At 40.8% G+C, this 121,896-nt stretch overlaps 1 protein-coding gene and 1 pseudogene across 1 annotated transcript; one reads left to right on the top strand and one right to left on the bottom strand.

Annotated features, from left to right (window-relative positions):
* Positions 1–2,842: 2,842 nt before the first annotated feature.
* On the bottom strand, positions 2,843–72,384 carry ADGRG2 (adhesion G protein-coupled receptor G2). The gene is made up of 27 exons (XM_052663902.1): positions 72,267–72,384; positions 47,384–47,419; positions 44,602–44,640; positions 44,473–44,496; positions 42,993–43,031; positions 40,791–40,832; positions 36,146–36,199; positions 32,934–32,989; positions 31,816–31,871; positions 30,914–30,953; positions 30,413–30,450; positions 28,718–28,812; positions 28,111–28,177; positions 24,733–25,124; positions 23,112–23,283; positions 22,755–22,911; positions 21,732–21,875; positions 20,527–20,649; positions 19,847–19,892; positions 19,623–19,726; positions 18,745–18,866; positions 16,890–17,158; positions 14,122–14,221; positions 13,202–13,485; positions 9,161–9,262; positions 8,062–8,214; positions 2,843–3,027 (listed from the first exon to the last, which is right to left on the bottom strand). The coding sequence occupies exons 1-27, from the start codon at positions 72,382–72,384 to the stop codon at positions 2,843–2,845; spliced, it is 3,057 nt and encodes a 1,018-aa protein (XP_052519862.1).
* LOC128070606 (etoposide-induced protein 2.4 homolog) lies at positions 58,930–59,973 on the top strand (annotated as a pseudogene).
* Positions 72,385–121,896: the final 49,512 nt, after the last annotated feature.

The raw sequence follows: 121,896 nt of genomic DNA, 5'->3' as shown, positions 1-121,896 counted from the left end.
AGACTGAGGTGAAATATATATATATATATTTCACATACACACTGCTAAGAATTCTTCCCATTCAAGATAATCTTCTTATATCCACTCAGTCTTTCTCCCATCTGTCCTTCAAACTCTAACCGCAGCAGCGAGGAGCTAAGGCAGAAACAAACTGAATAGTCCTTCAAATGCTCTTATGGAGACAAAATGACAACACCCTAGTCCATTTGATAAATTGCTTGTTCACGAAATTAGCTCTTTGTGAAAATGACCTTCAACAAACTAACCTGCCTCCCAGGTAACCTCGTTAGACACAACCCAGTATCCCCAATGAAGCCATTTCACCATTTTTACTGAGAACAATCACGATCCTGCTCATTGAGGTTAATTTAACAGAGTTACTTTGTGGGATTAATGACTGCAATATGTTTTGGGAAAAAGGAAAAAAAAAAAAACCTTCTCAAATGTTTGGAGAAAATGCTCCTTCAAATACTGGTCACTGCTGTGATACTCCTTGCCTCCTCCTATTGCCATCAACTTTGTTTCCTTCAGTAGAATCTCAGATTGTGGGACCAATTTTAAACCCAAAGAAGGATGCTTCTCAGGAACATTTTCTCTGTCCTGCCCCTTATCTGTCTGAAGTAAAAATACAGACAAGAGAACCTGACTTAATGACTGTTGCCCAGACATAAAACACAATGGGAAAAATGGCAGAGGGCAGGAACTATAAGATGTCAGACATCGTGTGTCCTTTTGTGTACACTTTGTTTTATCTGCCTTGAGAGATCTGGTTTCTGATATCTCACCCCCCAAACTTAGAGCATCTCATCACCTTTCTTATCAAATTAGTACTCAGCATCTTTGGAGCAACTGAGCACCGAGGAAGGAGAGATCATTCAGAAACCTCTTTTGCAGTTGAAGCCAGCTTTCCCCATTTGTGGCTCCTACATGCTAATCAGCTCCCTAGAAACCTCCAATCCAATTCTCACCTTCTTGAAATCCTACTGTTTGATGCTGAGGAAGCAAACACTTGGAGGGGATCCAAATATGGGGCTTGTGTGGCCAATGGCAACATGTGTAAAGGACATAATCTTGAAAGAGTAAGAGGAAAATGAAAAAGAGACCTCAAAAAGCAATCTCAGGAGACAGGACAATCATTGGTCTGACTTTATGTTCACAGCATGCCTGCTGCCTGCCAAAGGCTGCTATTCTCACGTGGTCTTTATCAGGCTGGTCCTATTGTTTTATCATGCTCCACCGCCAGGGAAAGAGATCGCAAATGTTTTCCTTTTGTGAAAATTCTCAAACTTAAAGGACTTAACTGCAAATTTATTTTGGTGATTTTTAACATTTTTGTCAATTTTAACATATAAATACAAGACAATTAAATAAATTGGAAAAGAAATATCGCAAAGACTAATCAGCACTCACAGAAGTGTATTACATTATGACTACAGTTAGTCTGGGATACAGCATTCACTTGAAATACATATGAAAGGGAACCTTAGTGAAAGACCTAACTAAAGGGTTTCAAAATGTTCCTAATAAGGACACAAAGCACTGCTCAAGCAGTTGTAGGTAGGAAGCAAGACAGACTCGCTATGACTAGGAGCAATAAGGGTTTGATACATATGGAAACAATAGCATTGCAGGATAGTTCACTGGTCCCAATAGCTGCTCCCCCTTGTCACTATACATTCATCAAGACAAGTATTTTAAAAAATAATTATAGCTCTGGCTGGGCCAGAGTGTACCAGGCATAACAATCAACAAAGTACCATGCAGTTGCCTTTTAAAGAACAGCAATATGATTCTTTTGATGTATATCTCTTTTAAAAAGTAATCCTACTCTACTCCCCTTTTCTCTGGGGATTTGAGAAGTGGCAGTGTGTGTATCTCCTCCACATTCATGATCTTCCTGCCATATGGTCCAGATTATACTTCCATCCCTCTGTGTCACCAAGGTGTTAAGCTAAACATCCTGGTGCAGCTTCCATAATCTGATGATTAGGAATGAGGTCAGGAGATGGGTGTCGGTATTGGATGCTACGTACGGTTGTACAGCTGGTACCCTGAACAATGGTGTGCCCAAGAGAGTGAATGAGGCTAAAGTATGGCCTTCACTCTGCCAAATCATGAGCCCATGACACTGTGTCTGCCCAGTGGGAGCACCTTTTTCTAACTCACTCCAAGGCACTGTATGAGCTAATTGTGGCACTGTCTGCTTACATTTTTCCAGTCTGGCTGGCGTCATTATTTCTTGATTTCAGTGAAGGTCCTGTATTTCACATCCCATATAATCTCCAAAAGGAGGTTTAGAGTTCACTGAAACCAGCAACGATTTTCTGAATTATCACATTAGATGCAACAACATAACCACGATTCTACAAAGAAAGAAATTTACACAGTAGAAAATAAATACCAAAAATGCTGAAGTAAGATTTTTGACATGTGGATCACTAGAGTTTACCTTATTTACAACAAAGGCATGCACAACGAACTCACCAACAGGATGAAGTCAATAGTGACTTTCTATGATGTTATCAACGATATATTAGCCTCTTTAAAAGAGGCTGCAAATAAACTGCTTTGATTTTGTTTTAAATGAGTCTTATTCTTAATGTGTTGTTTAAAACCAATCTTCTTTTAAAATGAAGGATAAGAAACCAAATCGCAAATGTCTTAGAACCATGGTACTGTGTCTTGGTTTCCTCTTCCAATAGCAACCATTGCCCTCAATTAGCTTATGTTCATCCCAAAGTTGCTGAGTATAAAATTAGTTGATTTTATACAACTCACATTGTGTAAAAGTTAAGACTGGACAAGACTGTCAAGCAACATGCTTTGATTTTAGGCAAAGGAATCACATTTGCTCAATAAAGTGTAAGCTTCCCCGCTTTGAAGTCCTTCTTAGAGCGATACGGTTTTTACCACTGCAGGAATCTTCTTTCTCATTAAATATATGCTGTTTTCCAGTGAAATCATGGAGGCACACATCTCCATTCTGAACACTGAAAGAAACACCATTCTTCTCTGTAGAAGTATTCCCTGTATAAGGAAAAACAAAATTGGTGTCATGAAGTATCCACAGAAAGCATTTTCAAAATAAACAAACTTAAATGTTAGTTTATTCTTAAGTATGCACATGCAGATGAAGTCTTTTTTTAAAAACATATTTCTGGGGCTTCCCTGGTGGCTCAGTGGTAAAGAATCCACCTGCCAATGCAGGAGACACAGGTTTGATCCCTCATCTGGGAAGATCCCATATGCAACTAAGCCCGTGTGCCACAGCTTTTGAGCCTGTGCTCTAGAGCCAGGGAGCCACAACTACTGAAGCCTGCATGCCCGAGAGCCCATGCTCCACAAGAGAAGCCACCGCAATGAAAAGGCCACACACTGCAATTAGAGAGTAGCTCCCACTCTCCACAACGAAAGAAAAGCCTGTGCAGCAATGAAGACCCGGCACAGCACCCCCCTCAAAAAAAAAAACATTAGTTAAAAATAAAACCAAAAGTAGATACAGACAAATGTGAACCAAAATTAGTTCTAGGCAATCTTTATTTTAAAAAATTTTCTGATATATTGTTTTATTTTATTTACTTTTCATTCCTTTCCTTTCTTAAGACCAAAGTAAACAAAACAAATTGGAGAATCATTCAAAAACCACTTCCTATGGTAACTTTGTTAAAAATGAAATTGTAAAAATATGAAGCAAAGCAATATATTTGATTTTAAAAGGCCCAATTCCTAACTCTGGTTGACCATATACTGCAGTCAAGTACTAGAATATGTGTAATATAACCTGGGGTAATAGTCTGGTCTCCCCCAAAGGTTAAGAGAGATCCCGTACAAGGTTCTTGGATTCCTAAGAGTCCTATAAAATAAAACTCTGTAATAGAGAAATCCCGAGTGACAACAGTCCTGGAAAGAAAAAAAAAAATCGTGTCTCGTACACTAAAATAGTCCCTCTGAGTCAGGATAAGACTGATTTCCAAGAAGAAACCACTGAGTACAACATCAAAGTCCAAGCCAGGGGAGCTGGGCCTCCCCAACTTCAAGCAGGCCCCGAACTCTGTGTGTGTGTGTGTCTGTGTGCGTGTGTGTGTGCGTGTGCGTGTTGGGGGTGGGCACAACTGCTGAGATCCTCCAGCTCTTTGGCACCATATTTCTGACAATGTAGAAAGCTAAATAATAAGCCCAACTGTTAATTCATGTCATAATTATACTAATAATAAGAGTTCTGAGAACCTTGTAAGTATCATCTCATTTATCACTCTACAGCATGAGTGCTATTATTACCCCCATTTCACAGATGATAGAACTAAGGTTTCAGAAAGTAAATGCTTTGCTCAGGGTTACATGGCTCGGAAGTGAAAGAGTCAACATGTGATGTTTCTTTGAACTGTGAGCTTGTGGCCCTGTGTACTGAGTCAGATGGCTGCTAGTAACCCAGCCTCTGAGCTTCCCAGGTGGCTCAATGGTAAAGAATCCGCTTGCACTGGAAATAAAAGCAAAAATAAACAAATAGGATCTAATTAAAATTAAAAGCTTCTGCACAACAAAGGAAACTATAAGCAAGGTGAAAAGACAGCCTTCGGAATGGGAGAAAATAATAGCAAATGAAGCAACTGACAAACAACTAATCTCAAAAATATACAAGCAACTCCTGCAGCTCAATTCCAGAAAAAATAAACGACCCAATCAAAAAATGGGCCAAAGAACTAAACAGACATTTCTCCAAAGAAGACATACAGATGGCTAACAAACACATGAAAAGATGCTCAACATCACTCATTATCAGAGAAATGCAAATCAAAACAACAATGAGGTACCATCTCACGCCAGTCAGAATGGCTGCGATCCCAAAGTCTACAAGCAATAAATGCTGGAGAGGGTGCAGAGAAAAGGGAACCCTCTTACACTGTTGGTGGGAATGCAAATTAGTACAGCCACTATGGAGAACAGTGTGGAGATTCCTTAAAAAACTGGAAACAGAACTGCCTTATGACCCAGCAATCCCACTACTGGGCATACACATCAAGGAAACCAGAATTGAAAGAGATACGTGTACCCCAATGTTCATCGCAGCACTGTTTATAATAGCCAGGACATGGAAGCAACCTAGATGTCCATCAGATGAATGGATAAGAAAGCTGTGGTACATATACACAATGGAGTATTACTCAGACATTAAAAAGAATACATATGAATCAGTTCTAATGAGGTGGATGAAACTGGAGCCTATTATATAGAGTGAAATAAGCCAGAAAGAAAAACACCAATACAGTATACTAATGCATATATATGGAATTTAGAAAGATGGTAACGATAACCCTGTATGCAAGACAGCAAAAGAGACACAGATGCATAGAACAGTCTTTTGGACTCTGTGGGAGAGGGAGAGGGTGGGATGATTTGGGAGAATGGCACTGAAACATGTATAATATCATATAAGAAATGAATCGCCAGTCTAGGTTCAATGCAGGATACAGGATGCTTAGGGCTGGTGCACTGAGACCACCCAGAGGGATGGTATGGGGAGGGAGGAGAGAGGGGTGTTCAGGATTGGGAACACGTATACACCCGTGGCGGATTCATGTTGATGTATGGCAAAACCAATACAATATTGTAAAGTAAAAAAAAAAATATGAAAAAATATGAAAAAAATAAAATGATGTTAAAACACATGGAAGAAGAAACCATTTCATAGGTAAAGATATAATTTGATATTTAACAAAATTCATAGAGTTAATTTTAAAAGATAAAGATGTAGAAATAGTAAGGATATTGAAATTTAAGGAAAAGATATTCAACAAGCATTCTGGCTGAAAATAGTGAGTAAAAAACACCTTTCTTGACAAAAAAAAAAAAAAAGAATCTGCTTGCAATACAGGAGATGGGGTGGTGAGTGGGGGTGTTGATCCCTGGGTTAAGAAGATCCCCTAGAGAAGGAATGGCACCCCACTCCAGTACTCTTGCCTGGGAAATCCCATGGACAGAGGAGTCTGGTGGGCTACAGTCCATGGGGTCACAAAGAGTCAGACACGACTTAGCAACAACTATAAATTAACCCTCTAAGGCATAACTGAAATATACAGTATTCACACAAACTAGATGATGGATATGGTTAACAAAGCCCCATCTCTGGGCACAGAGATAGGCAAATGACTGTCTGAGGCTGCTATTCTGAGTTAGGCATTTTGGTTTGAGGACATTTTGGTGCAGGAACAACTTGACCTGGTATAATAAACAAACCATTGACCTTCCAGCTTCTTTTCCCTCATCCATCCCAGATCCTGATGTGTGGAATGAGGAGTCAAGGAAGTCTATCTGATATGCAAGTTACATGATATTAAACCTATGGCCATTTTGGTAACCTAAAATGTACCCCACTCTCACTGTCAGCTGTCAAAAACAGCTGTTTCAAATCAACCATGTCAACTAGCTCTGCAAAAAGTGCTGCTTCCATCTGATCTCATTCCCCGAAGGATGGCAACATACTGATAGGCTAGGCAAGTGAGGCTTCATCTCTGAGTTCCTTCTAGAATATGGAAAAATTTGGTTTTAAGAGACCCAAACACTTCTATCCAAACCAATAGGCTTTACTGATAGGTTGTGATTCTTAGGATTCTTGATGATTTAGCTCACACCTCTGATTTCTCAACTTTGAATCTGGTTTGTCACACAAACTTATTAACCAGCCTTGATTGCTACTACATCTACTCTGTTTACCTACATTGAGTCACTCCTGCTATAGATATTTGACATAAAGCCCTGCTCTGCCCCTGGTATCTACAATAAAAAGCTAAGGCCCCATGGCAGCTCATCTTATATAGAAATGGTTCTCATCTTATACAGCAAGGGTTCTCCACAAGCAGCAAGGGGACAATGTTACCCCTCAGGGAGCATTTTTCACAATATTGAGAGACATTTTTAGTTGTCACAACATGGGGTGAGTATGGGGGTACTACTGGTAGCTGGTGGGTGGAGACCAGAGATGTTGCTAGACATCCTCAAATGCACAGAACAGCCCCCCCACAACAGAGTTATCTAGCTCCAAATGTTAACTGTGCCCAGGTTGAGAAACCTTGATTTAGAGGCATCCTTTTATTTTGCTATTTTAAAAGTTTATACAAACCAGTGAGACCTCCCATCTTTGGGAGGCTGGAAAACTATTTGTTACGTATATGAACCTTCTCACAAATTTATCTGCATTTATTATACAAATAACTAATACCCTAGAATGATAAGTAAAGGCAAATTCTCCAGGGAAGGGGGAAGTATACCAGCATAATTTAAGTTTTTATAAAAATGAAGATATATTAAGAAGTCAAAAAGATAGATAAGTTTTTATGAGTAATGAACAGCTCAGTCTTACAAAGGAAAGAAAACACAAAGGAAATTTAAGCTAGAAATGTCAGAATTAATGAGTAAAAGAGGCACAACAGAAATCATCTGTATGTCTATTGGAGACAATTCATCTTTCAATACTGGATATCTTTATGGGGATTTGGGAATTGTCACAAGGCAGCCACACTGGGGCACAGAATGAACAAGATGATAAGCAAAAAGTAGGAATGTTCAGAAGTGTTGAAGATGTGTATAACTATAGATTTACTAAAAAACTGATATAGTCTTACTATTTTAGGTACTGACTGCACAGAAAGACCGTAAGAAGTCTTTGGGCAATACCTAAGTCAGGATTTGCCACATTAAAACTTTTAGGTCATAATCCATTCTCATCATGAAAAATTAAATCTTTAAGAAAAACAACCCTAAGGGGACATATGTACACCTATGCTTAATTCACGTTGATGTATGACAGAAATCAAAACAATATTTTAAAAGCAATCATCAATTAAAAATAAATATTTCTAAAAACCCTAAATCTTAAAAGTAAACTTGCTCTAAAATGAATAAATTTGGATGAATCAACTTTCTCTTTTACAAGGGAATTACATTTTGATCCAACAGTCATATATGTAGCTATTCACTTTGCTAAGCAAAAGTGCCATTAAAGGATAAAGCTGCTTTAATAAAACAAACACTAACTTGAGAAACAGTACATCGAAACATACATACCGTTCCCGCTGGCGAGTCCTGAGCAATCATTACTCACTAGCAGTGTGGTGGAGTGGGTGGAGTTACTGTTTGACTGTAAGGAATTTGAAGAGCTGGAGACACCTTGGTTTACAGTCTGCTTCTTTAAACCATTAGTAGCAGTCTTACTCCAGTCTATAGCAGGATAAGCATTATAGAAAAACAGGGCAGAATGTTGAAGTGCAAATGCAAGAGACACAGCCTAACTCTTTCTAGGAAATGATCTCTTGCTCTCAGATCTTATAGAGAATTCTTTCATTTAAGACTATATACATTTGTCCTTTAAATGACTCACTGGTCAAAAGTAACCTATATTCTCTCAGAATTAAAGGCCAGGCTAATTTGATTATGTCTATAAATAGTCACTGAATTAGGTAATATTTCAAAGTCAAAGACTATCTTTACAAGAACATGGATCGACCTGCTGTGATGACTCATGGCTCTTAAATCCAGGCAAATGATTGAACTCTAGATACTGCCATTTTCTGATCTTGTGCAACCAGACCTTTGCAATACAGCAAAGTCTGCATTCGTGGGTAATATTTATGCAAAAGGAATTGAGATTTTCAAAGAGTACTTCATTTTTCTTATTTTCTTAAAAATGATCTATTTTCTATACAACCCAGAAGGGCACAGCTGAAAATAACTTCAAAGTAATCAAATGTATGCTAAGACTTTTATGTAAAGTCTGGCCCAATAACAAATAAATGAAGTCACTGACAACCAGGACCTGTGGAGAAAACGCTGAGTCAAGATTTTAAAAATTAGGAAGGTAAATATGAAAAATTACTCTGGACAAATGGAAAACATACACTCAAAGGGAAATGAATTCTAAACATTTCACTGCTGCTTCATTGCAGAAGCAGCCAGGCCATTAATTATATTGCTCACTAAGTGTCAAATTTTTTAATTCACTAGGTTTTTTTCCATAATGTTCACACTGGATATTTTCTGTTGAGCAGGTTCCATTCATTGATTTCTAGATCTGATATTCCTCTGGCATTAATTGCTTTGGATCTTAACGTATGCAATCTCTTCCTCAAGATTTAAGAAAAGGAGAAAAAGTAAGGTAAATCTTTACCAGAATTTTCAGCCAGTCGTAACTTTCCACAACACAGATATCGCCTCCACTGCTTTCTGACATTCTCTTTTGCTACACAGTAAAAGACGAATATGAAAAATCCTATGGGGTGGGGGGAAATACAACACAATGAATTCCAAACTGAGACCTGAATGTCATGAGCTTACTTCACACAATGATAGAATCTTTGGCAGCTATAGGAAAAATGAAATTTTACAGATTGAAAATAAAGCCCAAAGTCCTGGGAAAGTTTGCTATCAAAAGGCATCCTGGGAGAACTATCTTTGTAAGATTAAAATAATGTATTTATAAAAAAAATGATCATTTCATACTTCCAAAATTTACCTGTCTGGTCTCTTACATCCTGTCCTTAGCCTTCCCTATCTTTGCCAACAAAGGTCTATACAGTCAAAGCTATGTTTTTTTCCAGTAGTCATGAACAGATGTAAGAGTTGGACCATAAAGAAGGGTGAGCACCAAAGAATTGATGCTTTCGAATTGTGGTGCAGGAGAATACTCTTGAGAGTCCCTTGGACAGCAAGGAGATCAAACCAGTCAGTTTTAAAGGATATCAACCTGTAAACTGATTGGAAGACTGATGCTGAAGCTGAAGCTTCAATACTTTGGCCACCTGATACAAAGAGCCCTTTCATTGGAAAAGGCCCGGATGCAGGGAAAGACTGAAGGCAAGAGAAGGGGACAACAGAGGATGAGATGGTTGGATGGCATCACTGATTCAATGGAGATGAGTTTGAGCAAACTCCAGGAGATGGTGAAGGACACAGAAGCTTGGTATGCTGCAGTCCATGGGGTTGCAAAGAATTGGACACGATTTAATGACTGAACAATGACAACTATCTTTGTTGTTGAAGTACAAGCCATCCACCCAGGAGACCAGCTCAGACCTAGGATCAGCCAACTAAAGAATGTCTCTGGCCATGTAGCTCTACAAGGATTGAGTCATGAGCCACTGCAGTCCCTGACCTTCCACACACCCTGAAAGGATTTCAGGCTGGAGATCGGGAATGAGGTGCCCTATGCTCTGGAAAAACTGGTAGAACAGGCCTTCAGATATTTTGGTATTTTCAGGAGAAAATTTTATGAGGTAGTTTCTTACATTTTCCCACACTTAGAAAAGCACTAAAAACACTAAGATATCTGGGCCTTATGACAAGCAGTAACCTTCTGCCAAGATGTGTGGTTGACTGTGTGTATGTCCACCTCCCTCGCCATACCTCTTCTGATCAGTTCTTCAGAGCTACCTGAGCGGCCATCTCCCAAGCTGTAGTCCCCCAAAGAAAATGGGAGCTCACAGCTCTCGCACTGTGCTTTTTTTTACTTCTGTCCATGGCTCCCACCTCCCCATCCCTCCATATGTGTCATCGATTTCCAAGTTCTGTCAATGCCATCTCCTCCTTTGTCTCTCATCCCTCAGCTCACCTCTCCGGTCCACAGCCACGTCCCTTCCCTGGGCCCTCCCCTCTTTCTCCCAAGCCACCACAGACCTCAAGAGGCCCTCAGGCTCTGCCTCCTCCTCCCCATCGCAGGCAGGTGCAGGGATCCCCATGCGGCCCCCTTGCTACCACTCCTCAAGGTTTTGGAAGCAAATAAATATTAGCTGGATGAATGGACAAACTCTGAATCCTCCTTTGCCCCAAACCCCAATCTATCTACTTAAAAGACCTTCATTTTTAAATATCAGGTTTGCTTTTAGTCAGGTGCATGTGCCCACTCTGAAGACTGACATCTCAAATAATGCATATCTTTGTCCACCTGCCACCCTGGGCAGCTACACTTGGTTGCATTAGGGGAGAAGCAGCACAGATGAGAGACTAAAATGGGGGTACTCGTGGCCCAAATCAGAACCTGTACACATCTTTCCTTTACAGGAAAGTCCTGTGAATTAGGGTTTAGTTCCCTTTTACAAATGAAACAATATGTTCCTTCTGTCCATTTGTATTCTAATGAGAAGTCATTCTGGGGAAATAAGAATGGGGCAGGCTCATTTTCTACCATAAGTATGTGAGGGTGCTTTCAGGTTTATGATCAGTATGAATTGGGCATATATCTTTTCTCTTTAAAAATAAGTGTCTCTTAGCATGCCACTGTTAGCAAATAAAACTTTTCTACAATAAGTAACACAACATCTGGATATACAAGTTCAGAAATTATACACTGTAGGTAAAAATGAAGACACTGCATGTAACCAACAAGCACATTCACTGGCTTCCTCCAAATAAAATAAGCCAAATTAGGCACTTGAATTCTATCTCAAGTTAATGAACTACTGCCTTAGACAGAACTACAGGAGGATGCTATGGGAGCTAAAAGCCACCAGGAAAAGATGAAAACAAGCTGATGAGAATGCAGTTAAAAGGCTTCCCAACAGAAGATTTGGAATAAAAGACAACCAAGGGATAAGAATGCTTATTATCAGTTCAGTTCATTCAGTCATGTCCGACTCTTTGCAACCCCATGGACTGCAGCACGCCAGGCTTCCCTGTCCATCACCAACTCCTGGAGCTTGCTCAAATTCATGTCCATCGAGTCGGTGATGGCATCCAACCATCTCATCTATGCAAACCTATTAGTTTGCTTGGCTTTTAATGTCAAAGTGCATTCATTAAATATTAGTCACAGCTGACAACTCTTTTATAAAGCTGATCTAAAAGAATGAGTGTGGTTCCCTGGTGGCTCTGTGGTAAAGAATCTGCCTACAATGCAGGAAACATGGGTTTGATCCCTGGGTCGGAAAGATATCCTGGAAAAGGAAATGGCAACCCACTCTAGTATTCTTGCCTGGGAAATCCCAGGACAGAGGAGACTGGTGGGCTACAGTCCATGGGGTCGCAAAGAGTAGGACAAAAGCGTCAACAAAAGAATGAGTAATTTGCTTTTGTAAAGAGTACAGAGGAAAAGGGTTCCCAAATGACTGCAGCTGGGCTTCATTAAATGGGCAGCTCCAAGGTCAACGGCCACACACAGAGCCTGGCTTGTCCACTGTATGTCTAGACAGAGGAACTGCACAGGGATTAGCCACTGGGCCAGGCTGCTGCCACTGACTTCTCGCTTATCACTCTCCTCAAATCAAATGCAGGCAGAGGAGGTCAGAGTGGTGAGACCTCATGGGGACAGTTATGGTATGTGTACTTCTCTGTATGCATGTTCTATTATACTTCAGTAGCAAAATTAGACAAAAAAAAAGATAAGGAACCAGGTGAAGGAAGAGTGACTGACTCTCCCAGAAACAGTTACTGGTAGGTTCCCCTTGATATCCTTGTTCCCTCCCAGGAGGCAGGGATGGTAAGGAAGGAAAGGGACTACTTCTTGAATTTAGTGAATTTAGCCTTTCTTCCAAGGATCTCAGAGCACCCTTTCTCAAAGATAAATCTGTTTTTTATTTTACTTGATTTTTTTTATTGGAGTATGAATGCTTTACAATATCATGTTAGTTTCTGCTGTACAACAATGTGAGTCAGCCAGATGAAGATATATGCTGCTGCTGTTTAGTCACTAAGTAGTGTCTGACTGTTTGTGACCCCATGGACTGTAGCCCACCAGGTTCCCCTGTCCATGGAATTCTCCAGGCAAGAATACTGGAGTGGGTTGCCATTTCCTCCTCCAGGGGATTTTCCCGACCTAGAGATCAAACCCTTGGCAGGCAGATTCTTTACCACTGAGTCACCTGAGAAGTCCATGTATACATATAGGGAAAGGGTTAGTCGCTCAGTCGTATCCGACTCTTTGCAATCCCACGGACTGTGAGCCCTCGAGGCTCCTCTGTCCATGGAATTATCCAGGCAAGAATACTGGAGTGGGTTGCCATTTCCTCCTCCAAGGGGTCTTCCCGACCCAGGGACAGAACCTGGGTCTCTCACATTGCAGGCAGATTCTTTACCATCTGAGCCATCAGGGAAGCCCTACAAATACATATACCCCTCCCTATATCTTAAGCTACTTTGCAGACACTCCAACTTTTACTTGCAATATTTTTCAGTTCGAATGAGTCATCCAGTGTTTATTTTTTGCTGTAGAGCTTACCTTGTAAGGTATTGAAGATGGCAAAGAGATACATGAAGATGACATTAACTGGTCCCCAGGCAAAGAAGGCGAAGCCCCAAGTAATTCCTAGTAAAAACGTAAGGCCAGCGACGCTCCTGAGGTCTTGAATACTGGTTTTTCTCTGGGCTCCCAGTTGCTTCTTCCTTTTAATTCGACAAAGCTGAACCAGGACCACAATGAACATGCTGATGTTCAGCAAAAATATCACACAGAAATACCCCACAACCGTGATATAGAATACAGCATTGCTGTTGATCCAGCAACTGGAATTGGGGGGAAAAACAGGGAAAACATGTTTTGGTTTTTTCTTGCTAAAATATGGTTCAAAATGGTAACAATGAACCTATATTGTTTTACTGAAACATTATCCTACAAGCACAAAATTTAAAAAAGGATAAAACCTCTGATCTCCATAGCCACTTAACAGTTCTAGGGGAAGAAATCCAAGACAGTTTATTGTAGGAAATCTGGTGATTAAAAGTATTTTTAAAATATTATTTGAAAACACTAAAAGATTTTATCCTCTCTCGATCCTCGTAAGTCTATTCCATGAATCTTTACTAATATAGTATAGCTTGTATTTTATTTTTATCAGAGGCTTATAAAAGTATTTTTGAAATATAATTCAATTTTTAAATACTTAAGTAGTAGCAGATGGCGGAGCCTGGTGGGCTGCCATCTACGGGGTCGCAGTCAGGCACGACTGAAGCGACTTAGCAGCAGCAGCATGACTTTTCTAACTAGCTGATCTCTTTACATATATAACTGCAAAGTCTGCTGTAAATATTACCGGATTTTATTAGGATGAGACACCTGATATGCTGATTAGATCCTCCATTTTTTTTGGAGAATTCTGCTTTCCAATTCACTTAAAATTTCATGTGGGGCTTTGTACTCACAAGTCATCAGGTGACCCGTTGGGGAATTTCCCATAGGATCCAAGCCCATAGTTATCTGGAGATATAATCAGGACGATGGCCACAACCACAGCTGGGATGCCTGGGAGATAGGAAACACTGATCACACATAGTTCTAATAACTAAAGGTGGTGAGAAAAAAGAGTGGAGATTTTCTGTTTTCTTCTGAAATAGCATAGCAATTCATCACACCCAGTTTCTCTGCCTCCCAGCATGTGGGTGTATGTGGCCTAGGTCTTGTCCAGTGGACTATGGACAGAAGTGATTTGCTCCCCCTCTAGGCCTAGACTATAAAACCACTTGTGAGATTCTCTACTCTTTTCTCCCCAGTTCAGGTCAATCTTGGAAGCCCTGTCCTGAGACAGAGTCTCTAGCAGCTTGGATCCTGAACAACCACAGACCAGAGACCCCCTCCACTCCTGCTAACTAGACCACAAATGAGTAAGCAGGAAATGGCAACCCACTTACCCTTACCCACCTGGAATATAATTTTAAGGGTCAGGTGGCAGGCAAACTCCAAAATGTAAACCAAAGAATTAACCCAGTAACTTCTGGAAAACCTTCCGTTATGAAACCCAATGTCCTCAACTGATTATCTGGAATCTGCTGATGGACTGAGAAGCCTGCCCTAGTTATTTGGGGGTGTTGATTGCCACCACTGGCTCTCTCAAGGGCCCAGGGCACTTCCATTAACAGGAAGCATAATGAGGAGTCTCCTCTTTCCTTATAGTGGCCTTGCACTGAGGAGTCCTTTTTAGCCCTCCAGCCCATCATCCCCCACCCCATGCCAACATCTCACACTCTGTGCACACAGACCAGCCTGACATCCAATCTCAAGGCTCTGGTAAATAAGACAGCTACCTGGTACCATCTAACATGATATTTCATTAAATTCTTTTGTATTTGGACATTATGGAGACATTGACATATGGTGACTTTCTAAGGGAGACTCCTTCCTAAAAATAAAATATTGAGGGTGCGGAGCTTGTCCTTGACAAGGGAACCTGATGTTTCTGAATTCTACAAAGAAGACAAAATCCATGCCCAAGATCAGAAGCAGAGACTTATTTTTCTGGGAGTAAGTGACATATCTTGTAGAAAGGTGTTGTTCTGTACCTTTCACAAAGATATAAGAACAGGCAAGATGACAAGGGAGGTAATCTGTTGTGTAGGGAATATGTGAAGGAATATTTAGCCTGAAGAAGATGGAGTCTGAGAGGAGTGGCAGCTCTAATGCAGTGGAAGGGTATGCCCTGGAGATTAGAAAGCCAGCCTCAGCTGTTCTTGAGCTGTGGGAATTAGGGTAAATCACGTCTTCACCTGGTATTAGCAATAACTGCCTGCACCTTGGGGCTTTTAGGATCCTAGTTCCCTGACCAGGGATTGAACCCAGGCCTCCTGGCATTGGAAGTGCAGAGTCCAAACCACTGGGCTGCCAGGGAATTCCCCCTGGCTTATTTTTTATGGGGTTACTTGTGTGAAAATACATCGAGACATAAAGTATTATACATGTTATATATTACTTGTTGATTATCTAAAGGACTCCTCAGTGGAAGCGTCAGCTTATTTTTTTTTCCCCGAGAGAGCAAAACCAAGACCGATGGGTAAGTGCTACCAGAGAGCCAAGTGAACTTAATGGAAAATCAGAACTGTAGAGCTCTAGAAAATGGTCACTGGCTGTCTTGTAAGGTATTAAAAATAAGACAAAAGGTCCAAAATTGAGTTGCTTATGCTAGCCACAGTTCACCGAACTGAGACTTAACTCCATCACAGCTTTGGCTCTCCCAGAAATGGAATCTTAAACCAATCAATCAGAAATTGCTAGTTAGGTAACCTGTCACTAGTTAGGTAACCTGTCTGAGAGACCCCAGAAATCCCCAGCAGAAAGTAAGCTTGCAATAACCAACCCGCTTTTTTGCCCAGAGTGACTTCCTTGTTCCTGCTTCCTTCTGCCTATAAAATCTTTCACTTAGTACAGCTCCTCAAATCTCCTTTCTGTCTGCTAGATGGGATGCTGCCCAATTCATGAAGTATTCAATAAAGCCTGTAAGATCTTTCAAAGGCACTCAGTAGAATCTTGTTTTTAATTAAAGTAATGAGCTCCCCAATAATAGAAGTATTCAAGCAGAGGTCAAATTATCTCTAGTCAAAGCTAAGTCAAGTCCAGGAGGTTCCTACATTTGGCGGGGAGCTGAATGAAGAACTCTTCAAGATCTTGGAGCATCTAAGATTTAGTGACCAACAACCAACAGGTGGCATAATCAGGAATACTGGCCTGGTGTGGTGATTAAGTTACATTAGACTTTATCTGTATGTTCTCTCTCTCTGCCCTGCTAAGCACACAGCTGTGTATGTGTGTGAATCTGGGAGGTACAGAGCAGCGTGAGGCTAGTTGGGAGCTCAGGGACTGACTGTCTGACCTCATCATCACCAAGCTAATATTTTCAATTGACTGAGCATCTTCTGTGTGCCAGCCCCAGTTCTAGTCGCTAGAGATACAAAAAAGATTCACAGCCCTAACCTCAGAGTGTTGTGGTCATAACCAATCAAGCATAAATATACAGGTGTTCTAGAAATAGACTTGACGAGGTTCCTCTTTGGGCAATGAAACATGAAAAGAAGAATAAAACTGTTTTAGAAACCTGCCAAGTGTGACCTGCTTCATCAATGTCTCTCTCTGATTAAAAATCAAAACACTGGAGAAAAAGCAGGAAAAGCCCAGGCAATGTGTGAACAAAAATCATACATACCCCAACCAAAAATGCAGAATTTAAGGATGTATTTTCGGATGTAAGTATTAAACACTTTGACAAGGGCCAGGTACATATGGAATGCTTCCAAGCCCATCCATGTGAATGAGACCAAGAGAAAATAATGCAGAAATACAGCCACTGAGATGCAGAGGCCTCTTATGTCATACAGAGCAATCCACGAGTCCAAGAGGAACACCAGGTTCAGCAGGAGCAGGGCTGCACACAGCTGGATGAGGATTTTGGAAGGGTAATCCCTCCGGATCTTTCTAAAAGGAAAGGACAAGAAAAGAATTAGCATCACAGCCTGCTGATGCTTATGTGAGCTAGCATATCTGAGTTCAAAGTGATTTATTTTTATTCTTTGGTGACTGTCTATATGCATAAATTTCTTCTCTTTGAATGCATGTCTGTATGTGTGTGTGTGGTGCGTGGGTGGAGGCATTACAACTAACGATAACAACAAAGAAAAAATCTAAACGGAATCATCTGTGATAACCATGTGGAAATTTTATGTTTATATTTCTATGGAATCTTTAACATGCCGACTACTGACCCAGCCTTTCAAATAGTATGTAGTAGAATCTCATGAGCACCCACCCCCATTTCTCCCAAACTCCTGGAAGCATTGCTGCTTCTCATACAATAGGCTCCTCTATTCAGATCTTCAAAACATAGCCAGATTCTCCTGTTATTTTATGTTACTAGTTAAAATGAGATCATGGAAACAAGAGTTCAAACTATAGCTAAATGAAACAGGGAAAGGAAAATACAGCTAACTGATGACATGTACATGTTTACGTGTGTGAAATTAGATCTGGTGAGATCATTCTGAGTAATGGCTGGCCTTATAGTAATTTAGTCTCATTAATCCTTCCAATGGTCCACTAGAAGATCTGTACTCACAGCTGGACCCTAAGTTTGGCACTAAAAGTGAATTTGTGCATTTCCTGATTAGTGTCCAAAAATCTAAATCCCAGAACTTATATACTGTTTCATTTAAAAAAGGTGTGTGGGGGGGTGGTTCTATGGTAGCTCAGCTGGTATAAGAATCTGCCTGCAATGCAGGAGAACCTGGTTTGATTCCTGGGTTGGGAAGATCCCCTGGAGAAGGAAATGGCAACCCACTCCAGTATTCTCACCTGGAAAATCCCATGGACAGAAGAGCCTGGTGGGCTACAGTCCATGGGGTCGCAAAGAGTCAGACAAGACTGAATGACTAAGCACAAACAAATGTAAAAAAAAGTGCCTATATTTCCTTTTTTTCTGACAGAATTTATTGGAATCCCGCCCCCCCCCCCACAAAGTAACCAAAGGGACCATTCTGATAAGCCAAGCAGATGCTGTCATCTGGAATGTCATTCTTTCTTTGACCTACAAAGCTGCACTCAATTTGTATCTATATTTTTCAGGGAGGCTTGATATCCTTTATTCTTCTTCATCCCCACACCCATTAATGTATTTAATCTTTTGTGTTTGCTTGATATAATTTAGAAACTTAATATATTAAACACAGCTCTTCTGCAGTATATGGAGCTATGGCCTGTTTCACATTGAAGCTCTTGTTTTTCGAGGTCGGCATCTATCTTTCATTTCTAACTTAATGTCAACTAGGTACCAAGCATCATTTTAGGGTACAAGGATGATTAAGACACAACTTCTGCCTTCAGTGAGTGTATAAACTATTGGAAGTAAGTAAGTATGTAAACCAAAGTCCCATGAAGTTTCACATATACATGGCCCCACTAGAGGGGTGGACAGGGTAAGCTAGGCCAAGGAGCACTTATTTAATACATTTTGGCCACTGAGGTGACCACTACATCATATAATCCAGTTTCCAGTTGTGGATACTCACTCAAAGGCTATGTAGGTTACAAGAGTAACTGACAGAAAAATTGATGAAAGCCCACAACCAATATAGGTAATAAATGTTAGGGCCATCATCTGAGCTGGTGGTAAGGATGTTCGAGACAAGTCCTGGAAAAGAAAATATTGCTTTCAAGACCAAATATTTTAAAATAAATGACACAGTTATAATTTACATTATTGGATAGTCTGAGATTATTCAACAAGCCTACAAGGTAGGCATAATTATTATCCTGTTGAGATAATAAAAAATGAGACCCAGAGAGGTTAAGTAATTTGCTCAGGGTCACAAAGCTACAAGGTAGAGGAGCCAGAATCCAGGTCTGGCTGACTTCAAAGCCCATGTATTTGATCATTACATTATGGTGCTCTACAGAAGGCCCAGGCTAGCAGCCTAAAGATGTGAATTTGACTTCTGGCTCTCACATTTCTCAGTCTACGACTGTGGACAATTACCTCACAAACGAGTCTTTAAAAATGACAATAAAAACACCCCATTCTACCTATATTGTAGGATTGTTGGGGAGATTAAATAAGAGAACTTATGTCATGTTTTATAAAAATTTTAAAGTACACTGCCAACTAAACCATTTTTATTACCCATTTTAATCTGAATTCCCTAGCCCTCCTATAGCTATTTTAAAAATAACTTAAATGTAAAATTAGAATAAGAAAAAATACTTTGTTCAAATATTTTTCTTCAAGTATATATGCATATTAGAAGAGTCATTTCATTGGTCTTTAACTTTGCCACAGTATCATGAAATCTGTTGCTCCATCAAGTCATCGACCAGATAGACTTCACAGCACAATGCCCAGCCACCCCTCAGACCCAGAATCTAAGGCCAGGCAAAGTGGGGATGTTACCAGCAGAACGCCGAAGCTTGTAAGGTGGCTGCAGGTACAGGTGGTCTCATTCAGCCTCCTGTCTTTGACAGAGCACCCATCAGATGACCAGCCTCCTCTGCCACCTAGGGGGCATGGGAAAGAGTCTCTGTCCCTGCAGAAAGGCCACTGCACCAATCACTGCTCCTTCCTCCCCATTCCCCTTCCCCACTCAAGACTTTGAAAAAGTTAGGTCTGGAACCTACCATTTCTGCCCAAGTCCCAAAATACACATCTCACTGTTAAGTCATCCTGTAACAGAAGGACACATTACCAAAAATTTATCCAACTGAAAAAAACTGAAAAGCAATTAGAAAAAAAATGACATTTGGACATTTCAGAATCTCATTCTTGATTTTAGGGGAGTTCTTATTTTATATGGGTCTCTAGAAGGCAGTGAGTCTCATATAGGGCAGCACTTTTTAACCTCAGCCATCGGGAGCAGCAATTGCCTTGTGTTAAAAGGCACATTCTGATTCACTGGGTCTGGGGTGGACCCAAAGAGTCTGCATTCTAGCAAGCTGCCAAGGGAGGCTGATGCTGCAGGTCTGCAAACCATACTCTGAGCAGCGAGGTCACAGATGATGCTCAGTGAACTGGACCTTGCAAGATGCTTTCTCTTTGGAGGTGAGAATCAGACCTGGAGCCACAGATCTAAATGCACTGAAAATTGGCAGTAAGAGCTTGCTTTTTACACTGCTCCTTCCTAGAAAGTAGGAGGGCAGTTATTAGGCATGCTCAAACCCTATGAGCATGATTCTAGTCTCACACACAGCCCTAACTGGGTCTAAGGTGCTGCTGGACCAACTTTTTTCAGGCTAAGTTGCACAGGGAGTTTGCATGAGGTGTCTCTAGTCAAGGCACTGACCAGACAGGCCCCTCCCACCTGGCTTGGGTCGATATGCTTTAAGGTAACTGTCACGTTTCTTGTCAAGTTCTTGACTGTCAGGTTCGCAACGCTTGAGGAAATGACATAGCTGATCAGAGAGAGGTTCTCCAAGGCAGGGTCCTAGCATATCAAAGAATCAACAAGATGGCAAGAGAAAATGAAATGTTATTAGACAATTTTAGAGTTAGAAGGGACCCTAGTTAGTAGTTTAGTCACTAAGTCCTGTCCGACTCTTGGCGACCCCATGAACTGTAGCCTGCCAGGCTCCTCTGTCCATGGGATTCTCCAGGCAAGAGTACTAGAGTGGGTTGCCATTTCCTCCTCCAGGGGATCTTCCCAACCCAGGAATCAAACCCGGGTCTCCTGCACTGCAGGCAGATTCTTTACTGACTGAGCTATGAGGGAAGCCCAGAAGGGCCTAAGGACTATTTAATCAATATTATTTATTTTACTACCTAGGTCAGGAATTCAGGGACAGGAAGTAAAGTGACTTCCCCAAGGACCCAATGAGAAGCAGAGCTTGTTCCACTATAGTATGATCTAAAAACTGAGTTAAATTTCATAGATTGACATGAGACCCTCATGAATCTTAAAAGGAACATAACATTAAGCCATTTAAACTGTGTGTTCCTGAGCAAGTTACCTAACCTCTCTATGCCTCTATGTCCTCATCTGTAAAATGGGGATAATAGTTTAACAGTTTCTCTCTCACGGAGTTGTTGAGAGGATTAGAGTTAACATTTCTAAGTGTTTATGATACTGCACAGCAATTGATAAATACTTTGTGTTGGTTATTGTTATTTATCCTCAACAGCATCATTAGGTCCTGTTTAAAAATAAACTACAGCTTTTCAGCAATCCATCTGACTTATAGTAGACTTAAGAATGGGCTTCCCAGGTGGCATTAGTGATAAAGAAGCTGCCTGCCAATGCAGGAGACATAAGAGATGTAGGTTTGATCCCTACAGGGGGTCGGGAGATCCCCTGGAGGAGGGCATGGCAACCCACTCCAGTATTCTTGCCTGGAGAATCCCATGGGCAGAGGAGCCTGGCAGGCTACTGCCCACAGAGTTGCACAGAGTCAGACACAACTGAAGGGACTTAGCATGCATGCCTGGTTAAGAATATTGGAGGACTATAAGAATTAAAACTCCTCCAGTCTCCCCAGAATCTAAACCAAGAGCAATTAGAGGCAACTTTACCTGAAACAGGGCAGGAGTTTCAAAAAAGTTGAACTGCACCCTGGAAGCCAGCTCCACAGCATCAGCTGGTAAATGACTCATCAATGATGAAGGCAAAGTAATAACGCCAATACTGTTCTCAGGAGGCTCAGCTTCCAGAGAAACCTGAAAATGAAGTAAAAGATTATAAAAATGTCTGGGGCTCGTATAATAAGGAGAGGGAAAACACAAGTAATTAAGATGGAGGGTCCTATAAGGGCATTTATTTGTAGTGTTTCTATGTACAATTGGTTCTGGTTTCTCTGATTACTATGGAATTAGAGGCTGTGTAGGGAGATGTGATAGGGAGATGAGGCCTTGGAGCAGGAGAGAAAACATTTCATGGGTAAAGGATACACAGAAATAATCAGAAAGTGCAGGATATTATTTGTCAATTATATCTCAGTAAAGCTTGGGGGAAAATAAAGTTCAAGATAACTGCAGAGCCCAGGGAGATGACAGTAGCCAACATACCAATTTAGTGACCTGTTAGGGCAAAGTCACTGTAGAACCACATGCACGAAATTTGTAAAGGGAAGACTACCAAAATGAAGTTAAAAGGCCAGATTTGGTTTTACTTGCATGTTTTCAGCAGCCCCACCTACCCATCCCTCTAATAGGTCGATAGAAAACACTAGAAGCAGGATTGATATTCAGCATCACTATTTCAATAGGTTAAAATATTGAAATGGGTTGAAAAGTAGGGACACATTTGGTGTCCCTGCTCTCTTCCAACTGCCTAGAACCCACTGGACACCTCCCCCACTTCCCCCCAAACTTCCACAATCCAGTTGCTAAAGGGTTAACACTGGGCACAATGAGGACCTCTGAAATCTTGCTCCAGCCAATGTCCTTCTTTTGATTCTGTGATGCCTCATTGTTCTAGATGCTAAATATTTTGAATATCACCCATGAGTATAAACAGCAATGGCCTTAATCATGAAGTACATGAGGACTATAATCATATAAAAGAAAAGGTCTTTTCTACAATAAATTAGGATGTACCTGAAGATTTGCAGGGTCTTGGGCAGCGAAAGTAGTTGTGTCAAAATTACTGGCATTCACTCTGATCACAGCCAGAGCCAAAGAAGGGGAGGTCAGACTTATGGTCTTGGTTGAAAAATTCAGCTGTAAGCCAATGTCATCCACTACTTTTAGCAATCTGTAAAGAGAGGTAGCAGTTCAAATTCAGCACTCTGAATTGTTTTCCCCAGTGTAAGCAGAATACAGAAAAGCAACTTAGCAAGTCATTATGAACCTCATAAGTGGGAGAAAAATACTTGGGTTTAATTTAATCATCTAGACGCATCATTATTATTAGAAGATCCCCTCTCATGACCATATCAGTGTGCTAAGTCATACCTTTGGGCCAAAGGGGCCAGCAAGGTGGGCGGAGAATGAAGGAGTTGGCTGACTTGGTTTATCATTTGTCCTGCGAGGTTAGGCTCCAAGCTGCCTAAGGACAGAGCCCACTCCATCCGGGACACTTGGTTTTCAAGATCAGAAACACTGATGCTGCTGGTGTGAATAATTTCTGTAACAAGAGAACCAAATCACTTTATGAACACATTATGGAAAAATCACTCATAAAGAAACATACATAGACTCTGTGACCTGGAAAACCCAACCCCAGGTATTTGCCCCAGGAAAAGGAAAACATGTTCATAAATGTTATATTAGGCTTTTACGAACAGTGTAGGAGGGTTCCCTTTTCTCCACATCCTCTCCAGAATTTATTATTTATAGACTTTTTGATGATGGCCATTCTGACTGGTGTGAGGTGATGCCTCACTATAGTTTTGATTTGCATTTCCAAAATAATTAGCAATGATGAGCATCTTTTAAAGTGTCTACTGGCTATCTGTATGTCTCCTAACAAAGAAGTTGCTTAATTCTACCACCTAACATCCTATTTTTTATTTTGCATATTCCCTTCTAATATTTATCCACACAATAAAAGACTATTATAAACATGATGTGCAAACTAAATATTTACTTTTGAGTTATTTTCACTTCACTCAAGACTTAAAAAATGCCCAAAGTTTCTGTTTATGCACAGCTGCATAATAGACATGCTATTGAGGTGGCATATCATATTTCATCATTCCTCTCTTGTGGAATTCAAAAAAAATCTCAAGCCATTTGGCAGAGGCTCCAGATCTCCTGGACATGCTGGCCTGAGGCAGAGGAGGCGAGAACACAACAGCTCCAGTCTCGTGTCTCCAAGAATTTCACTTTGCTTCACCCTCCAAATTCTAGAGGAAGACTTGCTTCTTATTCACTGGACTTAAACTCCAGAGATTATGCAGAATTCTCTCTGCTTCCTTCCCTCTTCCCTTTATCCTTTTACTCTCAAGCGTACTTTGTGTCCAGGAGCCTGGTGCAGTTTCTGTGGCATTCTCGTATTCACCATTATTCCAAACCTATATGGTTAGTGCAGTTATTTCCATCTTGAGGTAGACCAGGCTCAGTCAGGAGGGGCAAAGGCTTATTCCAAATCCCACCACCTGTGAGGGCCTAGGCAGACCTGCCCTGAGGTCTTCTGAATGGTCTTCCCCTTTTCACAGGCTGCTCTGGCTCATTGCCAGCTCTGGTATTCTGTACCATTTCAAGAACATCAATTTTTTGTTTTCTGTCTAAATGGAGTTCCTGCTTTTAATGGTTCAAAACTGGTCTCTTCAGAATGTTGAAAACAGTGACCCAATCACCTTTTGCAGGAGAAAGAAACCTGTAAAATAACTCATCTGGATAAAATGAGATCTGTGTTCGCCTCAGAGCTATTTATCTTGACCAAACAATCAATCCCAACTGTATCTGTGTTCTACAAATGCCCAAAGGAAAGCTCCCAAAATCAAGCAGACATCATAAAAAGAAAGGCTTAATGTAGTCTCATTGCAGATATCATAATTTGGCAGGCTGCCAGCTGGGTTTCAGGTGGCTCGAATGACAAAAACATGGGAGCAGCGTGGCTTGTCGTATTTACCTGTCTTGTCAGGAGGTATGCCAGTCGTGTCGACGTTCACAGAGGCAGACGTGGTGGGAGAGGGGGCTGAGGACTTCCCAGGGGGCAGGGTGAGGGGAAGATCAGGTGGAGGCTTAGGGGAAGAGACAGTTCCAGATGGCAGGGGCATATCAATGGCTGGGCTGGAAATGATGGGAGCTGAAGGCTGGGGAGAAGGTAGGGGAATCATCCCTGTTGGAGAGTGAGGGCTCTGGGTTACAAGTGGATGAGCTAGAGGCTCAGCAAAAGAGAAGGCACTAGAGATCTGGGACACAATGGTGGCCTGAGGAACAACTGGGATGGCATTGTTGGAAGAAGAGAATGGTGGGCCGTGTGGATGACGAGCGAGACACACAACAGGATCTTGCAGGTCACTAAAGGCAAGAATCAGAGAGATGCATATGAGACACAAATGAGCTACAGAGGCTAAGCTCTTCTCGTGCCAACCATGTGACACCACCAAGGCGACACAGCTCCATTGTGAACTTTCCTTTGCAGACCCTCTGTGTACCTGCCACTGTTCTCCCGCCCCTGCCCACTTCCACCACCTTCTCCCCAGGAGAGGAATTAACCAGGAAGGATGCTCTTTTTCGAATTCACAGTTCTGCTTCACTTGTTCACTGCTACTCCCTGATTCTACACCTCATCACTTTTCAGTCAGTTGAGAAGAGCATGTACCACTGCCAGGTACTTCTTGGGAAGGGAGCTGCTGAATGCCCTGTAACCAAACTGGTGGTTTCCATATAACAGGAGTCTGTCTGTGGTGGGCTTTTTAGATTTCACAAAATTTATTCTTAAAAAAAAAACGGAATCACAGACCCAAACTGTTTCAAACATACTTAACATTTTTCTAAAATTAGAATCAAATACCAAAATATAATTTTCTTTTAATATTCAAATCCACGCTGACAAAACTGGCTCATCTTTTTAAGACAACTGATTTGCCTTAGAAACTAAAGCATACTCATTTCAAAACTATGTGTGTTCATCCATAATAGATACACTAACTCACTAACTCTTGTGTCAACTCAGTATTAACACTGAGCTCAAAGGGGTAAGGAGTAAACTGAAAAGCAGCTCTAAATTAGTCAGTAATAATAAAATGTTCAATTTTTTCTTATACTTTTTACAATCAAAGTACATAATTCTGTTAATTACAATTACAATCTTCTGCATATTGATCAATAGAAAAATATGTAAAAATAATAATTATTGACTTGTACAGTAGAGTTTCTAATTTTAGGAAATTCTCATACTGGTCTTAGTAGTTCACAAATAAGCTTTTCCTTTCCAAGAAACTTCAAATTTAGGTCATTCACATGCATTGGTAACACTGGCTGGGAAAGGTAAATCACACAGCCATTTTTTTCTTCAACTTACTGAATTTTGTTTCAAGAAAATCTTGAGTTGGAATTAACAATACACAATTTTGTGTGAAATTGATGAGCATAGAAATCTGCCAGAATCGATTTTATACTGCATAGCCTGCCAAAGTACTAACTAGCACACAGTACCTGATGAAGAAATGTTGCTGAATGAAAAAAATGAATCAAGCTGGGGCCAAAGGGGTGGTCCCAGCTTATACATCAGCTACACCCTTAATGTTACTTTTGCCCAGTGGTTCCCAACCTTGGCTGTGCCTGAGAATTACCCAGAGGACCTTTTAAAAATTAGAGATTTCTGTGGCCTTCTCCTCAGTGTCTGATTTAGTTGGTCCTGAGGTGACTGGAAGTCTCCTCATTGGATCCTGATGCTTTCAGAAATTCCATCTCCCAAGTGGGGTTCAACCCTCCACTTTGATGGGGGTATATTAAGCTTAAAACTCAAGTACTTTTTACCTTTTATTACATAAAATGCTACATATCCTTAACTAAAGTTCTTTAGCTACTCCTAGGGGCCTAATGTTTCAATACATTTCAGAAATTTGGCCCACAAAGGGCAGACAGGCTACACTTAGCCTTTTATTCCCATATGAGAAGTTTCATATTGGAAAATGCATGTCCTTTTTAAAACATACAATTTTTATCTGATTGTAGAAAAGTATACAAAATGCTGCAAAGAAAAAAAAAAACAAGAAAATGACCATCCAGCAGGCAGGCCAATCACTGGGAATTCTTGTGAGCATTTTCATTCATTCAATTCCTGTTTTTTTCCATGTATATTTTTATACACTTTTGATCACACCATCCATGACTTTTGGGATCATCTACTATTTTGAAGAATCCATCTCCCTCCTTACCTCCACTGAGGCAGAGGTTAAGGTAGTGATTTGCAACTTCAGTTGCCCATTAGAACCACCAGGAAAGTTTTCAAAACTCTTAATCCCTAGGCTATGCCCCAGACTCATTTAACCAGAATTACTGAGGGTGGAGACTGGAAATCAAAATTTTAAAACATTTTTAATTTGAACTAATTGTAGGCTTACAGAAACACTGCAAAAATAACACAGAGATTCATACACTCCTCACCCAGCTTCCCCCAATGTTAACATCTAACATCTGTAGTTTAACCCAAATAGCTACCAAAATTTAGCATATGACAAAGGTGACATCTCAGATCACTGAGGAAAGGGTGGACTTTTTAATAAATGGTGCTGGGACCACTGGATAGACATTTGGAAAAGATTAAATTACACCCATGCCTTCCATCAAATAAGAATAAATTCCAAGTGGATCTAATGTAGAAAAAAATCATATAAGTACTAGAAAAACACAAAGATGAATTCCTCTATAACTAGGTGTAGGGAAAGGCTTTCTAATAATGCCTCCAAATCCACAAGCAATAAAATAAAAGATTGATAAAATTTAAGTACATTTAACATTTTTATTTGCATATCAAAAACATCATAAACAAAGTCAGAAGATAACTGACAAACTGGGAGAAAATATTTGCAACATATACCACAGACAAAGGTCTACTATCCATGATATATAAAATTCTCTTAAAAACTGATTAAATATCTAGTGGGAAAAATACATGAACACACAATTCACAGAAATGATACAAAAATGGCCCCAAATATATGAAAAAAATGTCCAAACAGTTTTAATAAGAGAAGTACAAATAACATTAAGATACTATTCCTCATATACCACACTGGAAAAATTTTTAAATATGAGGACACATTCAGCTGGTGAGGCTGGGAAGACAGAATATTTTTAACACTTCTCAGGTGATTCTAATGTGCAACCAAGATTGCAAATCATTGATTTAAGGCAACAGAAACTTCATACAAAAGAAAACTGCTTTTTTTCCTAAAATTGAAAACCCTTCTTCACCATCAAAATTTCAAAATTCCTTAGCCAACATGGTGATTAAATTATTATTATTATGAAAAGGGTCAGCATATTTGCTACATACCACTGCAGTTTCTTTACCTCCTCCAGGGAGGAAGGGCAGGGGGTCCTGGCAGAACAGCAGCACTGTTCTGGAGGAGACAAAAGGAAAAGAATGAAAATGCAAGGTCAAGAACAAGGCAAGGGAGAAGCTCAGATCCTTCAAGTATTACGGTTCTCACACTGATGGCATTTTAAAGAACTTAAGTCTAAAACAGATGATAAAATAAATTGGATTCCATTATACTGAAATTATATATAAATAGTAAGTGCTTAAAATATTTATTGAATGAACAATATGGGGTTGTATGCAGTATCAATTGCTCTTCAGCAACTCCTAAGAGAAATTCCGAAGTAAATATATCCCAGCAGCAATCGATCAAGCACTCCAAATACAACTCTCTATCTCAATAGGGTTGTTTTATTCTGATTTCCAAAACAGTATACTGACACTTTACTGAGAAAGCAGGAAAAAGCACCTTTTAGAGCTTCCTAACAACTGCCCAACAACAAAAGACTCAAAACAGAAAGTTGTAACATATATAAATTTATTCATTATATTTTTGATTTGAAAAAGATTACATCAAAGTCATGTGAAAATGAACACAGCCATAAATATAGAGACAACTTACCCATTGGTCGAATCTTTACTGTTTGGAAAGCAACCATCACAGTACATATGTTCATTGTCTTATTCAATTTTATGGTGAATGTACAATTCACTGTGCTGTAAAGAGAAATATATATAACCAGAGCGTTACTCAACTGGAAACCTACCTACATATTTGTAGCTGTTTTTTCAAACAGTGGGGAAGGGGGACATTGACACTGTTAACTTGCAATGTCACCCCAATAAGCTTGTAAACACCAACCTACCATGGGTGGAACTTTACCCCAAAGATTTCCTATGACAAAGCATTTAGAGAGGTTTACATTCACAGAGACTGCAAACCAGAGACCCTCTGACCATACACAGCTGCTGATTCGTTTTGCCCACCTGCATAATGAACATGCGGGGGTGGAAACCTGGTTACAAAGACAAGTATCCTGACACCTAGAGTCTGAGCGGTGGCTGCTTGCCTGGTATCCGGAGGCCGATGGGTTTTCAACATAAGAGCCCTTTGACATCCCAGCCTAGACAAATATCAAGGTCTCTTAAATCCAAAACCACTCTGGCAGTTCCATTTAGAGCATCAGATAACTAGGAATTTAAGACATTCTGTTTCTTTTTTCACTTTTGTCTTGGTTTCAGCTCAGTTCAGTCACTCAGTCGTGTCCAACTCTTTGCGACCCCATGAACTGCAGCACGCCAAACAAAATATTAATGTTGCAAATAATGAGAAGTGAAATAACTAAATACATATGGTGGGTAGGGATCCAATCTACAGCTTCATGGGAAACTTTGTCATTATTTGTACCAGTAAATCATTAGATGAGCAGAAATTGTTATTTTCTGAATGGAATGCTCAAGATTCAGGTGGTCAGACTACTGACCTAAAAGCTGTTCTTGTTGGCTTATGCAGCTAGGACAGTCAGTGAACATCATTTCAAATGATAATCTGTGCAACCTCATATAGCTGTCAAGCAATCTGTGATTCAACCTTGCATGCACTTTTCTTATTCTTTCTGATATTTTCCTTCCTCCTCTCTCCTTTCCCCAAGCTCCATAATTTTTTCAAAATTGAAATGAGTGTCTCTTTTTTTAAATATATATTTTTATTTATTTATGTGGCTGTGCTGAGTCTTAGTTGTGGCATTCAGAATCTTCGATTTTTGTTGTGTCACATGGGATCTTTACAGGCAGCATGCAAACTCTTACCTGTGGCACATGGGATCTATTAGTCTCTGACTAATTAGATTCCCAAGGATCTAATAGTTCCCTGACCAGGGATTGCACCCAGGCCCCCTGCATTGGGGGCCCATAGTCTTAGCTACTGGACCACCAGGGAAGCCCCTCACCAAGCTCCATATTATGTTCCTTCTTCTCTGTGTGGCCTTCACCCTGACTAGACCACTGGGAGCCATTTGTTGGTCCTATTGGTGGCCTGTGGGGCTAAGGGCGGTGATGAGCCTCAGCTTCAAAGAACCAGAGGTAAATGGTTCAACACCTCCCACACCCCTCTGAGCTTCATAAAGAAATGAGAAGATGGATGTGACTGTGATATGTGTTTGGAAGAATAAAAAATTATATATCCAAACTATCACTAATGTGTATTTATTCTAGAGGAATACCTTTGAATTTGTACCCTAAGACTCCTCATACTTTATTTCTCATGAGTAGAGAAATAATGATCTTTAATAAAAAAAAGGTATGAAAAATGACTGACCTTTGGGACTCTGCTGTAGCACACTCTATAAAATAAGTCTGAAACAAAAGAAAAAATGTATTAATGTTAGTTTGACAATTGAAAATATCAGGCAAGATGACCCAGGATTTATCACAGCATCACAGAATCTTAGAATCACAACACCACCTAGGAATGATCTAATTCTCATTCCTACCAGATTAATGACATATGATCAAAGCTATTCAGGCTCTACTTGGATACCTCTAGTGTCAGGAAACTCTACCACACAAGGTAGCACATTCTCCTGAAGCCCTGGTTTTAAGAAACCTGGTTTTACTTAAAGGAAAATCTATCCCCGTGTAACATCCATCCATTGAGCCTAGTTTTGATTCTTGGAGCAACGGAACTTGCCCATTCATTCTTTTACACAGCAGATTTGGGGATAATTTGAATACCTATCTCCTCAGGAATATAGAACTCCATGCTCTCCCCCAAATAATAACAGTAATTATAAACAAGTACAGGATGTACTATGATTACCTCACTTAAGGTTTGAAGAGTTTTGTTGAGTTCTGATCGTCTGTTAATAAAATGAGAAATTGACATGAAGGAGATCATTGATGATGTTAAGTTCAAAACAAGTTAGAATTTTAGCAATTACATGAAGCATATGGTATTTATTGCTTGCAGTGTTCACTTTGAAGAAACAGTGGGTACAGTAAGACATTCCTATGTGGGAAAATTAATTAATATGACAAGGGAAACAAACCAGATAGATGCTATATCGGTTCCAGCCAATGACAAGATATAAATTATGGTTAAACAATCTCATTACTTATAAGGCTATTGCAACCCCCAGGCAGCTGCCTCTGGCAAAGGGCCAGAGGAAGTGCTGGCCCAAGGCAAAACTTCTGAGACTGGCTAGTCACTCACCCTGGGGGCCCTCTGTCTCTGATTTTTCCTCCTTCTCTCCAACTGACACCCTCTTCTACCCTCCAGCACTCTCCAGCCATGGTCCCCACACTCCACAGCCTCAGACCACCCTGCCACTTTATTTTTTACCCCATAAATGTCCCAAGTTGCTGGCCTTTAGAGAGGTAGATCTGAGACTTGTTCTCCTCATGTGGCTACGTTGGGAAAAAGCCCTCTCTTTGCTGCAAGTCTTGGCTTCTCAGTTTTTTAGCTTGTTGCACACTGGGCAAAACAAATTTGGTTTAGTGAAGATCTTACATAATTCAGTAGCATCAAAGAGAACATCCTCATGGGGATATTAGTTGATGACAGGTTACTATGGTTAGTTTGCGAAGAACTCAAGGACCAATTCTTCATACCTCTGGGTCTGTCTCTATCCTATTCTTGGTTTCCAAAAGTAAAGATAGCTCAGGAAGTATCTTTCCAGAGTTGATGTCTTAGGTTTTACATCAAATTGCAAGATTACTCACTTCAATTCCCTTAGAGACAGGATTCCAGTTAACGTGCCATTAGCCATAACTTGATTCTGTTAGAAGCACAACATCATTAAGAATATAACAATCACTGTTTTGTTTCATAACACTTTCTAACAAGAAGTTGTTCTTTAGTTTTGTTGGGCACCTAAAGACCTACACCCCAAAGACTGCGACTCCTAACTACATGGAATATTGTCTAGCAAAAGAGTGAATACATATTGGCTGAGTCAGTCTTTGTTTTTATGTTTTCTTTAAAAAATATTCTGAATCAGCAAGTCTGACATGATAATTTCTATCTTTTGTTATTTCAAGAATTCCCCCAAAAGAACACTATTAAAGTTCTCTGTGTAAATGTAAAAAGGGACACTTGGTAGCAACCATCACTGCATTTCTAGTACCTAGCTCACTGCCTGGCACATAGTAGGTGCTCAGGAAATATTCACGGAATTAACAAACCACATTTGGCTGGGATCTTCTGAACCAATCTGGGCTTCTGAACCAGGTGGTTCAGATGGTAATGAATCTTCCTGCAATGTAGGAGACACAGGTTCGATCCCTGGGTGGGGAAGATCTCTTGGAGAGGAAATGGCAATCCACTCCAGTATTCTTGCCTGGGAAGGTCCATGGACAGAGGATCCTGGGGGGCTACCCTCCATGGGGTCCCACAGAGTGAGACAGGACTGAGTGACTAATACTTTCACTTTTCACTTTCCGAACCAATCTAGGTTATGGGAAGGCTGATATTACTTGTCTGAGTCCCAGATGGGAGTGAACAGGATCAGATTGAGACTATTTTTAGATTCAACGTATTTCCTATTGCTAGGAGTTTCTAATATAATTTAAAGTTCTGACTGGCAATAGAACTACATCATATAAACACTCATATTCAGCAGCAAGCCCAGTGAAAACTAAAACATAATTTTTAACAAAACTCCATGATTATTACGAAATCAAGCCCTCTTGACAAAGCTAGTGTTTCAACAACACATACTTTATTTAAATTTGGCCATAAAAGTAAATATGCAAAATATCAGAAATAATTTGAACCTTAAATCTTTGAATATCTGAGAATTCACTTTTTAAATTGCAATTAAAAAATCTTTAAAACCTACCTGGGTAATATTGCTTTCTTCATCATATTGAAACATGATCTCACCTCTAAAAAAGGCTAAAAATAAAATTTCAAAAAGAAATCTGAGACTTGCATCCTTAGAGTTTGAGGATTAATATGACACAGAAAAAGATCATCATATTACTTTATAACAAAGTCTTTGTTATTCACATTTACTCTCTTTTCTGTCAAAAAGTTATTCAATGATTATCAATCAGTACAATTTTCAGAAAATATCAACTCTACATTTTATGTGGCAATGCAGAAAAAGAAAAAGCTTATCTATTTGTCAAGAAATTTTATCCCTACCTGTTTCTCATCAAGACTGTTTTCTGTCAAGATGTTAACTAGGGGAACTGTGGCTCAAACACTAAAAATATTTTTAAGCTGTTATAGTTGCAGTTATAGGAGATAGGGAAGGGAGAGAAAAAGTATTTCTCAGCAGTTAAGCTACCTTATGGAAGTCTATTTATTCCTTGCCATTTGCAGTTTTTGTTGTTGTTGTTTTAAAATGCAGTTACCAAATGCACTATCTTTCCTAGGAACACAGTTGAGATTTTGCTTTGAAACCTGAATAGAATGCAGAGCAAATCCTTTCTTCAGTTGAACAACTTGTGACTTTCATCCCAGAAACGCCAGAAAACTCTGTTCTGGAAACACCTGCTTTGAGAAATACTGAACTCAATTTCAGAACTCAAAGCATTTCCTGCAGGGTATACTCAGAGGGGCTTTGGCTCCATGTGGAAACTAATAAAACAGAGACTCCTTAACAGAAGTACACTGTGCACTTCATAATCTACAGAGACAAAAAACTGGCCTCCTGAGCAGAAAGGCAAGGATATCATATAAACTACAGCAGGGCTCAACCAACTTTTCTGTAAGAGATCAGAAAATAAATATTTGAAGTTTCTGTGGGTTATATGTTCTCTGCTGAAACTTTACAACTTTGTGGTTATAGTGTAAGAGCAGCCATAGTCAGTATATAAATGAATGGCATGGCTGTATTCCAATGAAACTTTATTTACAAAAACATGTGACAGGCTATTATTTGAACTATGTGCAGCAGTTTGCCAACTCCTGAGCCAGAGGGTGGAAGACCTCCCAATCTCATCTTTCATTGCACTCCAAAATATAACTGATTCCCATAGCCAAGGACTCAGCAGTCCACTTCCACTTAAAATGGCTGACAATGCCATTAGACCAGCGAACATGATTTACCTTTTCCAGCCACCTTTCTACTGAGAATCCCAAACTCTGCATATTGATACTGAAATTTAAATTAATATACTACATAATTATTAAAATCAAAGATAATCAGTTGCTGTTGTTTAGTTGCTCAGTCATGTCTGAATTTTGCGACCCCCATGGACTAGCACACCAGACTCCTCTGTCCACGGGATTTCCCAGGCAAGAATATTGGAACAAGTTGCCATTTCCTTCTTCAGGGGATCTTTCTGACCCAGGGATCGAACTCACATCTCCTGCATTGGCAGGCTGATTCTTCACCACTGAGCCACCAGGGAAGCCCAAAGAGAATTTATAAATGCATAGAACTGCTTGTCCATTTTTGCTAAAATCTTAGCTTTTAAAAACTTATTTAGCAACTCTATGTGTGCTGACACACAATTTTTCTCCCTTGCCTCTCCATTCTCCAAGTTCATCCTTCAGTCTTATTCAGCACATGTTCAGTTTCATGAATGTGCTGGGTGTACAATGACAGCAGAACAGCCAGGAAGCCACTACCTTTTGACCTTCAGCCTGACTCTACCTGGTCAGATCCCAGTTTTCTTACCAGCCTCCATTTCCCTTAATAAATCCAGATTGGAATCTGTAAGAAGTGAAGGTTTCTGGCAGGATATTGTGGAATTTCTGGTGCCAAAAGAGTTGCTCCCCTGAAAAGGTTGTTTTCACCAGACACTAAAACAAATGGTCAATTCAGTAGCTTAACTGGGGAAAACATTACTCCAACTAGCTTCCCGGCATCTGTTATTCAAGATGACCAGAGCTTTTTTTTTTTTTACTAAATGTTCAACTTTGAAACAGTTATCAAACATCATGTAGACATAACATTAAGCTAGACATTAGTCACCAGTCCAAAACATAAATGAAGCATGAAAATAATGAAATTATGGAGTATCCAGTGAAGAGAGGGGTACGAGGGGAGGGAGGTGAGAAGAAGCAGAGAAGAGAGTTACACAATATATGAAAGTGAAATGTATCCAACACTTTTTTTTTCTTTAATCAAAGTCAGCTAATATTTTCCTGCTATATTCAACCTGGAGAATACTACTAGCAGAAAGCTCATGTAAGTAAACCTTACATTCACACAAATATAAAGTGTTTGTGGAACATTCTTTCAATGGAAAGTTTGCTTGTTTTCTCAACCATCCAACCTTAACTTATGTTACCTGAAATTGTTTCCTATGTTTTCCTATAATTATTGGCTTTTTTATATCATTGGAGCCACACTAAAACTTTTAACATTATAAAATACTCTGTTACCTTCCTCTTCACTCTTCCCATGATCCAGTTCTGACCTGTCACACCATGTTTTTCTGTTTTTCACATCTGCTTTCATTGATTTTAATAAGGAAGGGAGGCCATAGAGCCAAACCAATGTGAGAAAAGTGGTTGCTTCACTCCTTCTGGCCCATGGCAGAAGGGAAAATATTCCCATTTCAAAAATAGCATGTTCTCAAGAGGTTTCCATTTTAATTTTTAAAAACAGTGCACAGTCTTAGTTAGTGATGGCAAAATACACTATGGGCACTCCTGGAATTAGCATCCCATTAAACTAGATGTACGTGAGATTTTCAACATTCTAGTAGAGCAGTTTATTTTTAGCAAAAGATAACATCCTGTTTCTAAGTTATAATACTGAAGGTCCTATGGAAAAGCTTAAGGATTTTATATATAAGAAATGGCTTTTAATAATTAAGTCCATTATTAATTATGTTCATGAGTCAACTCTAAGGATATTAGCTATGGTGAAAAATATTTGCTGCAGAGTTTCATTAAAGGAGTTAATCCATTATCTCACTTTCAATCATATCTAAAATTTGCTTTGGTTTTCATTTGAGACTCTGGGTAGCCAGGTGTGATGAAAAGAGATAAATCAGAGGGTCCCACATCATATACTTAACAGCAGGAAAACAAACCGTTTCTCTGTGGAGCTTATTTATTTGGTCATGTGTAGTGTACACAAGAACTAACCTGAGTCATTGCAAATAGATGACAAATTGCAGATATTTCTCTGGGGTTTGATACCTGCAAAGAAAACACAACCCAGCAGGTTAAACATGTTAATACCTGCAATTAAATACAACATTAAGAGAATTCACAAATTCAGGCATTGAACATGTACCCAAAATACTATATGTTGGATATAATTGGCTATGATTAATTCCACAAAGACTAAAGGAATGAGTTTTCATTTCTTAGTAGTTAAGCTATGGAAGTGGACTCACACCATTCTTTAGTGTGTCAGTATCTGATCCCCTACTCCTCCCGAAAATTTCTTTGTCCCATTCCCAATTAATCCTGCCCAATTATTAACCATTCCCAATTATTTTTTCCCCAATAAAGAAGGAATAGCATGAATACAACTGAGTATAGAGACTTTAAATGAAACAGCCCTTCCTTACTCATAGATTCTCTTTCCTTTCCTGAGAGTCCATGAACACTCTAATGCTGGTCTTAGCTCCTTATGTAAACATATGTATGAAATAACATCAATGTGTTTCACATGGGCAAAACCTGTAAAAGTCAAAAAATATTGGCTGAACATCTCCCACCTTCTATAGGCTTTGGGAGGTTCCAGATACAGACCCTGCCCTCAAGGAGCATACAATCTAGTGAGGGATACTGGCCAGTAAATAACAAGTAATAAGTTCAGCTGCTCAGTCTGTCTGACTCTTTGCAACCCCAATGGACTGCAGCACACCAGGCTTCCCTGTCCATCACCAACTCTTGGAGCTTGCTCAAACTCAAGTCCATCAAGCCGGTGATGCCATCCAACCATCTCATCCTCTGTTGTCCCCTTCTCCTCCCACCTTCAATCTTTCCCAGCAGCAGGGTCTTTTCCAATGAGTCAGTTCTTCGTATCAGGGGGCCAAAGTAACGGAGTTTCAGTTTCAACATCAGTCTTTCCAATGAATATTCAGGACTGATTTCCTTTAGGACGGACTGGTTTGATCTTGCAGTCCAAGGGACACTCAAATCTTCGCCAACACCACAGTTCAAAAATATCAATTATTTGGAGCTCAGCTTTCATTATACTCCAATTCTCACATCCATGCATGACTTCTGGAAAAACCACAGCTTTGACTAGATGGACCTTTGTCAGCTAAGTAATGTCTTTACTTTTTAAGTTGCTGTCTAGGTTGGTCATAGCTTTTCTTCCAATGAGCAAGTGTCTTTTATTTTATTTATTTATTTATTTTTTTAATTTTAAAATCTTTAATTCTTACATGTGTTCCCAAACATGAACCCCCTCCCACCTCCCTCCCCATAACATCTCTGTGGGTCATCCCCATGCACTAGCCCCAAGCATGCTGTATCCTGCGTCAGACATAGACTGGCGATTCAATTCTTACATGATAGTATACATGATAGAATGCCATTCTCCCAAATCATCCCACCCTCTCCCTCTCCCTCTGAGTCCAAAAGTCCGTTATACACAGCTGTGTCTTTTTTCCTGTCTTGCATACAGGGTCGTCATTGCCATCTTTCTAAATTCCATATATATGTGTTAGTATACTGTATTGGTGTTTTTCTTTCTGGCTTACTTCACTCTGTATAATCGGCTCCAGTTTCATCCATCTCATCAGAACTGATTCAAATGAATTCTTTTTAACGGCTGAGTAATACTCCATTGTGTATATGTACCACTGCTTTCTTATCCATTCATCTGCTGATGGACATCTAGGTTGTTTCCATGTCCTGGCTATTATAAACAGTGCTGCGATGAACATTGGGGTACATGTGTCTCTTTCAATTCTGGTTTCCTTGGTGTGTATGCCCAGCAGTGGGATTGCTGGGTCATAAGGGAGTTCTATTTGCAATTTTTTAAGGAATCTCCACACTGTTCTCCATAGTGGCTGTACTAGTTTGCATTCCCACCAACAGTGTAGGAGGGTTCCCTTTTCTCCACACCCTCTCCAGCATTTATTGCTTGCAGATTTTTGGATCGCAGCCATTCTGACTGGTGTGAAGTGGTACCTCATTGTGGTTTTGATTTGCATTTCTCTGATAATGAGTGACGTTGAGCATCTTTTCATGTGTTTGTTAGCCATCCGTAGGTCTTCTTTGGAGAAATGTCTATTTAGTTCTTTGGCCCATTTTTTGATTGGGTCGTTTATTTTTCTGGAATTGAGCTGCATAAGTTGCTTGTATATTTTTGAGATTAGCTGTCAGTTGCTTCATGGCTGCAGTCACCATCTACAGTGATTTTGGAGCCCAAGAAAATGAAGTCTGCCACTGTTTCCACTGTTTCTCCATCTATTTGCCATGAAGTGATGGGACCGGATGCCATGATCTTCGTTTTCTGAATGTTGAGTTTTAAGCCAGCTTTTTCACTCTCCTCTTTCTCTTTCATTAAGAGGCTCTTTAGTTCTTCACTTCATAAGGGTGGTGTCATCTGCGTATCTGAGGTTATTGATATTTCTCCTAGCAATCTTGATTCCAGCTTGTGCTTCATCCAGCACGGCATTTCACATGATGTTATAAAAAGTTACAGTGAAGGCAAAATGGAGTGATGGACAGTACAACAGATGACATAGGCATACAAAGGAGGTAGAGATGAGTGGGAGGAGAAATAAGCCATGTTAGAACAAAAAACTTCACAAATATTAACCTAAGAAATACCTTCTCCTTTGGTGAAAGGAGAGGTACATGTTTTCTTTGATTTGATAAGAGCTCAAAATTTACTCCACTGAGAATCTTTTCTTCATTAATTTCACCCTTTTGGCGAAGAGTTGACTCATTGGAAAAGACTCTGATGCTGGGAGGGACTGGGGGCAGGAGGAGAAGGGGACGACCGAGGATGAGATGGCTGGATGGCATCACAGACTCAATGGACGTGAGTCTGAGTGAACTCTGGGAGATGGTGATGGACAGGGAGGCCTGGGTGCTGCGATTCATGGGGTCACAAAGAGTCGGACATGACTGAGTGACTGAACTGACTTTGGCGAATTATCAAAAATCTATAACAAAAGTGAGGGACAAATGTTGATTGTGTATTAGCAGACTGCTGAGGGGAAAAGGTTGTCATATTAAGAAATATTCTGCTGTCCTTGTTAGGTCTGGTTTGGTCAGAATTATGTATGCAATTTCTGGTTGCTATTTTATTTCTACTGCACTTTATGAGTGCTTAATTCTTTCCCAAGAGAACTAGTTTGGATATAAACTAAAATTATAATTTGAGTTAGTTCGTGTGATGTGGTTCCTGCCAGAATGATTTAGTTGACATTTGGTGTGTAGGCATCATGTTTCAGCTAAGGGTTTTGATTCTGTGAGCAAACAATTTAGATGGTGAAAGGTACCTGACATGTAGATTTCTATACTGGTCCAGCAATGTTATCCACACCAAAATAGAAAGATTTCATTTAAAATTTACTTACTTATAGATATAACTCATTGAAAACATATACTATGCAAATACTACAGAATATACAGATGGTGGGTTGTAATGGTTTATATGTTCTTTACAACCATTGGTCTATTGCTCACTAAGCTTTTCATTCTATCATCTCTCCTGTTTCTCTGAATTTTTAGTAGTACCTTCATTTCCAGTGATATATGTCTTCTGCTATTCATTCATACTGAGAATTTTCTTTCCAATTGCTAGGGCTGTTATCCATAACTTCCCCCAAGGATATGGCCACAGGTCAGCATTTAAATCATGAGTGAGAAAACTTTCGCTGTAATGGGTTAAATAGTAAATATTTGGGGCTTTGTGTGTCTAAAATATTTTTTGTCTCTGTTGCAGCGACTTCACTATTCATTGTGGCAGGAAAGTAGCCACAGACAATGTATATAAACAAATGTGAATGGTGGTGTTCCAATAAAACTTTATTTACAAACATACATGGTGGGTCATATTTGGCCCACAGGCCATAGTTTCCAAAACCTGCTTTGAATCAATTGGAAGCCTTTGTTAAGCAAATCATGAATCCTTAATCTTATAATAGATACTTAAAAGTACATCTCTTTTTGGATTTAAATAATTTTTGAGGTTCACTCCTCTAAGAATCTTTCCTTCATAAACTACATACCACTGATAATCATTAGCAGCAGTCCTTCTATCTCCCATGCCTCTTAACTATGTCAGAAACACTTGTGTAATCATTGCCTTTATTCGCTCATATGTTCATATAGTTATCTGTTTGTTTCTCTTGTCTCTCCCCATAGACTAGGAGATTCTTGAGAGTGGGAATTGTGTCTAATTATTATTATATAATAATAATTATTATTCCCTGGTGGCTCAGACAGTAAAGAATCCTCCTGCAATGCGGGAGACCTGGGTTTGATCCCCTGGAGGAGGGCATGGCAACCCACTCCAGTATTCTTGCCTGGAGAATTCCACGGACAGAGGAGACTGGCAGGCTACAGTCTATGGGGTCGCAAAGAGTTGGACACAACTGAGCAGCTAAGTACAGCACACAACACAGTACATTATTATATAACCCCAAACACTTAGTACAATTTAAGGTACCCAGTGCATAAACATCTATTCATTATGAACAGATTTCATTTTTAAAAGACAGGGAAAAGGTAAAAGAAAATATAAACACCCACCACTATTTGTTTAACTTTAGGTATAAAAAAAGAAAGTCTAGATATTGATAATAAGTCATACCTGATGCATTGAAGGTTTTTACTATAGTGATTTTAGTTTTTTCTGCAAAGAAACAATTTAAACATTAGAGAAGAATTGTTACTTATTTTTTTAAAAACAATTTGCCATGAGTATCATTTCAGTGAACTGCTAAGAAAATCATACTGTTGACACCTTCAAGACACTATTGGTCATCTCAGCAGCAGGATGAATGAGCTTTACGTACTCAGATCATTGGCAGAGGGTGGGTCTGGATTTGGACTGCTGTTTCCCCAGTTGGATCACATCTGTTACACACCCCACTGCTTGCATAATCCTACCACAGTTTCTATGTGCTGCTGCTAGACAAATTAATGTGGACATACACGTCAGATATGCAGAATTAAGTCATTATAAGGATCTTCATTCAGGTGATAGGTTGTAAAGAGAGGACAATTCAGAATGAACATTAATGTAAACACTAAATACAAGATCGAAAATATTGCTATGATACTCTAATGTCATGAAATATCCTGCTATTTTCTTAAGAAATTAATATAATAATAATGTAATATTACTGACATAAAATTATCCTCAGAGAGGTAGAGAATATCCAACTACAGTCATACAATAAGCTCATAGCAGAACCAGGAGAGAACTGTTCAAAGTCTTGATTCATAGGCAAATATTAACATACTCTGAGGAACCAAACCTTAGAAATACCTTCCCAACACACTCTGGGGACAGAGCCATGGCTTGGTTTCCAGTGAAGAGAGAATCAGGCTCATAAATGCTTACTGTAAGGATGATGTAAGAGACTGTGTTCAGGGCACAGATTTGCTAAGAAGGTCTGTCTCCTAGGGTTAGTGGCAAGTTCTGAAGAAAACATCAAGGTCAGATCTTAGAGGAGCACTTAATGATGATGGTATTCTGAGTTTCAGAAACCTCATTTCTATATGTTATTGATGAGTTTCTGTTTCAGTATGTGAAAGAGCCATGGGCAATGATTGGTGGTAATCATAAAGACTGACAGCATTTTGCATTAAGAATCATTTAAACATATTGCTTGTTCCAATACATTCTTTTCCAGAGTAAATAAAACACAACTGTGAAATGAACTCCTGGTTCTAGTGAAAAAAGAAAGTGCTTTTAGGGAAGAAAGTTCTTCAGCCTCACAAATAAAAAATGCAAAATGGAACCTATGGAATTGAGAGGAAGATATAATAATATGACATAGTCTCAGCTCTGGGCAAAAGTACAGTTACACAGACATTCTCATCCATTGCTGGCAGGAATGTTGTTGGGTACAACTTTTCTAGAAGGTAATTCCGTAGTAGGTGTGAAGGGCCTTAAAATATTCATAATGCTGACCTAAATAAGTCCAATCCTTGAAGCGCATTCTACAGAAATTAGGGAGGAATGCAAAGATATTGGCACAAGGATGTTCACTGCAACAATTTCTATTTGAAAATCAAAAACAAATTTAATGTTCACATATGGTACAAGATGGAATACTATCAACTCACTAATAGTTACGGATGCTGAACAGGGGCTCTGACAATCTAGAAGGGTGAGAGGGAGAGGGAGATGGGAGGGAGGTTCAGGAGGGAGGGGACATGGGTGTACCTATGGCTGATGCGTCCTGATGTTTGACAGAAAACCACAAAATTCTGTAAAGCATTTATCCTTCAATTAAAAAAATAAATGAAGTGGCAAAAATAAATAAATAAAATCAACTGAAGCAAAAAAGTAGTAATGGATGCTGGAAAATAGTTATAGCTTAGTATGAAGTCAAAAGGGCAAGACATAAAAATTTATGTAAACTATGACAATTTTGTTATACACTTATACATACTATATATGTATATGATAGTGAATGGAAACATACCAGATTATTATCAGTAATAGTCTTAGGAAAGTAATATTAAAAATGATTATAATTTTCCTCTTTGCATTTTCTATATTCCTCATTTTTATGAGTTAAGATGAATTACTACTATAATCAGAAAAATAATAAATGTTATTTTAAATGGAATGCTATTGCTGTAAGAGTTTGGAAGCTCAGAAGTGTGGTGACACCAGAACTATATAGTTCGGGGTCAAAGTAAAATGAGTAATAAGTCAACAGTTGGAGTCATAGGAAATGGGCAAGGAGATAACTTTTACTAACCCAGAGGAACACAGTGAGAAACTCAAGAAGCCACAGAATACAAGTTATTATATTCAGAAATAACTTGACATTACCTGTTTTGTTCAAAGTAGATAACACGCTTGAAGTAGCATCTGAAAAAAAGTAATAAAAAATTAGCACAATTTACTGGCATGATTAACAAATACATGCATCTTCATAGGTTCCTTAAACATTTCACTTTCCTTCAAATCCTGGAGAAGTTAAGAGAGTTTTGCAAAAGCCAATTGGCACTAGCAAATGTATTTGCTGCCCACCCCCTTACCATACTATCACTCCCCAACTCCCACAGACAATGCCTGAGAAGCATTCATTTAAAAATGTGTTTCCTGAACACGTTATGTGCCTAAAACACAGCAACACTCCTATAATTATTAGATTTAAATAAACTCATTCATGTTGCTTAATATTTTGTCCCCTTTTTTCTCTATCATAATGAAAGTCCCTAAGGAATACAGTTAGTATCCCTTCTACAGTTAGTACTAACTTTAATACATAGCCTTGGAGATGCTTAATGCATTTGTACCTAATGGTATACTCTTATAAAGCAATCTTTAAGGAATTCTAATTTAAGTTCGAGATCTTGAACATGGTATTCAACCAACTTTTAAGGTAATCTCATTTTCATCTTGTTTTACTTAAAATCTACCCTATTGGTATTTCTTTAAATGAAAATCCTTCTAGAATTTATTATTCTGGATGAAACTTTAAGGGGGAAAAAAAGGTATGTATTATATTATCACACTTTTAAAAAAACCCACACAAATGGGATCTAAAAACTACTGCCAAAGTGATTTTGAAGATGTTCTTTCACTGTAAAAAAGTAATTGCACATAAAAATGATAATGTCTGGCCCTTTCCACTGGACCAAATGTGAATTTAAGAGTTTTGATCAGCATGCATTGCATCTCTAATTGGTTAGCTCCTTAACCACCAACCACATGGTGAGATTTCATCTTAACTAAGAGATTGTGAAAAGTGTTGGGTTTTGACTGCACTAAGATGGAAACTGTCTACCCACAGTGGAAGGGAACAAAGTGTGCCGCCTTGCCCACCTCCCTCGAAAACAGCCCAATTCTTTGCTCTTTTCCTGAAGCCAGAGTGTTGGTGGGTTTTTTTTTTTTTTTTTTTGTATTTGATACTACTTAAAAATTGATAAAAATCATCTGTAAAAGGCTGTCTTTGAACACTCTGTGCCTCCAAATCCAGGCTGAATCATATTAAAGTCACTGGATGTGTTTTTCCCATTTAAACAATCTGTCCTGTACAGTGTGTTGGCATGGTTCCGGAAAGTAAGGAAGGCTCTCAAAATATGATCAATAGTTCTTTCCTTTCAGAGAATAGTTGGAGTGGCAGACACTGTTCTCCCTCCACGATAAACCAGAAAGTCTAGGTTGCTCTCCAGGGTTGAGGGTCTGGGGGATTTTTTTGTGTTAGTGTTTGTTATTTGAATAAGGAAAGTTTCAACATCATTCATTACACATTCATCCATTATATTAAGGGTTCAATTTTTACTTGCTTTAGAAAACTTCTTACCATTTAGGCTTGTAGTTTCAACCTCTTTTATCCCAAAGAAAAAAGACAAGAAAAAGGTATAATTAAATCAAAACTTAACAAGTTGGGGTAAATCTAGGTTAAATTTTTTCAAAATCTTGCCTGGAGTACCATTGGAGTAGGAGACAAAATCAACGAGCGATGATTCAGCTGCAGGAGAAAAAAATTCCAATCAATACACTGAAACAAATTTATTTACTGAATTTTAAGGAGTTAGAACTTTTGAGATATAATCATGAAAAGTTGACAACATGCTATCAGACCAATATCTAGTTAAATCTGTAAGTCCCATAATCACTCAGTGAGTATACATTTTATCAGAAAATCACAAAGAAAGGACCTAGGAGATGAAATAAATATAACTGTTTCATTTCACAGCCAACATGAGACTCATGACTGCAAAGCCTGCTGTGACCTATAGAATATTATGGAAATAAGTTTAGGGACCACAACAAAGTATTTTCAAATTTTTTCAGTCAGACGGTTCTAGACATGCTATAGTTTAATAATTTGACACATAGGTTCTACTCTCTTTATAATCACACCTGGTAACTCTACTCACAGTGAATTTAGGATTTTAAAAAACAACACTGCTATCACTCAATACTGTACTACCTAACACAATTTCCTGGTAAGTTATTTTAAAATATGGCTGCTATTAAGGCAATCAATCAGGTTGCAAATTTCCTGTGGAATAACTTCACTTACACTAAGAGGCCAGTCTATTGCACACGCTTTGCATGTTTAAATATTAAAAAGATCCAACAGTTTGACCTCTCCATATACACAAGACAAATAAACAGTTTACAACTAAAACAAGCTTTGCAGTAGGGAGCCTGATATTCAGCTGGTAAGGACAACATCTGGGTGTGTCGAGGCACTTGGCTGGCCTGTCTGTTTTAGACCATTCATGCGTTGGCTGAAACACACACACCCTGTCTGTCCTACATTACTGCTTCCAAATTTTGTCATTTACTACATTTTTTTAAGTTCTTTCATTTATTTATTTAACTACATTTTTAAAACTTACCAAGTATATTTCTTGAGAAGCAAGGTAGTTCTTGAGCAATAACATTCAAAGTGTGAATAGAGAATCCTTTATTTTGGGGGCAGAACAATATAATTTGGCCAAAGCTGGTTTTTAATGAATGACTATTCATTTTTCTGAATGGTGACACCACCCAAAGAGGCCTGCAGGCACAGCTGCAGAGGCCTGGATGTGTGCTGGCTCTCCCCCTTGGGCCCCAAGATTGTGCCTAGCATCTATGTTTCCAAACTCCGACCTCATTCCACGCAAACAGGGCTTTGCAAAGATATCATTATGATTAAGTCTAAGAAGACTAAAACATCATAAGAAAAATACAGTGGTTCATTTTATCCTAGAAGTGTAACAACGAAGGAGCAAACTAGCTTAGTAAAATGGGCTTGGGCTTTGGAGATTTGCCGTCCTGGGTCTGAATCTTTGCCTGATGACTTAATAACTTAATAATAACAATCATTATTACTTGCTGAGGGTTTACTCTGTGCCGGGCACATGTGTTATTTCATTTCATTTCCACAACTTCCCTATGAAGTAAGTACTGTTATTCTCCCCAATTTATAGATGAAGAAACTGAGGCACAGTAAGGTGAAGGAACTTGTCCAAAGTCACACAGCTAGCAATGGAGATGGGAGGGTAGTGGCCAAATTCAAACCCAAGTAGTGTGGCTCCAGAGAATGAGCAAGTTTCATCCTGTCTGACCATCAGTCTCCTCATCTAGAACATGAATATAATGATCCCTATACTGTAAGACTGGAAGCAGAATCAGATGTTGGAAGACTCCTAGGCATGTAGTATGTGCATGAGCAGTAACAGTAATTACTAATTTTATTTTATTTTTTTTACTAATTTTATTTAAGTGAATGAATTAATAACAGTAGAAACTCATTTTCATGCACTTTGGCCACCTCATGCGAAGAGTTGACTCATTGGAAAAGACTCTGATGCTGGGAGGGACTGGGGGCAGGAGGAGAAGGGGACAACAGAGGATGAGATGGCTGGATGGCATCACTGACTCGATGGACGTGAGTCTGAGTGAACTCTGGGAGTTGGTGATGGACAGGGAGGCCTGGGGTGCTGCGATTCATGGGGTCACAAAGAGTCAGACACGACTGAGCAACTGAACTGAACTGAATTGAACTGAAGGACAGAATATGAGTTGACTCACTCCTTGAACAACAAAAAAAAGATTGTTTTTAACAAAAGATTGTTACATATACATTACAGAAAGAGAGAAATACAGGAGTCAGAGAAGCTACCTGCTGCCTCTTGAGGCAAAAGGCTGTGTGAAATTAAATAAGTTACTCAACTGTTACAGGCATCACTGTGTCATTAACTAAGGGATGGCGGGACCACATTATCCCTGAGGTCCCATTACAGCCAGCAGTCTCAAATGTGGGTTCTGTTCCTGGTTCCTGCCAAGATGGGTCCCAGTTATAAATTTTTTAAACTCATTTGCCTTCCCATTCTCATGAGTCCTAAGCCTTTTGAAAGATATTCATTTAGTGTGGTGCTAACGAAGTATATTTAAGAGGACATTTCAACACTTTATAGGAACATTCAGCATGTTTATGTTCTTGATACTCTTCAGGACACTTATGAACTAGAATACTAAAAAGAACACTGAAGAACATTAGTAGCTACCGTGATGAAAATCTACAATTTAGTCTCCAGCTGTTTAACAATGTGGGGGGATAGGTATGCCTGTCGTCTTTTGCTATTGATTTCTCAGGTGTAGGTTTAATGACAGAATTCAATTAAGCTTCATGCAAGAAAACAATTTTGCTGGATCTGACACTGCATGGAGAACTTTATTCCTGAAATGCCCCCAAAGTCATAAAATAACAATCTTACCAGATGGTGACAGCAAACTGGAATTGTAAGCATGTTCTGTTGAGGAAAAAGGTGATTTAAAGTTAGTTTAGTTTGTAGATAAACAACAAGGACCTACTGTATAACACAGGGAACAATATTCAATATAATAACCTATTAAGAATTTGAAAAAGTATATCTATATCTATATATATATATATATAGCTGAATCACTTTGCTGTATACCTGAGACACAACACTGACTGTAAATCAACTATACTTCAATGAAAAAAATTTTAAATCAACAAAATTGGTTTAGTGCGTGAATTTGTACATTAACATCTTTAATGGGAGTGAATGTAAAATGAATTACAAATAGCTACCAAAAGAGGGCAGTATGATAATTTACTAATATTTTCAACAGTCTAATCAGTTCTATTAATTCTCCACAAAGACTTATCTCTGGTGAAGGAATTCTCCCAACTATTGACAGTGCTCTATATATTTGTCATACAATGGTCTACTGCTGCTGCTGCTAAGTCACTTCAATCGTGTCTGACTCTGTGCGACCCCATAGACAGCAGCCCACCAGGCTCTCCCATCCCTGGGATTCTCCAGGCAAGAACACTGGAGTGGGTTGCCCTTTCCTTCTCCAATGCATGAAAGTGAAAAGTGAAAGTGTGGTCTAGTACATTTTAAACTAAAAATGATGATTAAGAACTTTGGTTGTTGGCTAATGTTCATTAGGATGTATAAATGTGTATACCTGCATAAACTAAACTTCCCTTAACTGTATTTCTTTTTATACCTATTAGCACAGACTTTATACCTCTAATTAAACCATTTATTTATTCTGAGTTAACCTAGAACAGACACCTCTGGGTATAAAAACTACAAGAACTGCTGTGTTATTTATTTTGGGAGGATGCTCAGATTCCTTAAAAGAAAAGTAATTCTATTCTTTTTCAATGAAAATGAATACACTTACTGGAGAAACTTCAGAAAACAGATAAAAAGAAGAAAATTAAAATGACCTATAATTTCACCATCCAGAGATAATACATATAAATCTGTGGTGCTGGAGAAGACTCTTGCAAGTCCCTTGGACTGCAAGGAGATCAAACCAGTCAATCCTAACAGAAATCAACCCTGAATATTCACTGAAAGGACTGATGCTAAGCCGAAGCTCCAATACTTTGGCCACCTGATGCAAAGAGCTGACTCACAGGAAACGACCCCAATGCTGGGAAAGATTGAGGGCAGGAGGAGAAGGCAGCGACAGAGGATGAGATGGTTGGACGGTATCACTGACTCAGTGCACGTGAGTTTGAGCAAACTCTGGGAGATAGTGAAGGACAGGGAAGCCTGGTGTGCTACAGTTCATGAAAATGTACAATAAGATCATGTCACAAATTTGTAACATGATTTTTCTCATAACACTACATCCTAAACATTGTGTTGTATCATTAAACAATTATCCCCAATATAATTTTGTGATGACTGCATTGCACTTCATTGATTGGATGTGCCACTAATTTATATAACAAACATCCTTTAATGGACACTTTAGTGTGTACAATTTGTCATGATTACAAAAATGCTGCAAGAAATCCTCTTGGTAAATTTTTGCATACACACTGAGATATTTCCTTCAGATATTCCATGAATTTTGATTGCCAAGATGACCTACAGAAAGCAAACCAATTTATACCGCCCTTTGCAGTACATGACTATTACTTTCCCAAACTCTAACCCACATAGGGGTTATAAATTTTTTAACTGTTTTTAGTTACAAAGGAATGGTTATTTCCATAGTAGTATCTGATACACAATTAAAAGAAAGAATAAGTACACTAAAAAATAAAATTGCAGAGTGAAACATACCTGGTAACTTGAGGGAACCTATTTTCCTTAAATGGTGGTAGGGTACTGATTATTTTCTGGTATAAATAAAACCCAGTTCTGCTTGAAAACACACTGAATGAATGTTCAAGTGGATAGTGCAGAGTAGTTAGTTCCTTGATTCTCTAATTTAATTGGCACTGCCTCTTCTCAATCTGTCCAATATATCCCTCATGCTACCTTAATATTCCACCAATCAAATGAGTCTGTTAACAGGATTTTAATTTTGAGAATGCTCCTGGGAGCACTAAGGGAAAATCAGTCATTTACAGCTTAGAATGAATTGATTCCAATTGGCTGAAGTCTTATTATGTAGCAAAGATCTACCATCCTGAGCCATGTTGAAAATTTCTGGGAAGAATCAACATTCAGTATGGGCTACCTGAAAATGACACATTGGTTTAGGCAGGTGAGGTAGAGAGGGGGTGGGAACATGGCACAGACAGGGAACAGCACTGAGGAAAAGCTGAGATCAGGAAAAAGGGATGGAGAGTGATGCTGAAGGACAACACAGGATAATATTGCTTCCTTTTTAATTTTGTCCAGTGGCTGACCTGAGTCACCAATGGTTTCTACCTTCTCCATTGCAAAATCCTTTGATGAGAACTATGTACCCGATGGCACCCCACTCCAGTACTCTTGCCTGGAAAATCCCATGGATGGAGGAGCCTGGTAGGCTGCAGTCCATGGGGTCGTGAAGAGTCAGACATGACTGAGCGACTTCACCTTCCCTTTTCACTTTCATGCATTGGAGAAGGAAACAGCAACCCACTCCAGTGTTCTTGCCTGGAGAATCCCAGGGACAGGGGAGCCTGGTGGGCTGCCGTTTATGGGGTCGCACAGAGTCGGACACGACTGAAGTGACTTAGCAGCAGCAGCAGCATCTACCCACAAGGAAAGGGGCTGATTTGCATTTTACCTCTTTCTTAGATGCTAGAGGAAACGGACAACTCAGGGGTAACAGGAGAGCCAGAGTAGAGAGGGGAACTTTACTGGGCCATCTCTGGGTAGACAGGTTTGGCAGGCATGGACTCACAATCAAGAAAAATCTAATCAAAACATAGATTAAAGGCTAGATCAGCCCAGCCTTCAGGGCTCCCAGCAGAGACCTACATTGATGAAGGGAGAGAATCCAGTAAATAAAAGCTAGAGATTTTTAAATTGTTATTGTCCACGTTTTTCCTTTGGCTTTTCCCCCCCCTTCTAATGGCCCAATTATCAATGACTAACATTTTATTCACTTTTTCTGTCTCTCATTATAATGCTCCACATCACTCCTCCTGGTTCAACATAGAGATGTCCCCATAGGCCATCCACTTTCCTGAGTATCAGCATCTGTTTCTCTTGGGCTCTCTCCTAACTCACTTCCAATTTGTTGCTAGCAAAGAGGTGGTCGGCATTTCCAGTGAGTCATATATTTGAGTTCCATGCCACTCTTAGGAGACAAAACATTTCCATTGTTAAAAAGATTCACAAGCAAGGAAAGGAAAAACACTTAAGTTTTTCAGACTTTCCTTTGGAAACTTACAAAAAGCAAATTTCAAAGCATTATTCATTTATTGAAGTGTTGATTTAAGTCCATAAATAAAATTATTGTGATCTGTCTATAAAATTTACTCAAGATGACTCCCTAGTGATTTTTTTAAAAACAAAGTCCATATATTCCAATTATGATGAACAGGAGTTTGGCATGGCTAAGGTTTCAATGGAAGTCAAATGGAGGAACTGGCAACTCAAGAAACTGGCCCCCTCCTCTCCTCCATGGAGTCTCTTTCCCTACATCACCTCCCTGGCACATTCTTCGAGAGTTATTGCCACCACTTCCTCAAATCCAATCCCACATGGCCAAGTGTAGTCTGACCACTGCCATGTGAACACCTTACTCTCATTGCCTCTCTAACCCTACATATCTAAGAATTAGTCCCTCATTACCCCACAGCATTTCCATACCTAATCATTCTTGAATTTGATAGACTGCTGGAAATGTAACAGGGAATGGACAATTTTGACTCCATGTTGGATCTGTTTGACTGTAACCTTTGCTTTTCATTGCTTTTGTTAATATAATCATACATAATGGCCTGCCTCAGGGAACCCTCCTCTTCCTCACTGTTAAAGTTCCTTTGTTCAGCTATCAGGGAGACAATCTGACCCTGCCCACCTGGGAATGGCTGCAGAAAAGAAATTAATATATCCCCTATTTTTCAAGATAAATGGCCTTTTTTCTTACTTCACCTCCCCCAACTCTGTTCTATAAAAGAACCTGGCATCCAGACCCCATAAAATGGTTAATTTGAGACATTAGTCCGCCATCTTCTCAGTCTGCTGTCTTGCCAAATAGTTGTTATTCCTTGCCTCAACACCTATCTGTAGACTCAGTGGCCTGTTGTGCAGCTAGCGGAGTGAGCTTGACTTAGTAACACCAGCTGAACAATTTAAGTACGTTAGTTTCCTGCTGCTGCTGTAACAAATTACCATGAATTTAGCGGTTTAAAACAATGCAAATTCATTATGTTAGAGTTCTGCAGGTCCAAAGTCCACCTGGTCTGGTCAGTCTTGCCAGACTAAAGTCAGGGTGTCAACAGCCTGCATTCCTTTCTAGAGACTGAGGGAAAATGTGTGGCCTCCTTATTTGGATAAATGGCAGTTCCTTGCAGTTGGAGCACCCAGGTCCTCATTTTCTTGCTGGCTGTAAGAAAGTTCAATTCTAAAAGCCACCCACATTTCTTGGTTCATGCTGCATTCCTGAAGCTTCAAAGCTAGCTACAGTGGATGGGGTGGGGAAGTCCTTCTCATGTAGCATCCCTCTGAATCACTCTTCTGCCTCTTCCAGTTTTAAGAAAGCAAGTGACTAGATTGGGCCCACCCAGGCTATCCAGGATCATCTCTCCATCCGATAGTCCTGATCTTTAGTCATGTCTGCAAAATCCCTTAAAGGCTACATATTTAAGGTTCCAGGTATTAGGAGTGGACATCTTTGGGGAGTCATTATTTTTCCTTTTGACTCAAAAATTCAATTTTTTAAACTTACAGAGAATATGAGTTGCAAGGAACCACACTGTGAAGAAAAAATCCCACAGGGGTAAAGTGAAGGGCCCAGAACCCTAGAGTTAGTTTCAGCAATATAGCTGAGTTTACGAACCAAAGCCTCACTCCTGACTCCTCCCATTCTCCACCTCCCACCCCCAAATCCAGTCATCCATCCCGTGCATTCTTCTCACCATAGCAGCGAGCTTTTGAACGGATTAAAGAGAAATGATGTGTGTGATGGTAGTAATAGTGAACACTGATTGATGCTTCCTGTGAGCCAGGCTTGACACATGAAGGGCTTCATACATATTTTATTATTTAATCAGCCAACAACTGTATGAAATATGTGGATTCCTTAGAATCAGTCCTTTTTAGTGTTTGAGAAACTAAGGCCAGGCAAGGTTCTGTGAATTGTTCCATGCCTCCCTCAGAATTCTCTGTAGAGCTGGGGTTTGAACCCCAGCAGTCTGATTTCAGAGGCTACCCTCTGGGCCTCTATTCTGCTTCCCATGATAGACTCTGCAGACCATAAATTAGTATATAAATGTGGAGTATTATTACTAATATTCCTTAATTTCTCTCTCATCTTTTTCTTCCCATGCACACTGCCCACTTCTAAACCCAGATCTTGATCGCCTCACACTTAAGTGAAATATTAGGAACCAGAATCTTCTCAACTGGAAAGGATCCTAACGTTCTTCACATTTGACTTCTCCCCCAGTTCAGTGAGCCAGCCACCAAATGCATACCACTGGCCACATCCAACTGACCTCCGTTGTTCTATCTTGCCCAAATAATGGGACTCACACTGAAGTTTTTGAAAGTTTGAATTACTTACCAGCATTTAAAAATCAGATTTCAAATAAAATTCCAAAATTTTACCCTTCCAAAATTGGAAGTTTCAGATGACCTCTGTCAGCTCTCTAGCCCTTGAAAGCATGCTCTGGCAGGAAGCTGATGGATACGGCTCTCTCCTCTTTCTATCTTAAAAGTGTATTCACTGATTCCACCATTTACTTAGCACTTGGGTGTATACCACTGGGCACTGTTATTAATACTTAACTTTTTCCCTGTATGTCTTGTTTTCCCAACTAAATGCTAAACTGCTTGATGCTTTATTATCTTCAGTTATCCAGTGCAGGGCTTTGTATGTGATAGATGTTCAAAATATGTTTGGATTGCCTGACGACATCATTATGGAGTATCAGAAACACATCACAGGTAGTTCAAGAGCAGGAATTTAATGCAAATACTGCAAGGGGTCAGGTCCCTGTGATACAAACCACAGCAGGGGAAAGATGGGCAGATCTGAGAGCAGTGAGGCCGAGTCCATTAAGGAATGACTTAATACTTCTTAGATGGTTATTGCTCAGAATTGCCCTCTGGAGTAGTAACCACAACTGTCACTCCATCTTGCCTAACATATCTTCCAAAGGAATACAAAAATGGCTATTCAAACAAACAAGCATCTCCTGCAGCAACAAGCTCAACACTATACCTTTATTGACCTTTCCTCTGTTCCTAATGCTCTCTTCCTGCTCCCTCACTCCTGATTCCTGGGATCAACTCAAAAACCACCTGCACCCAAGTCATACAAGGTCATGTGTGAGGTTTCTGAGGTTTTTCTTTTTCTTCTGCTATTTGATATGTGGGAAATATAAGACTTCAAATGGGAGACAGTCGGTTGTCTTTAAACCCGAGACTGTTGTAATAACTCTTTACTCCCAGCACATCCCCCCATCCCAAGTTGGATGGGAAAGATAAAGGCTTAATCTTTTAGGAGTGGATCTAAGAAGAATGACTAGACCCGTTAGCATGAATATTTTAGACCCAACTAAAATTTGTAATCCAGTGACAGTCCTTCTCTGGATTGAATTACTGTTTCAATGAGAGATGATTCAAAACAAGGCACCACGCCTTAGGCACTCTTATATGGGAACCCCAAACAAAACAATATTTTTTATGATACTAGCTCTCAAGGACTCTCCCAAGAAGCATATTTTTCAGACTTTACTACATAACAGACAAAATGAATGAAAACATTTCTTCAGTGACACAACCGAAATGTGTTTACTTAAGCTGTGACCATCTCACGTCACAGTGCTCAATAAATACTGACATAACGTTTTTATTAAACAATTAATAATGACATCACTAAAGAAAACTTCAGCTCTTAGCTGATGGAATTTCCCCAAGTGCAAACAACTGGCAATTGTAGGTGGGCCTTGGCCAAAATGGGAAGAGTGAAATGTGTTCTTGATCCCCCAGCCTCTGGGTCTTGCTCCTCTCCCAGGTGAGGATAGGAGAACCACTCCAGAGCTGATCTGGCCTCTCTCAGGGGTTAACAGATCTAGCAGACAATCTAGGAGATGCATTTTGTGTGTATTTACATGCATTTTTTTTCCGGGAAGAATAGAGTCCCAAAAGAAAGTCTATTTAAGTTAACAAGCATGTATACAGCATTACTATGATCCAGCACTTCATAAATATTATCTCCTAGTCCTCATGACAATATTACATGGAAAGTAATCCCCATTTTACAAATGGGGAAACTGAGGCACAGGAGGTCAAACAACATGGAAAGGGATATAGCTAGGGTCTGAGCCTAGCCTTTCCAGCCCTACTACATTGGGCTGCTTCTCACCTTGGGCTGTGATCTAAAACAACGATGGGCCACTGACCTGCTGGCCATCCACCCTGCTGTATCAGGAAGGACGTGCACTTTAGGAAGGAGGAGAGCCTTGAAGTAAACTATTTCTGACAGGTGAGGGATATGAGAGCATCATCCCCCACTTTCCAGTGTCTGTGCAGTTAGACATATAGACAGTAATCTAGGCTTCTGGTCAAGGCCAGTGCAGATAATGGAGTTACTTGGGTTATGCTTTCCATTGTAAAATGCTAGCCACAACTTGGGTTCACTCTACTTCTAAAGGCTCATAGCTTCTGGAGCTTTTTAGTCTGATATGTAAATACTTAGTGCTTCAAGAGGCAGCGAGGGAGTGTGCCTCTATTGAATGCTGGCATTAAGTCCAGGCATCTTCATGGAATCTACCTCCATGCCCATGAAACATGGCCCTCCATCCAGACCTCAGCTCCCTGGCCCTCCCCTCTGGCATCCCAGCTGTCTCTTCAACATACCAGGCACAGCCTCACCTCAGGGCCTTTGCACTTGCTGTTCCCTCTGCCTGAAATACTCTTCCCATAGAGAACCTCTTGATTTGCCCTGGTGTCTCTTTCAAATGTTGCTCAAATATCATCTTCCCTGAGAGACTGATTCAGACCACTCTATTTCCAAAGGATGAATGAGCATGCCTCCTTAAATAACTTTAAATGTGAGTAAGAGACTAGGCTCTTAAGGGAGAGGTTCAAATGCTGGCTCTGCCATGAGTAAATTCCTGGCATTTCTCTGCTTGTATTTATTCATCTGTAAAATGGGGGCAACTATTTTAAATGAAATTATATTACATTTACAAAGTATTTTTATCACAGTTTCCACAGTAAGTTGTAATGTTAATTCAGGCTGTATGACTTTGCGTCCTTGGATAAAGTTTACCTTTATATAATAAACTGTTTTTCTTAATGCAAACAATGTGATATAAATAATTTGCAGAGGAGCATTTTTAAAAAATCATGTAGTTTCTAAGACTTGTATGATGTCATTTGCATTCTAATTCTAAAACATTCCTATCTATTCACTAATGCTTGAATAGTCAGAGTATCTACTATAACACTGTGTTTGTCTAATGCAAGTTTCCTTAGCTTAGCAACATTTCCTAGAAAGACCATAGGTTCCATCATTTTGTATTACACATCAGGAAATGGAAGTTCACAGAAACCATTTCAGAGGTGAAGGAGACTTGAGATGACCTAGTAGAATATTGTAAATCCAGAAAAGCGGCAAAGGTAGTCACTTACACTGTATTTCTTTACTTCAAAAATCATTTATTTACGCACCATAGGCGGCATAAGGAAAGAGTGTGTGATCTTTATTTGAAATTAGCTTTCTCCTGGTTTTCTACTGCTGATCACCAACACTGGATACAGTTATCTCTGTGGTCTTTGCTCAACACAAAAAAGGGAGGAAATTTTTACTTAAATCATTTGAAAGACAGATCTTTTAGGACTTGGAGTTCACTGGAAGAAAAGTATTATAACATAAGCCATAGGTCTGGAAAAGACTAGATACCAAATCAGTCCAAGCCCCTCAGTCTACAACGGGGGGAAGAAGCTCAGGAACATGAAGGGATTTGCCCAAAGCTTGGTCATTTATTTCAATTTTTCAAGGCCTCCTGTATATGAGACATTGGGGGTATAAAGCAGGGAATAAAATATAAGCAGGGAATGAAACAAAACCCCTGGCCACAAACAGAGTTTACATTTTAGTGATTTTATGCAACTCACTTTAAAGTTTTAAATTTCTACCTTGAAAAATATTCTATCACTGAAAGTTCTTTACTAATCCAAACTTTATGTCATTTGCATTCCTAAAGGGAAAGAAGAGGCAAGGGTTTAGGTCATATAAGACACTTACATTAAAAACAAGCACAACTGCCACAGACATTGCAAAGGCATCCTCAATTTACTTTGATGGGTTTTTACAGCACTGTGATCTTGTGAACACGAGGCTTCTTGCCAAGATCAATCTGTTTCTTCTTATTTCCTTGAAGCAAAGATGTACCCACGTCATGGTACGTTTCAAACAGCATGGAACATCGACTTACTTCTTAATAGATTAAATCAGCGAAACTATTGCTTTTATTCCTCAGGTGTCTTGGAGGTAAAAATCCATCACAAGATAAATGAATACAGCAAAGTTTCAGTAAAAATTGTGTAAAAGTTAACATTTTTAACTGCTTCAGGGACTAAATATTGAGGGAGTGGTTAAGGACCCAAGTTCTAGAATTCTGTTGTTGTTGTTGATCAGTCACTTAGTCGTCTCCAACTCTTTGCAACTCCATAGACTGTAGCACGTCAGGCTTCCCTGTCCTTCACTATCTCCCAGAGTTTGCTCAAATTCATGTCCATTCAGTCAGTGATGCCATCCAACCACCTCATCCTCTGTCACCCCCTTGTCCTCTTGTCTTCAATATTTCCCAGCATCAGGGTGTTTTCCAATCAGTCAGCTCTTTGTATCAGGTGGCCAAAGTATTGGAGCTTCAGCATCAGTCCTTCCAATGAATATTCAGGGTTGATTTCCTTTAGGATTGACTGGTTTGATCTCCTTGCAGTCCAAGGGACTCGCAAGAGTCTTCTCTAGCACCACAGCTTGAAAGCATCAGTTCTTAAGTGCTCAGCCTTTTTTACGGTAGAGCTCTCGAGAATGCTACCACTTCTACTTTTCAGTTGTGTGAAGTGACTCCAACTGTCCAAGCCTCAGTTCCCTCATTTAGAAAATAAAGGATTAACACTTGATTGTAGCTCCTGTCAGGATTCACTAAGGTAACACATGAAGCTTTTTAAAAAATACTTATTTATTTGGCTGAGCCAGGTCTGAGTTGCTGCATGTGGGTCTTCGATTGTTGTTGTGGCATGTGAACTCTTAGTTGCAACATGTGGGGTCTAGTTCCCGGACTAGGAATCAAACGTGGGTTTCTGGCACTGGCATTGTGGAGTCTTAGCCACTGGACCACCAGGAAAGTCCCAAAGTATTTAAACTAATGTGACAAAGGTAAACCTCTATGAAGACCCACACCCTCTCCAGCCTTCTGTTCTTTCATCCTGCAGATACTGTTAGTTTAGGCACTCAGCCTTTCAAAGTGAAGGTAAAGTCACTCAGTGTTTGACTCTTTGCGACCCCATGGACTATATAGTCCATGGAATTCTGCAGGCCTGAATACTGCAGTGGGTAGCCTTTTCCTTCTCCAGGGCATCTTCCCAACCCAGGGATCGAATGCAAGTCTCCCATATTGCAGGCAGATTCTTGACAGCTGAGCCACAAGGAAAGCCCAATACTGGAGTGGGTAGCCTGTCCCAGGAATTGGACCAGGGTCTTCTAGCATTGCAGGCAGATTCTTTACCAACTGAGCTATCAGGGAAGACAACCTTTCAAAACCTCAGGTTATCTCCATTTTCACTTGAGATCCCTAGCCCCTCCCTTTCAGTGTTTTTCAGATGGCTACCACTGTTTCAGCATCAAATCCAAACTGAAAATATCCAGGCACAGCATTATCAAATAGAACTTTCTGCAAAGATGGAAATACTGTGTCTGCACTGTCCCATAAGGCAGCCACTAGCCCCGGGAGAACACTGAGTGCTTGACATGTAACTTGTGTGACTGAGGATCTGAATTTCTAATTTCACTTCATTTTAATTAATTTTAAATAGCCACATCCGTTTAGTGGCTATCCTATTAGAGAGTGTGCATGTCTAGAGGAAGAGGAGAAACCTGGAGTGTCAAGAGTGGGGAAGTTTTTCCTAGAAGTCCCCCAGCAGATTTTCCCAGGTGTCTCTTTGGGCTAAAGCTGGTCACATGCCTACTCCTAAATCAAATATTGGCAAGGAAAACCATTTCCACAGGTAGCTTAAAATAATCAAGATTCAGTGCGGGCACAGCAGCCCCAGCCCTGGCAGCGCCTGAGCTAGAGCAGGCAGCAGGGCATGGAGGGGCTCAGAGGAGCTGAGCTGGCCCGGGGTGGGTGAGGGGCCCGGCTGGACACTTCTCTCTTCTTTCTGTAATTGATAGTTTGGGCGGTAAAGAGATGGCTGACAGTGTCAAAACCTTCCTGCAGGACCTTGCCAGGAGAATCAAAAGACTCCATCTGGGGAATGTGTACCATCTCAAAGCTAAATGCTTGAATTCAGCAAAAGAGACAGGAGCAGCGTTGAAGAAGGGCAAGCAGTGTCCTGGCTCAGAGGAGAGCCCAACGCATAGAAAGGAAGCAAGAGAGTGAACCACATATTGTTAGTAGAATTTTTCAGTGCTGCGCTTGGAATGGCGGAGTTTTCTGGTTCAGTCTCCTTATTTTTTCGAATTCCTGTCCTTCAATCACTAACAGCCCAGATTATTGGTGATCCATACTACATGGGGATGTCTGGTCGTGGCTGGAGTTCTTCCTTACATCACTTTTCAATGCTCTCTGGGTGCTGCCCCTCTTTGTGCTCAACAAAGTCGTCAACATGATTTGGTTTCAGGATATAGCCAACCTGGCTGGCATTCAAGGTATCGGGGAGGAAGCCTCACCCATTCCCTAGTATCAGGAAAATAAATGCTGACATGCTCTTCAACCACTTGCTTCAGGCTCTCTTCCTCCTCCAAGGGATGTTTGTGAGTCTCTTTCCCATCCATCTTATTGGTCAGCTGGTTAATCTCCTGCATACTATACTGCTTCGTCTATCGTTGGTTCAATAAAGGAATTGAAATGCACCAGCGGCTGCCAAACATGGAAAGGAACTGGCCTTACTACTTTGGATTTGGTTTGCCCCTGGCTTTCCTCACAGCAATGCAGTCCTCCTTCATTGTCGGTGGCTGCCTCTTCTCCATGCTCTTTCCTTTATTCATTATCAGCACCAATGAAGCAAAGACGCCTGGCAAAGCATACCTTTTCCAATTGTGCCTCTTCTCCTTGATAGTTTTCTTAGGCAAAAGACTCTTCCACAAGACAGCCTACCTGCTGTCGGCCCTAAGTAGATCTACTTCTGCAGAAGAATTCCCATCACCACACCCATCTCCTGCCCAACTGAAGGCTGCTGCAGGCCACTGAGTTGGTCACCCACCATCCAGAGTAGGTGGGTGGGATCAGAAAGATGCTGTGGCAGGTCTTTTCCTGGCTCACCTCCATTCCCTCCCAAGGAAGGTGAGGCCTACCCTGCCAAGAGCCCTGCCCACACTCCATTCTCTCTGAGGAATCCAGATTTTTGTCTCCGGTGCATGTAAAAGGCAGAATCTTCCTGATACCAACCAGTATGGATTTTCAACACTGGTAAGTCTGAAAGGACCATAGGTTTTTCTGCAGTTCTTTTCTAGCATTTGCAAGCCCCATTCCTGGACTGATTTGAATACTCTTTCTCCCTGTGCCATTTCCCCTCTCACTTCCCCATCTTGCCTTCCACCACTCTTGGATGAATGGATTTTTGTAATTCGACCTATTGTATTTGGTGGACCTGTTATTTTTGTTCTTCTGTGAAGCACATATATTGGGCGTGTGAGGGACAGGAGGCTCGGCTGCTCCTGGTCACTCACTTTATAGTCATCACTGTCTTGTTTCTTGTAACTCAGGTTAGATTTTGGTCTCTTGCTCCACTGTAAAAACAAAAAACAAAACACGAGCCGGAAGACACGGGACAGAAGAAAGACCTCACAGCCAGATCTCCACCATGTTTGAGGAATGATTTTCCTTCTCCACCTTTAAGGGGAAAAAGCTTTCTCACTGGTACATTTAAAGATCTGCCAAAGACAGGGAGGTACCAATTTCGGACAAGTGTCACTGCAACATGGAATGCTCAAAGAACCTGAACTTTTAAACTCTGGAGGTCTGAACTTGACTGCTGGCCACTTCAGGGTCTGTCTGGTGTTTCAAAGGAGTATTGTGGGAAGCCACTCAGTCATGTCCAACTCTTTGAGACCCCATGGGCTGTAGCCCACCAGGCTCGTCTGTCCATGGAATTCTCCAGGCAAGAGCACTGGACTGCATTGCCATTCCCTTCTCCAGAGGATCTTCCCAACCCAGGAAGTGAACCTGAGTCTCCAGCATTGCAGGCAGATTTTTTACCATCTGAGCCACCAGGGAAGCCTGGAATATTGGAAGCCAAAGAACACTGGGTGCTGCAAATAGGAACTGAAGGGGTAAACTTATTAAACCCTTTAAACCTGAAAAAAAAAAAAAGTCAGAATTTACTCACGAGAAGGGTGGAAAGAGGAGAGCACCCTACAAAGCCAGGCTTAGCCAGCAAGTAAAGAAACAAAGCATGGTTGTAACATTAACGATCAGGAGTAAGTTCCACACAGCTTCTGTACTGTCTAGATCAGGAGTAAACTACAGTCCATGGGCCAAATCTTGCAACTCAAGTTTTACTGTCTCAAAACCACACCTACTCATTTACATTAGTGGTTGGGACATAGACTTGGATTACTGTGATATTGAATGGTTTGCCTTGGAAACGAACAGAGATCATTCCGTCCTTTTTTAGATTGCACCCAAGGACTACATTCTGGACTCTTTTGTTGACTATGAGGGCTACTCCATTTCTTCTAAGGGATTTTTGCCCACAGTAGTAGATATAATGTTCATCTGAATTAAAATTGCCCATTCCAGTCCATTTCAGTTCACTTATTCATAAAATGTCGATGTTCACTCTTGCCAGCTCCTATTTCACCACCCAACTTACCTTGCTTCATGGACCTAACATTCCAGGTTCCTATGCAATACTGTTCTTTACATCATGAGACTTTACTTCCATCACTCAGTCATATCCACAAGTAGGCGTTGTTTTCACTTTGGCTCAGCCTCTTCATTCTTTCCGGAGCTATTTCTCCACTCTTCTCCAGTAGCATATTGGGCACCTAATGACCTGCGGGTTCATCCTTCAGTGTCTTATCTTTTGGCCTTTTCACACTGTTCATGGGGTTCTCAACACAAGAATACTGAAGTGATTTGCCATTCCCTTCTCCAGTGGACCACATTTTATGAGAACTCTCCACCATGACCCATCCGTCCTGGGTGGCCCTACATAGCATAGCACATGGTCTCACTGAACTGTGGAAAATTCTTCAAGAGATGGGAATACCAGACCACCTTACCTGCCCGCTGAAAAATCTGTATGCAGGTCAAGAAGCAACAGTTAGAACCGGACATGGAACAATGGACTTGTTCCAAATTGAAAAAGGAGTATATCAAGGCTGTATATTGTCACCTTGCTTATTTATATGCAGAGTACATCATGCGAAATGCCGGGCTGGATGAAGCACAAGCTGGAAACAAGATTGCAGGGAGAAATATCAATAACCTCAGATATGCAGATGACACCACCCTTATGGCAGAAAGTGAAGAGGAACTAAAGAGCCTCTTGATGAAAGTGAGAGGAGAGTGAAAAAACTGGTTTAAAACTCAACATTCAAAAAACAAAAGATAATGGCATCCGGTCCCATCACTCCATGGCAAATAGACAGGGAAATAATGGAAACAGTGACAGATTTTGTTTTCTTGGGCTCCAAGATCACTGCAGATGATGACTGCAGCCATGAAACTAAAAGAAGCTTGCTCCTTGGAAGAAAAGTTATGACCAACCTAGACAGCATATTAAAAAGCAGAGACATTACTTTACCAACAAAGGTCCATCTAGTCAAAGCTATGGGTTTTCCAGTAGTCATGTATGGATATGAGAGTTGGACCATAAAGAAAGCTGAGTACCAAAGAATCGATGCTTTTGAACTGTGGTGTTGGAGAAGACTCTTGAGAGTCCCTTGGACTGAAAGAAGATCAAACGAGTCAATCCTAAAGAAAATCGACCCTGAATGTTCACTGCAAGGACTGATGCTGAAGCTGAAGCTCCAATATTTTCTGCACCTGATGTGAAGAGCTGCCTCATTGGAAAAGACCCTAATGCTGGGAAAGATTGAAGGCAGGAGAAGAAGGGGACAACAGAGGATGAGACAGTTGGATGGCATCACCGACTTGATGGACATGAGTTTGAGCAAGCTCCAGGAGTTGGTGATAGACAGGGAGGCCTAATGTGCTGCAGTCCATGGGGTCTCAGAGTGGGACGTGACTAAGCAACTGAACTCAACTCATTTACATATTGTCTAGGGCTGCTTTTGAGCAACTAGGGCAGACCCGAGTAGTTGGCCAGAGACCATATGGTTTACAAAGCCAAAATGTTTATCATCCTATTCCTTAAAGAAAAGCTTGTCAAGCCCTCATCTAGAACAACATCCCTCATGGTTAAAGTCACCTGCGTTTAAGATCTTGGCTAAAACATACTCATATGGCCAAAAGTAGGCACTTCATATGGGCTACTGTATAAGAAAGTTCTGGAAAGCTGCTTTTGGCACCCTGATACTGTTTCTTGCTGGATAACCTAGAAAAGGACCCACCACTTTGAGCTTCAGTCTTCTCACCAGCAAAGTGAGGATATCCTAATACAAACTTCTCCACCCACTTCAGGGGGACATGGGGAGACGATGGATGCCAAGGTGCTCCAAAGACCATGAAGAGTCCAGAGGGGTTGCTGCTGCTGTTCTTAATGTTCAGTACTATGTGCTGTTGCCACTGGATCCTAGAGAGACCCTGGAACTTTTCTGTGATCAGCAAGGCAAGGATAGCACTGGTCACTGGGACATTTACCAGTCAGCAAAAGCCATTTCTGGAGCTTTCAGCAATATGGAAATCAAGAGATCCATTGGCTTTTTGTAACTTTAAGAGTTTTTAAAATAGCGTCAAATAGAAAAATGTAGTTTAGAAAAAAATGTGACTTTTAAATTGTTTCCAATTTCATATTAAGAGCTTCAAAGAGGAGAGTAGCCTTAAAATGGGACTGCTGAGATGAGTGGTTCTTAGTTCAAGGCAAACCCCAAGGATCCCCAGTATCCCAGGACAACACATCGGGAATTCAAAGACAGAACCTATTGGATAATTGAACTCATAATGTCAAAGTGTGAAGGAACCTTAACAGGCAATCAGCTGAGCCCCTTCATCATATGGAGGAAAGGAAACATATTCTTCAAGGGTAATTGGTGCCCACGTCCAGCCACCTCACTGAAGTCTATGCAAAAGTTTAGAGGAATAATATATGTTGTATCAGAACTCATTGGGTTCAGATGAGTATAATGCTGGTGCCTTAAGCTGAGGAGGGCAATCCATGTTTTAGTATATCTCTAGGCTTTAGAATAGAGCCACAAATCAAAAGCAACCAAGCAGCCAATTTCTTGAGCACTTACTATGTGCTAACACTTTGGAGGACACAGAGAGGACCTGAGCCTGAACTTGGGACCTAACCAGGTATTACTTCATATCAGCAAAGATAAAACCATGAGGAGGAGCAGAATTCAGGACATAGTGACAGCCTTCAACAATTCCTATCAGTGCTCTCACAAACTCAAAGTATTCAGTATGCATGTGCTTTAAGAGTTAGTTTTAAATGTATGGACAGAATTTAGACGCACAGACAGTAGCAACAAGAAACAAGCAAAATTTTAAAAGCCCTCAAGCTTCCTTTGATGTTCAGGATGACTCCATCTTGTGCTGGAGCCTCCATTCCAGAAGTACAGGAGAAGGATCCTTAAACCTGATGAATGACTAAAGAGAATGCTCTCTTCTGCTCTAAAATGCTCTCTAGTCAACCCCATGTCTTCCAGATAAATGCGCCATCTTTGTTTTCCCTCCTCTTCCTTTTGGTAATCAAGATGGCTTCTAGGTCAGGAAGGGGAAGCCAGTGTTCTCACAGCAGGGAGAAGGGCTCTGCATCAGTGAGCTTACCTCGTGCTGAGCCCTGGGTTCTCAATGGCCTCTCCAGAGATCCCCTTCACCCAGCAGGGTTCCTTCAGGGCCCACTGGTATCCACTGCTTAAGGCCATGTCCAGTGGGCCCCATGTTCTGTTCTCTCAGAATCCTACCCAACCTGGGGGGCCCACTCTTGCTGATGCAGTTCCTCTCAGATCTTACTACCAAGTGTCTGTCACATCCTCCCTATGGTCCCTGGTCTCAGCTGTCCACACCATTATCTCTGCAGCCCTGGCTCTCAGCGGAGCTACCCGCTAGGAACACAAGAACTATTGAGAATCCCTTCCCTTCACACAAGAAATGAGAGAGACTTGAACAGGACACCACCTCCAGCCTCCTCTCTGCCTAAGCACACTGTGCCGCCATTTATCATCCCTACCATTGCTCTCTGTTGATGTGTGGGCCACTGTGAGGAGTTCTCACCCAGAATTCTAAGTGGAAAGTGAGACACAATCTCCTCTGGTTTCAGTTTCCTCCTCAACCCATCCAGAGTCTCTGTCATTCCTTGTCACAACTTCTACCTATCAGGGGAAGAGTCAGGACCCAACAGAAGTGACCTCATCATGCCTGCGGGAGATTTTGGGAGGTTGAGAGATTAACCTAGTATCAGATCACCACTGTGGTATTTATAATCTCAACTTTCAGTTCAGTTCAGTCGCTCAGTAGTGTCTGATTCTTTGCGACCCCATGGACTGCAGCACACCAGGCTTCCCTGACCATCACCCTCTCCCAAAGCTTGCTCAAACTCATGTCCACTGAGTCAGTGATGCCATCCAACCATCTCATCCTCTGTTGTCCCCTTATCCACCTGCCTTCAATCTTTCCCAGTATCAGGGGTTTTTCCAATGAGTCAGTTCTTCACATCAGGTGGTCAAAGTATTAGAGCTTCAGCTTCAGCATCAGTCCTTCCAGTGAATATTCAGGACTGATTTCCTTTAGGATTGACTGGTTTGATCTTCCTGCTGTCCAAGGGGCTCTCAAGAGTCTTCTCAATTTTATAGAGAGGAATTGAGGGACAAGTAGACCAGCACTGAGTTTACATACAAGACTGTTTCCCTACCTTTCAGGAGCACACAGTCTACCTCCTACAGCTCTGACACGCATTGCATAAGAACAAAGACTTGGATGGACAAAGCATGAGAGGGTAAGAGGAGAGAAGACAGTGAGGCCTTGGAGAAGGGGACTTAGAGAGAAATCTATCACTAGAAATGCCTGCAGTACAGAAAGATCTAGATCCAGCCCAGAAAGAGACTAAGTTGGGATTATAGCTCATGAGATCACCAAACTGGCTCTCATGTGTAATTGTTTCCAAGTGGGAAAGACAATTCTGCAAGAATGAAATTATAACCATCTTCCACTAATACGTCATCTCACCCTCTGGAAAATAGTTGTACCTAAAAGGAGACCTCCTTGGAAGACAAAAAAGCAGCAGCAGCAGAGAAAAAAAAGAAAGCAAAGAAAAAATGACATTGGCATAGCCCAAGAGAGCTAGAGACCAGAGGTAAGTAAGTTATAGTTACCTGTCAAACCTCATTTGGGCATTGGGTAGACCAAGAATGACTCCCTCAAAGCTACCAAACTACACGAATGACCACCAAACTATACAACTGGAAGTGTGAAGTTCTACGGGCTCTGTCTGGTGGCCAGCAACCTAACAAGAGAGTATTAGTCCAATCTCTCCTCATTGCTAGGAGCTACTGAGTCATCTCTGAGGCTTCCAGGGTGAAGCTACCATGCCTGCAGTCCACATCCCCCAGAGCCAGGGGCAGCGGCTGCTCTCTGGCAGTTTAGTTCAGACTCCCTCTCCATCTTCTCTTCATGCCTCATCCCACGTTCATTCAGTCTTCCCTTCCTGGGCAACCCAGTAGAGTAGGAACAGTACAGGCTACTGATTCCAATGGGGAATCCTCCAAGCTGTTTGACTCTGGGCAAATGACTTAATCTCTTTGATACTCAGTCTCTTCATCTGCAAACAGAAATGAAAAATATCTACCATAAAGGGTTTTTGTGAGGATTAATCAAGATGGTCTATGTAAAGCACCTTGAATGGCCTGCCCCAGGGCAGGTCATCAATACTCATTAGTTTTCATCCCATGAGTTTCTCATCCACCTTGTCAAACTTTTCTTCCCCCTTCTCACTTGGCACATACCATGTGCTGGAAAGACTGATGATGCCAAGGAAGTATGTTTGACTTCCTTGACATGAGACGAAGCGACAAGTATAAAGAAGACATGCATAAAAACAAAAGGGACCACGATAAAAGAGATTTAATTCTTCTGAAAAGGTCAGGGGAGGTTTTCTAGAGGTAGTCATACTGGGCTGCACTTTGGAGAATGGGCATGTTTCCCAATGGGGATGACCCCAGGAAGCAGAGGGAGGGAGTAGGGAAGGGAGTAAAGCCAACAGTGGGTACACTAATGAGCACATTGCTACCGTGGGCATCTGGGGCCCAATCCAACAATCCACTGGGTGTACAGAACACACTTTAGCATGATCCCACCAAGGGCTGGGGAAGCTGGCATAGGTAAGCACCAACTCCCATTCTTCACCATTCTGGGGTATTAACTCTCTGGCACTACTAGCTGGTTCCTTGCACAGGTCAAGCATAGACCCATGGGCACAGATCATTCTCAGTCAGTGAGACATGGGAGCCATCAAGAAGGCACAGGATCTGTCTGAAGATAACCTCTGGGTGGCTCAAGGGGACATGAGCAGAGCACCAATAGCATCTGCTACAGGTGGCTTAGCATCCTACTAGCGTCATGCATGAACTTGGCCAGAGGCCATATATGTTAGAGCCCCATAGCACTGACTCACACTTTAGGATTTAGTTACAGTTTGTACTTTTTTTTCATGTATCCTAGTCATGCCCCTCCAACTGGAGTGTAAACTCCCTGGACTCAGAAATGATGCTCACTCAGCAGGCAGTAATGCTGGGCACACAACAGGCACTCATTACCACACAACTACTTATCCAGTGTAGTACAATCAGCACGTCCCCTCGGCCTTCATCAAAGACCAGGCATCCTGAACTGAAGAGAACCTGTCTCAGCCCAAAGTTGTTCAGAAAGATGGTGCCTATAAGCTATCTGGATGATCCAGTCTGACATCCAGTCCTAAAGTGGATTCCAGCTTTATTTTTAACTTACAGATATACAACTGCTATGCAGAGTACACAACCTAGTGTAGCAGAGAGCTTAAGAATGCTAGAAGATAGGATAGTGTAGTGGTTAAACACACAAACTTTGAGTCAGATGACCTGAGTTGGAATCGCAGCTCTGCAACCAAAATGTGCAAGCTAGGGCAAGTTGCTTACCCTCTCTGTGCCTCAGTTTCCTATAAAATGGAGCTAATAATACTAGTGCCTACTACAAAGGGTTACTGAGTGAGCTTTAAATGAAATAGCTTTTTATAAGGGCTCAGAACAGTGGCTGGCACAAGGTAAATATTATCAAAGTAATTATTAGATAACATGAATGCTCTTAATGGGAGTTCTGAAAGACAATAATGATCTCCAATTTAGCCCTTTCCAGATCCCAACACACTTCATTAAGAAAAACCTTTGCATATACGATGTTGTATATCAATAGAGATGGAAAAGAAAAATGTCTGCCATCATGAAGTTTCTTTTTTTAACATATATTGAGCCTTACAAAAGCCCTCTAGAGGAGCTCAGTATTATACTCATTTTGAAGATGAGGAAACTGAGCCCCATATCAGTCTAGTAGCAAACAGAGATCATACAAATAGCAGGTGGCAGGCATGTGGAGGGCTCGAACCATGGATCTCACCATATTCTACTATATCATGTGGCACAGTAAAGTTCAGCCAATTCTTAAAGACCGTGGTTCTATGCTTGGGTAGGCATCAACAACACCCAGAGGGCTGATTAAAGCACAGATGGCTGGGCCTCACCCCCAGAGTTCCCAACTCACCAGGTCTAGGCTGGGCCTGAGAATCTGCACTTCTGAAAAGCTCCCAGGTGATGCTGATGCTGCCTGTCTGGGGGCCACACTCTGAGAACCACTGCCTGAAGAAATCAATTCATCAGAGAGCCAGAGCAAGAAATACATTCAGTGACCTTAGCATCCACTCAGGTTTTCCCTGCTCGGGTTGGTGTCAGAGCTGTGCCCTCTCCTGTCTACCTGGCCCATTTTCACCATTTATTGAAATTAATTAATTAATTTTATTATTACTTTTGGCTGTGCTGGTCTTTGTTGCTGTGTGGACTTTTCTCTAGTTGTGGCAATCAGGGGCTACAGTTTCGTTGTGGAGCACGGGCTCTAGGGCGTTCAGGCTTCAGTAGCTGTAGAACATGGTGGGCTCAGTAGTTGTGGCTCCCGAGCTCTAGAGCACAGATTTAGTAGCTGTGGTGCACAGACTTAGGTGCTCCACGGCATGTGGCATCTTTTCAGATCAGGGATCAAATCTGTGTGTCCTGCATTGGCATGTGGATTCTTAACCACTGGACCACCTTCTGGCTTCACAGAAGCCCCTATTTTCGTCATTTTTAAATATACTTCTTCAAAACAGACTTATTTCTATCAAGCAGCTTTCCTTCGGATGATTTTTCCCCTCGTGCTCCACTTTCGTTCCTCATCTACTCTGTGGTGGAAAAAGCGCTGAAACACGAGACCAAAGATCTAGTATCTAGTCTGGCTCCACCGCTTCCTAACCAATAACGTCCCTGGGGACATTTACTCATCAGTAAAGTGAGGACGTTTGATTTTTGCCCTGACAATCCCACAGGGATGTCAGTGTGCTGGGTACATATAATTTCTTACACTTACATTAAGATGCCCCAAGGAGACGGTGAGTGAGCAGTTTATAAGAACGTCACATGGCCACAACAGAGTTTGTACCCCATGATGTATATCTGGAGTTCTCTCTTCCTACTTATGTCTTCTGCCAGTTGTGGAGGCAATGGGATTGCCTCTGAACCAGTCACATCAACATCACCTGGGAGCTTGTTAGAAATGCCAATTCTCAGGGTCCCCCCAGAGCTACTAATCCAAAACTCTCATGGATGGGTTTGTCTTAACAAGCTTTCTATGTGATTCTGATGTACACTCAAGTTTGAAAACTCTGGTTTTGTGGTTACAAGCACAAAATTCCAAGTTAAGTACAATTCCCACAGCAGTCACTTCCTTGAGCAAGTTACTTATCTCTCTGAGCCTGAGTTTCTTGATCTGTGAAATGGTGCTAAGACTAGGATTTCCCCTCAACAGACTTGGTTTAGCAGCTTAAGAGAGTGGATGGATTGATATGCAAAGCACATAGAGACCCAGCACACTGTAAGTAGTCGATACACATTGACTCTTTATTTCTTCATGTAAAGTATTGTGGGTCCTTGACAATATGCCCCAGTGCCTACTTTTGAAAGACTGCCAATTGTGTATTAGTCTGTTGGGAAGTTTTCTATTTGTGTGCATCTGTGTGTGTTATACTTACATTGTTTGCTGCCAGTACATATTTGTTTTATCCAACAAAGATTCTTTGGTCTGGCAATTTTCTTCTAAATAAGAAAGATATTTCTGTGTGTCCCTAATAGTGTCTTCTTTATAATGATTCTTTGGGGGGGGGGAGGGGGCTACGCCACATGGCATGTCAGATCTTAGTTCCCTGATCAAGGATCAAAGCCAAGCCCACTGCAGTGGAAGTGCAGTCTTAACCACTGGATGGCCAGGGAAGTTCCTGTAATGATTTTTTATATTTGCACAGCACTGTAATCTTTTGGGAGTTGTACCCAAACATATTGCAGCCCTGGTAATTCTCGTCTTTTTACTGCCCTCCTCAGGTACCTTTTCTCCTTTCATAAGCTTATAGAGATCCTCTTTTCTGAAAATAATGCTTCATTAGGGTGATTCTCTATCTCCCTTAAATTTCCATACAGAAGTGCCTTTGAGTAGCTACTTTTATAAACAAGTAAGCACCAGAAACAGACCTTCACATATATGGTCAATTAATTTTTGACAAAGGTGCCAAGACCATGCAATGGGGAAAAGACAGTGTTTTCAACAAATAGTATTAAGAAAACTGGATATCCAAATGTAAAATAATGAAGTTGGATCCTTGCGTGTGCACATGCTAAGTCGCTTCAGTAGTGTCCAACTCTTTGTGACCCCATGGACTGTAGCCCACCAGGCTCCTCTGTCCATGGAATTCTCCAGGCAAGAATACTGGAGTGGGTTGCCATTTTCTCCTCCAGGGGATCTTCCTGACCCAGGGATTGAATAAGAGTCTCCTGCAGCTCCTGTATTGCAGGCAGATTCTTTACTGCTGAGCCACCAGGGAAGTCCAGTTCGATCCTTACCTCACACCATATACAAAATGAACTCAAAATGGATCAAAGGACCTAAACATAAAAGCTAAAACTATAAGTTCCTAGAAGAAAAATAGAGGAAAATCTTCATGATATTTCTTTGATATAAAAGCAAAAGCACAGACAATAAAGTAAAAATAGATACACTGGATTTTATCAAAATTAAAAACTTCTCTGCATCAAAGGACACTACTTAAAAGAGTGAAAAGACAACCCACAGAACTGGGAAAATTTTTGCAGGTCGTATATCTGATAAACGACTAATATCCAGACTATATAAAGAACTCCAAAAACTCAGTAACAACAAAAACTCCCAAACAATCCAATTCAAAAATGGACCAAAGATTTGAATAGACATTTCTCTAAAGAAGATACACACATGATTCTAATAAGCACATGAAAAACTATTGAACATAACTAATCATTAAGGAAATGCAAACAAAAACCATGATGATATACCATATCACACTCATTATCAAAAAAAACAGAAAATAACAAATTTTAGTAAGGATATAGAGAAATTGGGATCCTTGTGATTTGCTGGTAAGAATGCCAAATAGTGCAGTCACTGTGGGAAACAGTTTGCCAGACCCTTAAAATGTTAAACATAGAACTACCTATGACCAGCAATTCTACTTCTAAGTATACACACCCCAAAGAATCAAAAGAAGGGACTCAAACTGATACTTACACAACAATGTGCACAGCAGCATGATTTATAGTAGCCCAAAGATGGAAATAACTCAAATGCCATTAACACTGAATAAATAAACTTAGTATGATATGCAGATACAATGGAGCATTATTCAGCTTTAAAAAGAGATGAAATTCTGATACATGCTACAACATGGATGAACCTTGGAAACATTATGCTAAGAGAAATAAGCCACACATAAAAGGACAAATATTGTGTAATTCCTTATATGAGGTACCTAGAAGAGGAAAAATTATAAAGACAGAAAGAACAGAGGTTACCAGGGTCTGGGAGGAAGCGGGGAGGCAGGTTATTGCTTAATGGGAACAGAGTTCCTATCTGAGATGATGAAAATGTTGTGGAAATGGATAGTGGTGATGGCCACACAAAATTGTGAACTACATTTAATGCCAGTGAATTGTACACTTAAAACTTGTTAAAATGTTTTACACTAATTTTACCACTGTAAAAAACAGTCCCAAACACACAAACATACACACTGATAAAACAGAAAAAGAGATAAAGGAAAATGAGCATCTTACCTTCCAAGGATGTAACCAGAGTGACATGAAGAAAAATGATGACAAGGGCTACCTTCAACATCAGTAAAAGTTCTTCAGGTCTGCCAACATGGCCACACTGCCCACCAGAGAAAAACATCCTGAAATAAAGTAAGGGGAAAACACATCATCACAGCTTGCTATAATCATAAGACAGAATGCCCAAAAGGTCAGTTCCTCAAGCAAGACAACCTGCAACACCCCTCCCTTTAAAATATTCTAGTTCCAGGGAATTGGCAATGCCAGGTGGGCAATGGTTACAAAAAGCAAAACCCATGTTTATTATGGGAGACCCAGCCACTGGGATAATATATATTAAAAATGATAGGCAGGGTAGTCCATGTAGATTTATGGAAAGCATCAATGTTACCGAGTCCAAGCTCACTCTACTTGTAGCAAGACAGGCCAATAAATCATGAAATGAGGTATTTGACGCAAGGAGTATGACATTATTCAGCAAGCTGGTAGACTAGTGTCCCTCCCAAAAATTGATCTTATGGGGTCTAGATGCCAGTTTCTTTTATAGAACAGAGAGTGAGAGGAGATGAGGAAGTAAAAAGGCCATTTCCATTTATCTTGTAAAACAGGAGAGCATGTGTTTCTTCCTTTCTGCAGCCATTCACAGGGCAGGGGCAGACTGTCTCCCTGTAAGCTGAACAAAGGCACTTTGGTTTAACATTCTGACAGAGGGGCAGGGTCCCCTGAGGCAGGACATTATGTATGATTATAATAACAAATCGAGAAGGAAATGGCAACCCACTTCAGTATTCTTGCCTGGAAATCCCATGGACAGAGGAGCCTGGCAGGCTATAGTCCATGAGGGTCACAAGAGTCAGACATGACTTAGTGACTAAACCACATAATAACAAAAGCCACGAAGAGCAAAAGTTAAAGTCAAAGAAATAGATCCAACATCCAACTGGCTGTCCCCTATTACATCAATACCTGTAAAATATCAAGAGGAATTTAAAAACACAAAATGCTGCATATATAACGATTACCACTATATAAAGGCTGGTTAAAAAACTGCTAAGAATCAGAAGAGGTCACAGAATCTTATCCCATTTATGTCTTACGCTGTAAAAGGATGGATATGTTCCATTTCCTCTTTATTAGATGTTAATTCATTACCATTTTTATTACGTGACATTTTTCAGCAGAGTCAACATTTTTCAAAAAGCAAAATTTATATCAGTACTGAATTTAAAAGTGTTATTTACCATTCATTTATTAACTTTGTTCCAACAAATATTCATTGAGAGCCAATATACACTAGATGAAATGTGGGGTTGACTAGGTAGTAACTAGATGAAATACATGTGGTGGAGGTGGGGCAGGGGCTGGGAGGAGCTCGGCACACAGAGAAAACTGCAGAGGAGATGAGCAACAGAACTCCATGATAGGCAGTCAGCACCAGCAGTAGTTGCTGGCGTGAGATGCTGAAGGAGGAACAAGCCAGCCAGGAAATCACATTCCACCCACAGGGCTCAGGCAGCAAGAGCCCACTGAGCAGGCTCCCTCTACACAGCCACCAGGGAAGGGGCCAGGACACACTAGGCTATGTGTTCTCAGCTGGCAGAGCTCCCGGCCACAGGGCACCCACAAAGCCAGTCACCACTGCACCTCCCTGAACTCAAGATAGACAGTGTGTAGCACCACAGTGAAGGCTAAAAAGCATGGGGCCAAAGGTCCTGGTTCTGCCACACCATGTCTGAGTGATTTTGGATAACTTATTTCCAATGGCCAAGATTCCCCACCTAACAAACTGTGATAACAGTGCCAGCCTGATAGTGTTGCTGTGGTGATTAAAGCAGACATCTGGGCACAGGGGCTGACACTGTGAAGGGACTATAAATGCTAGCTGTAGACTCTTCAGTCAGTCAGTAAACAAACAGCTATCCTGTACCTTGTCTGTGTGAGGATTACAGAGATGAGGACATGGAAAGTTGGGAATAAATCACGATTTCTCAGTCTCCAGGAAAAGCTGGCAATTGTTAAGAGTCCTTTAATTTCGGATTTCCCTGCTGGTCCAGTGAATAAGAATCAGCTTGACAATGCAGGGGACACGGGATTGATCCCTGGTCTGCAAAGATTCCACATGCGCAGAGCAACTAAGCCCATGCACCACAACTACTGAGTCCATGCAACTAGAGCATGTGCTCAGCAACAGAAGAAGCCACCGCAAAGAGAAGCCCTCACTCCGCAACTAGAGAGTAGCCCCCACTGGCCACAACTAGAGACAAGCTCCTGCAGCAACGAAGACCCAGTGAAACCAAAAATAAACAAAAAAATTTTTTAATAAAAGGAACCCTATAATTTAATAGCCATTGCCAGTACCAGGGAGGTAATTCTTTCCTTGGACATGCATGGTAAGAAGTGAATCCTTCTCCTTCCAAAGAGGACTTAAATCTTTAAAATCAATACTGTAAATTGTATTATATATTAATAACATGCTACGTTAATAAATTATAAAGTGCCTCCGGTTTGTCCCTCCTCTCCAGCACTTTTATCCTCGCTCTGTTCATAATGGTATATTGCTGATCCTCCAGAATGAGTCACTTCAACGATAATGCTAATATCGTTGTGCAAAGATACAGTAATGTCTCTCTGGAGAAAAACTTAAGTGTCTCTTACAGCTACATACAATAATATTGATGAACCTCAGAAATATATTGTAAGATAAAAGAGCCAGCCATAAAGGAATGCATGTTGCCCATGATCCCATTCAGATGAGAAACAAAAGCACACAAAACTAATCGATGGAGTGAGGTTGGGAGTGTCATTATCCTTGGAAAGGAGCAGTGGATATAACAATTAGAAGTGGGCACAAGGGGGCTTCTGAGGTCCAGGTAATATTCTGCTTGCTGGTTACATGATGTGTTCAGTTTCAGAAATTCACTGAATTATACACTTATATGCATAAGTTTCATATATAAGTGTAAAAATAATCTATTTTTAATTTTTGAACTCAGTTCCCCCTTCAAAAGTATTCCCTTTTTCTTTTTTGATTGCAGTAGTATAGTTGCTTTACAATGTTGTGTTAGTTTCTGCTGTATGACGATATGAATCAGCTATATGTATACATATACCCCCTCCCTCGAACCTCCCCCCACCATCCCACCCAAAGAGTACCCAGCTGAGCTCCCTGTGCTGTACAGCAGCTTCCCATAGTGCTTCTGCCAGAGCACTCCTTTTTTAAAAAAGCTGTATTTAATGAACCAAATCTCTACCAAAAAAACTCTCCTATACAAATGCCTTAGGCCTGACTCCACCTGGAATTCAAAGAGCTGATTTAGAAGATTTATTGCACAAGTATCTAATTTTAGTTCTAGAAAGAGTACCAGAGCAGTCTGCTTTTGGAAAGGAATTCAGAATCCACCTAGCTGAGATTCTTGTTATATAGGTGTAGAAAGAGGCCCAATATATTCCAGGGCAGCGGTCCTCAACCTTTTTGGCATCAGGGACCAGTTTCATGGAAGACAATTTTTTTACGGACCAGGGGGTAGGGGGAAAGGGATGTTGGTTTCAGGATGATTCAAGTCCATTACATTTATTGGGCACATTATTTCTATTATTATTATATCAGCTCCACCTCACATCATCAGACATTAGATCCCAGAGGTTGGGGATCCCTGTTCCAGGAGAAGGGTCACGTTCATTTGTTTGGTGGGACTCCTACTCTTTCTACCAGGCCACCATTTCCTGAGAAATTGTCCCCTCGGAAGCAAACTTCCAAGGCAAAATGAAACAACAAACTCAAAATGCTATTACAGAATTTTCAAAATTTCTGCAACCTCATTCATGAGCTTTACCACTTGGAGGGTAGGGCATAAGTGGTTTATAAGTTATGGTCAAAGTTAAATCAGTCATGGGACACAGAGCCTGGTTAACATGTGCTGTGACTTGGGCCTCTGACCAAAATAAACCATGCCTTTCCACTGAAGAGAGCTTGCACTCAATTCCCAGATGATGGCAGGAAAGGCCAGAAATGAAGGGTGACTCCAGAAATCATCTAGGAGAGAGAATATGGCTCAGGAAGAACTTACTACAGACCTGGCGTCACTGCAAAGACTGCTTTTCACTGTCCAGCCTGGAGTATGTTTCCTCAGGCTGAATATATACTTTCCTAATAGGAGAAGAAGTTTAATGCTATTTAAAATACTGCCGCTCCTACTGCCCTCTGCATAAACGAGAGAACATCCTACCGGGTCAGGACATTTCTGGGGTCACTGATCAGAGGGAAAGCTGTAGAGTTTGAAACCCTTACTCACTGTACATTAAAGTCGTTTTTATCTTTTTCAGCTGGAACTATTTATTCCTCATCTCCTGGTATAAGGTGGGTTAGGTCAAGGTGATCTAGGTCATCAACAGAGGTGACTTGAAGAGCCACTGGTTCTTAGCTAAATTTCAAGTTGCTGAGGATGGCTTGTGAGACAACAGCCATGACAAAGAAATCTTTTTGCTAGCATTTAAACAGTAAAACTAGACCTTGACATTAGACATCCACAAATTAAAGATTATCCCAGATTCATCTCTTAGGGTTGTAGACTCTGATGTAAATGGCAACCCCTAGGGTTGGACAGTACATAAGCTACATGACTGAAAGCCATGGCCCTCCAAGAAATTATATGCCACTCCAAGAAATTATTCTCGATCTCTTCAATTTCATTAAATAGTATACGTATATATTTTTAAAGACCATCAGTGCAACCCTGAATGGTAATAAATCATAAATCTATCTTTAGAAAACATTATGCCTTTGAGATATTTACATTGAATCATGCATGTTGGCTAACAAGACTAGCACAAGGAGAAATTATAAAAGGAGGTACTAAAGAAGGCAGATAAAATCAAGAACTAAAAGGTGAAAAAGCAACTGACTTTGATCATTCAACTGTCAAAGAAGTCAGAGAATCTCAGGGCTGGTTTGATTTAGATCAAACCTTCTGCTGAAGACAATTAAAAATCATGAATAAAATATTAAAAAGTATTTTCTTTAATATATCAGAGAGCTGACAAGATAGAAAAGAATCACCAGGTCAAAGGTGAAGCCAAAGGAGGAACTCAGAGAGATAATATAGGCAAGTTCAGTTCAGTTCAGTCCAGTCATTCAGTCATGTCCGACTCTGCGACCCCATGGCCGACTCTGCGACCCCATGGCCTGCAGCACACCAGGCTTCCCTGTCCATGACCAATTCCCAGAGCTTACTCAAACAAAGGAGCCACTTAGGCCTGAGGGTTTGGGCCTAATGAAGCAAGCTTGAGCTCCAGATACAAAATACAAAAGAACAGTTCGGAGACATGGAAAAAAGCAATACAAGGTCTAACATACACTTAAACAAAATTCAAAGAGGAGAGAAGGCGCAAAAGCCAATGTTTGAAGTTATAATGACAGACTGACCCCAAACTGGTAAAAAAAAAAAAAAAAAAAAAACAAACACCTATCCACAGATCCAACGAGCCCCAAAAACCTCTATAATAAATAAAAGGAACCAACATGTAAACACGAAATAGTGAAATTGAAGAAAATCACAAACACAGAGAAAATCTTGAAAGTAGCCAGAGTAACAAGACAGTTAACCTCCAAAGGAGCATCTGTAAGACGGACAGCTGTCTCCTCAGAAGCAACAATGGAAACCAGAAGATGAACAAAAACTGTCATGTTGTTCCCTACTTGCAAATCATCACTAAGTAAATCCTAAAAGATATGTTCAGGCAAAAAATGTAAGATCTGAGATGCAATAAAAAAAAATGTGACCAGACCCATTCCTAACATTTGTAATATACAGGTCAGAAGTTTGAAAGGAGATCCGGTTTGCCCTTATTATTCCACTAAGGCTCCATCTCAAACTGCAACAGGCTTTGTGCACATGGATGTTGACACCTCAGTCCATAGATCTAAACAACCCCCGTCTCTCCTTTAAGCAGCTATCCTCTGGTCATCCCTCAGGTCTAGAGGTATGTACACCTGCAGCATGGCTTGTCCGGGGAAGAGGACTGCCCAGGTCCTGGAAATAGACACAGAATATCTGGACAGGAAATACCCGACTCGTGGGTTCCCAGTACACAATTTAGAAATAAGGGTTGGGGGAGGAGTTGGGCTTGCCTTCCTTGTATAAAAAAGTCCTCATCCTTTGGAGAGGGATATGACTAGGGAAGGGCCAGAGAGGGAGCCTCGAAAGCATGAGACGTAGGACAGAGGCCACAGCTACCCAGAGTTAAGGGTGGGCACTATACCACTGTATAGTGGCAAATTCAAAATATAAAATATCAATAATATCTTGCAGGGATAAATGAAACATGACAGAAAAAAACATGGCAACTATATTTAATATATCAATTGGAAGATGAAAAGTGAAATTTAAAAAATTAAAGTCTTCCAAGGTCCCTGTATTATCCTAGAGGAGGCTAAAGGTATTGATTATCTTCAGACATCGAAAAGCTGAGTAGATGCTATAAATTCAATAACACCTAGTAAAAAACAGAAATGAGGTATATAATTTCCTAACTAGTAGAGGGAGGGATGATTTTTTAGAATATTCAGTCATTCTGAAAGTCAAGAAAGGGGAGAAAAAGAAACAGAGAACAGTGAGGAAAAATAAAAGATGCTGAGTTTAAACACACAAATCAATGATTCATTAAATATAAATGGACTAAATCATTCAATTAAAAGGCAAAGATTGTAAGACTGAAAAAATACAAAATGCAACTATATGCTGTTTACAACCACACAACTAGAACAATGATACAGAAAGTCTGAAAATAAAAGGATGGAAAAGATATGCAATGCCACTACTAATCAAAAGAAAATTAATGTTTATGTTAATATCAGACAAATTATACTTTAAAGCGAAAAGCATTACCTATAAATAAAGTGATGCATTCATAAAAGGATTAATTCTGTAAGAAGACTAAACAAATCTACATGTGAATGCAACTAATAATACAGCCTCAAAATTTACAAACCAGTATTTTTAACAGAATACAAGGAGAAATAGAACAAATTCACAATCATATTGAGAGATAGTCACACATCTCTATCAATAACCTATAAAATTCAAAGAAAGTCACTAAGAAGAGAGTTCCAGAAAACATCTATTTCTGCTTTATTGACTATGCCAAAGCCTTTGACTATGTGGATCACAATACACTGTGGAAATGTCTGAAAGATATGGGAATGCCAGACCACCTGACCTGCCTCTTGAGAAATCTATATGCAGGTCAGGAAGCAACAGTTAGAACTGGACATGGAACAATAGACTGGTTCCAAATAGGAAAAGGAGTATGTCAAGGCCATATATTGTCACCCTGCTTATTTAACTTATATGCAGAGTACATCATGAGAAACACTAGGCTGGAAGAAGCACGAGCTGGAAACAAGATTGCCTGGAGAAATATCAATAACCTCAGATATGCAGATGACACCACCCTTATGGCAGAAAGTAAAGAACTAAAGAGCCTCTTGATGAAAGTGAAAGAGGAGACTGAAGAAGTTGGCTTAAAGCTCAACAGTCAGAAAACTAAGATCATGGCATCCAGTCCCATCACTTCATGGCAAATAGATGGGAAAACAGTGGAAACAGTGTCAGGCTTTATTTTTTGGGCCTCCAAAATCACTGCAGATGGTGACTGCAGCCATGAAATTAAAAGATTCTTACTCCTTGGAAGGAAGTTATGACCAACCTGGACAGCATATTAAAAAGCAGAGACATTACTTTGCCAACAAAGGTCCATCTAGTCAAGGCTATGAATTTTCCAATAGTCATGTATGGATGTGAGTTTTGGACTATAAAAAATGCTGAGCACAGAAGAGCTGATGCTTTTGAACTGTGGTGTTGGAGAAGACTCTTGAGAGACCCTTGGACTGTTAGGAAATCCAAAAAAAAAAAAAAAGAAAGAAAGTCACTAAGGATAAAGTCACTAAAGATATAGAATATTTGAATGGCATATTAAACCAACCTGACTTAATGACCATACATGAACCTTACTGAGTACATAACCTTTTCAAGCACACATGGAATATTTATGAAAGCCAACCAGGCCATAAAAGAAGTCTCGAAAACAGATTTAGAAAAAAGAAAAGAACTATGTTCTCTGACCACAACAAAATTAAGCTATAATAAAAAGTTCGACTATTATTTAACAAATAACTTTAGGGTCAAAGAAGTCCTAACATATATCAGAAAATATTTGACTGGATCAATAATAAAAACATTAAATCTCAAAACATGTAGGACAGAGCTAAAGATATTTAGAGTAAAATTTTTATTTTAAATGCACATATTTTAAAAAAGAGAAAGGCTGAAAATTAATAAGTACCTTCTTAAGAAGTTTGAAAAAGAACAGCAAAATAAACCCAAAGAAGAGGAAAGGAAGTAATAAAAAAAATAAAAGATAAAAAGACATAAAATAAAGGTTTTAATAAAGCCAAGGCTGTTCTCTGAAAAGACTATTGTGGCAAAATTAAGAGGAGGTTGGAGGGAAGGCTATAGAAGGAGGTAAACAGAGAGAAGTGTAAGTGAACAACCAATAGAAAAAATTGTAAAAGCAATATAAATGAAAATGCTATAAACATAAAAGATAAAAGGATCTTAGGAATAACTTTATTCAATAATTTTTAAAATCTAGATAAAAATGAGCAAATCTCTAGGAAAAAAAAATATAACTTTCCAAGAAGGAATCAAGAGGAAATAATAAACCTAAATAGATGTATAATTAAAAGGTCTCAAAATTTCCCCCACAAAGAAAACTCCAGGCCCAGATGTTTTCACAGGAATTCCAACCTCACAAAAAGTCAAAGAACAGACAAAAAAACAGCCTAATTCATGCTTACTAGGCTAGGAGAACCCTGGTGCCAAAACCTGACAAGGAAAGTCCTCGTGTTTTTACCCATTTTATAAACCAAATGAGACTATTCACAGAATTCTCTGGAATGCTCACCAAAATGTCTAGCAGCAATTTCAAAGCTTGTAATTTGAAGAAATATAGGACAAAAGGAACTATTCCACACTTCAGCAACAAAATTTTTTGAAGATAAAATCACCAGGAACTAAAGCCAGACAGCAATGCTGTAGGAGAAACGGCATTCTGTACGCTAGAAAGAAAAAAAAAAGTTCTGAACAGAAAGTGGGTTAACTGTTAAGGGCTGAATATGAACTCCAGAACAGCAGCTCTGGGTATCATTTGTCAAAGCCAAAGTAAAGTCAATGGTGAACTACACAGCATGATGATAATGTAAAGCTTTCTTGTCTCTAGGATCAAAGGGAAGGAAAATAATTTGTTTGGTCTTCACAGTGCAAATGACTTTCTTAATAAGAACTAAATGCTTTCTAAGGCAGCAGGGGGAAAAAAGCTTTATTCAATAAAACAAGTGAATCAATACCAGATATGTAAGATTAGAAATAAATTATATGCTTAAAAGTAAACAAATATTCACAAAACCTTGTGAAAGGTGTTATATTTTTCCACTCTCTCATTCATCTCCGTATTTCTCTACTGTCCTACCTGCAATCTACCCTCTTGACTGCTGCTGTTGCTGCTAAGTCGCTTCAGTCGTGTCCGACTCTGTGCGACCCCGTAGACGGCAGCCCACCAGGCTCCCCCATCCCTGGGATTCTCCAGGCAAGAACACTGGAGTGGGTTGCCATTTCCTCCTCCAATGCAGGAAAGTGAAAAGTGAAAGTGAAGTCGCTCAGTCATGTCCAAGCTCTTTGTGACCCCATGGACTGCAGCCTACCAGGCTCCTCCTTCCATGGGATTTTCCAGGCAAGAGTACTGGAGTGGGGTGCCATTGCCTTCTCCGACCCTCCTGACTACCCATGTTTGAATTACCCAAGGCAAAGTGAAAGCCTACTTTCTTCTGCCCTCACTCTTCAGGCTCCTCCCCTAATGCTCACAGTATGTTTAAAACACACACAGATAAGCATAAGGTACAAGAGCACACATGGGAAGTCATCTGCCTGCCTTCAAATCTAAGCTCCACCACTTAACAGTGTAACCTTGGCCTGTTCCTTAACCTCTATGGACCTAAATTTTTCTTCTGAAAAACTGGAGGTAACAATAGAATCTACTTTATAGGGTTCTACAGTGATAAAATGAGGCCATAAAATCAAGATCTTAGTACAGACAAGAAATGTTGGCTATTATTACAAGCATAATTAGAAGACAAGTTTATAGTATACTCTAGCACTAAATGTAAATAGACTTCAGAATTATTTCTTGCATTCATTCAACTAGTTCACAAACATTTATTGAGGTTTTATTACATACAAGGTCCTATGCTAGGGCCTCAAGGTACTACATTAAACAAGACAGGCATCTATCCTGACCTCAAGAGCTTACAGACACTGTTTAGGTTCACCGGTCATTGGTGTGGCCAAATAAATGGTGGTTTGTTTTTTTTTTACTTAAAAGACACTTTCTCTTCATAGTCCATGAGACTCAACTTGATCTAAAAAACAAAACAAAGCACCAGAGCGTAGTATCTTCTCGTACGTAGACTTGGTCTCCACCTCACCTCACCCCAACCCTCACAACATGCAACTCCAATCACAGCAGGCACTCAAAAAAGATTTTTAAAACTGATTTGGTCTGGAATTTATTGCTGTATAATTCTATCAATATGTAGAGGAGAGAAATAGAAGACTCCTTCAAAGCATCCTCAAGGTATTGATCAGGCCGGGGGTGGGGGGTAGGAGCAGAGATGAGGCAAAAACATGGGGTTTGGAGCCTCAGGAGATCGTATTTGAGAGGAAGGGAGGTCCTAAGGAAAGGGAACCACCACCACCATTCTATGCCTTTCCTTCCTTTTGTCACATCAAGCCAACTCCCAGGTGGCCAGGTGGTAAAGAATCCACCTGCCAATGCAGGAGACGCGGATTCAATCCCTGGGTCGGGAAGATCCCCTGGAGGAAGCAATGGCAACACACTCTAGTACTCTTGAGTTGGACATGACTAAGCGACTGAGCATGCATGCCAACTCCTGTTCCAAGTCCCCACTTGGTCATTTATTAGCTGTGTGACTCTGCTCAGGTGTTTTAACCTTGTTTCTAACAGTAACTTATCAGCATTTATTGTAACTATGTGAATTCTAATTTACATTAACTATAATAAATATTAGTATTGGTGACAAGATTTTTATTATTTATACCAGAAATCATCCTTATTTATGAGTCTCAGAGGAAATAGGAAATCCAAGTCAATAGTGACCTCAGAAGTTCTATTTAGAAGGGGGTTAGGAGCAGAAACCTGTTTGGGAGGAGTCTTTGGAAGCCGCATATGTATGCACAGCACTTTGGGTAAGAGAGAGAATACTTCGATGGTCCATTTCAAAACATGAGAAATGCTGTTAGAGATAGGGAAGCCAGTCCAGGGAGATGGAAAGGGGAAAACTGTGAAACAAAATCCCAAAGAATTCTACATAAATGATCCTTCTCTTTCCCCAGATTTTACTGCACCATGTAATTTCAAAATCGGTACCCATTACTGAAGTTATTCAAAAACAACTGGATTACTGAGAAGAAATAGGTCAACAACAGAATCCCCAAGGAAGAGAAAATGTCTGAAGAAAAGAAGGCTCCAAGTGGGAGTGAAGAGTGACAAACAAAGCAGTAACAAAAAGAATACAGTGGTTAAGGGGAGGGAGACTTGAACGGGGGTAATTTGAAAGGAAAAGCAAACATGTTCATCATTTCCTCATTTTCACACAGAAAGAGACTCACTCACCTGGCAGGAAGTTCAGAAGAAAAGATGCAGATATTCTGCACAAGTCTAAAAATTTTTTAAAAAAGAAAGAATTAGACCAATGGAAACCAGGCCTTCTTGGCACCATGATGCTTCAACACTACAGTGAGCACATCGGCCAAGGACTCTAGACCCCTTGCTGTCCACCAAGGCTAGAACTTGGCAGCAGAGTTACAAAAGAAATGGAGGAAGAAAACCTTACTCTTAAGGAACTTATTACAAATTGGAAGACATGACAAAGTCAGTTTGGAGGCTGACCTTGTTAATATTTAGTAGCGTGTATTACTACTTGGGCTTCATTAACCACATCACGGCGGCACTGAACAATGAAGTGATCAGTTCTGAGGCAGGGTGGTCTTTTTGAGAGACTCTTCTCGCTTAGTCGTGTCCGACTCTTTGCGACCCCATGGACTGTAGCCCACCAGGCTCCTCCGTCCATAGGATTCTCCAGGCAAGAATACTGGAGTGGGTTGCCATTTTCTTCTCCAGGGGATCTTCCTGACCCAGGGATTGAACCCAGGTCTCCCGCATTGCAGGCAGAGGCCTTAACCTCTGAGCCACCAGGGAAGCCCCTTCTTCATTAGCCCTTTCTTCATTTTGTGACTTAATTTCCCTAGAACCTAAACTCCCTGCTATCAAGGATTGGGTGAGTCATTTATGGCCCTTGCATCCCCAAAGCCCAGGGCAGAATTCTTTATACACAGAGGAGCTGAATAAATAACTCTCTACTGATTGTCCAGTTTGGCTCACAGTTGGAAGGGGGAGACGGAGGCATTGGCAATGACCTGAGAGAAGGCCAAGGCAGATGCACTCTGGGGAAAAAAAAATCATGTGCCCACTCAGGACAGAGCACATTACTGACCACCTGACTTGTATGTTTCAGAATATTCCATCATGCTTTGCTTCAAAACCAAAATATGGGCACAGCTATCAGCTCAAAGATGACAGTCACCTCACACCATGCTGTCCCCTCAAGTGAAATACAGACTAAACAATGTTCAAATCAAGAACTACAAGAGGTAACAATCTATAGCGTGATCTTGGAACCAACTGATCTACCCTGGCTTCAGTCAACAAACTGTTAAGACAGAAGTTCAATGCTCAAGGAGGATACAGGATATAAATTCAAAGAGGAAATAAGAAGTCATGATGAATTACTATTGATTATATGCTCTTTAAGAGGGAAAAAAAGGACTAGTTCTTAATAAAGCCCAGTATGTCAGAAAAACTTCATTAAGCAATGTTTTAAGACAAAAAGGAAAGCCAAGCAAGATGTCCTGTCATAGGATGAACAAATTATAAACACATGTACCAATGCTCAACGTGGAATGAATGGAAGATTAACAACTGTAAAACATTAAAATAATCAAACAAAGAAACAAATTGATTGTGACTTGAGTATGGAAATAATTTCACTTTATATTTGTATAAATGAGAATTTTCTACATAGGAGTTTTTGATGAAATTTCACAACTCAAACACATTGCCTCTTCCAAAACCTTACTGATAACCACAATAAAGCATGCTGAGTGGTGCCTGGTAAACTAAGTTTATTAATAAACAACATGAGTCTCTCTCTGCTCCTTTGGAACACTCTCAGGTAGAAAAATAGGGCAAGCAACAATGAAATTTGTTTTGCCTACTGCATGAAAAAATTAAAAAGCCTAATAATACCCAAAGCTGGAAAGCATGTTCAAGGGAACATGGGAAATGAACTCTTGCTTACACTGCTGGTGGATACATAAACTTTGAGAGAACAGTTAAGCTATGTTTTGAATTTTTCAATGTGCATATCTTTTGATCCAGAAATTCTAATTCCAGAGATTGTCCTTACAGAAACAGCGACACACAGACACAAAAATATACAGACAGATACTCTTATTGCAGCTTTGTACAAGGGTGAAAAAGCCTATGTATCCATCAGTAAATGAATACTTAAAAAAAGGATGATCCATCCATATTCTGAAATGTTATACAATGCTTAAGGAAAATGAAGTTGGTCTGCATGTGTTGATACATAGAGACTGTCAATATGTGTAAGTCATGCAAAAAAATCAAGTTTCTTAATACTGTAGCTACTAGGATATGTTAAGAAACAAACAAGGCTCTATATATGTATGTTTATTTGTATAGTGACAAGTGTGGCCACATACAAAAAAGCCTGGAAGGAAACCCACCAAGCCTCCATAGAGAGGCATGTGATGGGGGAAAGGATGAAGGCCAACAGAACACGGGCACAGGTTCATGTATGACTTATACAATTACTTATTTTTTTTTTCTAGCAAAAGGCAGAACAGAGGGAGGCTGGGCCAAGTCATCCAGGTTTTTCAGAGAACACACAAGCTCAGAGGAAGACTAACTAGAACATAAGGCCATCACTAGCTCAACTGGACACCATCTCCCCTGGACCCACTCTAGCACAATTAGAAAGCCCATTGAGAGCACAAAGACTTCTGCTCTCAGAGCCAAGAAACCAGCTACCTAGCCAGGGAGCAAGAACTCACTTGAGCAAGCTGTGGAAAAGAATGTCAAAAGCAATGATGTGAAAATGGCTGATGGACACATAGGCCTAAACTTAATTACAGAACTGCCCATCCATCAGCCTCTGGATCCATCTTTGCCACTATCACTGCCACATGTCCACCGCCCTTTATCTCCACAAGAAACTAAGCAGGACTCGGGATCTGATGAGGATCAGCACCAGCACTCCAGTAACAAAACAGAGTGCCTGCCAACGTTTGGGCTTCTTACATCATTGAAAGGAAAGGGCAAGTCACAAAAGGAACCATATTGACTTATGTAAGACATGGCACAGAACAGAGAAGCTTCTCAGAGAAGAACAGCAAACTCACCAATTGCTAGGATTAACTAAAACCTCCCACAGCTGCAGACTGCCCCAAACCATGACATCAGGAAGGCTGGAAATGCATCCAACTTCCTCTATTTATCAAGCTGACTAAAACCCAGGGTAATACCAGCATAACCAGAAAAAAAAAAAAAAAAAAAAAAAGGAGAGAGAGAGAGAGACCATACAAGTGGCTTGGATGGGAAGGAAATTATCTCTGATTATACTCAGAGCTCAGCTCCAGAGCAGAGGAAGCTCAGAGCGGCTACATCCAAGAACTGGAATGCCTGTACTCGCTGGCTGCTCAGAGGCCCAGGTGCTGACTGTGGGGTCCACACATCCTGGGATAATCAGCGAAACCACTGGGTAGCTGCACAGGTAACTTCAGCTCCAGAGAGTTGCCCACTGTCCTCTTGGGTAATGTGATGCTGGTCCAAGTAGCAACCAAAACAAAACCCAGTGACATGATGTGCAGCATCCTGAGGGCTCACTGCTTCACTGAGAACCTAATGATTATTTAGTGGCCCAGACTGAGGGGCAGAGAGTGGCTCACAGTTCCTGACAATGACACCAACACCATGGAAGAAAGGACCAGTGGCCAAAGGCCTCAATAAATTGGGAAGAGGAGCAGAAATAAATAACGGTAAGCTTCTCTACAGTGGTAGGAAAAGCAAATTGCACAGATGGAGAGGACGAAGGTGAGGCTGGTGGGCAGATACAGGAGAAGGACAGGGATATGCCGGGCTTGGCTACAAAGTGGTGAGTATGGCCATCGAGGAACAAACAAGCATGGTTCTCAAACCTTGTAGGGGTCCCATTATTGAGGGGACCCCACCTAATAGGATCTTTACCTGCAAAGACTGGTTTAGTCCTGGATGCCACCATTCAAGAGAAGTCCAACTGAGATGGTTCTGTAAGACTCCAAAGATAATTAGTTGAACAAAACTCTACTGAAGGCCTACTGTGTGCCAAAGAACAGGGGTGTGCAGGTTACACCCTTGCCAAAGGCACTTAGCCAAGAGGACCATAAGAGCCTGAATGCAGAATGCTAGGCATTCTGGGAGCTCCACATGAACCAGGTACAGTGGGAGCTTCAAGGAAGTGAACCTAAGCTGGCAGAGGGAAACGAATCTGGCAGGTTCCTGCAGAAGGTAACAGTCACGCTGCATCTTAAAGGATGTGCAACTCCCCTTACGTGAAGAGCCAAGTGCCTCAACTGAGACATAGCGCCAAAGACTGGCACAGAGTGGACAGGGCTAGAGTCAGTCTGATGCTGCTGAAGCATCAAAAGCAAAGCAGAGAATGGTCAGAAGGGACCTGGAGGGATGGAGCAGACAACTGATGAAAATGTATTAAAAACATAATCTGTGAATAGACTGGAAAAAATCCACACTGCAAGTCCAGGTGGAGGTTATGATGGATTAGGAATAATACCCACAATGTACACAAGGCCCTCAGAGAAGAACGGTGACACTAGATGGTCTTCATCTCTGCTGTGGGCACAAGGCAATGCTGGAAGGTAGCTTTAAATTACAGCCCAAAGGACTTAAATTAAGAGAAACATCTTGCTTTGGAGCATTGTTAAATTGTAGAAGGAATTGCTTTCTGAAACATTTAAGAAGATGGCTGCTTTCTTTTTTTTTAATATTTATTTATTTACTTATGGGTGATATTCTGTTTGTTTGGCAGAATCACTATGCCACTGGTACTATTTATTCATTTGGTTGCACTGGGTCTTAGCTGCAGCACATGAAATCTTCATTGCGGCACAAAGACTCGCTATTTGTGGCACATGGGCTCCACTGCTCTGAGGCATGTAGGATCTTACTTCCCTGACTAGGCATTGAACCCAAGTTCCCTGCAATGCAAAGTGAGTGGTCTTAACCACTAGACCACAATGGAAGTCCCATGCGAAGATGACCTCTTTAGTGACGCTGGTGATGCCAGGTCAGAGGTGGAATGAACCAGGCCAGGGTAAGGAGCTGGCAGACCTCTTGGACTGTTGGTCCAATGATGTTTTTTCTGTAGCACTGAACATTTCCTTTTCTCTCCTCCTTCCTCTCCAGTTTTTTCATCCTCTCTTCCCTTCTACTCTCCTTCATCCTACGGTTTCCCTCTTCTCCTTCCCTCCCCTTCCCAAGCTTGAGGTTTTCCAAATGTATCCCAGGGACTAGAATGTTGATGGTTACCTCTGCCCAGAGCTGAAGAGGGTATTAAGGAGCACAAAAGCAGGGACCCCCTTCGAATGACTTCTTGATCAGCAGACCCGACCCCCTGGGTGAGGCAACCACAGTTCTGCAACAAGGCAGAACTAAAGGTGTTTCCAAACTTTTCCTCAGGGTGTAAATGATTACCATCTTAAAAGTGAATCTGTAGGTAAGGATGTACCAATGAATTCTTTCTCAGAGCATTCACTGTCTATTTCACAAAAACACCTACTTGATTTTTTTAATGACAGTCTTACATTAAGCTATACTCATACAAAGTTTACTAGACATGGACTTTCTTCCTTTTGTATGAAAACATTTTCTGAAAAAAACTGAATTTAGATAACTACTGCTGCATTAAATCAATTCCAACTGCCAGACCTGAGGCTTTCTAATTAACTCTCAACTCCTCTTTCCACTGGATAGCAACAAATTCTGAGCATTTTCCTCTACTTAAACTATGCTTTGATACTGTTCTCAGTAATGAAATATGATGAAAAGATACACAGATGAGGAAAAAACAAACAAATTCAAGTGTAGGATGGGTCTTACCAAGTAACTAAGAAGATCACCATGTCAATTTTTCCTTTTTTAAAAAAAAATATTTATATTTGGCTGTGCTGGGTCTTAGTTGTGGCATGTGAACTCTTAGTCGCGGAATGTGGGATCCAGTTCCCTGACGGGAATTGAACCCGGGTCCCCTGCACTGGGAGCCTGGAATCTTAGCCACTGGACCACCAGGAAAGTTCCCAATTTTTCCTTTGTTAAGTTTTTGTTGCATCTTCAACACGAGTTAGAAATTAAGTCTACTGCCTTAAAGTTTTCTGTTTCCAAAACATCTGCCACTTGAGACATACTAAACATTTAACTGCTCCTTAGTCCAATTCCAGGGAGTAAAAGAGGAGGAAACTTTTGCCCATAAAGTTTTTCTTATTCCCACTGGAAATGAGTAAGAGGTTATATTATTATCCAGCCCTATTCGACAGATAAACTGTGGAATATAGGAACTTGGTGATTTATAGTATCATTTTAAAATTCAAGGTGAGGGCCTTAATCTCTACACTGCTACATCTCTGCCAATCCTGCCAGCAAAAGAGTTCTAGCCTTTCCCTTCTGTGGGAGATTGCAAAACCGGCCATAAATCCTCCCTATGCCAGTATGCCAATCCATCTGCACTGTGACTGCAACTCCTCCTAGCCAAAGGCGGGATCTCTTTCTCCACCTCTTGAATGTGTGATGGACTCGCATTTGCTCTGCCTAACAGGACACTGGCAAATGTGATGCCACCAGAAGCCTGAAAAGTGCTTTGGACTTCTCTGGAGGTCCAGTGGTTAAGACTCCACATTTCCAGTGCAAGGGACACAGGTTCGATCCCTGGCCGAGGAACTAAAGTTCCACATGCCACATGGTGTGGCCAAATATTTCTTTTTAAAAAGTGCGTGACTATGGAAGTTTCCACTTTCCTGCTGCTCCTGGAACTTTGAGCCACTATGTGACGGGGAGAACAAGCCTGAGTTAGCCTGCTGGGTGGTGAAAGGCATGTGTGCCCAGTTACCATTACTGTGCCAACCTCCAGCAGAGAGTCATCTAGCTGACTGGCAGGGGACTGCAGGGACATGAGTGAGCAAAGAGACTCCAGCAGGACCGTTCAGCTGAGCCCAGCCCACACTGCAGACTCCAGAACTGGGAACAAATGAAATGGCTGTGGCTTTATCTAAACCACTAAATGTTGGGGTGTTTTGTTACACAGAAAAAGCTAATTTATGCATCTTCCTTCTTCCTTTCATCTTTCTCTTCCTCTCTAGCTACCTTTCCTCCCTTTCATTATTCCCTCCATGCTTTTTGGTTTTCTCTTTTCCTTCTGTGAGTACTACAGGTACCCATTTAAGGACCCACAAGGCACAAAAGACAGTGGCCTGGGCTAGTTCAATTCAAAGTCGGTCTCATTTCCTCCTAACCCATCCCTCTGAAGCCCGCATAAAACAGATTCTAGGCATCTCACATGGTCTCTGGGACAAACTCATAAAGTGATAGGCAAAACGTTTCTGGGACTGGCAGGCAAAAGGATGGACTCTTGGCAGTTTGCAGCCCACCTCTGGACATTTACTGGTAAAAATCTCCCTGGGAGAGTCATTTATCACAGTGACCTGTGGAATAGACTCCTGAGGTGTCCTAGCCCTCCCGTTGCCCTGTTACTCCTTGCCAGCAGAGGGGACATACAATAAGAAAATGGGCCTGTCAGGGTTAAGGAGCATAGCCCAAGACCCCTTCCTTTACTTGGCCACCCTAAGGGACTGGAAGGTATATTTATAACTACAGGAAACAACACACTATGAAGTGGGAAAATGCTTAGATTTCCATTTGTTTACTACATGAATATAAGAAAATCAATAGGATCATCTGGCTAATGACATCAAACCACTCGGTACAACTCAGAAGCCACAAGAAGGTCATTTCTTAAAATGCTTTTCTTTCCTCTTCCTCATTTATAGTCTGTACTTTACTCCCACTCTAACTTATTTTTTCCCCTGAACGATGTTTTCACAGACTTTTTAAAAGCTTACTTTTCCCTGGCGTCCTGGAACCTGTCATTTGTTTGTGGTTACAACATTAAATGTTTAGGAAGGGCAAATTAGATGTCAGGGTTGGATAAATGGTCACTTTTCTTAATGGTGTTTTCAATGGAACTCTTTTCTCCCTAGGATCCCTAGAAGCAGAGGTTTGCTTCTTCTCTAGGTGCATGTGTGAAGGTATTCAGAGGCTGACAGGGGTTTTACTGCTTCCATCAACAAGAGTAAATCAGAAGTACACCCTCTGGAACACACTGCTAGAATTTTTTTCTCAATTTCTCAATGCCAGCTTCTGGAAGAGCTGAGGAAGACTTTATTGCCTCAGGTGTCTTCCAGTATCTCCCTTCTCATGTTCCACAACTATCTATAGAACCCCCCTGTATAAAGAGAATTACTTGTCCTCCTTCTCATCTGTTCTTGAGAGCAACTACGCCTTCCACTTGTATGGTGATTTATGGCAGACAAAAGGCCAAGAGGTACTCAACAATGGAGACCACAGAAGACAAGATGCCATTCTGTATTCCCTCCCTCTCCCCGCACACAAAAAAGCAGATTCAAGCAGAAAAGGAGATCAAAAGCAAGGAGGGGCATTAGAAAACAAATAGCAAGGACATAAGGACTTCACATTTGTATTATCAAATATCAAACCACAAACAGGGCTCTCTGGTGTCAAAAGAGAAAAAGAATCACGTTCCACTCTGAATTCATCCATGAAGAGGAGAAAACACAGTTCTTCGAGGAAGCAGAGTTTTTCCTTGTAATTAGTCCTTTCACTGAACCTGCTCAGGGCTTGTCCATACTTGCTATGGCCACTTTCTCTCTTCCCAACCTCTCTGGAAATGGTTTCAAACGGGATTCGTGCTACTCTTATCAAGGTCACTCAGGACTCCCACCTCACCTAGCTCAGCAGTGACTTCTCAGTCCACGGCTAAATCCTCCTGTTAGCAGCCTTTGACAGTTGATAACATCATCTACAGGAAGTTGGCTCCTAATTAAGACTCCCTTCTAAATGGAGGCTGGCCCATTATTGCACTGGGAAAGGCTAAACGGGGTTGTTTCGGAAAAGGCAGAAACATCTTCATTTCAATTCCTACTCACAGATGAACAGTGTTATAAAATGTGCTGGAGTTCTACGAGCTTTGAGGACACAAAGATGGGAGTGACTGGTTCTATCTTTTGTGTGTTTGGGAGGTGGAGGACTGAGAAACTTGTTCCGTTATCAGCAGGACTGAAGGAGAGGCTGCCCTGTTAAAGGCAGCCTAGCATAAAACTCTTCTCCTACCCACAGAATTCTTAATTTCTGACTAATAACTAAAAGACCACCTGTCAAGGCTTGACTTTTCTCTTTTTGCAAGGCACTGATATCCATTAAAGACTGAATTTCAACTGATCAAGTCAGCTTTGCTGGTGAGGGGGGATAACACAGGCATGAGTGACCAGGGAGAGCCCTGCAGGGTCAGACACAGATGACAGGAGCATTGAGATGGGAACCTGCCGTTAGCTCAGTGAGGGCAAAAGGGAACGGATGGGGAAGAGATGCCCAAGGAGAGTTTGCCTACATTAGAGCTTTAGGAGAGTTTGCCTACATTAGAGCTTTAGGTTTGCTGGGCTGGTCTTTAGAAACCAGAAGTCAATGCCATTCCAAGCAGCTCTCCTACAGCCAGGAAAACCTCCCACTTGCTAGCTGGTCTTCTCATTTCTTTTTCTCCCCCATCAGAATGTTCTTTGCAAGCGTCAACACTACCTGCTGCTTTTGTTTACACTGCCTTCAAGTGACTCTACTTGGCTCCACCGGAAGTGGAATTTTTTTCAGACGGGATGGCGTAAGGTAGGGTGGGGAAAGCCTGCACTGGTGGAAACTCCTCTCTCACTGGGGAATTTGGCTGTGACACCGAGCCCTGGCCTCACACCAGAACAGGGCCATCCATCTTTTTTTTTTTTTTTTTAGTATTCCCCTCTTTGACCCTCCCAGGGTGTTTTTCCAGGCGACCTGGCAAACAACAGCATGACAGGTTCAATGGTTTTCATTGATAGCCCCAGTGCAGATCTCCTCTGAAAACTGCAAAACTGGACACACAAACAGCCCATAAAAATCATACCTCCCACAAGTGTCTGGACGCTGCCTTTTGCCTAATGACCCTCCAGCACTGATGCAGCATGGGTGGCTTCGTGGCATTTTTTTTTTTAATGATTTTTCCAAAACTGAGGTGTTCCAAGTGGTGAGAGAGTATTGTTTTTTTTCCTTACAGCAAAAGTCTAACTCCCCGGACATTTTTGGAAATCTGGAGCAGACCACATGAGTGGTCCCAAAGCTTCAATTCTGCCACCAGACCCCAAAGGCTCCTTGAACCTGGAGGCACACTGGGCTTGCCTGTTAGAAGGTCTATAGTGAAGTCACTCAGTCGTGTCCAACTCTGTGATCCCATGGACTGTAGCCTGCCAGGCTCCTCTGTCCATGGGATTTTCCAGGCAACAGTACTGGAGTGGGTTGCCATTTCCTTCTCTAGGGTATCTTCCTGACCCAGGGATCGAACCCAGGTCTCCTGCACTGCAGGCAGACTCCTTACCATCTGAGCCACCAGGGAAGCCCTGTAACTCACTCTAATACACTGCAGGAAAGTCATGGGATATCCCGTGTGGGCCAGTTAGTTTGACCTTAAACTCCACGAGGGGTCAGAAAACTTGATAGCAGAAAGGCAACCCCTAGAAGTCCTTCCACCATGCGGACCTCGAGCTTGCTATGCAGAGAATGGAGGCCCAAACATTCTACTGGTGAAACCGGCAACTCAACTAGAATGATAATTAGAATGCTGAGGAAAAAAGGAAAGATTACTTCTCTTCCAAAGTATAACACACACATTAGTCTCAGAAATAGATGAAAAATTTCACAGTAGAAAACTGCAAGGTGAATATGAAAGAGAATATTTCAATCCATCTCTTGGGTTCTCATTGGAAAGGGTCAGGTTGAAAGGAAATGAACCCAAGTGGGAAAGTCAGGTTACAGCTGGTGGGGTATCTCAGGAAGGAATATTCAGTAACTTCCTCATGAATTGTCAATAAATATTAACCAAAGTAAAGAAAGGTTGCCATGCCCACTCATGAAGCAAATGGCAGAGTGTTTAAAGAGACATAAGCCCCTGCCTTTGAATTCTGGCTCTGCTACCTGCTGCTCCTAAAACCTTTGGGCAATTAACTCAGTCTATCTGTGTGCCTCAGTTTCTCCACCTATAAAATGGAGATAATATCAACAGCATCCATCTCACAGTTGTTGGGACATATAAATGTGTCACTATACATGAAACACCTAAAATAATCCCTGGCACATAGCAAATTCTCAATAAATAGTAATAATCAATGTTGTAATTAGAAATATATGTTGAACACAGCACCTCATGTGGGCACGATCTGCCTGAATAAAGATGTAGTGTGCTTGTACAAGAAAAGAAAAAGGGCACAGTATCTCAAAAGAGCTGCTGTTAAAACTCATGTTCCACACGTATATAAGCTGCTTTTAGTTATTCTACAGTAATCATGTCAAATTATTGACGAAATTGCCAAAATGCTTTCACATATAGGATACTGCGGAAGAAAGGGAGGTGGGCGGGAGCAAGATATTTTTACTGAGTACTGATGAGAACGAGTATGTAACTTTAGCCTGCGACAAGCCACAGGACAAAGTTGTCTCGGATATTAAACGTCTTGCCAACTAGGGATCCTTATCCATAAAATGGAATAACTGTAGTATTTGTCTCCTAAAAGTCTTGCAAAGGAGTAGTGAGTAAGTACAGGAAACGTGCTGAGCAGAGAGTGTGGCTCATATTAATAGTACATGTTCAAAACATTTAGCTATGACCTCACTGCCATCATCCACTGCTCAGGTGTGTCAGGCACTGGGCTGACTGCTTCAAAGGTCTGGGCTGTGGGTGAAAGTGAATGAGCTTCTCTAAATACAGTCTGTGTGGGCAGTGGGCCCACTACCCTTCCTGTGTTCCTTCCGCTCTGGCCATCCCACTTTGCCCAAGCCCTCTTTCCACCTCCCTGCTCTGGGCTCTTCTCCTCATTCCCACCCCATCATCACTGCCCCCCCCCCCCCACCTCACAGGACCACAGCAAGAATCCCTGTTGATCCCTGAGTGTGAAGGTCTTAATGAGATTCCTGTCTCAAAACTCATCAACACTTTAAACCAACTCAGATGGATGAATTAATAACTCTGTCATTTGTTAAAGGAATTGGGGGACTGGGGGAGAAAATGAGGATGATATTTGAGGGGCCAGGGCCATCTTTTAGGGCTTTATTCTCTTGCAACTGAGAACCCTGCACAATGGTCGTCCCCACCCTGGTCCCCTGCACAGAGGGGGTGTGTGTGCCACCAGGCTCAGTGGACTCCCCATTTGACAAATATTTAATGAGTAAATACCATGTGCCAGGCACTACGTGAGGTGCTAGGAATGCACTGGTGAGCAAGACAGATACAACTGTGCCCTTCTGGAACTGACATGCTGGTGGGGCACTCAAAAATGTAAACGAACAAATATATGAAACAATTACAAGTTTTAAAGAGGGCTGTGGAACAAACACACACAGCTGAATTATATTCTTAGGGGAAACAGTGAGGCACAAAGAGTGTGCAACTTGTTCCATATGATAAAGGAAATCAGCAAATAAAAACATATCACCACAAGATCATTTCTATTAAGACATTCACATTGGCAAGAGTCAAGCTAACGCATTTCCAATACGCCAAGAGACCTTAACTCCCAGTGGGGAAGCTTGCTTTCTCACTCCACTCTCTGCCATGTTTTTTTTCCTTTATTTCTGGGGTTGGGACCAGGCTGCACTAGTGCTTTGATATTTTCTCAGAACAGTTTCAGATGAAAACATGAAGACAGGTTTATCTTAAAGGAATCAAAATTATAATCCTTAGAGAACTAAGTAAATCTTCACTTGCTTATAAGCTGTTTAGCTAAAATTCTATGATAAAATTGTTTTTCTTAATACACCTTAAAATGACAACCATGCGGGAAGGGGTGGGACTATGGGTGGATTATATTTGTGGCACTGTGATTTTCTGTAATTTTTCAAATTTTAGCAATAAAGCTACACTATTTTTTTTTTTAAAGTAATCTCACAGGCCTATTTGGGTTTTTTTTTCTTTCTATCCAACAGCAAAACAAAAGTACACTAAAAACATTATTAGCTGCTCCGTAATATACATAAGTATTAGGCAGAAAACTAAAGCAGGTTAGTAGACACGAAGTGTGTAGGATGGTATGGCAAGTTAGAGAAGTGGCCTGTGAAAGCATCATGAGACAATGACATGTGAGCAAAGACCTATGGAAGGAGGTCAGGGAGTGAGGCCGGAGGCCTGCTGGGGGATGAACACTGCAGGTGGAGGGCTCTGTACCCTGGAAGAAGGATCCTCTGTCACCTGTTAACCCAAACACACAAAATCACTTCACAAGGGAACAAGTCTGGACTTAATGGAACCAAAAAATGAGTCAGAAGAAAATGAACTGATGAGTTGGCACAGCAAAGATAAGAAACCACTGCTACAGACTACGGTTAGGCAGGATTCTAAAAGCCTTATTTGTACTAACTCAAAGCCCAGCGACAACCCTAGCTAGGGTACGTATATAACTTAATGTTCAGACTGGAGCAGCTGGGTGTAAAATGAGACACTATTACTTAATGCAGACAAAGTAGGCATGAATCCAAGATGCCTCGGGCAAACTGGGATGCATCACCACCCTACCCAGAAAGCATATTATTATAACTCCTTTATAGAAAAGGAAACTGAGGCACAGCACAGAAGAAGTGGCAGGGTGAGGATTTGAACTTGGACAGCCTAGGTTTAGAGCCCACACTCTTGATGCCTACTTAGTATTGCCTGCCTGTGTTGTGTATGCTAGGAAGCGCCCAGTGCTAAAAAGCTGGGTTGTCTTTATCATCAGTAGATCAGGCTGGGAAATGCACCAGCTGTGAGAGCTAAACATCACCACTTTACAAGAGCGGCAGCCCTGGACAACCCCAGTAACCTTTCTGGTTCAGTGACCTGTAAAACAAAGCTACTTGGACCTACCCTGATACCACTGCCACACTCAGACAAGGCCATAGTTTATTAAAGATGTTTGGAAGCTGAAAAGCACAACATGCATACTATTATACACTGTTATCATAAATAAAAATTTGCAGGGACTTCCCTGGTGGTCCAGTGGCTAAGACTGAGCACTCTCAAAGCAGGGGACCTGGATTTCGATCCCTGGGCAGGGAACTAGATCCCACATGCCACAACTAAGAGTTCACAGGCCACAATGATGGTGGAAGATCTTAAGTGTCACAACTAAGACCCAGTACAGCCAAATAGACAAATAAATAAATAAAATCTGCATTTCTCTGCAAAGGGCCAAAGAGTAAATACTTTCAACTTTGCCCATATGGTCTCTGTTGCAACTAATGAACCCCACAGACAACCTGTAAATGAATGGATGTGGCTGTGTGCTAATAGAACTTTATCTACAGAAAAAGGTGGATGGTTACAGGCCAAAGTTAGCCAACCCCTGACTTAAAGAAATGCTATTTAAAATTGCAGCCCTTCCATGCTCCCTGTGCCGCTATTCTGATACATTTTCCTCTACAGATAGCATGAATCACCATCTAACATAATGTGTATTTTATTTACTTTATTATCTGCTTCACTCACTAGAAAATAAGCTTTATTGAAGGCTGAGGTTTTGTCTGTTGGGTTCACTGTTGAGTCTTCAATGACTAGAAGAGTGCCTGGGCATAGTAGGAATGTTAGAAAGACTTGTTGAAAGAGTGCATAGATGAATGGAGAGATTTTGAAGAAGCTGGACATACTACTGGGGAAAGAAGGGAAAATCCACGGCAAGTAAAAAAAGGAAGCAGAGAAAAAAAATGAGATCTAAAAACCTAGGGGAAGAAAAATGACTGTAAATGAACTCAAACTCAATTTTGCGATTCCTTGTAGGCAAAGGGAAAAATGATTATTTTCAAAACCAATTTTGTGGGTTGTGAACATTTGAAAGAACTAAAGCCTTATAAAACAATTTCCAAAATAGCTGGTTAAAACCTAAATGAATTATTGGCTTGATTTTAGTTAAGAGAACAGCTTGAGGTTTGTTGCAGATCAACTAATTATGAGTTTGTGTCTGTGTGTGCACACACACGCAAGTGTGTGCACATTTAATCTTTCCTCTCTCCTGACCCTGACAAATGTGGGTTCTGTTTGTTCACTGGGAGTGGTCTGAGGACTGGTAAGGAATTAATTCAGCATACTTTGCAGGGAAACACACATATTTGTCCCTGGTTTACTTCAGGGCTTGGCAAATTGTAGTGTCATTCATTCAGATTCTTCTTCATAGTTCAACTGAAGGTTAAGGTTAACAGCAAAATACTGCTGAACTGAGTAAGTCCATTTCTAAAGAGAGAAGGGTTCTTTACACACAGTGCTTTATGTAACTCTTTCAAACCAAGATCTGTATAACACATTCAACTGAACAACCTCAAGTTCTTTGGAAGAAAATAAGACTTCTCTTCTACAAAAGCAAGTATGCATATCTAATACACAGCTGATAACCTAAACAATGTTCTGTTTTCCAGGCACACGGCTTAGCAAAAGTTCGGCTTAGCATAGAAGAAACAACACTGGCAAGATTCTTCTAAAGATCTCTGATGTTGATCCTTTATTCTGGGGCACTCAGCTCAATGTCTGAGCACCTAATGAATGCCAACAGGGAGTGAAGCTGGAGAACTTTGTTGTTAGGCTCATGCATTATCATTTTATCCTTAATTTCTTAAAGAAATAAATTTCCACTTACTGATTGATTTGTAACATGGTAACTGTAAAAAGACCACTGGGCTGAGTCAAAAGACTTGGCTTGAAGGAATGAAGGAAAAGGAAAAGAAGATGAAAATGAAGAAAGGAAATGAATGCAAGAAAAAAATGAAGGGAAAGAGAAAAGAGTAGAGTTGCGATTCGTGGCATGGAGGACCCTTGAAAACATGACGCTAAGTGGAAAAACGCCAGATACCACATAGTGCCTGATTCCATTTCTATGAAATCTCCTGAACAGGCAAACTCATAGACAGAAAGTAGAGAGTGGCCGCCGGCGTTTGAGGGGAGGAGGGGAAAGTGGGCGGTGACCACTAATGAGTACAGGGGCTTCTCTTTTGGGTAATGAAAATGTTCTGGAATTAGATAGTGGTGATGGTTACAGAAACTTGTGAATACACTAAAATCCACCAAATTGTACACTTTAAAATGGTGAATTTTATGGTATGTGGATTATTTCTCAACAAAAAAGGGGGGAATAAAAAAAACAAAACAAAACACCAGACTCTGTCATCAACTAGCTTTGTGAGCTGTGGACAAGGCATTTAATTTCTCTAATATGCTTCCTCATCTGAGAAAAGGGGGCAATATTAACTTAACTCTCAAGTTGTTGCAAGACCCAAACGGGATCTACAGATTCAAGGTAATTTCACTCAAAATCTTAATGAAGTTCTTTATGGAACTTAATGGTAATTCTAAGGTGTACACTGGGACTTCCCTGGTAGCTCAGCAGTAAGGAATCCACCTGCAATGCAGGAGACTCGGATTCAATTCCTGGGTTGGAGATATCCCCTGGAGAAGGAAATGACAACCCACTCCAGTATTCTTACCTGGGAAATCCCAAGGACAGAGGACTCTGGCAGGCTACAGTTCATGGAGTCACAAAAGAGTCGGATATGACTGAGTGACTAAACAACAAGGTGTACAGCTGTTCCTTGGTATTCGAGGGGGATTGGTTCCAGGAACCCCCACACATACCAAAATCTGAGGATATTAAAGTCCCTTATGTAAAGTGGCCTAGTTATAATCTACAGAGGATGTATTCTTTTAATCATCTCTAGATTACATATACTACCTAATACAACATAAATGTGATGTAAATAGTTGCTGACTTAATGGTAAATTCAAGTTTCGCTTTTTGGAATCTTCTGGAATTTTTCTTTCCAAATATTTTCAATCTGCAGTTGGTTGAATTCCTGGATGTGGAACCAATGGATATGGAGGGCCAAATGTATATGTAATGTAAAAGAAAGTGGCCAAGACAATCTGACAAAGAATAACAAAGGAGGAGGGCCTGAATTGCCAGATACCAAGACTCTTTAGAAAACTACAGTAATCAAGGCTGTTTAATACTCACTCAGGGTTTGACAAATATACCAGGAAGCCAAATTTTAGTGAGCTTGGAAGCAGATTCACACATATAGGGGCACTCGATATAGCAAAAGAGGGCCAGGGAAGATGCAGCTGAGGGAGGGTAAGGACCAACTCTTCAATAACCAATTCTGTGACAAGTGTTTTTCCACATGGAAAAACAATCCACACATAGACTGCTCCCTCAATTTCAATGAGACTAAAATTATTTCAAAAGCCAAGACTTTAAACTTCTAGGAGACAACAGAGGTATCTTTAGGTCTTTGGGACAGAAACATAAAAGTGCAAACCATAAAAGAAATAAAGAAGAAATCTGACTACAATGCAAGAATCTTATCAGAAACACCATAAAAAGTAAGAATATAAGCCACAGACTGAGAGGCATTATTTATAACATATATCACTAAAAACCAGTATCTAGAATATATTAAGAACATCAACAAGTCAATTTTAAAACACAGAAAACCTGATAGAAGGAAAAAGAAACTTGAACTAGAATTTCATGAAGATTAAATTTAAATAATCAATGAACACTAATATTCAGAGAAATGCAAATTAAAACCAAAAGAGAAAAAAAAAAAAACCAAAAGAGATATAATACCATCTCAGTGATATTAAAAAATCTCAAGTCTGATTATGCAAAGTGTTGGCAAGGATGCTGAGCAACAGGAAGTCTCTTTCCCAGTTGCTTAGGAGAGTAATCTGGAAACAACCCGTACAGTTGAAGAGGCATATACCCTACCACCTAGTACTTTCATTCCTTGGCAGAAACCAACACAATATTGTAAAGCAATTATCGTCCAATTTAAATTTTAAAAAGATTTTTTTTAAAGTACTTTCATTCCTAAATATAATCTCTACGGAAATATATTAGCACAAGGAAACATGTTCAAGGCTATTCACAGCAGCTTCATTTTTAATAATAAAACCTGAAGCAATTTAAATGGCCATCAATAGAAGAATGAACTGAACTGAACTGAACTGAAGCAATTTAAATGGCCATCAACAGAAGAATGTACCAACAGATTATATATTTACACAACGGACTACTACAGAGCAGAGAGAAAGAAATGAGTAAGAGCTACATGTAGCAATGAGAACAAATATCACAAAAAAAGTCACTGACAAAATTAAAGTTGCAGAATAATATGGGGGTTAAAAAAAATACCAATCACATAGTTTGAAAGCATGCAAATAATGACCTAGAGGGGTGGGATGGAGGAGGTGGGATGGGAGAGAGGCCCAAGAGGGAGGGAATATATGTATACATACAGCTGATTCAGACTGCTGTACAGCAGAAACCAACACAACATCGTAAAGCAATTATACTCCAATTTTAAAAAAAAAAAGCATGCAAGCAGCATTTTCTCTTACTAAGGGACATATTCCTATATAGAGTAAGTATAAAGAAACATATGAGAAGATGAAGACCAGTTTCAAGACAGTACTTCTGTGCACTTTTAAAAGCTAATGAGGACTCCCCTGGTGGTCCAGTGGTTAAGACTGTGCTTCCAATGCCAGGAGTACAGGTTAGATTCCTGGTCAGGGTAGTTAAGATCCCACATGCTGCATGGCATAGCCAATAAATAAATAAATTTTTTTAAAAAACCTAATCTACGGCCAGAGTTGAAGACTTAAATGACACCATTGATGGAGCAGGTCTAAAGGAGATGGAATTCCACGCACTTTCCTTAGCAGAACTGAACAAACACTGACCCACTCTCTAGGGGTCTCCGTAACAGCAAAGGCCACATTGGGGTCAAAGCCACATGCCTGACTCATACACAGTGTTCTGATTACCTTAGTCAATTATCCAAAAGCAGCCTATCCTAGCAGTAACAAGCCACAAGAAGGGCTCATTTTACCTCAGGTACCATTTCGCTGTTAGCACAGGAGAAAGACAAAGTACTGAAATGGAAATATCCTGGCTGATAAAGGATTATCATTCAGTAACAAGCAGGAACCAAGACTTCATCAATATCACAGTTAATATGAAAATTATCCCATACATAATTTAATCTCTAGTGATTCAAAAAGTACTTTAGGCTCCAACAACACAAGAATCTTTACTACAAACATCTGTTGTCATTACACATAATTTGTTGGCTAATAAAAAGTGTTGACAGAAGGCTGGATAACCAATGCAAAGTTGTACTTCTATCAATACTTCTCCCTTTGCAGAGAGTTGATAAGACTTCTTTAAAAGGCTTTCAAATCATTCGTAGATCCAAGAAAGCTAGGTTAAGTACTCAGTTATTTGATTTTAAGGGTTATTTTGCAGGAACTGATTAAATAATTCTGAGGACTTGGAACAGTCCTTGGCAAAGTTAACAAAAAGACGCTGCTGAGGGAAAACTGACTTCCTTTTTTAGTACTCTTTCTCTCCTTAGGGCCCATTCCCAACTTGTTGACACCCAATGGCCTCCTACTTTGTGAATCCTATCTGCTCTTAGGAGATGACCTCATATCAAGACACATAAACCAAATTCTGAACCCATTTACATTTTAACAACTCTTTAAGTCAAAGAAATGAATCTCTAATAGTGCAATTTCAGGATTTAGCTAGATGAATGGAGGAGTTGGGGGAAAGCTAAGCACAATTATTGCTGTCACTGGAGTCCCACTCCTCACCCCCAAATTAATATTTTGTGGCCTTAACCCCCAACATGACTGTATCTGGAGACAAAGTCTCTAGAAAATAATTAAGGTTAAATGAGGTCATAAGGGTGGGACCCTAATCTAATAGGACTATGGCCTTTCAAGAAGAGAAAGAGTCTCTCCCCTATCACTTCTCTCCATCATTGAGAACACAACAAAAAGGTGGCAGTCTACAAGCCAGGAAGAGAGCCCAAAGTCACAGGGAAGCACTCACCTAACCATCCATCCTTGATGTTTTCATACATGTTTACATTAAAGCTAGTCCCACTGATGTAGTGGGTACTCCTAAAATACCAAATCCAAAGGAACAAGGGTCTCTAATCAGGAATCCCAGGAGGCCCAAACAAAGACATAGTGGGCAGCACACCCTGGCAGGGGTACAGCAAGACTGTGAGCAATCCATTCTAGATGCCAGGTCGGGCCACCCTCACAAATATCTCTGCCTGGTGTGGGTTCCAATCATTCGAGGAACCACAGAAAGGGGAATGCTGCAAACAAGGTCTCAAGGGGGAAAGGCAGGCTTCTGAGCATATAGAAGGGCTAAGATCCCCAGTTTGAGCACAGGCAGTTCTAAAATGCACTGTGAAGTTTAAATTATACCAAAGTTTGGGTCCAACTCCAGTCTGGAGAGAAAGGCAGGAGAAGGGGGACAAGCTAAAGACGTGGCTATTGACTTCCTTGGTGGTCAAGTGGTAAAGACTCCACCTACCAATGCAAGGAACACACGTTTGATCCCTGGTCCGGGCATATCCCACATGCTGCAGGGTAACTAAGCCTGTGCGCCACCACATTAAGCCGGTGCTCTAGAGCCTGGGAGCTACAGCTACTGAGCCTACGTTCCCTAGAGCCCATGCTCTGCAACAAGAGAAGCCACGACAGTGAGAAGCCCCTGCTCATCACAACTAGAGAACATCTAAACACAGCAGTGAAGACTCAGCGCAGCCAAAAAATTAATTTAATTAAAAAAAAAAAACACAACTAGAGGAGCACTGATCATTGGCACAAAGCTTGGAAAACAGGGGTGGTACGTCCTTGAATCTTCAAGTCAGGAGCCTCCATGCAGTAAACTGAAGGTCCAAGAAAGGACTCCTAGTCCCAAGGGGCTGGCAAGAGAGCGCATGACGGAGAACCCCAGGAAGGGAAGCCTACAGAAAGGAACACGGAAGTAGGATGCAGCCAGGGTGAGGGTTGCCAGGGCCACAAGATGTGCTCAATGGCCCTGAGGCAGAACTCAGAAATACACTTTCCCCCTACCCCCACCCCTGGCCTGGCAAGACTCAGAAGGACAAGAGTCAGCTCTGTTGGGAGTCCAGAACACGGAAGCATTCTCTCTGAGATTGGGCTTACTTCCAGCCACCTGAATGCTTGGTGTCACGCCAACAAAATAACCAGACACTGGTGAAGCCCTCCCGAGGACCAACCCAAGGGGCTCCCATGTTTTCATGTCATGGGTTTTATTAAAATGAACAAAAGTACTTCCTGACTGCTGGCCTCGAAGAGCCATGCCATAGTTTGGGTTCTTCCAGAAGGTAATCCGAGGCAAAGATTCTAGAGCAAGCAATTTATTTAGCACGTGATCCCAGGACACACGAGAATGGGGAGGTGAGATGGGGGCAGGAAGGCAGCTAATACAGATGCATCATCAAGCCAGTTACCACTGGGGGAGGTTGTCTCAGTCCTGGAAGCTCTGGGAGCCGGTGCAGACTGCCCAGCCGTCTCAGGGGTCCCACTCAGGGGCAAAGAGCTGGATTAAATACCTACCAGCCCTGGCTAAGGGCTGCTCCCAGGGGTGGGCTGGGAAGGGTTCATCCTGGCACTCCAGGCTGCCACATGGGTGGAGAGAAATGTCCAGCTAGTGGCTGGAAGGGGACTGGGTGCACCGTGGTGCTCGGGGCCCAGGATCTTAAAACAGACACCCAGTCTCTATGGAATAAATGAGGAAGTCTGAGGCACCGAAGCCAGCAGAAGAAAAGGCAGTTTCATGCCTGCCCTGCCCCATTCCTCCCTTCAAGTCAGTATCTGGGATTTAGAGAGAGTGAGTGAGTGTGTGTGTGTTTGGGTTTGGCGTGCGTTTGAGGAGTTCAGTGGTTTTTCTTCAGCTGTTTGGAATGTTTGAGGAGAGACTAGGTGAGGGAAGGCTAAAAGGAGTTGCTACTTGAGATTTAAAGACACACCCAAGGAGTACTGAGCTTTGTGCTCTAATGCAGGCTGAACATGTCTGGTTTGTCGGCCCATGCTGGGAGGCCAACCGGAGAGGCTCGAGAACAGGGATGTTTATCATTCCTGAAAGGGCTACGGACAAAGATCCCAGCTGTGCTTAAAGCCTCACTATTCAAAGTATGGTCCCCCAAAAGGAGGCATCTCCAGCCCTGTCCCAGAACCCGCATCTACATTTCAAAAAGATCTACCTGTATATCTAAAAAGCTTGGCTACAGACTATAGCAATTCACCAAGTGTTCTCTGCATAAAGAGTATATTCAGCGACTGTGACTCCTACCGAAGTCAAGTGGAAGGTATTTGCTCCATTTCAGGCTAATGTGCTCTATTCAGTTTGTCAAATTAACTTCAGATTTGCTGAATGGGATATCTGGGACAAATTTGGGACAAATTTGGGACAAAGCGATAACTGTGTCAACCTGCAAACCTGGGTGTAATCACAACAAAATAAAGCATACTTTAGTTTTTCAAAACCTCTTTCATTTATTTCATTCTTCCCTTTTTGCCTCCTTGGCAAAATTAATCACTGCTTAATAAGCCTGTACCATTCTAAGACTATTCATGTGGGTAAACCTTTGCCTCAATATCTGTAAAATACATTTGACAGTTCCAGGAGTGTCATTCATTTCAAAATAATCACGCGTGTGTATCACAGGAAAAAAAGTTAAAATTCTTATGAAATTTTAAAATGACATTTTGATATAGGTAGCTGGTAAAGGAATAAATGAACATGCAAACACACACTTATAAAAAATGAAAGAAAAACAACTCATACTGAAACTTACCTCAACTTATGAATAAAAAGCCTCAACACGGTGTATGGATACAGATAGGAAAGTATATGCAGAGGTGGTTCCTAATCCTAATTGCGTTCAGAGTACCAAATAACTGACAACCACGAAAATAAGTCGAAATAAGAATAAGTAGAAAATAAGCAGAAGCCGCCTTTGGATGGCATCCTCAACTCAATGGACATGAGTCTGAGCAAACTCTGGGAGATGGTGAAGGACAGGAAAGCCTGGCATGCTACAGTCCATGGGGTCGCAAAGAATCAGACACGAGTAAGCAACTTAATGACAACGTCAAAAGCATTCTTTTTTAGGTATTGAAGGGGAGCAGAATATGACATCTCAAAATGTCTCTTTGGTGTAAGAATTATCTTGAGGCTGATTATTTTTAAGAAACAGCATACAAAGAAGCAGCTCTGAAAAGCGAGTAGAAGTGACCCTTCTGTAAGAGATATTTACATATATAAGGGGAACCTCCATTTGTAAGGGTGTCTCCCTCTCCACACCAGAACAGTCACTTTAAATCTCTAGAAACTCTTCGCAATGGAGAAGGCAAGGACTTAAATCTGCATAACACCCCAACCATTGTTCACTGTGCTTTTCCTGATAATTCCTAGAGCTGGCCTCCCCCACCCCACAAAAAATCTTTTGTCTTTAGTGGAAGATGGTATTGAACATAGTGGGGCTTGGGCCATTTAGGGGGAGTTACTCTGTTTTCATGGGTCTCTCCCATGTATACAGGAGGATATATATTATTAAACTCCTGTTTGTTTTTCTCCTGTTCATCTGTCTTTTTATTACGGGGTGGGTCTCAGCCAAGAACCTAGGAGGGTAGAGGGAACGTTCTTTTTCTTCCCCTATAGCATTTACAGAGTAGTAATGCACGAGAAAAACATCTCCTGCCCTATCAGTAAACAAAGGATGTCACAGTCAAGAGTGATTGCAGCTCTCCAATATGAGCTGGTGAGCCCTGAGGAAACTCAGGAAAAGAATATACCTGCCATCTAGCAGCCATCAGACTGCAGCCACTCCCTATCATGAGCCCCGAGGAAACTCAGGGTGAGAAAACACAGGATACATGCCCCAGATAGCTGAAAGTCTTGAAAGTCTTAGTTGCTCACTCGTGTCTGACTCCTTGTGACTCCATGGACTGTAGCCAGGCTCCTCTGTCCATGGGATTTCCCAGGCAAGAATACTGGAGTGGGTTACCATTCCCTTCTCCAGGGGACCTTCCCAACCCAGGTTTTCCTGCATTGCAGGCAGATTCTTTACCATCTGAGCCACTAGGGAAGCTCCCATACATAGAGAAGCATTGAATTCCTTAACTTCCAATGGCACACCACTCCAGTTCTCTTGCCTGGAAAATCCCATGGAAGGAGGAGCCTGGAAGGCTGCAGTCCATGGGGTCGCTGAGGGTCAGACACGACTGAGCGACTTCACTTTCACTTTTTCACTTTCATGCATTGGAGAAGGAAATGGCAACCCACTCCAGTGTTCTTGCCTGGAGAATCCCAGGGATGGGGGAGCCTGGTGGGCTGCCGTCTATGGGGCCGCACAGAGTCAGACACAACTGAAGCGACTTAGCAGCAGCAGCAGTTTTCTTTAATTAACAATAATCTTTTGACATTCAGATTACCTGCGCTTTGTTGCAAAACTTCTATATTACCAGCCTCTCCACCTCGGCTCCTCAGAGAAGTTCCCTTAAGGTTACTTGAGATGCTGTCTCCAGGGCTTGAAGTCCTAAAAATTCCTGCCGAATAAAACATAACTATCAACTTTTGGATTGCCAGTATTTTTTAAGTCAACATACACGCGTTCATCAAAAGACAGGTATTATCCACAGTGCTATATTTAAAACAGATAACCAACAAAGACCTACTATATGGCACAAGGAACTCTGCTCAATGTTATGTGGCAGGCTTTATGGGAGGGGAGTTTGGGAGAGAATGGATACACGTCTAAGTTATGGCTGAGTCCCTTCGCTGTTCACCTGAAACTATCACAACAATGTTAATCAGCTATTTCTTAATACAAAATAAAAAAGTTTTTAAAAAAAAGGTATGTACAAGAGTGTTCCTCATAACACTAATCATAAAAGTCAGAAATGGGAAACTAACCAAAGGTTCATCAATAGTAGGAAGGATAAATTGTGGTACAGTCATACAATGGAATACTATTCAGTAACTGCAACACACAACACAATGATATGGATGAATCTCCCAAACAAAAATGAAAAGTCAGATATCCTGTGTGGTACTATATATATGAAATTCAAGGGCAGACAAAATCAATCTATGACATTAGAATCAGAATAGTAGTTACTTTTAGGGGGTGGGAGTGCCCAGAAGGAGACATGAAGGGGACTTGTAGGAGCCACTCATGTTCTGATTCTTGATGGGGGACTGGTGACAGGGGTGTGCAAAGTTGGTAAAAATTCATTGAGCTATACACTTATAATGCATATACTTTACTTCATTAAAAAGTTTAATTTTAGAAACATATGTATACGCATTTTATCACTTTCACAGATGAGTCAAAAAGAATAAGACTCTATATCTAAGAAATACTGCTTGCCATACTTGCCTACTTTCACTAAAAATGGATGCTAGAAAGAAAATGACTAATAATGACGCATAGGTGATAAATATCAGGAGAGTGGACAATGGTACACAGCTCTTGACTCATATATGAACTATGGATATAAAATGAGCATCGATCCAATGTAAAAAATAAATACTACTGGGTGGGCTTCCCTTGTGGCTTAGCTGGTAAAGAATCTGCCTGCAATGCAGGAGACTTGGGTTCGATCCCTCGGTTGGGAAGATCCCCTGGAGAAGGGAACTGCTACCCACTCCAGTATTCTGGCCTGGAGAATTTCATGGACTGTACAGTACATGGGGTTGCAACGAGTCAGAGACGACTGAGCAACTTTTACTTTCACAAGGGTAATGGTTTCTCCAAATACTCCAAAACATGTGATATATTCTGTCAAAAAGTTAATTATCTGGATAGCAAAATCACTAGTGGAGATCATTTGTACTGATTGTTCCTGGAAGCTTCAATACTATACAGAATGTACTATTAGAGTTTACCTAAAAATCATGGCTAATTTTCAAATTATGTCTAAAAGGGAAATCACTTTGGCATACATCCTCCTAATCTTTCTCCTTCTCCTTCCATATATTCAATTTGTGAATATCTAGGTTTAGAAACTTTACATGTCTAAAACCCAAGGGAAACATGTCCAAGTTTTTTTAAAATTTGAGAAGCAGTCTTATAGTTAGGACCAGAAGAGTCCCCCATTAAAAAATGTGACATTGGTGATCTCTGGAATTTTATCACTGTTTTTTCTCGGTAAAATGTAATTCCCTTATGTCTGGAAACTCGAATTTTATCACTGTTTTTTTCTTGGTAAAATGTAATTCCCTTCTGTCTGGAAACTCTAACAATTAGGATCCTAACACATAGACATTAATTTGTTCATCAGATCACTGTTCTCACCAGCAGCTTCTAGACTTAGCCCAGAGACATGAATTTCTGGAGAAAGAGAACATTTATTCAGTGTCTTTCATGTGACTGAGTGACTTTCATTTCATGTGCTGGAGATCATGTTAGGTAGTTTAAGTTTATTACTCATTCATTCATCTAACTGAATACCTACTGTATACCAAATACTAGGTACCAGGGATAAAGTGTGGGCCCTGCTCATATTCTATCGTCAGAGCAGGGTGGTGGGGCAGAGGAGAGGGGAACAATAAACATACAAATAAAGAATAAAGCTAATATAATGATAAGTGCAACGTTGAAAATTACAGTAAGGTGAGAATGATACAGTGAGTGACTTGGGATCTATTTCAGATCAAGGAACCAGAGGTGATACTTAAACTGAGAGATGAATGATGCCAGCCAGAGAAAGACGAGGGAGGGGCAGAGAGAACATTCCAGAAAGAACAGTTAGTACAAAAGACCAAAAGGAGCTTGATGTGCTGGAAGAATCAAAAGGAGGAAGTGTGGTCTGCAACAGGGAAGAGCAGGGGTCAGAACATGGCAGAACTCCATAATCCAGCAGGGGAGTGACATCATCTAGTTAATACTTCTAAAGAGATGCTTCAGCTGCTGTATGGGAATTGGATTATAGGAGGCCACTACAGCCATCCAAGAAAGATAGCAGCAGAAGGGAGAATTGTGGAGGAGTCGAAGTAGAGAGTTTGGAACACCTGGAATATACTCTGGAAGTCAAAGTGACAAGATCTGTAAATAGGTTGAATGTAGGGCAGGGAATTTGTAGGCTTAGAGCTTGAACAACTAGATGGATCATGGTGTCATACACTGAGATGGTCTCATGGGAGAGAATCAAGTATGGCATGGAGATGGCAGGGAATCAAAAATTTGCTTTAATCAAAAATGTGGATTAGTAGGTCTCTGTTTCAAGATTTTTGAATTTTTATATTTAAAAAGCACAAAATGGGGACTTCCCTAGTGGTCCAGTGGTTAAGACTCTGCCTTTCCACTGCAGGGGGCACAAGTTTGATTCCTGGTCAGGGAGCTGAGATCCCACACACCATGTGAAGTCGCAAAATAAATAAATAAAGGCACAAAATGTTTAAGAGCATGATTTTTCCTATACTTTCTTCCATTTTTCATTTCTATAACCCTTATTTCTGAGCCTGTTAAGAGTTCAAGTTTCCCCCAAAACTTCCAGCATTCTTAGAAGTAGTCAACTTATCAACATTCTTTTCTAGTGTTTCTCAATGAAATTTTTGAGCCAGTATAAAGATCTTAAAGATATTTTTGAGACAATTTCCACTACACAATAAGATTCTGTTTTAACCTAACAGTGGTAGTGCAATGTGCTAAAGAGGCTGGAGTTTACTTCTTAAAATCAGTGTAGACAAGGGAGTTCTGGTCTTATGCACAGCATGGTGACTACAGTTAATAGTTACTGTACACCTGAAGTTTGCTAAAGGGGTAGATCCTAAGTGTTCTCACCACACACACACACACACACACACACACACACACACACACACAGACTTAACTGTGAGGTGACGGATACATTAGTTAGCTTGAGCGTGGTGATCAGTTCACAATGTGTGTGTTTGTGCTAAGTCATGTCCAACTCTTTGCAGCCCCATGGACTGTAGCTCGCCAGGCTCCTCTGTCCATGCTAAGAATACTGGAGTGGGTTGCCATTTCCTACGCCAGAGGATCTTCCCAACCCAGGGATCCAATCTGCGTTTCCTACATCTCCTGCGTTGGCAGGCAGATTCTTTACCACTGGCGCCACTTGGGAAGCCCCTCACAATATACACATAACCAAAACATCAAATTGTACACCTTGATATACAATTCATATTGTCAATAATATCTCAATAAAGCTTGACAGAAGGGCAGGGAGTACAAACGAGTCTTTTAAAAGAATGAATTTGTTTCTACTGTATAGCACAGAGAATTCTATTCAATATCCTGTGATAAACCATAATGGAAAAAATTATGAAAAATAATATATACATATAACTAAGCCACTTTCCTATAGAGCAGAAATTAATACAATATTGTAAATCAACTACAATAACATTTTTTAAAGTGAATTAGTAAATCTTGAGGTGTGGGAAAGGTCATGGGTACTGGCATCTAGATGGAATGGAAAGCTGCAGACTGGATGGGTCATATCAGGAGAGCACGGAGTCCTAGTGCCCGGGAAGGACACCAACCTTTGTAGGTTGAGCAGAGGAGGAGGAGCCTGAAATGAAGGCTTAGAATAAGTTACCAGCAAGAGTAGGAAAATCAAGAGTATAGGGTAATGGAAGCAACAAGAAGAAAGTGTTCAAAAAAGGAGGAAATGTTACTGCAAAGTCAAGCACAATAAGCCAGAGAAGGGACAACTGATGAATTTGGCAACATGGAGTTCATCGAGGACTGCCAAGAGGAGCCCCACTCAGGACAGGACCCTGATTAGACTAGACAAGGGAAGAATGTGGGGCAATAAACTATATGCAGCCTTTTAAGAGGTTCCTCTGAGAGGCAACTAGAAATGTGGGAGCAACTGGAGGGGATACAGAGCCAAAAAAAAAAGAGGGAAATGGAATAAGTCAAGTCCTTCACAACTGGAGGACCAAAATAATTTAAGTAATTAATCACAGAGTATTGAAAAAATAGGAATTTATGAGTCCATACTAATAATAAATACATGAATAAATAAATAAATGGCAGATAACCAAAAAGGACCTACTATATCACACAGGGAACTATACTCAATATTTTATAATAATCTATGGGAGAAAAGGACACGACTGAGCGACTTCCCTTTCACTTTTCACTTTCATGCATTGGAGGAGGAAATGGCAACCCACTCCAGTGTTCTTGCCTGGAGAATCCCAGGGACGGGGGAGCCTGGTGGGCTGCCGTCTATGGGGTCACACAGAGTCGGACACGACTGAAGTGACTTAGCAGCAGCACGGGAGAAAAGAATCTGAAGAGGTGTGTATATATATATAGAGAGAGAGAGACAGAGAGAGAGAGAGCACCAGCACTCTAGCGCCTGCAAGCCTCGACTACTAAAGCCCATGTGCCTAGAACCCATGATCTGCAACAAGAGAAGCCACCACAACAAGAAGCCCACGCTCTGCAACTAGAGTAGCCTGAGCGCACCACGAGAGAAAAAGCCCAAGCAGCAACAAAGACCCAGCGCAGCCAAAACTAAAAATAAATAAATAAAAACTTTAAAATAAAATAAAAAGGAGAGGGAGGTGGTCTGTTTTCATCCTAAATGTTAAAGGGGAGCAGAATATGCCAGCCCAAAATATGCCTCTTTGGCATATTGATTATTTTAGGCTGATTATTATTTGTTATTTCTGGGGGCTGTATTGGGTCTTTGTTGCAGCACACAGACTTCTCTCTAGTTGAGGTGTGCATACTCAGTATCCCCTAGGCATGCGGGATCCTAGTTCCCAGACTAGCGATCAAACATGGGTCCCCTGCATTGTAAGGCAGATTCTTAACCACTGCACCACCAGGGAAGTCCTTAGGCTGATTATTTTTAAGAAACAGCAGATACAGGAGAAGCTCTGAAAACCTGGTATAACTTACCCTTTTGTTAGAGACATTTACATTTACAACAGACATCTTTCTTGCTATAACAGAGAGAGAGATGATTCTAATCTCTAGAAACTCTTAATCAATGTGACAATCTTTAACAACCTGACCCTTACAACATGACCCTTGTTTACTGTGCTTTGCCTGTTAGTCTTATAATTGGCCTCCCCCAAGCCAACATCTTTTATCTTTAGCTAGAGATGGCATTTAAGGTGGCTTGGTCCATTTCACAGTTTCTCAGTTTTCCTGGGTATCTCCCACGTATGCGTGTTATTAAACCATTTGTTTTTCTCCAATTAATGTCTTTTCATTATAGGGAGGTCTCAGCCAAGAACCTAGAAGGGTAAAGGAAAAATGATTTTTCCTCCCCCACAATGCCAATGTCATAAAAGATAGAGAAAGGCTGTGAAAATGTTATAGATTAAAAGAGGCTAAGAAACTTGACAACTAAATGCCTGAACAACCCTAGATCAGATTCCGTACTAGAAGAAAAAAGGCTGTAAATGTTAGCAGGTTTATTTTCAAAACTGGAATACAGACGGCAGATTAAAAACAATATTGTATCAATATTAAATTTCCTAAAGTTGACAACTACTGTGATTATGTAAGAGAATATTCTTATTCTTAGAAAATCCATATTGAAGTACTTAGGAGTAAAAGCCATGATGCACATAAGAGCCTCAAATGGTTCAGGAAAAAATTATGTGCATGGAGAAGAGCGCAAAGGATGAAGCAAAGGGGGTCAAATGTTAAGGACAGAAGAATCTGGTTAAAGGGTACATGGATGTCCTCTGTGCAATTTTTATGTTTGCAATTTATTAGTAAAGTTTGAAATTCTTTCCAATTTTTTTTTTAAATGGGGGGAAAAAAAGAACATGTCCTTGAGAAGGCAAAGAGGATGAGAAGTCCAGAGCCCAGCAAAGAAGCCAGTCTTTGACACACTGGGGATGTTTCAGTCAGTTTCACAGGAACAGTGGGGCATTTCAGTCAGTTTCACCTGGGCACCTGTACACATGCTGGGAGTCTGGGTGGTGAGAATACTAGGAAGGTTCTGTCCAAAGAGACAGAGTCAGCAGCTGAAGTAGGAGAAGTAGAGAAAGTAAAAGAAGGGTAAAATAGCTGTTTTGGAAATTGGGAAGACACAGCCACTACTCAAGCATGGTAGGATCACCAGGCGATGCTGAAGATCCATTTGTGGTTTACTAAGGTCAGGACCTGGACCTAGACATCAGTGTTTATTCTAAAAACTCCCCAAGTCATTCAAATAGACTGTCAGCTTTCAGAGCTACTGCGCTACGGCCAGGTTTCTCAACCTCAGCATGATGGATATTTGGGCCAGATAATTATCAGTGAGGAGAAAGGGATGTGGGGAGTCATTTTCTGTGCATTACAGGGTATTTAGCTACATCTCTGGTTTCTGCCCACTAGATGCCAATAGTGCCACTACCTCTGCCAGTCATGACAACCAAAAATGTCCAGACATTTTCCCTGGGGCGGGGCGGGGGGCGAATTGACCCTGGTTGAGAGCCACTTATGCTATGGGAATGAAACCTCTACTGAGTTCCCTTATTGAGTTTATAATTACGCTCTCTATCCAAAACTTTGGGGTTCCCAAGTGGCGCTAGTGGTAAAGAACCTGCCTGCCAATGGAGGAGATAGAAGAGACACCAGTTTGATCCCTGGGCCGGGAAAATCCCATGAAGGATACAGCAACCCACTCCAGTATTCTTGCTGGAGAACCCTATGGACAGAGAAGCCTGGCGGGTTATGGTCCATAGCATCACAAAGAGTCAGACACGACTGAAGCAACTGAGCATGCATGCATCCAAAACTTTACTCCCTTTCCTGTCCCTTCTGACCTCAATCCTTTGCTAACTGAATACTAATCAACCAAAGTTAGACGACTAAAACTACTGTCATTAATAACATCATTAATGTACTGAAGTTGCTACTATAGACATCACCATTAATATGCAAACTGACGTTGTTTCTCCCGGGTATGCTGAAGTAACAGACCTGGCCAGAGAATCATAAGCCAGAAACATCCTGACTCTCAAAGCTATGATGAAGAAATATCATAGAAACATCACAAAACGATGATTAATCCCAGCCTCTTTGTTCTTCCCCATTTAAAAAAGCCCCTAACTCAAAGATCAAGTTGGAATGGATCTGAGGCTTGTCTCCCACTCCCTTGATTGGTGCCCTACAGCAAACCCTGACTTTGCTGCAAATACCCAGTGTCGAGTTTGGCTTTCTGTGCCACAGGCACACCAGCACTTGCTTGGGTACAGGAACAAAGGCCATAAACATGACATATTTTTAAAGATCAAAAATTGTGTATGCTCCTCATTGCTATGAGCACTGTGGTTAAAAACACAGGCTCTATGTCCATGCATGCTGCTGAAAAGGACAGAATTTTATTCTTTTTTATGGCTGAGTAATATTCTCTCTCTGTGTGTGTATATCATATTTTCTTTATCCATTCATCTGTTGATGGACAGTAAAGTAAGTCAGAGAAAAAAAGCCAAATACTGTATGATGTCACTTATATGTGGAATCTTAAAAATAATACAAATGAATGTATACAGCAAAACAGAAAGACTCACAGATATAGAAAACAAACTAGTGGTTACAACTGGGGAGAGGGAAGGGGGGCAAGGCAGGGGTATGGGATTAAAAGATACAAACTACTATGTGTAAAATAGATAAACATCAAGAATGTATCATACAGCACAAGGAAATAGAGCCACTCTCTTTTACTAACGTTTAATGGAGCATAATCTGTAAAAAAATACTGAATCAGTATGTTATACATCTGAAACTAATATATACTATAAATCAGCTATATTTCAATCAAGAAAAAACCCCACACCTCTGAAATCAGATGGTCTGTGTTCAAACCCTAGATCTACTGCTTATCGTTTGTACGACTGTGGACAAAGAACACGAACAAACTTAACCTCTGCGTGCTTTAGTTTCCTCATCTGTGAAATGCTAATAGTACCCACCTTGATGGTGGATGGGTGTGTTTGCTACATAAAGGACTGAGGAGCCTTGGGATACTTAGCAGCACATCTTAAATGCTAAAGGCATGTTTATAACTTTCTGAAGGCAAAAACCATTCTAATAAATATGGTAGGGAAAAAACACAGTGAATACTGATCTGTACACTTAAATAAAAAATAGTACCTGTCTCAAGAGTTTGGGAGTGTTAAATGAGTTAACAAAGGTAAACCAGTAAGAGCACCACCTGCCCAATAAATATTAGCTGTTAGTTATTACTATACCCTGGAGAAGCAAACGGCAACCCACTCCAGTATTCCTGCCTGGAGAATCCCCATGGACAGAGGAGCCTGAAGGGCTACAGTCCACGAAGTTGCAAAGAGTCAGGCACAACTGATTATTATTATCACAGATGAGAAATGTAGTGGACACCAGATGTCTGTTGATTTATGAACTACTTACATTAAAATACACTATAAAAAATAAATTAAATAAGTGACTTCTCTGGTGGTCCAGTGGTTAAGAATCCAACTTCCAAAGCAGGAGATGTAGATTCGCTCCCTTGTCAGGGAACTAAGATCCCACATGTCGAGGGGCAATTAAGCCTGCTCGCCACAACTACTGAGCCGGCATCATCTAGGGACTGTGTTTCACAAGAGAAGTCCACATGACACAACAAAGACTCAGTGCAGCCAAAATAAAGTAATAAAAATAAAATACACTCTTATGTTTAACCTAAAGAAATTTCCACACCAAAACTGAACAAAAAGGCAGAGTGCTTTGAATTTCTCTTAAGATTAGTGCTTGATTTCTTCTAGATTTTAGGTGCACTCATTCATCCATTCAACAAATACTTACTGAGCATCTACTATGCCCCACTGTTCTAGGTCCTGAGCAAGAGACACAAAGTCCCTGCCTTCTTGGAACTTGTTTTCTAGCAAGGGGAAAAAAGACATGGAATTAGTGAATGAATAACTAAATAATATAATTGCAGATAATAATGTTACAAGAAAACAAAAGTGGGATGAAGGGGGTGGACATTTCTAGTGGTAGGTGAGGAATGCTGATTTAGAATGAGGGTTAGAGAAGCCCCAAATGAAACAGATGGACAAGTTAGGAGATTATTTGGTGAAATGATGCTCCAGGCAGGCAGCACCGCAAATGCTAAGGCTGGGAAGCAGGGAAATGCTTGGCTGACGTGATGAATAGCAGGAAGGCTGGCATAGCTGGAAAAGTATGGGAAGAATGGGGTAAAGGTCATATAGGACCTCGGGACTAGGGGTCTAGTGTAAGCATGGTAGAGGATTTGAGCAGTAGATTTACAAGACTGCCTTTACTGGTAATTCCCTGGGGTCAGAGTGGGCGCTGGGAGACTGGGTTACAGGCTACATATAAATTTGAGAGAAAAATTGGGGTAGCTACCATTATCTCCCTGGTGGCTCAGACGGTAAACAAGCTGCCTGCAATGCAGGACACCTGGCTTCAAGATCCTTGGGTTGGGAAAATCCCCTGGAGAAGGAAATGGCAACCCACTCCAGTATTCTTGCCTGGAGAATCCCATGGACAGAGGAGCCTGGCAGGCTACAGTATGGGGGGTCGCACACAGTCGGACACAACTAAAGCAACTCAGCACGCACAGTCATCTCAGGGTATTAAAAATGAACTCACTTAGCATAGTAACAGGATCTGATATAAAATGAATCTGTCCTGGACACAGTTCAGCAGTTTGGGGACTTAGAAACTAAACGAACAGTTTTATAACACAGCAGTTTTATGAAAGAGTGTCAAATCAATGCAATGATCATCATTTTAAAATGAAGTACAACAGATGGAAGAGAACTGAAAATTTCAGAATACACTTCACAGAGGAAAAATGCACAATACTTCTTGAGATTGTTTCAATTATATATAGATATGCTCATACTGAGCTGAGATTTATACTTCTCACTGTGAATGGTGGGCAGAAAAGTTTGAAAACCACTACCAAAAGCTACCTTATTTACACATAAGATATCTAATTATTGTTCATTCATTGTTCATTCATACAATGTGGAAATTCTTAAACAGATGGGAATACCAGACCACCTTGTATGTCTCCTGAGAAACCTGTATGCAGGTCAAGAAGCAACAGTTAGAACTGGACATAGAACAATGAACTGGTTCAAAACTGGGAAAGGAATATGTCAAGGCTGTATATTGTCACCTTGCTTATTTAACTTACATGCATAGTACAACAAGTGAAATGCTGGGCTGGATGAAGCACAAGCTGGAATCAAGATTGCTGGGAGAAATATCAATAACCTCAGATATGCAGATGACACCACCCTTATGGCAGAAAGCAAAGAAGAACTAAAGAGTCTCTTGATGAAAGTGAAAAAGGAGAGTGAAAAAGCTGGCTTAAAACTCAACATTCAAAAAACGAAGATCATGGCATCCGGTCCCATCACTTCATGGCAAATAGATGGGGAAACAATGGAAACAGTTGAGAGACTTTATTTTTGGGGGCTCCAAAATCACTGCAGATGGTGACTGAAGCCATGAAATTAAAAGACGCTTGTTCCTTGGAAGAAAAGCTATGACAAACCCAGACAGTGTATTAAAAAGCAGAGACATTACTTTGCCAACAAAGGTCCATCTAGTCAAAGCTATGGTTTTTCCAGTAGTCATGTATGCATGTGAGAGCTGGACCTTAAAAAGGGCTGAGCGCTGAAGAATTGATGCTTTTGAACAGCGGTGTTGCAGAAGACTCTTGAGAATCTTTTGGACTGCAAGGAGATCAAATGAGTCCATCCTAAAGGAAATCAACCCTGAATATTCACTGGAAGGACTGATGCTGAAGCTCCAATGCTTTGGCCACTTGATATGAAGAGCCAACTCATTAGAAAAGACCCTGGTGCTGGGAAAGACTGAAAGCAGGAAAAGAAGGGGACAACAAAGGACAAGATGTTTGGATGGCATCACTGACTCAATGGACATGAGGTTGAGCAAGCTCTGGGAGATGGTGAAGGACAGAGAAGCCTGGTGTGCTGCAGTCCATGGGGTAGCAAAGACAGCAACTGAACAACATCATCTATTTATACATATAAACTGTTCCTTTATTCTCTCTCCTTTCCTCACTATAGCTGGCATCCCCCGCCCCTCCCCTGTAGATGACAATATTATAAAAAAGCTCCAAAGGTAGTTTCTTCCTGGTCTAAAAAAAAACAAATTGACTTCCGCTACACTATCTGCTCCTCCAGTGAAATCAAAATATGACCCTCCAAAGCCGGCAAGACTGACTCACCTCTAAACTGTTAGGCTTTTCCATGAAACCAAAAATCATCCAAACAGAACAAGAGATCTTAAAATGAATTTTTTAACATTTCGAAGCTAAAAATGAAATGCAAAGAAAACCTCCAGAAGGTACTAGGTAAGGGCAAATGCCCAAATTCCACAGCAAGCATAATACCTAGCAGTAAGCTAGGAGAAGCATTTCCACCCGAGTCAGATGTTCCTCCTCCACCTGCTCCACAGGGCAGCCCAGCCACTAAGGAGAGCAGACACGTGGAGGAAAAAATATCAGGGGCAAGGAGGGATACCATTGCCATTTGTAGATAGCTTATTTACCTTTAAAATTGAAGAAAACTGACTGAAATACTATGAGAATTAATGAAAGTTTAGTAACATGACTTGATTATGCTAGACCTACAAAAAAATTAAAAAGCCTGTCTATATAATACTCTGTGTGTGCATGCACGCTCCGTTGTGTTCAACTCTTCGTGACCCCATGGACAGGAGCCTGCCAGGCTTCTCTGTCGATGGAATTTTCCAGGCAAGAATACTGCAGTGGGTTGCCATTTCCTACTCTGGGGGATCTTCCTGACCCAGGGATTGAACCTGCCACTCTTGTGTCTCTTGCACTGGCAGGCAGGTTCTTTACAACTCTGCCACCTGGGAAGCCCATACAATAGTACAGTCATTATAAAATGAAATGGAGAAAGAAGGATACAATTTCTAAAAGCAATACAAATTACACACAAAACAATCTAGGAATTCACCTAACAAGAATGTGTAGTACCTCACGGTGTGGTATTGGCATAAGAACAGATGTACAAATCTATGGAACAGAATAGAGTTCAAAATTCAAAGCACACACATAAAGTAAATTCATTTCTGACAAAAAGGTCAAGGAAATACAATGAGGGAAAAGTATAGTCTTTTCAACAAATGGTATTGCAGCAACTGGCTATCTATATGGAAAAGAGTGAACCTTGACTCATACAAAAATTAACTGAAAATGAAGTAAAAAACCTACATATAAAAGGTAAAATTACAAAATACGCAGAAGGCAGCATAAGAGAAAATCTTGCTAAACAGGAGGAAGACAATTTATGACAGGTTACTGAAAGTGGTATTCATAGAAGGAAAAATCCTGATAAAGTAGACTTTATCGAAATTTACAATGCTTGCTCTTCAAAAGAAAAGTCATTAATTCCACGTATTATGAGGTATGAATCAACTAAAACAGTCAAACTCACAGAGAGTAGAATGGTGGTCACCAGGGGCTAGAGGGAGGGGAAATGGGGAATTACTGTTCGGACGGTATAAAGTTTCAGTCATGCAAGAGGAAAATGTTCCAGCTATCTGCTGTACAACATCATGCCTACAGTTCACGAGACTGTACTGTACACTTCAAAATTTAAGAGGGTAAATTTCATGTTGTGTTCCTACCACAACTTTTTTTAAAAAAAATAAAGAAAATGAAATGGTAAGCCACAGACTAAAAGCAAATGTTTGCAATACATGTATCTGACGGAGAACTTGTGTGCAGATGTATGGAGAACTTTTATGATTCAGTAAGACAACACACAATACAATTAAAAAAGACATTTCGTAAAAGATACACAAATGATCAAAAAGCAGATGGAAAGATGCTCAACATCATTAGTTATCAGGGAAGTGTAAACTAAAACCACAGAGATGCCATCATAAACCTGCTGGAATAAAATAAGCTGACAATACCAAGCACTATCAAAGATGCCAAGCAGTGGGACCTCACCCACACTGGTGGGAGTGGGCAATGGAGTAGCCATTTAAGAAAAGTTCAGCAGTTTCTTATCAAGTTAAATTTACCACACAATACAGCAATCCTACTTCTGGGTTATTTACTGAAATGAACTGAAAATTTACATTCAAACAGAAAGCTGTATGTGAATGTTTATATTGGCCCTACTCATAATCACCAAAAGCTGGTAAATGGACAAACTATGGAATATTACTCAGC

This window comes from Budorcas taxicolor, chromosome X (genome assembly GCF_023091745.1).
Source record: "Budorcas taxicolor isolate Tak-1 chromosome X, Takin1.1, whole genome shotgun sequence".
Taxonomy (NCBI): domain Eukaryota; kingdom Metazoa; phylum Chordata; class Mammalia; order Artiodactyla; family Bovidae; genus Budorcas; species Budorcas taxicolor.
Note: the sequence above shows the minus strand (reverse complement) of the source record. Positions and strands in the feature narration are given on the sequence as shown.

Coding starts and splice junctions, on each gene's coding strand:
- ADGRG2 (XM_052663902.1), bottom strand. CDS start 72,384: ATGTTTTTCTCTGGTGGGCAGTGTGGCCATGTTGGCAGACCTGAAGAA. Junction 40,833..42,992: donor ATCTACTTTGAACAAAACAG/GTAATGTCAAGT, acceptor GTTTCTTTGCAG/AAAAAACTAAAATCACTATA. Junction 28,178..28,717: donor AGTAAAGATTCGACCAATGG/GTAAGTTGTCTC, acceptor TGTCTCCTCCAG/AACAGTGCTGCTGTTCTGCC.